The sequence below is a fragment of the Marmota flaviventris genome, chromosome 1 (assembly GCF_047511675.1).
Source record: "Marmota flaviventris isolate mMarFla1 chromosome 1, mMarFla1.hap1, whole genome shotgun sequence".
Classification (NCBI taxonomy): Eukaryota; Metazoa; Chordata; class Mammalia; order Rodentia; family Sciuridae; genus Marmota; species Marmota flaviventris.
The window spans coordinates 207,305,760-207,449,938 of NC_092498.1; the positions used below are offsets into that span (position 1 = coordinate 207,305,760).

Genomic DNA, 144,179 nt, shown 5'->3' on the forward strand with positions numbered 1-144,179 from the left:
ACCATAGACACTGTCACCTTGAGTCACTTTCATGTTCTGACCTAACCAAACTGTCATAAACCCTTTCTCCAGGAGATCTTTAAATTTTGTCTCTAATCCTATTCTTCATACATTTTCTTCACAGACACAAGTTACAGAACGACTCCAGCAAGCTACACATCCCAACTCACTGTCTCAAAAGCAGCCACAGTGAAACAAGAGTCTCTGGTGTAGGAAAGCCCAATGACCTTGATCCAGTATCATCTTGATCTGGAGTCTCTGTCCCCCAGAAGAGACCCATTTTACCAGGAGAAGAGGAAGATCAGGGCCAATAATAGGAGAAATACAGCAACCAAAAGTCCTAATCATGATAAGAGGCAGGTGAAGTTAGGCAAGGAAGCTGCATCGTTTCCCCTAGAGCCCAGCACTGCCTGGGGAAGCAGTTGTAAGCCAAGTACCACTTTGTAAAATCTTATCAGCTGTAGTCTCCGTGTGTCCAGAACAGCTGGTGGTGTCTGCCAGAGACCCAATCCACCTTCCTGAGCCAACAAATCATCTAATCTATTTTCTGTCACCAGTTGGGCTAATGGGTCCAAGGATTTGGTAGCAATTTAAAGTCTTGCCCAGTTTTGATGGCAGTGTCTCCCGTGGTTTCTGATGTGTCAGTCACTGCATTGCTGGTCACTCCTCTCACCAATCCAGAAAGTGATCCAATTCAGGCGATTCCCCCAGCTACAGTTAGACCTGGACCTCTCTTCTCTGATGCCCAGGTTACATAGAGATGGTGTATCCAGGGTCATTAGTAAAAGCTTGTATTTTTCTGCTGAAGTGACAATATATCCTATTCCCCATGTTTGAGTCACCTCTTTCCAATGATGTGCTGTAAGTCTGCTTCTTAGAACCCTAGATGTTTTTCTCTTTGTGTCACACACACAAAAAAGGCATTCCCCTAATATGCACAGAATTCAGGGTTCATGACCAGCATCTCTGCTGAGTGTGGTGACTCTGCCATTAACTCCTAGCAACTTGGGAGGCTGAGTAGGAGTTTAGGGCTAAGCTCAGCAATTAGTGATTCATGGGATGGAAATGAAAAATTGTATATGCAGCTCAGTGGAAAAGTGCCCCTGGGCTAAGCTGCCAGTAAGGAAAAAAAAAAAAAAGAAAAGAAAGGAAGGAAGAAAAGTAAAGTAAAGAAAAAAACTGAGACTAACATCTATTTTATCTTTAGGAGCTTATGAGGTGTCACTAGAGCATTTGCTTGATCAGGAAAAAGTCCTCTTTGTAAGAAGGACCTCAGTACTCTTTGGCAATGGTGGCAAATCTCCCCTGTGCTTTTATAGCTGAGGGAGTGGGAAACAAGTACACTCAGAAAAGCCAATTAGGGGGGTGTTGGGGCAGTTTGACCAAGATTCAGGAGGAATCTACAACTTTACCACAGGGAAAGAAGGTACAAGAGGCATTTAACACCATGTGAATGAAGGCAGATTTTGAAGGTTCACGTCTGGGTATCCGAAATTGTTGAAATTGTACTTGGTTACAATAGTTCACCAGGTCATGGCCAAAGGCTAAAAAAGCCCATGGAGTGTCCTATGAGAAGATGAGCTTTAATTCTTAGGTTTGGAAAGGTGGCATTAGCCACCAAATGTAGATTTAGAATCATGTTAGTCTCCTTTGCACAAATACCCTCTAATATTGGATTGGTGTCTCCCCACAGAGTGAACTGATGATGGCAAATCTAATGTTAGGAAGAAAGATGTTCTCTCTTGCTGTGTTTCTAGTCCTCTCATGAAGAGGGTTACCCTGCCAGGAATGAGAAAGTGCGGGGCGGTGCGGGGCGGGGCGGGGCGGGGGAAGCACAGTTATGTGTACATGCTGCCATCTGGTGGCTCCTTCTGGTATATGTATTGCTTTACCGCAGCTGGGGCTGGCAGCCACAGGGGAGGAATAAGATGACTGAAATGCCAAGAGAAAACCAAGCCCCAACCAGGGATGTGTTCCTCATGGAAGGGGGTAATCCCAACAGCCAAAGGACAAGTCCCACTAGAGCAGAGAGGAGCAAGATTCCTAGTAGGTAGTACATAGCTTACACAGGACCCTGCTTCTTCTGAAAAGGACCCATAATCTCCCAGAGGCTCACATGAATACACCTCCTTTTTCTCTTTGCCTGGTGGCAAGCGGTCCAGTAAACCTCAGGAGGGACAGATTTTGTACTTGGAAAGTGGGCCCATCATGTCTGGCCCTGACCTCCCGGTGTTTAGGACCTAGAAGGAGTCCTCCCATCTAGGGAGTAACAGTTGGTGTGTGAGTTTCCTTTCCCAGTTTTTAGAAGAATGAAGTCAGCCAGGCGTGGTTGCACACACCTATAATCCCAGCCAATCAGGGGCAGAAGCAGGGGGACCACAAGGTCGTGGCCAGGCTAGCTATTTAGTGAGACCCTGACTGTAAAGAAATAAAAGGGCCGAGGTTGTAGCTCAGTAGTAAAATGCTCCTGGATTCGATCCCCTGAGCCATATATATGAACAAGGTCACCTGGGTGAATTTGTGGAGCAGTTGGGCTGGAGCTGGGAGGACTTGACTTCCGAATTCCAAAGGGCCTTTTGCACTTGTTCCAAATTGATTACATATATGATCACCTCTTGTATCTTAGGATCAGTGACAAGTTCTGAGATCACAAATGGTCTCCCCTACAGTATTTCACAGTGGCTCAGTTTGAAGTTTTGGGGTGACTCTGATTCTTCACAGGCCCGCCTATAGGCCAAGGCTGTCACTAGTGTTTGGGGATTTTTTTTGCACAATTTTACCAAGGTGCTTTTAATCCATTGATTGTCCCTTTCCACTTCGTCTGACAATTGAGTGAGCCATGAGGTGTAAAGATACAAGCGGTGCCCAATACCCATGAGGCCTCATGTGTCACTTTGGAGACTGAGGCCCCAGAATCACTCTGGAGTGACGTAGGGATCCAAACTGAGGGATGGTTTCCTTTCATAGAGCTCTAGTGACCTGTTGGGCCTTTTTAGTTCAGGTGGGGTATGCTGCTATCCACCCAGAAAAGGTGTCACCAAAACCCAGAAGGTGTTTATATCCTTGCCATTGGGGGAAGGAATCTGGAAGAAGTCTACCTGCCAGTAATCCCTGGGGAATGCACCCCATTACTACAGAAGGTTAGGTAAAGGGTGTTGTTTGGTTGCCCACACCCCCACATGGAGGCCCTTTCACAGATGTGGGGCAAGCTCTTGTGACCTCCCGAATAGCAGACATGAAGTCTTTCCCTGCAAAGGCCTGAGTGCCAAAGTCATCAGGGCCTCCCTCCATAAGTGGCACAAGTCTTGGTTTCCTTTATTAATTTCCCACTGGTCAGCCTGAGGCAGTCATGTTTTATGATCTCCCTTTTACTCCACCAGCTGTCTTCTGCTGCTTCTGTCCCCATTGTTTACCCATTTCCTCAACCAATTTGTCCCTCTGAACCCTGAGTCCAGAAATTTTTAAAGCTTTATGCCCAGTATGTAGGGGGTGGGGGACTCAGAGGTTTACAATCTGTAGAAGTCCACATAAAAGTAGTTTTTTCCTACTGTATTGGGCACAGGACCCAGGCCTGAATACAAAAATAATAAACCAAGGACTCTGTGAAAATCAGAGCCTGGGAAAGGGAGAGTTCCCCTTCCCTTCCCTGCACCAGAGCGGGTTTTCAAGGAACCTAATTTGCACCATTCACTCTCATCTTTTGGATTGTAAAGGACTTTCCCAAGGATCTAACTGCTTTTCTTTCAAATGTCAACACCCCTGTGAAGTCTCCAGGCCAGGTTAGAGGCCTTGAGCTAGTCCCTCTTGCCTGAAAACTCTTTTGCAGAAATTCTTGCTGATAGTCTAAGAACAGTTATGGTGAGGGTTTCTGGAGAACTTAATTAAGATATTCTTTGGAGGAGGGGGTGCCACTACCTGACCAAAACACTTTACAATTTTAGAGGAAAAGTTTATTCCAGGATCACATTTTCAGAGGTCTCAGTCCACAGACATTCCTTAGGCTCCATTCCCAATGTAATCACATCCTTAAAGATTTACATTCCCAAATACAGGCCTCGTCCTCACTGGCCTTGTGAAAGGAACAATTTAGCTCTTGCATCACCTGATAAAAGAAAGATTAATGGTTTCTATCTTCTTTATGATTTTCATTGACAGGTTCCAGATGCTGCCACATTTATTTTGTACTAATCTCACTCTACTACTCATGTCTTTTTATTTCTCTCAAAGCAGCACCCATGGGCCCCTCAAATGACCCAAGACATTCCTAACTGCTTTCCCCGTCACTCACTCTCAGATCTACGGTGCCAGAGGCTTCATCGCCCAGAGGGTTAAATAACAAAAGATTGGGTCAAGAAAGATAGGGGCTAATCAGGAGAAGATAAAATGTTTACACCTTCAGGACCGTTTCCCACTGCCCCACCCCTCCCCGCTGCTAAGGTAACTTGGCTCAGGGGAGGGAGTTATAGGAGTTGAAGTACCCCTGGGCAGCGTCATTCCCACCCTTGATCACTCCACCTTTAGCCCACCTTTTGTCACTAGTCAGGTAAGGATGTGGGGAGCAGAGAGCACGCTAAATACTGACCCCTACAGGGAGGCAGTTTACCTGCGCCCCTGACTGACCTCTGAGGGCAGGATATGTCACATTCCTTAGCAAACTACCTGTTCACTGCAGGAGGAATCCCCGCCCAAAATAAGGTTGACAAGAGAAACCAAGTTTCCCTGCAGGAGGAGACTTTTATGACCAGATTACGAAACTCTTGAGAGATTCTCAAGATAGAGCTCCCCTCGTTTTAAAATTAGACTACCTTCTCTAGACTCTCCGGAGACACATTTTCTCTTTTACTCCCCTCATCTGGCAGGAAAAAAAAACAAAAACAAAAACAAAAAATCTGTCTCAGTTAATTAGAATAAAACTACCCTTCATCTGTCCAAGTCCAGGAACCTGAATTATTTATATTCTCTAGTGGAGACATCACCCAGAATACTAAGAGACTTGCCTCGCACTTAAAATTGAGGAGCTTACTATGAAATCATGGTTCTTTGAGGAACATGGAAGAAGATTTAAGGGCACAACTAGCTGGCAGATGTCCTCCCTCAAAATAATTTTCAAAAGGTTAGTTAGTATCCTCCATTCTGAGTGAGGCCCCAGCCAGAGGTCATGGAGGGAAAGACGAAATGTTGATCCCTAGAGGCTCTGGGATTGGGAGCTGCCCCCAGCAAAAAAAACCAGTTTTCTCAGCACATGTGCCCATATTTCTGTTTTCTTTTTGTTTATTAAGAGGGAGCCTCACCCTCATAAGTAATAGTAGGTTATTTTAATTATGGCCATATTATATTTTTATAGGACTTTCTTCTTCTTTTTTTTTACAAATTCTATATTTTTTGAGCTCTCGGTTTTTGATCCTGGGCACCAAGATTAATGATTTTCTTATCGGTCCTCTTTTATCCAAGAGTTTTTTTGTTTTTTTCTAGCCAATATTTAGCTCTTGCCCTCTGCTTTGTTCAAGGCCAGTTTGCAAGGGTTAGCTCTCAGTCTAATAGGCTTTAAGCAGCTACATGGTCTGTTTCTTGCCTGTCTTGTGTATGTGTGCACACTGTATACTGCGTTTTGTCTACATATGTCCTTGTGTCCATATGTCATGTACATGGTATTAAAACTGACAGAGATAAATGAGCACACATAAATTAAGTTATAAAAGAAAAACGGACCCAAATACCTTTAGTTCATGGGATTAAAAAAAAAAAAATCTGATTTAAATCAGGTAAACAACTGACAGTAAAAATGTCTTTAAAATGACTAATTGACAAGTTTTTCTAGGTGGTCAGACAATTAGTAGAATGTTAATTTCTGTAGAATGTCTAGAATGTAATATCCATTGCTCCTAGGATTTTTTTTTTAACAGCAAAAAGATGGCTAGTACTGTTAACTACACTTGTCTGATGTCTTGGTTTTTACAGTTAAAAGTAAGTTAATTAGATTTAACATCAATGGGATTAATCTTCATAAATGTGTTTGTTAGAAGCATCAGATTAATTTACAGAGTTAAAGTGCAAACTGATAAATATAAAATCAAGTACTCTTGATTTCTTTTATTCCATAGGGTAATATACTTAAACATCATGTATGTTTTCATAAATTGGTAAATGGAAAAAGGTTTAAGATTTTTTTATCTGTATCTTCACTGAAAACAAGGTTACTAAGAGTTAAGTTCTATCAGGTATAATTCTATATGCATAGGTTCCAAAATTTTCAACTGTGTTTCAATTAAAGTACTGTAAATAGCATAAAGTATTTCATCTTTTTAAAATCGAGTAATTTGTCTAAATTTAGAAATTTCATAAGGGTATATCAGAGTGTAAATTAAGAAAAAGGATCAACAGCTAGGAAAGAGATGTAAGAAGGTTTTAGGTATGGAAATATCAGTACAGAAAATAGAAGGAAAAGGAAATGTTTCTGGGTAAGAAAGTCTTTGGGTGGACACGTTGTAATGCATCTAAGTAAGCAAAAAGACAATCTGAGTAAGTGAAGGGTAAATTTCAAAAAGTTGTGAGTAACTAAGTTGGTTATATATAAGTAGCTCAATCAGTTAAGGCTATTCAAGGTTCTTCCCTAAGGTCAAATATTAATGTACTGGTGTAAACCCAAGTTTAATCTATGTGTTGAAATGATAAGGATTTCTTAAAACATTAACTAACTCTTAACACTGTTCTGCTAAGTTTTATTCTTTAAAGCAACTAGTCTTAAAGGAATTAGGGTTTGTACAAACAACTGTTATTTTAGCGTATTATGCTACATTACAGAGTCGAGATGTTTCTTTAAAAGCTACAATTTGTTAGTATAAAAACATCAATGTAATTGTGGTGCTATTACTGTTTACTTCGTATACTAAATGTGTTGTGTGTTCGTATCTTCCAGGTATACTAGTCTTTAAAATAAGAGGTTTAAAAGAGCATTTTATTAAGCTGGTGTTCTCCAAACTAAAGTTGACTGTAATGGTAATTTTAGACTTACAAAAATAGTAAATTTTATCGGGGATTTATTTTTATCATTTAATATTAAATAAGTTGGACCTGTTTTCAGTAAGATATATGTAAAATTTTATGTTACTTTTGACACTGGGATAGAAATTTAAATGTCTTTCTAAAAGATAACGAGAGCCTTATCTGTTTAAAGGTTAATATTGTGAAACATGAAAACATTTTGCCATTTTCCCACAAAAGGGGGTTAAAAGCTCTCTCAGTTTTTGATTCCTGTTTCAGATGTAATGTTATATTGTGTGAGCTAACATTCATACAACTCAGGAAACATATATATATAAACTCCATAAAATTATATTTAAGAAAGTGGCAAAGATCAGCTTCAGAAATAAAACACTTTACCTAAGATTTGCCTAGACTCCACTTCACCTGAGTTAAGACTCTGACTCTTGCCTTACTCCAAGTTAAGATAATTTCAAAGCAGGCTAGAATTAAGCTTGTTTAAAGTTATGTTGAAAGGATAAATTTTTGTTGTAAAGATTACTGTAATAGGGCTGGGATTGTGGCTCAGCGGTAGAGCATTCGCCTGGCATGTGGGAGGCGCTGGGTTAGATCCTCAGCACCACATAAAAATAAATAAAATAAAGGTATGGTGCCCAACTACAACTAAAAAAAAAAGAATTTAAAAAAGATTACTGTAATAAACAAGAAATATAATATTTAGCCAAGTAAGGTGTAAGATTATAAAAATTATTTTTCTTAGTTCATAATTATTATACAAACAATGTTTTTACTCTTGTTAATTTCATTTTGTATTTTCCTTGTAAACTTTACCTGTTATATGTTAGTGTCTTACAGAAGTACGACTTTCAATATAACAATCTAAGTTAATTTGAGATATTAAGTCATCATCTATAGACAGACTATAAGGCTAACTTCCAGTCCTAATACAGACCCCAACTAAAAAGAAGGGGAAAATGACTGTAAAGTTATAGTCATTAAAGGTAAAGGCCAGTACTCTTACTTTAATACTGATGAGTCTGGCTTGCTGGATGTTTACTACCAAGGCTTAAAGATTAAGGTTAAGAATAAAAGGGCCAAGAAAAATAGCCAATATTTAGCTCTTGCCCTCTGACTCAGCTTGAACCCAAGGGATAAGATGACTTCTCTAAGAGCTTCCTAATTCTGGATCACATGACCTCCGGATCAGGAGGATCATTGAGATCCTGGAGAACAAAAAACCCAGTGCAACCAGTGCACATGCTGCAAAAGAGCTCATTAGAAAAGGCATACATCCCTAATGCTTCCAAGGAAGCCACATCATCAAGGAGACCCTAATCCATCCTAGCAGATGGCACTAAACAAGCTAAGAGGCTGCTTTCAATTTCCCCAAGAGTGACCCCTGTGGAACTCAGCTGACTCTTAACAATAGAGAGGCACAAGGTCAATTTGACCAGCTTGGTCTTCAACACCTAGCAAAACACTTATAACCAGAACAGCCATTTAATAGAACTAATGTGTTAGTCAAGCCAAAGTGACTCCATTCTGTAAACAGCCATGCCAAATAGAAAGGTCATGACTGGGGCAAGTTGTTCTTTTCCTTTTGCTATAGAAACCCTTAAGAACACGGAACTGCCTAATGGGGCATTGTTTCTTAACTAGGATAATGGGGCTGTGTTTCTGGAACTGGGGTGACTGGGCTAATTGTGATTGGCTAAGCGTCCCTCCTCCTGACTGCACTCTCCAGCTTCTGTAACCTGGCTGGCTTGCATTGGCTGGACCCCCAAACGTCCTGTCCCTTTTGTGGCTTTCAGGCTTATAAGGGGCGTCCTTGCAATTGTTTGGGGCTGATCAGGGGAATAGCCGTATGTTCTGGTCAGTCGCCACCGGTGTGCTTCAATAAGGGCTTGATTAGATACATGAGTGGTCTGGAAGTCAATTTATGAAACCCGGGGATGAAGCTTTAACTATAACATTAAGTCATACACTTGTGTCAGTTCCACAACACTGATGCCCCCAAATTTTGAGAAATTTTTCCTTTGCAAGGCTCAATTTACCCCTGCCTGCCAAAAATTGGATTGGCCTCTGTGCCTTGGTCTTCCTTACTCCTCAAACTGACATTTTATATAACAATCAAAGATTGTCTATCCTGATAAAGGCACACACTGGCTACAAGAGAGCCATTCCGTTTATTCCTTTACTCATAGGGATAGAGATATCCACCAGGATTGCCACAGGAGCAGCAGGATTAGGAACTCTCTTTACTACTATAAAAATTGTCTGTACAGTTTATTGAAGATATCCAACAGGTCACCAATTTGGTACCGGCATCTGTCATCCAGCAAAATCATCAGGGCCTAGATCTCCTGTGCCTTTCTAGGGGAAAAATGTAGCTTCTATGTCAATCACTTGGGACTGATAGGGGATATGTTTAAACAACTACAGGACCAAGTGGAACAACAGAGAACTAGTCAGTTCTTAAAACACAGGACTTCCTGGCTTCTCCCATCTTTCAACTTCTCTAATGCTGGTCTTTCTGGCAATGACCTTTCCCCTCTGCTTTGTTTATTTTATACAGAAGCAAATTCTTGACAAGGTGACATATCTAGCCCACCTTGAAAGAACATTCAGAAGCCATTCTACTTCACTCACAATGTGACCCTCCTGAACCCCATAATAAATCATTCTCCTGAGTCCCATAAGGAAGGAATCACCCATGATGATGTTGAAATTCCCTCTGTCTACACCCACTCAAGCCGCAACCACCAGAACTGTATATGACATAGCCCCAATGAATTATGCCCTAAGAGCCTGGAATGAAGGACATGGACAATGGGCCCCCAAGGAACCTCTTTTCCTCTTCCTCTACCTGCCCTCCTTCACTGTCCTGGTGGCCCCTCCAACAAAGAATGCCCACCAAAAGTACCCAACTCTTCCCATACCTGGCTCTGCTAAGACCATATAAAAGCCAGACCCTCATGGTGGCCCACCACCATTTCCCATGAAGTTTGCCCCTCTAGTACTTAATAGAGCATCACTGGTCCATGAGGTCTGCATCCATTCTTGTGTGTGTGTGTTCCCTTCTATGAACTTTTAGGAAGCATGGTTGCCAGGTTTAGAGTTGGGCAAATTTTAGGAGTGACTTCAGGGGATTACAGTATGAGGCTTGGAGTTGGAGCTTGGTCAGTCACCTTCCAGTTAGCCATTGATCTCCCTACTTAATCCACCAGACATCTTCTGCTGGCTGATATTGATGTCTTTTAATTTCAAGGACACTGAGCTTGGTGGCTAGTAAGTGTCCTAGGGTTAATTTGGTGGCCTCCTCCACCAAAAGGGCTGTGGCCACCAAGCCCCTAGGTATCTAGGCCATGCACAGGACATGGAATCCAACTGTTTAGAAAAGTAAGCCACAGATTGAGGAATATACCTCAGTTTTTGAGTGAAGACTCATGCCACACCTTGTCTCTCAGCTACATGCCAGGTGAATGGCTCATGTAAGTTGGGAATCTCCAAGGCTGTGGCAGATAAGTCCCTGAGCTTTAGAAAGAACCTGTTTTGGGCTAGGGTTGGCTCACCGTTTCCTAGGAGGCTAAGGCAGGAGGACTGCAAACTAGACATTAGCCTGGGCAATTGAGACCCTTTATCAAAATAAAATAAGTGGGGCTGGGGATTATACCTCAGTTGTAGAGGATGTACTTAGAAACTGTGAGGCCTTGGGTTCAACATGCAGAACTGCTAGCAGAACTGCAAAAAAAAAAAAAAAAAAAAAGGGCGGGGGGAGTCTCATTTAGTCTGCAGGACTGACACGGTGCCGCAGTCTGGCTGGGCACAATTCAGGAGCCACTTGTCAAAAGAAACGAACTTTATTTTTAGAACCACACACGCCAAACAAAACAGCTCCTCAGGACTTACCTTCAGAGCCCAACTGCCACCACCGGCTTCCCACAAGCCTCTCAACCTCCCCCACTCCTCCTGCTCTTGAGGCCGATTGGCTGGGTCGCGTGGGCGGAGCCAAAAAAGTCCCCCAATGAGCAGCTCCGTAGTCTGAAAGGGCGGGGAAACTGCCCAATGAGCATCACCGCAGAGGAGCCAATCAGCTAGAAGTTGCTGGGGCCGCTGTGAGCCAATCATCAGCTGGCAGTCTGAAAGTTTGCTGGGGCCCCTTCAGCTGTGGCTCTCAAAATCTCCCCCTCTCTGTTTAAACAACAAGCATGTGGCTTAGGGACCGTGCCTGCCTTAGGTTGTCCAATAGTATATATGGTTCTTACCTGTTATCGGATGAGCTGACCTCAAGGCGTCAGCCTCCTGTCTTAGGTTGGTACCATTGCAATTGGATCTTACCTGTCACTGACTACTGGTCCAGTATACAGCCACACCTGTGGATAGGTCTTTGTACCAGCGGGGGGGTGAGGTTCTTTGCCTCACCTCTGTTGGCCCCCAAATTTTAGCTGAACGATCATGACAAACAGAAGGGAGGAAGATACACCAAGCCAATTGACAGCTCCTTTTGGAAAAATTGTACCACTGATGACATCATCAGCAAAAATACCCCAACATTACCACAAGTCGCTGCACCAACAGATAGTTCACAATGCATACAGGTGAGTTCACAATGCATACAAGTGATACATAGTCCAGGCAAGTTCTGCAAGCAGTTCAGTGATGGCTATTGCAGAAGCTGTAGATTGGTTTTATCTTTGTCTTCACTGGCACTGGGATGAAGATAGGAATTCTGGCAATAATGGCTCAAGAAAAAATTATGTAACATTCCAGAAGGCACTAAAAGAAAACAATTTTCTTAACAATTTACATTATCTTGAAGAGAATTATTAAATATAATGAAAAGGAAAGGTGAAAGTAAACAAACAGATCTGTTAACCTCCTTTTTTGTTCACATATTAAAACAATCCTCAACAGTTGTTTACCCAATTTAAATTAAACCATTTAAATCACGTGAATAAAAAAAAATTTGGATCCATTTTTTCATGAGCGCTCATCATATATGATATATGGACATACATACACACAAACACAACATAAAACACAAGTGTGCACACAACACATAACATAATAGTAAAGGCCTTATAACTTTTTACAGGTGAAATCTCCATTGCAATGTTTAAAAATTCTATAGTCAAAAAATAGAACTGATCAGCAAAACATTAACCTAGGTCTGTATGAGCTCAAAAAACAAAATAGAACTTCATGATGTGGGAAAGGGCAATAATAAAATAGATATTGAAAAAAGCATCCTGGTTCTGTCGCAGATGTAAGGGTAGCCAAACTGGAGTTCTAGATATCAGCTGTTATGGATTTGAGCCAAATCATCTTCTTTTTGGTCTGTAGAAATCACTTTAGTTAATCTCTCTGGAATCCAAATCGGCTGCTGTTCTCCCTGTGGAAACACACAAACAGACCCCCGACTCCAGACAATTACTGGGTCAGGACCTTTCCATTGTCCTGTTAGAATATCCTTCCAAAGTACCTTGGGCTTATGTACATTTTTTGGATACATATGCCTTTCCGCAGCACTAAGCCCTGATGAATCCAAATTTAAAAAGTTTAGAGTAAAAAGGGTTATTTTAAGTTTATCTTTGGGGAATATATACCCCTTCCCAATTCCTTCTTTTTGCTTTAATAAGTACATTTTAATAGTTTGATGAGCTCTTTCAACTATGCCTTGTCCCTGTGGATTGTATGGGATTCCTGTTATATGAGTAATGCCAAATGTTGAGCAAAATTGTTTAAAAGAGGTAGAAGTATAACCAGGGGCATTATCTGTTTTTAACTGTTTTGGAACGCCCACAGTGGCAAAATTTTGTAAGCAATGAGCTATAACATCTTTAGTTTTTTCTCCGGCATGAAGGGAGCCCATCAAAAATCCAGAAGAAGTATCAACTGTAACATGCAAATATTTTAATTTTCCAAATTCTGGCAAGTGTGTGACTGCCAAATATGGTTAGGTATCAATCCTCTAGAATTGACTCCAAGATTAACTTGTGGTAAAAAGGTCACACAATTTTTTTTTTAAATATTTATTTATTTATTTTTTAGTTCTCGGCAGACACAACATCTTTGTTTGTATGTGGTGCTGAGGATCGAACCCGGGCCGCACGCATGCCAGGCGAGTGCGCTACCGCTTGAGCCACATCCCCAGCCCCTAGGTCACACAATTTTGACATTGTTTTATTATTTCTCTAGCTTGTTCCTTAGTTATTTTAAAACGCTTTTGTAAAGTATTAGCATTCACATGGAACTTTTTATGAAAATTTGTAGCTTCTTCTAGTGTAGAGAAAATATGTATGTCATGTGTAGTTTTATCTGCTAAATCATTGCCCAAACTAAGGGCTCCAGGCAACCCTGTATGTGCCCTGATATGTCCTATAAAGAACGGATCTTTTCTGTCCCAGATTAGACTTTGTATAGTGGAAAGCAAAGAGAAAACAGTAGAGGAAGGGGAAATCCTACCAGCATCTTCAAGGGATACTATAGCGTTAACTATATACTGACTATCAGAAAATAAATTAAATACAGAATCTTTAAACATCACAAAAGCTTGTAAAACTGCATTAAGCTCTACCTTTTGAGCTGATTGTTTGGGTACTAAAAATGTAAAAGTTTGATCAGGTGTAACTATTGCTGCTCTACCATTATTTGACCCATCAGTGAATATATTTGGAGCATTCATGATATTGTTTTTCTTGTCATTTTTGGAAAAATTACAGGATGCGACGACCAAAAAGACAATAAAGGATTAGATGGTAAGTGGTTATCAAATGAAACATTAGATTTGCACATGATTATTGCCCAAGTATTTAACTCATTAGCTAACTCATCAATTTGATTCATAGTATATGGAGTAATAATTTTATTGGGAGAAATTCCAAACACTCCCTTTGCTGCTTTTATTCCTTTGAGTATTAATTGTCCTACAGCCTCAGGATACCTAGTAAGAATAGTGTTAGGAGAATAAGATAAATGTATCCATAATAATGGACCTTCTTGCCAAAATACTCCTGTAGGAATATTTTTTGTTGGTAGTACAATAAATAATAAAGGCAAACTTATATCAATTCTATCCAAATGCATATTTTCCATATATGTTTCAATGATTTTTAATGCCTTTCTTGCTTCAGGCGTTAACATTTGGGGTGAATTTGGATCTGATGGACCTTTTAGGATATCAAATAAAGGTCCCAACTCTCCTGTTGGTATACCTAGATAAGGCCTTATCCAATTTATGTCTCCTAATAACTTTTGAAAGTCGTTAAGTGATTTGAGTTGTTCTACTCCTATTTGAATTTTTGGTGGACGGACCATGGTTGAGGATAACAGAACTCCTAAATAATTAATTGGAAAATTTAATTGTACTTTATCTATTGCTATCTCTAGATTATAATTTTTTAATAAATTTGTAAGTGTGGCATAACATTCTAGCAATGTGTTTTTATTTTTGTGTGCTAATAATACATCATCCATATAGTGAAATATTTGTAGTTCAGGATTTTGATTTCTAAGTGGCTGGCTTACTTTGTTAACATATATTTGACACATAGTTGGGCTGTTAGCCATCCCTTGAGGGAGTACTTTCCATTCATATCTCTGATCAGGACCTTCATGATTCAGTGCAGGGATAGTAAATGCAAAACGTGGACTATCCTCGGATGAATTGGAATTGAAAAAAACCAATCTTTAATATCTATAACTAAAACATACCAGATTTTTGGCAAAGCAGACAATTGAGGAATCCCCGATTGAGCAGGTCCCATAATAACCATTTCATTATTAATGGCTCTTAAATCTTGCAATAATCTCCATTTACCAGATTTCTTTTTGATGACAAAAATGGAGTATTATGGGGAGATACAGAAGGTTGTATATGTCCTTCTGCTAATTGTTGTTTGACCAGGTCATGGGCTGCTTGTATCTTTTCTTTAGTCAGGGGCCACTGAGGAACCCACACTGGTCTTTCTGATTTCCAAGTAATTTTTATTGTCTCAGTGGCCCTTTCTGAAAATCCAACCCATGTCTGTCTGTTCCTTGATCTATTTGTATTGGTGCTGCTATACCTTATTCTTGTTTTTCTAATCTTTTTCCTTTCCTAAAACCTTGTCTAGCCATAATAGTGGGTACATTTTAATTGATGTTATTTGTTAATGTCAAACCTAATTGATCTAGGACATCTTGTCCCCATAAATTTACAGGGAGATGATCCAATACATATGGTTGTATAGTTCCTTCACATCCTTCAAGATCCTTCCAATCTAATACCATTGCACTTCTATGGGGATTAGTCGCCACTCTTAGGCCTCGAAGCGTTTGAATGGCTTGTTGTAATGGCCAATGTTTTGGCCATTCTTGATGAGAGATGATGCTAAGGTCTGCACCTGTATCCAGTAGCCCATTAAATTCATGTCCTTGAATATTTAGTTTTAGCATGGGGCAAGAATCTAAATTTAAAGAAAGCATAGCCCAATCTACACCTGTGGAGCCTAATCCCTTGGAACCTCTTTCTACAGTATGACTGGAAAATTTATCATGTAGGCTGGGTATTATTAGTAACTGTGCTATTCTATCTCCTGGTGAAATTACTGATATACCCTTTGGAGAACTGGCTATAATTTTTATTTCACCTTCATAATCGGGATCAATTACCCCAGGACTTATCATAAGTCCTTTTAGAGTAGAAGAGTTGTGTCCCAATAATAAGCCTATTGTTCCTTTGGGAAGAGGTCCTTTTACCCCTGTGGGAATGATTTGAACTCCCATCTCTGGAGTTAGTACTGCTCTGGCGGAGGCGCAGATGTCCAACCCTGTGCTTCCTCTGGTTTGTCTGATGAGGGATCTGATGGACAATGTGTCCTGGGCACTACCCTGATGGGGTTGTTGGGTTCCTCCAGTGCTCCGTATATTTGTGGTTTTGGGCCCCGGAGCATTGGGCCCCCTTGTCCATTTTTTGGCAATGGAGCCCGATGCCTTTCTCCACGATATCGTGGATAAACATCTGGTCCTTGTTCGTTTTTTGATAATGGAGTACCCTCTATGGTGGTTTGAGAACAGCATTCATTAGCCCAATGTCTCCCTCTATGGCATCGTGGGCAAATACCTGGTATTCTACTCCTTTGATACCTAGTTTTGTTAAACCCTCCTCCTATGGGGCAATTCCTTTAAAAATGTCCTGTTTGTTCACAATTGTAGCATGTTCTTGGCCTGGCATCTAAAGCCTGTTTTACTGCAGCTGCCACGACTTGCTCTTGTTCATTAAGGTCTCTACATAATTTAATATATGTGTTTAAATCTTCATGTTTCCATGGTCTAATGACTTCTCTGCACCAACGATTCGCTTGCTCATAAGCCAATTGTTTTATTAATGGTATTCCTTGTTCTGTATTCCCAAAAACTCTGGTAGCTGTTTGAATAAGCCTATCTACAAATTCAGTGTTAAGATTCATTAGCTCCTTGTATTACCTTAGATAATTGACCTTGTAAACCTCCATGTCCTTGTAAAGTCTTCCATGCCATAACTGCCTCTGCAGCAATTTGTAAGTATACGCCAGGATCATATGCAATTTGTTGCTGCTGATCCTCATAAGGTCCCTTTCCTAACAACATATCTAGATTTCTCTGAGGATAACCAGCTGCTACATTTCGCCTAGCCGTCTCCTTGCAAAATTCCTCATTGGCAACCTTCCATAACAGGTATTGTCCTCCATTTAGCACAGCTTTACACATATTAGCCCAATCTGCTGGCATCATGTTCAAGTTGTTAATGGATTCGACCAAGCTTACAGTGAAGGGTGCTTGAGGACCACAGGTTGTTACAGCCTCTTTTAGCTGCTTCACTGTTTTTGAAATTTAAAGCATGGTGAATTCGCTGCCCTCCTACCTCAAATACAGGGCATGTTAATATTTGAGATCCTGTCTCAGGATCCCAACTATCAACTGCGGGGGTTGGGAGCCTCCCAGCATATGGAGGTAGTGCTGTTGGTTGGACATTTACGCCCTCTGGTGATAGAAAGGTGTTAGTAGCAGTCTCCTATAAAGGTGGTGTTGTTGGTTGGACACTTACGCCCTCTTGTGATAGAAAGGTGTTAGTAGCAGTCTCCTTTTGTAACTTTCCCCCTGATGGCTTTTTCTGCTCTAAGCTTTCTTCCTCTATCTTTGTCTGAACTGAAGGCTTTGGACTAATCAAACCAAATACCAACGTCCACAATGGCAATGTGCCAACTGGCAGAGTCCCTGGGCTTTTCTTTTCTATTCTTTTTAAATCTTCACCATGATGGTTCCATTGTGATATATTCAACAACTCCTCCTTAAAAAGCCATGGGCTACATTTTTGTATTGTATCAACGTATGCCCTGACTGCTCTTGATTTTACTGGGATGCTTCCTTCCTCTAACAATTTACTTAACACTCTTTCGGTTTGTTTTTTACTAATTTCTGATCCCATATTTCTACTGTAATACAACCCAACAAGATAACACCAAATAAAACCGAGACAGAATGAAATAAAAATGGAACCACATGAAATCATTATAGCCTTTCTATCCTCCTGAAATGTCCATCCGTCCTTTCTCCCTATCTGTTCCTCAGATGCAAATAGTTTTTCCTCAGATGTGAGCGGTTTTCCTTCCATCTCACTCATCTCCAGACACAGGCAACTTAAAACAAAAGTGAAGCAAAACAAAAGAGGAATCTTAAAATGGCTACCCATCCTCTCGCCCTGCCCTCAGGGGCGAGCAGTTTACCTTATCACTTACCCTCAGTCGTTCCGTCCCCGTGCAAGCCACCAAATGCCGCAGTCTGGCTGGGAACAATTCAGGAGCCACTTGTCAAAAGAAACGAACTTTATTTTTAGAACCACACTCACCAAACAAAACAGCTCCTCAGGACTTACCTTCAGAGCCCAACTGCCACAACTGGCTTCCCACAAGCCTCTCAACCTCCCCCACTCCTCCTGCTCTTGAGGCCGATTGGCTGGGTCGTGTGGGCGGAGCCAAAAAAGTCCCCCAATGAGCAGCTCCGTAGTCTGAAAGGGCAGGGAAACAGCCCAATGAGTATCACCGCAGAGGAGCCAATCAGCTAGAAGTTGCTGGGGCCACTGTGAGCCAATCATCAGCTGGCAGTCTGAAAGTTTGCTGGGGCCCCTTCGGCTGTGGCTCTCAACAACACGGCAATCTGATTTTCCTGCCCTTGAACTGTAAGAAATACTGTACAGATGATAGCTATAATTAATTCAATAGGGAAGTCTAAGTTGAAATTACAATTGAAGAGAATTGCTATCCCACTGAAAACGAATTTCATTCTTCTCAGAACTGTATCACAAAAGAAGAACTCTATCACAGTATTATCAATATCTACCCAAAAAAATTCTTAAAGAAAAAGCTAATGTATATTAATGTGCATTTTGTTTTAAACATTTAAGAAAATCTAAAAAAGCATGCACAAAAATCTGGTTTGAAGGAAATGTACATCTTTCGCTATATCACGGGCATATACAAATATGTAAAAATGAATTTCACCATTATGTGTAATCATATGTGCCAATACTATGGAAAAAAATATGCCATCAAACTGTGAAAAATATAAAATCCATGTAAAAATGTCATTTTCCCCTGAGAAGAAACATACACAAGTATACGTGTACCTGTATATATAAAATTACAAATTGTAATATAAAATGAATTGTATTCTGCCATAATGTATAATAAATTAGAATAAATAATTTAATAAAAAAAGACACTATTACATTTGCTACCTGCCCCCCCCAAAAAAACTACATATAAATGAAGTCTAATGGCATATTAGAAATACATATCAAATTGCTTTGGAGCCAACATGCTTCAAAATGTTAGAAGACATACTACCAGATTTGATTCAAAATATAGTACCTATTAAACTCAGATAGTACAGCCTACCTAAACAAAACTTAGAAATGTTCCACCTCAATCTTTATTTCAAAGAATCCAGATTAGAAACACACAGTGCAGAAATTACTTTAAGAATGAATTACTGGTCAAAATAATATAAGTTTTGGGAAATCTCTAGGTAGTACAGTTTCTGGAGACTTCTAAACTAATTATTTTGCACCAAGTTCTTCATATCAATTGCACATATAGAATTCTGCTACATGAAGAAGTTTCATAGGCCTCTGAAACTATCTTACAACAGGAGAATTCTCTTCTGAGAATATTTCACATTCACAGGGTTTTAATCCACTGTGACTTCTTACATGTGAACCAAATGTAGATCATTGAACATGAGTTCTATTGCAGGTTCCACTGCATACTGTGTTCATTTATAGGAGTATCCTGAACCAAGATGACAAGCATTCCCATATCCTTTGCAATAATAAAAGTTATTGCACCTGTATTCTCATGTTTGCAACAAAGTTTATTCCCACTTTTCTATATTCACAGTTACTCTCCAGTGTGTTCTTCCGTGTAGTTGAAGCAATCTGAGAAAAAGACGGTTTCACATTGCTGATATCATTAAGGTTTCTCCTCCGTGTGAATTGTTTCATGGTATCAAAGGGAACTGTGAGGGGCTAGGGATATAGCTCAGTTGGTAGAGTGCTTGCCTTGCATATATAAGGCCTTGGGTTCAATCCCCAGCACCACACACACACACACACACACACACAAAGGGAACTGTAGTGAAGGCTTTCTCACTTTGTTTACACTCATGGAGTTTCTCTCAAAAGTGAATCCTTGATGTTTGAGAAGGTAACTGGAGGGAGTGAAGGCTTCGCTGCTTTCTTCACACACACAGGGTTTCTCTCCATTGTGCATTCTTTCTGTGTGGAGGAATCACTGGAGGATTTCCCACACTGCTCTCATGCATGTTTTCATTTCACTGTGAATTCTTTAATGTTGTTTGAGGGGACAGGGATAACTGTAGGCTTTGCCACATTGCTTTCATACACAGGGTTTTTCTCTGGTGTACATTATTTCGTGTCTTCTGATTGAACAGGACTGAATGAAAGCTTTCCCACACTGTTTACATGTATAGGACTTCTCTTCCCTGTGAATTCATTCATGTGCTTTGATGGGGCTAGAAGAACTAAAGCCTATTTCACATATAGGGTTTATCTCCAGTGTTTTCTCACGTCTTTTGATAGCATCAGAATGACTGAATAGGGTTTCTATCCCTTATGAATCCGTTCATGTTTTCTAATGGAGCTGGAAGAACTAAAGGTTTTTCCACATTGTTTACATATGTAGGGTTTCTTTCCACTATGAATCTGTTCATGAATTTGAAGGGAATTGGGAAAACAAAAGGCTTTTCCACATTGCTTGCATTCATAAGGTTTCTCTCCACTGTGAATTCGTTCATGGATTTTAATATAATAGGTAGAACTAAAGGCTTTTCCACATTGCTTACATACACAGGGTTTTTCTCCACTGTGAATCTGTTCATGTGTTTTCATGCATCTAGAAGTACTAAAGCCTTTTCCACATTGCTTACATATATAGGGTTTCTCTCCACTGTGAAGTCGTTCATGTTTTCTAATGGAGCTGGAAGAACTAAAGGCTTTTCCACATTTCTTACATACATAAGGTTTCTTTCCGCTGTGAATTTGTTCATGAATTTGAAGGGAATTTGGAAAATGAAAGGCTTTCCCACATTGATTGCATTTATAAGGTTTCTCTCCACTGTGAATTCGTTCATGGATTTTAATGTAATAGAAAGAACTAAAGGCTTTTCCACATTGCCTACATACACAGGGCTTCTCTCCACTGTGAATCTGTTCATGTTTTCTAATGGAGCTGGAAGAACTAAAGCCCTTTCCACACTGCTTACATACAAAGGGTTTCTCTCCATTGTGGGTTATTTCATGTATTTGAAGGGATCTGGGGAAATGAAAAGCTTTCCCACATTGTTTGCATGTATAAGGTTTCTCTTCACTATGAATGCGTTCATGTGTTTTCATATGGTTAGAAGAATTAAAGCCTTTTCCACATTGCTTACATACATATGGTTTTATTCCACTGTGAATTTGTTCATGCATTTGAAGAGAACTGAGAAAAGGAAAGGCTTTCCCACATTGTTCACATGTATAAGGCTTCTCTCCACTGTGAATTCGTTCATGTTTTCTAATGGAGCTGGAGGAAATAAATTGTTTCCCACATTGCTTACATACATAGGGTTTCCTTCTAGTGTGCGTTATTTCATGTCTTTGAAGGGATCTATGTAAATGAAAAGCTTTCCCACATTGTTTACAAACATAGGGTTTCTCTCCACTGTGAATTTGTTCATGGATTTTTATGTAATAGGAAGAATTAAAGGCTTTTCCACATTGTTTACATACACAGGGTTTCTCTCCACGGTGAACTTGTTCATGGATTTTAAGGCGATAGGAAGAACTAAAGGCTTTTCCACATTGCTTACATACACAGGGTTTCTCTCCACTGTGAATTCGTTCATGGATTTTAATATAATAGGAAGAACTAAAGGCTTTTCCACAGTGCTTACATACACAGGGTTTCTTTCCACTGTGAATTTTTTCATGTGTTTTCATGTATCTGGAAGTGCTAAAGGCTTTTCCACATTGCTTACACACATAGGGTTTCTTTCCACTGTGAATCTGTTCATGAATTTTAAGGGAACTGGGAAAACGAAAGGCTTTGCCACATTGTTTGCATTTATAAGGTTTCTCTCCACTGTGAATTCGTTCATGAACTTTAATGTACCTAGAAGAACTAAATGCTTTTCCACAGTGCTTACACACATGGGGTTTCTCTGCTGTGAGAGTTCTTTCATGCTTCTGAAAACATTGGGGATCATGGAAGGCTTTCCCATGTTCCTTATATTCATATGGCTTCCCTCCATGTTCCAGATACCCATGTGCTTTGTGTCTAATATGAGCTGTCTGGGGCACGGCTAGGGATGAATCTGCAACAAGGACATCTCCACACACATGGTGTTCACTTGGTTTTACTCCAGAAGAACTTCTCTTGTTTATAAGAGGATCTAAGATCTGGCTGAATATTTCTCCATATTGATTATCTTCTTTCTGTTCCCAGAGTCTCTCAATCACTTGAATTCTGCAAAGAACAGAAACTACATTACTAAGGATTTACTTATTAATGATCTACCAGAACAACAGATTTTATGTTGTGTGAGCTTTACTATTGAGCTACATTCCAATCCTGTTAAAGTTATTTTTCATTTTTTGAAACAGCCTCTCAGTAAGTTGCTCAGGGGTTCACTAAGGTGCTGGCCTCCCACTTGTGATCCTCCTGCCTCAGTCTCCCAATCGCTGAGATTACAGGTATGCACTACCAATTACCTTGGGGTTCTAAATACTCCTTCCAAGTAATGTATTTTTTTAATCCTGAAGATGTTTATCAAATTATGAAAGAGTACTATTTATGTGAAATGCATGGGACAAAATTCAGATAAGATACCTTCAAAATGGGTCCCACTTGAGGGTAATTTCATACATATCCAGTAATTTGTGTATGGAACACAGTATATAATATATATATAAAATAAATTATCAGAAAGTGTCACTTAAGACATCAAATGGTTCCCATACTGGAACATTTTGGATCTTGAACTTTCCCACTCAAACTGTATGTATTGTTAAAAAAAAAAAAAAGACAAAAACAAAAACAAAAAAACAGATTAAATCATGGCATGTATATTTTCCTTCTCTTCATGACTTTTTTTTTTAAAGATTTCCATTTCTTTTTTTCTTTTAAGAGAGAATTTTAATATTTATTTATTTTTGTTTTTTAGTTTTTGGCGGACAAACATCTTTGTTTGTATGTGGTGCTGAGAATCAAACCCGGGCTGCACACATGCCAGGTGAGCGCGCTACCACTTGAGCCACATCCCCAGCCCTCTCTCTTCATGACGTTTTTATACATTACTCCAAGATTTATGAGGTACATTGCCTTACCTTGTGAGTTCAATTACCTTAGATTTCTCCAGGAAATATAGTGATCATCGATGGCCTGATTTTTCCAGTGTTTTCCTAAAATGCAGACCCAGAAACATCATTGTCAGTTCAACATTACATAAAAATTATCAGTGTCTTGTAGATCTGTTGAATAATGTCATCATGCCAGTATAGTCATCAGAATGTGAACCTTCCATATTCCAGATCATGGAACAGAACTGATAGGCAAGTAAAAACCATTCTCTGATTGACAAAGTGAGGGAAAAAATGTCACCCTTACCTATAGTGGTCAGGTTCCAGAAGGTTTCCTGCATCACATCTCTGAAGAGCTTTTTCTGGGAAGGATCCAGCAGAGCCCACTCCTCCAGGGTGAAGTTCACAGCCACATCCTCAAAGGTCACCGACTCCTAAAATATCCCACAGGTATTCCAAGGAGGAAAATGAGACATACTGCAGACCTACACTCAGTTTGTGAGAATCTCATATGGTACTGTGTCTCCCAATACTCCATCACTTGGGTGTCACACTCTTACTCTCCAGCCAGGCTCACATCCTCTCACATCAATTCTGATGCTGGATCATATCTACTTGTTAGAGTAACAAAAAGAACAGGAACTCTGGCTGTGCTCCTGGATCACTCCAATTCTCTTTGTACACTCATCTCTAGCCCTTCTCACCACAAAGTCCAACATGTGCTGCACGTAATATCAGTAGCTGTTAGGAGACAGCATATTCTTAGAAATACTTGAGGACAAACTTTGATCTTTGTTGATATCTGGGAACTACTGTTAGTATGACCCTCACCAGCATAACTGTAAAGAGGGAATTGGGTTCCTAAGCAGGTTATCCCAACAAAATTCAGCCTGTTTAAATCTTGTTGCTCCTCTACATGTTTGTGAGACTTTGACATGCTTGTTAGATGTTGCCTATCTCATTATCCCCTGAAATACACCTGGGTGATGAATCTTTAGTGAACTGGATCAGATTTTAAAACTCTTTTTTTGGCTAGGGATATAGCTCAGTCGGTAGAATGCTTGCCTTGCATGCACAAAGCCCTGGGTTCAATCCCCAGCATCACAAAAACAAAACAAAACCTCTTTTTACAACTCTTTATTTAGGGAATTAAGCACATCATTTGGGGTTACACTAAGGCACCATAACTGGAAGCCTGTATGTTAGTTTCTGTACATCCACAAGAATATAATAGTAAATAAGACTCATGAAGGATAACTCAGTATACTCATAGGTAATTATTAAGATTTTTGTTGGAGAATGTCAAAGCTGAATAAAATAAGGGGAAAAGTGGTACATGTTCTTAAAAAGATTTCAGTGTCACCAAGGTGTCACCTCTCACAGGACCTATAAAAATTGCAAAAATGCTAAAAACAAGTCCTTTTCCTAGGAAAACAAAAACTAGGTCATGCCTGGTACAGTGGCACACTCCCATAATCCCAGTGACTTGTATATAGTGAGACCCTGTTTCAAAATATTTTAAAAAATAAGATAAAGGAATAAATTCTGGGCCTGGTGTGGTGGACCACGCCTGTAATCCCAGTGGCTCAGGAGGCTGAGACAGGAGGATCATGAGTTCAAAGCCAGCTTCAGCAATGGCAAGGCACTAAGCAACTCAGTGAGACCCCGTCTCTAAATAAAATACAAAAATAGGGCTGGGGATGTGACTCAGTGGCCAAGTGCCCTGAGTTCAATCCCTGGTACCAAAAAAAAAAAAAAAAAAAAAAAAGAAAGAAAGAAAGAAATTAATTTTGGGGCTGGGGATATAGCTCAGTTAGTAGAAGGCTTGCCTTGCATGCACAAGGCCCTGGGTTCAATCTCAGCACCACAAAAAAATTTAAAAAAAATAAAAGTTTTAAAAAAGGCTTAGGATGTGGCTCAGTGATTTAGGGCCTTTGGCATCAACCCAAACCAACAAGAAAAAAGAAAAAAGAAAAAAAAAAAAGGAAGAAAACAAAGGCAAAAAACTAATTTATGAAAGCCTCTGGGCATAATGAACCTCTAATGATATTTAAATTCGTTGGAATAAGAGAGTGATAATTTTATTGCTCTTTTAAATTAGGAAACACTCTATTTTATTTTTTAGTTGTAGTTGGACACAATACCTTTATTTTATTTATTTTTATGTGGTGTTGAGGATCAAACCCAGGGCCTCGCATGTGCTAGGCAAGCGCTCTACCACTGAACCACAACCCCAGCCCCAAGGAAACATTTAAGTAATTACATTTAAGTAATTTAAGTAATTACCATCAATTCATATTTAAGTAATTACCTTAAATGTGAATGTTCTGCAGAAAGACTGGCAGAAAACAAGCTGTTAATGAGGGTCAGGACACCAATATCTGAAAGCAATACTTTATTCATGGTGTCACAGCCCAGAGAGATAAATCCCAAAGTCTGAGCACTGAGCACAGCAGGGCCATTACTTTATATAAGCATGTTTGGGGTACATCAAGGCAAGGGAGTTGGTGCAATTCTATTGGAAGGTGTATTCTACATTTTAAAAAAAATTTTTTTTTGAAATTGTAGATGGACAGAATGCCTTTATTTTATTTGTTTCTTTTTATGTGGTGCTGGGATCTCACCCAGTGACTCATGCATGCTAGGCAAGTTCTCTGCAGATGAGCTACAGCGCCAGCCCACATTCTACATTTCTTATATGGATGCAAGCTTGTCAACTGCCCAGGGACTCTTAGCTCCTACAACTTAGGGACTTTTACTACACCAAGCCTAAAGTAGGATTGTTCTGTCTCTATTGCTTGGTTTATTGTTTCTGCCACTGCAGTTATCTTTTATAGGTACCTGTTAGCCACCACAAGCCTCTATGCTTACATGTCAGTAAGCTGAGCTTCTGTGTGTCCACAGGCAAAAACCACAGCCTGACAGCTCTTAAACTGCCAAATACAGAATCTTTACCAATTCTATCTTGTTCTGAGCTACAAGACACATTTTACAAACCTAAAGGAACACAAATTGTGGGGAGCAGATGAGCCCATAGTCATCAGCTGATCCTACATTGTGGCAAAGGCCAAGCCTGGGAAACATTCCTTGCCAAAGGCGAGGATGTGAACAGTCTTGACACTTGGCTCTGACTTCACAGACTTCAGTTATCAAATGTTCCAGTACAATGCTGTTTCTGGGTACAGCAGTTTCTACCTCTGTAACTTTTTAGTGCACAAAGAAGCTTCTTAATAACTCACAAGCTTTGAATTTGAACACTTTACAATGCCCCAATAGTTAAACTTCCTGATTAGGAGTCCCTATATAATAAACTTTTTTTTTCCTATATAATAAACTTGCAGAGCTAGTTCTGGGTCACTGTTCCTCCATCAGAAGGCAGTGTCCCACCTGGCCCCAGCTTTGCTTAAAAATGTCTCTGTGTTTTTCTCCATCTCCAGTCCCCAGTACTCAAGATCCTTTGTTGAAGTTTCATGGGCCGCAGCAAGAAATCATAGTCAGTTGCTCACTTTCTATACTGAAAGACCATACTGAAATGAAACCAGACATCAATAGCATAAACATAGCTGGAAAATGTCCAAGAAACTGCACACTCCATGGTTGAATGGCACAGGCATTGAAAGAAACAATACCAAAGAAATTTAAGTATCTTGAAATATGTGAACATGAACAAACATGTTAACATCACTTGTGGGATACAGAAAAAGCAGTGCATAGGGAGGAAACTTAAAACAATGAATGCATGTATTAGAAAAGAAGAAAGACCTTTAATCAACAGTTTAATGTACCACATTGGATAACTGCCAAACCAGAGCAAGATAATTTTAAGTAAAGCACAGAAAAATAACTTGGAAGAAATCAACCAATTTCTGGAAAGAAACAACCCACACTATCTCACTGAGGAAAGATAATCAATGTAAATAAGGCGCTATGTATTACAGAAACAATAGCAACTCAACAACAGGGAGAAGCAGGCTTACTGGTCTCTTTGGCTAATTCTAACATTTAATAACACCAATCATCACAATTTCTCCAGGTAATAGATGTTAAAGTACTTCTTAATAATGTATGAGTCCTATAGGGCCATGATACTAAACTAGATAGACATTATAAGAAACAAAATAAATAGATATATAGAGAGATAAAGGAATGACTGAGGTTCTCAAAAGAAAGAAAGAACGAACGAACGAACGAACTGGGCATGTACCTCAGTGAGAGTTCCCTGGGTTTCAATCCCAGTACAGGGGAGGAGAGAGAGAAGACAAAAATTTTTTATGAATAAGGATGAAAAAATCTTCAACAGGGTCTGGGGATAGCTCAGCAGTAAAGCACCTGCCTAGCACAGATGAGGCCCTGACTTTGATCCCCAGCACTGCAAAAATAAATATATAAATAAATAAGAAAAAAGCCCAGAACAAATAATGGTATATTACATCTATCCTTATTTAAACACAATACTCCAACAAAATCCAAGTAGAAATTCTTACAAGTATTTTTCAAAAATATTTTGTTGTCAATAGACCTTATTTTATATATTTGTACATGGGGCTGAGAATCGAACCAGTGCCTCACTAGGAAAGCATCTACCACTGAGCCATAACCCCAGCCCCTACTATAAAGAATGACCAAACATTAAAAAGTCAACTCATGTAATTGATCATTTCAACAAGATAAACAACAAACCTTTTCCAATCCGCCATCTGGGACCACCACCGAGATGCAGATTTTTGTAAAAACCCTTACGGGGAAGACTAATACACTCGAGGTTGAACCCTCGGACACTATAGAAAATGTAAAAGCCAAGATCCAGGATAAGGAAGAATTCCTCCTGATCAGCAAAGACTGATCTTTGCTGGTAAGCAACTGGAAGATGGACGTACTTTGTCTGACTACAACATTCAGAAGGAGTCCACCCTTCATCTTGTGCTGAGGCTTTGTAGTGGTGCTAAGAAAAGGAAGAAGAAGTCTTACACCACTCCCAAGAAGAAAAGCATAAGAGAAAGAAGGTTAAGTTGGCTGTCCTGAAATATTATAAGGTGGATGAAAATGGCAAAATTAGCCGCCTTCATCGTGAGTGTCCTTCAGATGAATGTGGTGCAGGAGTTTTTATGGCCAGCCACTTTGACAGACACTATTGTGGCAAGTGTTGTCTGACTTACTGCTTCAACAAACCAGAAGACAAGTAATGTATTTGAGATAATAAAAGACATGAACTAAAAAAGATAAACAACAAAAACTCTAAGATCAAACCAATAGGTACAGAGAAACCATAAGAAATAATAATGATAGGCATTGAGACTGAGATGAAACAAATAAAAAATGACTTCTCACACGTGCCATTATTGCCTACCTACAAAATCCCAAAGAACCAACAAAAACTCCTGCAATTAATACTGGAGTGTAGCATGGTTGCAAAACACACAGGACCTTAATATACACACAGGACCTTTCTGTATATCAAGTATAAAAAAAAAAAATCAATGTCAAATTAAAAACAACACCACTGAAACCGAACAAAAAGCTGGACAAAGAGACAGAGAAACAATTTCAGAAAAATGAAGGATCACTTAAGAAAAACGCTCAAGGGCAGAGGTAATCAATGAAAGATACATCTTAGTGCCTCCGGAGGCTGAGAGAAAGGAGGATCTCAAGTTCAAAGCCAGCTGCACCAACTTACTGACAACCATGTCTCAAAATAAAAAAGAAAAAGCGCTGGGGATGTATGTAGTTGAGTAAAGTGTCCCTGGGTTCAATCCCCACTACAAAAAAACACGGAGGTGGGGGATAGGTAGTGCTTGGGGATATGCCTCAGCGGTTAAGGACCCTGAGTTCAATGTCGGTAGCAAACCAACCAACCAACCCACCCAAGGCTCACGTCAGGGTGAAACGTCCTAAGACGATGCTGCCACCCTCCATCCTCCCTTCATCCGCCACCTTCTTTGTACTCCCCTTTGCTCCCCTCTAGAAAGAAAAGTCCTTTCTGCCAACCACTGAGAGGTCTGCAGACTTCACAGCTGGGCTTCCCTGCTTTGCGGTTCTCTTAAATGCAGCTGTGCCTTCCTCCATCCGCATTTTCTAAACCAATGTCCAGCGGGCGCTGATTTCCAGTAGGGGGCCCTGGCAGAAGGGTCCACAGATCTGTCCGCCTCCTGCCCCCACAAGCCCTGGAGTTGAGGGTCAGTCGCGGATTTGGGGACCGGCTTCCCCAGTTTTGCAGACTTCGGAGTAACCAGGGGACCCCGAGGAGCAGGGGGGCTGGGACGCGCACACCTCCCTCCCAGGCCCCGCCTCACCCGCGGCGGGAGTCTCCCCGCGACCCTCCCGCCGCCACCGCAGAGGGGGAGACGCGGGGCTGGGCGGCCGCGCTGCCCACAGACCGCTCCGGCCGGCAAAGCGCCGCGCAGGACCCGGGGCCTGGCCGGACTCCGACCGCAGTCGCCGCAGCTGCCGCCGGAGGCCCGGGTCCCTCCACAGCGACTCACCCGTCCCCTTCACCGCGACCCACTCCCCTTGCGGGAAGGGCGCCCTCCACACTCACCATTCCCCGCCTTCTAGGGTTCCTGGGGGTCGCCTCAGCCTGTAAAACGGAGATGTCACAGAGAGGAAGCTGAGACGCTTAGAAGTTCTCTTCACAAGAGCCGCTGGACACACTATGGCGGCCCAGGAATGAAGCCGTTCCAAAGTAGAAGGTTTCCATCTTCTTCCAGCTGCGCTCCTGATTGGACAGTTCCTGCGGCTCCACCCCATGTCTCTGATTGGCTAGTGGTCCAGGACCCGCCCCCGAGTCCTGAGTGACAGCAGAATAGAACCTCTACCTGGCTGAATGGAACCTAAGAGGTGGTTTCCAGCTACAGCCCTTCCCAGCCCGAGCTTCTTACCAGGGCCTGGATCTGAGCTAACGGGAGGGATAATTGCACACATCCATACAGGTCCACCCTCCGAGGTGTGGGAATACCTATATAAACTAAACACAGTAAACAATATGTGAGATAATTTTACAAAATATAACTTTTAGTACTATGGATTGAAACCAGAGCCATTTAACCATTGAGCCCCATGTCCAGCCCTTTTTAAAAACACCTTTATTTTATTTATTTCCTTTTTTTTATGTGGTGCTGAAGAGCGAACCCATGCCTAGGCGAGCGCTCTATCACTGAGCAACAACGTAGCCCCAATAAAATACAACTTTAAACGTAACTACAATATATTGATATTGCTAATTACTATTAATCACGTAGGACAGAAGAGGCTGGACACTCGAGGAGTTTTCAGGAAGCAGGTTCATTGGCTGCAGCTGGCCGGTCCGGAGCCGGTGCACTCCCTGCATTCTGGTTGAGCCACCTTTTTGGGGTTCCCCTAACCTGCATGGCTGCTGCCCATGTGGGTAACCACGCTGCTTCCAGGAGGGAGACAGTTTCATGTCCATGTTTCCATGTTTGTTTTTCTTTCCTCCTGTCAGGAGGCCCCTTTCCTTCCATCTGTTCACATAAGCATAAAGGACTAATAGTCATCTTTTTCATTGCTGTGACCAAAAGACTACAAAATCAATTTTAAATTGATCAATTTTTAGAGGAGGAAAAGTTTATTTGGGGCTTATATTTTCAGTCCACAGACACTCCTTAGGCTCCATTCCTGAGGGCCAAGTTGATGCAGAACATCATGGCAGAATTGTGTGGTTGCAAAAAGCAGCTGGGTTCAATTCCCACTACATTTCCCACACAAAAGGTTCCTAGGCAGAGTAAAAATGACTGAGTATATGCATGAAAAGTACACCAAATCATACTTATCTAAAGGTAAAACACTCCACAATTAAAAGACTCATGTCCTTGTTAGGGTAAAAAAAAAAAAACAACAACAACAAACCCAAATACAGTGTAAGTATTTAAGAGTGTAACAAACAATCAAAGGTTTATACCTGAATTTAGGATAACCTGATGTACTCTACTGAAATTTACTAGAGTTTGAAGTTAGCCAAAACCTACAAGCCAGGAGTTGAAAGCAATTTCAACACTCTTTCTGCCCAAACTCAGAGAATCTGATTTTCACAGCTACCATTATAGCTATTCAAATATCCACTTATCAATAACAGTAATAACAAAAAGAATAAATAAAAAGGGGGAAATAGGGCTTATCAATGAAAAAAGAAATGAACTGAGAGAAGCCATTCCGGAGAAACCTCAGGTTTTGACCTTAGACACAAACTATCAGGCAACTGTCTTAACTATGCTGAAAGTGGTAGAGAGGCAACCATAGAAAAAGAGCTAAAGGTCACCAGGACGATGATGTATGAATAGTGTGATATCAGTACAGACTTAGAAGTCATCAAAAGGATCACATAGATGTTTTGCAGGGTCAACGTAGAACAACTTACATAAAACCATCACTATAGGTGTTCCATGTCACACTGGAGCAAGGAGAAGAAAGAATCAACAAAAAATGATGCCTTTTAGGAAAAAGTTATCTAGAGAGAAGCGAAAACATGTGAGAATGTTCACATAAAGAATGCTAGTAAAGAATTACATGGAAGTACAATAAAAACTTTATTTTTTTTTACAGATAGATTTGTTTTTAATAAAGGAGTTAATCTTCTTTCAATCCTATATAAAACAATAGCAATTATTTTTTTTAAAGAATTTTGGATTTAGTTCAATCCAATCCATTTATTGATTCTTGATTTTATTTCTTGTGCTTTAGGAGTTTTTTTTTTTTTTTTAAGAGAGAGAGAGAGAGAATTTTTTTAATATTAATTTTTTAGTTTTCGGCAGACAACATCTTTGTATGTGGTGCTGAGGATCGAACCCGGGTCGCACTCATGCCAGGCGAGCGCGCTACCGCTTGAGCCACATCCCCAGTCCCAAACAATAGCAGTTAAAAACTTCATTTTTGAAAGTAAAATATTTACATGTGAACAAGTAACTGTGCAAAATTTACATGAAAAAATGGAAAGACAGGGATTTTCCTAAAAGATAAAATAAAAGGTGTAACAGTTCTCAGGTGCTGATAAAAAATACTGATCAGCCTTCAGTCCACAGGCGCAGACTGAAGTCTAACGTGAGGATCCACACGGAGAAAGCCCAAGTATTTACAGTCATAAAAGTACTATCAATAGACAATTTAATACAATAACCTCTGAAAATATAAAGAACCAATTAGTATATTTGTAATAAAAAAAATAGGTACAAAGAAGGGGCTTTGCTCTGGGGTCTGTAAAGTCGGCCTTCGGCTAGCATACAGTCTCAGCAAAATAATCATAGTTTACATAGCCATTTTCATGTTATGTGCCGAAGATTATGTACAATTACTGACAAAATACACCAACCATTTTTCAACACTTGATTCACACTGAGAAACAGTCTTTTGATGATTCTTCTCAACTTTGATTTTATTTAATCTAAGTTTTCACTTTTAGCTAAAAAACACAGTGCAAGTAAAATATATTTATGCTGAAAAAGTTCTCATTTCTTTTAACATTACAGCTTCACAAACTGTAGCAAATAAAATGCATTTGTACAGATGCTGAGCACATTCAGAAGGGGCCGCTCGCTGGGCTCCGGCCTCCACCAGGCGGGACCGTGGGCCCACTCGAGGTGACCGTGCTGCGGTAAACCGCACGTTCCTGCAGAACTTCAAACGGAGCGGGGAAGAAGAGGAGGAAGATAAATAGTCTAAAAATCAGTTTGCTTAGCCAACTGACTGTTACAAAAATTAAATAAGTGAAATGAGGTCATCGGCTGTAGACAGACACCTACGTGGTACGTTAGGTGAACTAAACCAAAATGCACGAGGACCTGGGGCTGTGCGCGCTGGCAGGGCAGCGCGGTCGCTGAACGGCAGTCTTTAATATGGCTTGTTTGGCCAGAAGGCCACTCAGTCGAGGATGAGCGGGGGCGTAGCCGACCTTCAGGAGCATCCACAGGCCTGTGTTCTCTGCAACAGGAGAGGTTTCCTTCCACACTGAGCTGATTTGGAAACTGGAATATAAAACTGTTCCATGGCAAAGAGGTGGCTGTTTTTAAACAATATCCCATTTGCTTGTTACAAAAAGGCGCGATCTGCAAATACGTGAAAACGTCCCCAGGCGTCTGGGTCAGAAACCCCGGCAGCCTGTGTTACTGGAGGAGCGCTTTGTAGAGCAACAGTGAATGGCTCGTCTCGCGCTCGTTCTCTAAACAAAATATGAGCTCCCCGAGGTTGACCCGTGTGATTCTCTGCCGCGTGAACCGCCTGGGGGCTCCCACGCCGGAGCTGCCTGGGACCGCCACACCGGGGCCCGAGCCCTTTTGAACGGTTTGCTGCGTGACCTCTCCTTTGCCTCCCGGCCGCGCGGACGCGAAGGCCACGGACATGGTGGTGGCGGGGACAGAGCCGGTGATCACCGGGGTCTATCCTCCTGCGGCGCCCGGCAGCCCGAGGTGCCCATTCTCCGCAGCGCGGCCGGGGCGGGGGGCGCCGCGCCGTCGGCTCGCCCGCCCCGCCGCTACCGCTCCGAGCGCCGCCGCCGCCGCAGGCCGAGCTCCGCGCAAGGCCCCCAGGAGCCCGCCCCGCGCCCCGCGCCCGCTCGCTGCCGCCGCGCCCCGCGCCGGGCACAATAAAAACTTTATACTTTCTTTATTCCTATCTGCATCAACAGATATTTCTTCAAATTGATCATATCAGCAATCTACCTGGTAGTTATACCTAATGGATAGATAAGACAAATTACAGCAAATATATATGACATGGGAAAGAGACCTGAGAACAGACGAAGACACGTGAGCTGTTTGTAAAACAGTACTCTGTTGTTTGAAGGCACGCTGTGATTAGCTGTGTACAGATATGGGGGAGGTACTGGAGATTAAACTCAGGGACACTTTACCACTGAGCTACACCTCCAGCCCTTTTTTTTTTTTTAATCATTTTTGAGACAGGGTCTTGCTATGTTGCTAAAGCTGGCCTTAAACTTGCAATCCTCCTGCCCCAGCCTTGCGAGCTGCTGGGACTACAGGCACCACTGCATCTAGCTTAGTTGTAAATAGATTTTGATAACTGTACTAAATTATTTAGAAACATATTTGTTTAATTTAATCAATAAATCAAATTTAGTGGATATCCTTGTGTAGAAGAGAAAATGTGCTTACAAATATGGTACTTTTTTTTTTTCTTAGTTGTGGATGGGTAGCTGTTTTTTTTTTTTGTTGTTGTTGTTTGTTTGTTTTGTTTTGTTTTTCATTTTTTTCAGTTGTAGATGGACCAATGTCTTTTATTTATTTATAGAGGTGCTGAGCATCAAACCCAGTGTCTCACACGTGCTAGGCAAGCGCTCTGTTATGAACTACAATCCCAGTTCTACATTACCTTTTTGTTGTTGTCGTTAGTTGTGAGACAATAGGAGAGAAAGTACTTTACTTATTTATTTATTTAACAGTAGGATACATTTTGACATATTTTACACAAATGGAGCACAATTTCTCATTCCTTTGGTTGTACATGGTACAGAGTCACTTCAATAGTGTAATCATACATGTATATAGGTTAATAATGTAGGTCTCATTCTACAACCCAACCTTTCCCCTCCCACCCTTCTACACAAACCAAAGTTTCTTCATTCTTCCCTATCCCCCTACCTCACAATGGATCAGCATCTGCTTATCAGAGAAAACATTCAGCTTTTGTTTTTCTGGCATTGGCTATTTCAGTTAGCATGATATTCTCTAGTTTCATCCATTTACCTGTAGATGCCATAAGTTTATTCTTCTTTAAGGCTGAGTAATATTCCCTTATGTATATGTACCATATTTTCTTTATCTGTTCATCTGTTGAAGGGCATCTAAGTTAGTTCCACAGTTTACTATTGTGAACTGAGCTGCTATAAACATTGATGTGGCTGTGTCACTGTAGTATGCTGATTTTAAGTCCTTTGGGTATAAACCAAGGAGTGGGATAAGCTATATCAAATGGTGGATCCACTCCAAGTTTTCTGAGAAATCTCCATACTGTTTTCCAGAGTGGTTGCATCAATTTGTAGTCCCACCAGCAGTGTATGAGTGTACCTTTCCCCCCACATCCTCACCAACACTTATGATTGCTTGTATTCTTGATAATTGCCATTCTGACTGGAGTGATATGAAATCTTGGTTTTGATTTGCATTTCTCTAATTGCTAGGGATGATGAATATTTTTTCATATGTTTGTTGATCAATTGTAGTTCTTATTCTGAGAAGTGTCTGTTCAGTTCCTTAGCCCATTTATTGATTGGGTTATTTGTTTTATTGGTGTTAAGTTTTTTGAGTTATTTATATATCCTGGAGATTAGTGCTCTATCTGAGGTGCATATGGTAAATATTTTTTCCCATTCTGTTGTGGTGTGAACTGATTAACACAATCAATAAGAGTGTATGTTATAGGTTATAGATTAGTAAAAAAAAAATACAGAGTATAGATATAAGATTTTGATAAGTGAGATAAAACAATTATAAAGCAAGAACTGTGATAGACAGGTCTAAGACTCCATTTTGTTGCTTTCTATTAAAACCTATCACAAGAGCTGTTTCTAAGAAACTGAAATGAAAGCTATTTTCTTATTTTAAAAAATTGTCTTTCTGTACTTTGTACCCCACCAATTATACCCTACTCCAGATGCAGCAGTGGTCGTGGTGAGCTGCATCCTGGGTGTGAATGCCCTTGTGGGTCTACATGACTTTGAAGTAGATTCTCACCTTGCTGACCCCTGCCCAAATTCAGGATGCGACTGTCTAGCACCTGCTTGAACCCGGGACTGTGGTCAACTGAACTGCAAAGCTAGCTAATGCTTTTTTAGCTTCTGTTTATCCATTGCTTGCTGACTGGGAAATTCCAGTCCTGCCCAGAGCCCACAGGTCCCACTTATTAATATTTTAATTTCTATGGCTGGCTAGCTCACATGACGATAAGCGAGTCACTGAGTTGTGGTTTTTTTGTTTGTTTGTTTTTTTGTGCTCATGTTCTCTTTGGATAGACCAGGAAGCTTCTGTCTCCCACAGAGCTTGAGTCTCTATAGCGGGTGACAGTCCCTGGCCAGGTAAATAAAGCTCTCTTTTGATTTGAAATTCGGACTTAGAGTGTTTTCTGGAGCGGCTCCCGATAACAAGTCTATAGGTTCACTCATCACATTGTTTCCTTTGATGAGAAGAAGCTTTGTAGTTTGTATCCATGCCATTTATTGATTCTTGATTTTACTTCTTGCACTTTAGGAGTCTTGCTCAGGGAGTCAGTTTCTAAGTCAACATGATAAAGATTTGGGCCTACTTTTTCTTCTTTTAGGTGCAGGGTCTCTGTACTAGTGATTAAGTCTTTGATCCACTTTGATTTGATTTTTGTGCAGGGTGAGAGACAGAGGTTTAATTTCATTTTATATATATATATATATATATATATATATATATATATATATATATATAATAAAATGTCTATCTCATTTTACCATCCTTCCCATCTCTACAACCCCACCCTTGTCCTCCCTTCCCTGTACACAAACCAAAGTTCCTTCATTCTTCTTGGAGATATCATTCCAAGTATCTAAATATATATATTTAGTTGGGGATGAGCCTTTATTTATTTTTATATGGTGCTGAGGATCAAACCCAGTGCCTCACACACATGCCAGGCGAGCGCTCTACTACTTGAGCCACATCCCCAGCCCCATGGATCTCCAGTTTTCCCAGCACCATTTGTTGAACAGACTCTCTTTTTTCCAGTGTATGTTTTTGACACCTTTGTCTAGTATGAGATAACCGTATTATGTGGGTTTGTCTTTTTGTCTTCGATTTTGGTCTACATGTCTATTTTGGTACCAATACCACGCCATTTTTGATACTATTGCTCTGTAGTAGTTTAAGGTCTGAAATACCTTGTACTTATTTATTTTTAGGTGTTGCTGAGGATCGAACACAGTGCCTCACACTTGCTTGGTAAGCACTCTACCACTGACCTATAACCCCAGCCCCAAATATGGTACTTTTAATCCAAATAGCCACTTTGAAATGAGTGATCTGTATATATCACTTAAAGGATAGATTGGCAAAGTAGATTAGAAAACAACCTAACCTAACCTTCGGTTCTCTACTAAAAACAAAACAAAACAAAACATTTTAGCTGTAAAGACATGGAGAGTCAAAAGTTCAGCTGGATAGGAGAAACGAGTTCAGGGAACCAGTTATATAACATGGTGACTATAGTTAAGACCATAGATATTTTTTCCCATTCTGTTGTGGTGTGAACTGATTGACACAATCAATAAGAGTGTAAGTTATAGGTTATAGATTAGTAAAAAAAAATACAGATTATAGATATAAGATTTTGATAAATGAGATAAAATGATCCAGATCATAGCCTAGAAAATAACCATGGAGGGCTTAAACATGAACGTGCACCTGAGGAACTTCCGGATGCTATGGCCTAAACATGGAGGACTGAGGAACTTCCGGATCCTAGAGCCTAAACATGGACACGCACCTGAGGAACTTCCGGACCCGGGAGCCTAAACATGGATGCCTGAGGCACTTCTGGATCCTAGAGCCTAAACATGGATGCTTGAGGAACTTCCGGATCCTGGGGCTTAAACATGGACGTGCGCCTGAGGAACTTCCGGATGCTACGGCCTAAACATGGACGCCTGAGGCACTTCCGGATCTGAGGGCCCAAAGATGGACGTGTACCTGATGAACTTCTGGATCCGAGGGCCTAAACATGGACGCCTGAGGAACTTCCGAATCCTAGAGCCTAAACATGGACGTGCAACTGAGGAACTTCTGGATCCGGGGGCCTAAACATGGACACCTGAAGCATTTCTGGATCCCAGAACCTAAACATGGATGCCTGAGGAACTTCCGGACCCGGGGGGCCTAAACATGGACATGCACCGAGGAACCTCCGGATCCATGGGCCTAAATATGGACACCTGAGGAACTTCTGGATCCTAGAGCCTAAACATGGACATGCACCTGTGGCACTTCTGGATGCTATGGCCTAAACATGGATGTGCGCCGGAGGAACTTCCGGATCTGGGGGCCTAAATATGGACGTGCACCCATTGAACTTCCGGATCCTGGGGCTTAAACATGGATGTGTACCTGAGGAACTTCCAGATCCGGGGGCCTAAACATGGACGTGTCCCTGGAACTTCTGGGTCCTTGTGCCTTTAAAGGGCAGGACGTGACTCTCAGGAGGGACATGGCCCATGAAGGGGAGCTGAGTATGTGGCCTGTTGGGGGGCAGACTGAGCTGTCACAACCTGAACTTGAATGTGATGGTGGCCTCACTTCCTCCCCTTCCAGGCGGTGCCGGGCAGGAAGTGAGACCAGCGCAGGGGCCAGGCCCTGAGGAGGGACACCGTCTTTCTCCTCGCTTAACCAGGCTCCCGGCCTGGCTGGGGATGGGAGTCTTGTGACACTGGCTGCCTCCTGCATCCCTGCCCCAGGACCTCAGGGACCACAGGCGGGGACAGTCGTTGATTCTCCCCTGGCCACTGACCCTCAGGCCTGGGGTCTGCCCAGGGAGAGCTCTGTCTCCCAGAGGGTCAGGGGGCCCCTGTGACCTGCTGCTCCTTACCCACCATCATCCTGGGCGAGCACAGGTCAGGACACCAGATGCTACTGAGAGTGACATCTCCTGGATGGGCGGCTGGGGACTTTGCCTCTGTCCCCAGGCCTCGGACACCGGATGAGCCCTCCCAGAGACAGAAAATAACCCCACACTGCCCAAGACTTATTTTTAAGCTTTGGATTCTGAAATTTTCCTGCTGCCACCTTCTTTGTGAAGCCACTTTTTCAACAGAGACAATATTCCAGGGGGAAAAAACAAACAAACATGGAGTCAGTCAAACCAAGCTGACACATCTGGTCCTCCAAGAGAAATCTGGATTGGAGGGAGAACAGCCATTCTCAACTGGAGAAATAATGAAGATCCCTTGTCCTTATTTTGTGTAAGCAAAATAAATAATCTGATGTTAACTCATCAAAAAAAAAAAATAATAACCATGGGATCATATTCAAAGTGTTCCTACCATAGAAAAGACGTATGTGAAGAAATGTGTCTGATAATTAGCTCAATTTAGCCATTTGACAATGTACACATGCTTCAAGGCCATATGTATGTATATATTAATTAATTAACTAATCAGTTATTTTTTTGTGGCACTGGAGATTGAAACCAGGAGCACTATGACTGAGTCATTCTGAGTTACAACCCCATCATGTCCCTAGGCCATTTTAAAATTTTTATTTTGAGACAGGAACTTGATATCTTCCTGACTAAGCCTCCCAGGTAGATGAGAGTACAGGCATGCTGAAAGCATCATGTTTGAAATTATAAATACATTCAATTTGTCAATTAAAAATGTATCAATATTTTCAAAATAAGATCAACTTGAAGACAAAGATGAATATAGTTTTTCAGAGACAGATATCATTCCAGCATTGATCCAAAAACACTTGTAGATCCTATGTTGAGAATAAGCTGTACCTCCAACAAAATAATAAACCATAAAGAGATTAAATAATGAAGCAGTTGATTCTCAAAAGACATGGCAATCCTTAACACACACTCCCCTAGAGACAAAGCATCAAACCACATTAAGCAGAAACATGGAAGTGAAAGGAAAATCACACATCCATAGTTATAAACCGGGATTTCAATATGCCTCCAACAGTAAATGAAAGCTCAAGGCAGCAGAATATTAGTAATGATATAGCTGAAATCAACAGCATCTTATATTAAATGGAGACATTGGACACTGTAGAACAACAACTACACAGTACACATTCTATTGTTCGCTTTCTTTTCTTTTTTTTGCAGGGATGGAGATTGAATCCAAGGCTTTGCAAATACTAGGTAAGTCTCTCTACCCCTGAGCTATAGCCCAAGCCTCAGTGCACATTTTTCTATGATCACATACAATATTCACCAACACAGACCATGTTCTGAGCTACAAGACTTTAACAAGTCTAAAGAAATGGAAAATGGGGGCTGGGGTTGTGGCTCAGAGGAAGAGCGCTTGCCTATTAGTATGAGGCACTGGGTTCGATCCTCAGCAACACATAAAGATAAAATATACACAATATCTTCAACTAAAAAATAAATATATTTTTTTAAAGAAACAAATCATACACATTTGCTCTCAGATCATACTGGAATGAAACAGGAAATCAGTAGCAGAAATGTAGCTGGAAAATCTTCAAGGATTTGCACACTACACTTTTGAATGACATATGCACCAAAAGAAACAACTCCAAAGAAATTTAAGTAATTCACAATATGTGAAAATGAACAATTTTTTTTTTTTTGTGGTGCTGGGGATTGAACCCATGGCCTTGTGCATGAGAGATAAGCACTCTACCAACTGAGCTATATCCCCAGCCCAAACAAACATCTTAATATCACTTTGGGGATAAAGAAAAAGCAGTGCATAAGGAGAAATCTAAAACAATGAATGTACATATTAGAAAAGAAGAAAGACCTCTCTACCACGCGGCCTGCGCAATGGTTTCATTAATGAGGTTCTAGGCATAAAGTTAGTTAGAAGAGATCGAAATAAAACACACAGACTCAGTTACCTTATTTCTATTGACAGGTCCGAGACGGCTCCCCTCTCTGGCTCCAACCTCTAACCGCCCAGCAGGGCAGCAAGGATTACTCAGGGCTAGCAGGAGAGAGAGAGAGTGAACACGCCAGGGAGTAGCCTTTTATTGGGGAACAAGAAATTCAGGGGATAATTCCATCCAATGAAGGTTGAGGGGGGACTGCACTCCAAGGTCAGGGTCAGTGATTGGGCCCCCGGGGTCAGTGGTCAGTCACACCCCCACACGGACGGGTTCTCTCATCAGGAAAGGGCCGGGAATATTCCGACACAGCCAGAAGCCTCAGACCCTTAACGGGAGTCGCCCAGTCACGTGTCAGGATGGCTTCCCACAGACCTCAACTCAACAGCTGAATTTCCACATCAAATGACCCTAGAAACATATCTTAAATAAAGCAGAGCAAAATAACTAGAGAAGATAGCAATGAAATTTCAAACTAGAATCCAATAGAGAAAATCAGCAAAATCAAGTAATTTTTTATAAGATCATCAAAATTGATAAGCCTTATTTAGCTAACTAAAATAAAGGAGAATACACAAATTCCTAACACCTATAATGAAAGAGATGCCATTCCCTACTAATCCGTGGACATTAAAAGGAACTTCCAAGAAAAATAAAAACTATTTTATGCCCATAAATTTAATAATTCAGAAAAAATCTACCAATTCCTAGAAAGAAACAATATATAAGAATTCACAGGGAAACATAAACAAATGATAATATATGATATACAATAATACATATGCCTATGTGACTGTATGCATATGATAATACATATGACTTATATATTAAAAATTCAAAACAAGCTGGGCACAGTGGCACATGCCTGTCATCCCCAACTTGGGAGGGTGAGGCAAGAGAATCACAAGTTCAAATCTGGCCTGAGCAATTTAGCAAGACCCTATCTCAAAATTTAAAGAAATTAAAAAAAAAAAAAAAGGCTGGGGATGTAGTTCATTGGTAGCGCACCCCTGGGATCTATTTTCAGTACCAGGAAAAAAAACAACAGTCCCAGCCCAGGTCCATGGCTGTTTCTATTCTTATTTAAACTGATTTTAAAACAATAATTTATTTCAAGAATCCTTCTTTTCTTCTTAATACCATAATTCTATCTCCTGAGTTTCAACCAAAAAAGCCCAATTTTATGTTCATGGAAGAACATTCTTAAATGCTCAAGTAAATTGGAATTTGAAATAAACAAGATTCTATGAAGAAAATTAAAAGGAAGCAGCTCAAGGAAGCAGCCTTCTTCACCACAGTTCACAAGGGAGTCCACACTCAGAATGTTCAACCCATTCCTAAGCTTAGGGACCACTCTCCCAGGGCCGATGCAGCACAGGTGCTCACTCCCAGGAGTGAGTAAGTGAGTGAGAAGCCAGAATATTGAATTCTGGGACCTCCATGCATCCTACTTTACCCTTGTTCCAATGTGGAAAGGCTCATTGATCAACAGGCTCAATTCTAACAGGTGACCTCTCACTTATCTGGAGTCAGTAGTGGGTTTGGACCCATGGAATCTTTCTGACATCAAATGTGTGGTGTTTGTTGAACACCAAACTATTCTCTGGGTGTCCTACAATTCAAGTCTAACACAAGAGTTAGCAGGAGTCCACAAGTTCAGAGATTTAAGGTTCATGAAGGGAAACAGATACAAGGTTTGTGAAGGGAAATAGATATAATAAAAGTTGTGAAGGGAAAGAGGTATAAAGTCTGAGTATGTGACAAAGTTTCTTTTAAGTTGCAAAAGGTTTGTTAAGGGCAAATTTCAAACAGTTTGTGCGTGACTAAAGAGGTTATATATAATTAGCACAATCAGTGAGAGTTATTTAAGGCCTTTTCCTTTTTTAAAAAGCAAATTCCTAATCTAGGAGGCTGAAGGCTTTGAACAGGGTCTCTGGCATAAAACATACTTATGGAAGCAGACAAGAAAAAACTGCTCTTTTCACAAACATTTGTTACATTTCAAGAGGAAGCTTTCAAAATCCTAGGACAGTTGTTTACAGTTCAAAAGATAGAGACCCATAGTTAATTAAGCTTCCAAAAAAGAGGCTGAGAGAAAACAGAAAAACTGATCCTTTCCCCAGACACAAGTAAAATATTAATGGATTGATGTAAACCAGATTCTAGTTCTCTGTGTTAAAATAGGAGTTACTAAAACATTAATTTGCTCTCACTGATCAAAATAATTTCTTATGTCTGTGAAGTTTAAAAAAAAGTCTTAAAGAAATTGTTTGTCCAACTCCAGTTAAACAATAACTATTATTTTAGAGTATTATGTGACATTCCAGATTCTGATTTTTTTTTCAAAAGTTAAAACTTGGTTAATATAAGAACATAGTGTAATTGTCATACTGTTAACTGGTTTCTTTTTATTCTAAAACTATTCATATAAAATCTTTTAAATATAAGGTTTAGGAGAACATTTTATAAAATTGGTGTTCTCTATAACTGTGTTTTATAATAAAAATAACAAATTTAGTTAAAGTTTTATTTATGTGATTTAACATTTTGTAAGTAGATAAAAATAATCTGTCATAAGTTATATAATTTTGTGTTACTCTCGACACTGAGGGATAAATACACTTTTAATAGATAATAAAGAGAGCCTGGTTTATTTAGAGGGGGACAATATGGAATGTAAAGATGCTTTGCCACTTTCCCACAAAGGAGAGTCACAGGCTCTCTTAACTCGTTTGATTCATTTTTCAGATGTAATATTATATCATGTGTTAACTGATTCGAAGACTCAAAAAATGAAATAGAAAAACTTTATAAAAAAATATTTAAGAAAGTAATTAAGTTAGTTTCAGAAATAAAACACCCTGGTCTGGGGCTCTAGCTCAGTGGTAGAATACTTGCCTGACGCATGTAAGGCACTGGGTTTGATCCTCAGCACTCCAAAAAAATTAATTAATTAATTAATTAAAGGTGTCCATTTACAACTAAAAATGAAAAAGAAAAAAAAAGAAAGGAAGGAAGGAAACATCTTACCTAAGATTTGTCAAGAGGCTTCCTCACCTTAGTTGAGACCTTTTTCCACATTAAGATAACCACTAAAGTTTATTTAAAGTTAAATTCAACCCTGCTGGGCGCAGCGGCACACACCTGTAATCCTAGCACCTTGGAAGGCTGAGGGAGGAGTCAAAGCAACAGATGAGGCACTAAGCAACTCAGGGAGACCCTGTCTGTAAATAAAATACAAATAGGGCTGGAGATGTGGCTCAGTGGTTGAGTGCCCCAATGCCTCCCCCCCAAAAAAGTTAAAAAAAAATAAATTTTTGTTATAAATATTGCTATAATCTTAAAATAAACAGGAAACATAGCTAAATAAATATTTGGGATTATTAAAAAATCATGTTTATTGGCTCATAGCGATTGACCATTCTAAATATGTTTTGACTCTTATTAAATTTCTTTTTTTTTTTTTTTTAAAGAGTGAGAGAGGGGGGAGAGAGAGAGAGAGAGAGAATTTTTAATATTTTTATTTTTTAGTTATCAGCGGACACAACATCTTTGTTTGTATGTGGTGCTGAGGATGGAACCCAGGCCGCACGCATGCCAGGCGAGCGTGCTACCGCTTGAGCCACATCCCCAGCCCTTAAATTTCATTTTGTATTTTCCTTGTAAATTGTGTAACTGTTGTCTGTTAGTGCTGCAGAAGTATAAAAGGCCTTTCCTTTGTATATTTGGGCAAATTAATTATAGGATACTTAATTCATCCCCGAAACTTACAGATTACAGCTGATGTTTTACATATTCTCGATGATTTTCAAAAGCTACTGAGAGATTTTAACTGGTTAAGGCCTAGCTTACATTTATCTACTGCAGATTTGAGCCCTTTATTTGACATATGATAGGAGATTCCCTCTCTGGCCTCTCCTCAGCAGCTTACTGCAGAAACAAAGGCTTCATTATTGAAGGTTGAAACTGCCATCAAAACTGCACAAGAGCCTCTACAGTTGTTGATGTTTCCTACTTCTCATACCCGCGCAGGGGCCATATGGCAGTCTTCAGAAGTTACGTGACGGCTTCCGTCTTGCTTACTCTCCTCCCAAATCTTTAACTCCATTTCATAATTTTGTTTAACACAGAAACATTCCCAATCACCAGGCACACAACAGCCACGAGGTCATTACAGACCCTCAATCTCAGTCACGGCTCTCTACACTCTGAGTTACATATATCATCACAATAAATCCACAGATCATCTGAAATAGGCTCATGATCAAGAGTCAACAACTCCTTTTATCCCCAAAACTCCTTTTACCCCCCAAACTCTGTGCCAGAATCTGAGGTAAAGAAAAATAAACAAAGGTGTTCTTTCCTTCAGTCTGCCATTCACAAAATTTTGCAGTTGGTAAAATTGCATTCTGACTAGATCAGTTTCCTGGAGGCTCAAGCAAATAACTGAAAATGTCGAATTTTACCCAAAGACTGTAATTCTGTAAATGGCAATGATTTTTTTTTTTTTAAACCATCTCACAACACATTCTGGAGATATATCCCAGGGCAAAGAAACACAGTCTCATTTTACTAAGATGATGTACCCTTCTCTCTCACTTTTTTGGTACTGAGGATTGAACCCAGAGCCACATACCGCCCTTTTTAAATATATTTTATTTAGAGACAGGGTCTTGCTCAGTTGCTGAGGCTGGCTTTGAACTTGTGATCCTCTTGCCTCCACTCCCCAGCTGCTGGGATTACAGGTGAGAGCCATGGCACCCTGCCCGCTTCCAACACACAACTTCCAAATTCCTACTTTTCTTTTCTCCCTGGGGTGCTGGGGACAGAACTCAAGGTTTGTGCATGCCAAGTCAAGTGTTCTACTACTGACCAACATCTCCAGCCTAAATTCCACTTTTTTTTAAATCTCAAAAATGGTTAGTTCAAGAGATTAAACTTTCCTTACATTTTTCTCCTTCCTCCAGGCCCCTCTACTTTCACTCACCCTCACTCCAGTTCCCTTTATTGTCACCCCAAGAACAGGCTCACCTCAGGGTAAAACGTTCTAGATCCAAGAGCTGATGTTGTAGTCTGTATCACCACCTTCTCAAACCCCGATTTTTGTGATCCAGTCAGACAGATTTCAGACAGGTGGCTCAGAGTCACAGACAGGAGTACATTATAACGGCCAGGAAGGGGGAAGGAGGACGCTCTCAAGGGAGAGCCGGTCTTCTCAGAGAGGAGACACAGCTTGCCTCTCCCACTCCAGTTTTATTGGCGGGGGAGGGGGGGGTGTCTCAGAAAAGTTTTGAGAGTTCTCCCAAGGTCCACATCTTGACTTTTGACTGACAGCAGAATGACATCAGATTTTCAAGTCCCCACTGCCATGACAACTCTAGGTCACTTTGGCCCATGCTGATTGGCTCTCATTGGAACCGGTTCTTACAAATTTTATGGTTGGGGAAATTATCCGAATTTTCTCAGAGTTGCAGGACTGATTGGTGTAAGGGTCACAAAAGTCACCCCCTTCAGGGTAACTTGTGTTCCTCTTATGAGCATTTCCCCTGCAGATAACAGGTACTTCCTTGAGGAAAGTAACACATCCTGTCAACCTAAGCCAGGCATCGCTCACATCTCTCTGACCCCTGACATTTTCTTTTTTTTTTTTTAAATATATATATTTTTGGTATATGGACTTTTATTTTATTCATTTATTTATATGTGATGCTGAGAATCGAACCCAGTGCCTCACACATGCTAGGCAAGTGCTAGCTAAGCTACCTGCACAAGAACCAAAGAAAACTGAGACCAACTTCTATTTTATCTTTGGGAGCTCATGAGGTGTCACTAGTGCATTTCCTTGATGGAGACAAGGTCCTCTTTGTAAGAAAGACTTTACTACTCTTTGGCTAATGGAAACTGTTTACCCATTTTCCCCAATGGTGGCAAATCTCCCTGTGCTTTTAGAGCTGAGTGGGTGGGACCCAGGTACACGCAGAAAAACGAGTTGCAGGGGCTGGGGTTTTAGCTCAGTTGGTAGGGTGCTTGCCTCCCATGCACAAGGTCCTGGGTTTAATTCCTAGCATCACACACAAAAAAAATTTGCATTATATAATGATGGCTTAGAGGACTGTTGGTGCAGTTTGAACAAGTACACTGATTGTTACAACAGGAATCTACAACTTTACTGCAGGGAAAGAAGCTACCAGTGGTATTTAACACTATGTGAATGAAAGCAGATTTTGGGGGGGTGCGGGGAGAGGGTGGTGCTGGGGATTGAACCCAGGGCCTTGTGCATGGGAGGCAAGCACCCTACCACCTGAGCTATATTCCCCAGCCCTGAAGGCAGATTTTGAAGATTCACATCTGGGTATTCAAAGTGGTTGAAACTTTACCCAGGTACATTATTAGTTCACCAGGTCAAAGCCAAAGGCTAAAAAGTCCATGGGGGTGGTATGATGAGGAGGTGAGCTTTAATTCTTGGGTTTGGATAGGTGTCATTAGCCATCAAAGGTAGCTTTAGATTCAGGTTAGTCTCATTTGCCCAAATACCCTCTAGTCTTGGTTTGGTGTGTCCCCCCAGAGTGAGCTAATGATGGCAAGCCCAATGTTAGGAAGGAAGACTGTTCCCTCTGATCACCCCTCCAGTTGACCTGTGAAGAGAATTCTCCTGCCCCGAGTTTGAAAGTAGAACAGAGGAGCGCATTTATGAGTATGTGCTGCCCTCTAGTGGCTCCTCTTGGTATATGTGTTACTTTACAGCAGCTCCAGCAGGCAGCCCCAGGGGAGGAGTAAGAGGACAGGAAAGGCCAAGAGAAAGCCAACCCTCAGCCAGGGGTGGGTTCCTCAGGGAACAGAATAATCCCCACAGCCAAAAGGGCAAGTCCCACTAGGGCAGAAAGGAGCAAGGTTCCTGGTAAGTGGTACATAGAGGAGCAGCTTAAACCGGACCCTGCTTCTTCTGAAAAGGACCCATAATCTCCCGGAAGCTCACAAGAACACGCATCCTTTTTCTCTTTTCCTGGTGGCAAGTGGTCCTGGGCTGTAAAACCCCAGGAGGGGCAGGTTTTATCCTTGGAAAGTGGGCCCATCATGTCTGTCCCTGGAATCTGACAACCCTCGGGTGCTTAGGACCTGGCAGGAGTCCTCCCATTTAGGGAGTAACAGGTTGGTGTGGGAGTCGCTTTTCCAGGTCTTTACAGAAGGAAGTCAGCCAGGTGTGGTGGCACACCCCTGTAATCCCAGCCAATCAGGAGGCAGAAGCAGGAGGATGGCAAGTTTGAGGCCAGCCTCGCAACTTAGTGTTAGGTCGGTGGAAGTAGCCAGACGCTGTCCTATATCACCAAAAAGGCCGGAATGTTAGGTCGGTGGCAGCGACTTGGTGGCGACTTAGTGGCAACTTAGAACAAAGCAGCCCACGCTGCTTTGAACATCAATCAGATGCCGGCGGAAATGCCTGTCAATCAGCCAGATCTCCTGACTAACACCTGTCAATCAGCAGGACCCCCTGGCCAATCCTGGAGTTCAGCCAACTTCCCTGACCAACTCCAAGGGGGCAAGGGACCCTAGAGACACCTTTTCCTGTCCTGAGCCCTTCCCTTCCTGCTGTAAACCCCATAAAAGTCCAGTCCGGTCGAGCTTCCACTCGGTTTCTCCTCAGACCCTTCCCCTGTCCCCTCTGTGGGTCTGATTGAGTTCCGCCCGGGAGTGATATCTCAATAAAGTCTGTTCAGCGGCCCTTTTAAATCTGCCTCCTTTGGTCGCTGCCTGCCTCGTCTGATCTGACACTCAGGATCTCTTTCAAAAACTCAGAGCAGCTCCAAATTAAGTCCCTCAGAGTGAGTGACTGTTTGAAACAGCCTCACAGGATAGATGGTGACACTTTCTTTGCTGTTCTCAGTCACTGTCACCCGCCTGCTCACTGAAGGTGCACATAGACTGTTACACTACTGGGTCTTAGTGCAGGGGTTCTGAGGTTTTCTAAGACCCTGGGATCTCTTGTGTTTTGTGTGCTAATGAGATGACGGTTGTCTGGGACTCCTGGGTAGCCTCAGGGTTGGGAACTTGTGGTAGTAGAAAGAACAAGGCAGCTTAGAGGGAAGTTTTAAAAATAATCACTTTTACTTGTGATTGACGAGGGTTGGAATGTGGAATGCCACTCACCAGAGCTCTAGGCAGGGAGGAAGATTACAATCTAGTTAAATATGAAGGTCCAAAGAGCTAATCAGCCATGGGAACACTGGAAACTCCCCAGTGATGAGGAAGGAGAACATCTGGGCTGTTGGAACAGAGGGGTTGAGATGCTTGAGGCTGGACCCAGCAGACAGATCAACGCTGCGGTCACCTGCCCCCACACCTCGCCCTATGCACCTCTTGCAATTGGTTGTTCCTGGGTTGTACCTTTAATTCTAAATTGGTGGGTCACAGAAGTTGAGGTGGAAAACTATGTCACCATTATCCCCATGACCAAGTCACTATCCCAAGAGGAGACCAGAGGATAGGCAAAACCAAGCAGGATCATTAGCTCAGTACAAGACAAGTGGTGGCAAATGACCTTATAGTGGTCACAGCCAATAGGCATAATCAAATTCGTAAGGGATTTTAACAGGATCTTGCAACCATTTGGTAAAATTAAAACTTTTCTTGTATTTTTGACATTTATAAGGTTTTAGTTCAGTGTGTATTTTTACATGTGGGCCAACTGAAAACACATTTTGCATCTCTTTTTTCTTTAACTGGGAAATGAAAATAGGGGCACTTTACCACTAAGCTACATCCCTAGTCCTTTTTATTTTGAGACAGTGTCTTGCACCCAGTTTTTGAGGCAGGACTCAAACTTGTACTCTTCTTGCCTCAGCCTCCTGGGTAGCAGGTATTTTAGACATGCACCACTGTGCCCAGCTAAAAAATTGTAATATGAAAACTTGTTTGATCGATCATAAGTGTCCATATTTAAGAGGTAAAATGTGATGTTTTCATGCATATAGACTTCAGATCTGTTAAATCTGCGGTAACTATATCTCCTCAAACCTTTTGTTCTTTGTAGAAAGAACATTCAAAACCCCTTTTCTAGATTTAAAAAAAATATATACATATCATAATCTACAGTCACCCAACTGTACTAGAGAACACTTGTTCAGGTGGTGGACATTAGGGTGTCATTGTACAGAAAATGAGGGCCCCTGTGCTTGAGGCAGATGAAAGAGACAGAGTCGTACACAAGATCACCACCGTGAGGTGGGAAACCCAGCAGAAGGGATCCTCAAGATGGTGGTACAATGAAGACACAGGAGAGATCATGAGGAATCAGTGGCCTATCAGGAGGAGTCACACACTGGTATCACAGCCACAGTGACTGGCTATCTCCTCCCCATAGGTGAATACCAACCTGGAAAACCCATGGGAGAGAAAATGGTGCATCACATTAGAGTAAAAGGTGAGGTGAGAAACTACGAATGTTATCATCATCTCCTAGAACCAGGCCACAAGACGGGCACATGTTGTGACAAGAGGTAGCAGACAGCCCCACAGTGATCACACTCACATCCCATGATCATGAGGAGGAGGAGTGGCGCTCATGTGAAGAATATTATCTGGTTAACCAGGTTAAAAAGCGGATGGAGCAATGATGGAAAACAGGTCGGCCACCATGCAAGGGTGATGACAACACAGAACAGAATCTCAGAGACGGTCCCCAGCAGAGCACGCCAGTAGGTACAGCAGGAAGAGAGCTGAAGTAGTTGCTTTAAGAAGGATGGGAAACCTGAGGACAAATTCAGACATGGTGCTATAGTTCTGACCCTAAATGGCTGCTGTATCTGGTGAGATAAGGAAGAAAATGAAGGGACAGAAGTGAAAATTCAAAGGCAATTTAAGAGCTCTGTACTATTAAACCACTTGCTGAACTTTCCTAGGTCACTGTCCTCGTCTATAAAGCATACAAAATAGTTCTTTCATTGTCATGAAGGGAGGAAAAGGGCAATAAATAAGGAAAGAACTGTGTATAATCCAATGAGGTTCAAAAGCTCCAAGTTGGAAACCTTGTGGAATCAAACCTGACTCTGAAGTCTATCAGAGAACAAGACACAAACATTTAAATGACTAACTTGAGCTACATAACTGAGCAGAGCTACTGAACCCTTGGCCCTGGAACAAGGCCTGCCCATACTCATAACCCCTGTAGTCTCAGAAGGGTACTGTCCCAAGTATAACCCAAAGGAAGGGTCACCTGATGCACAGAATCACCTGCAATATGAAGAAGACTGTTGCTGACACGAGGAAGAAATACCCCCCTTCAGAAGAGCACATTTATGAGCTGCACAGAAAGTCTTTTGACCACATCCCCTACTCAGTCTCTGAAGATGACTCATGCACAAGTGCTGAGCAAATATTACACAGCACATGAATGCACCGAGCTCTAATCTGCCTCTCCAGGTTATAAGGGAAACCAATATGGCAATTACGGAAGTGAGAAACACCTGGACCAGGGTCTCTGAAGGTTAGCACCAGTGACATATGGAGCTGAATGATCCTTTCAGGTGGGCACGCACACCATTTAGCAGCATCCTTGGCATTAACTCACTAGATAAATTCCCTTAATCTCCAAATGTAATGAGAACAAGAAATGTTTAGAGAATTACTGTGGAGTGAGAATCACCAAGTTAGAAGCTAAAACGGGCACCTAAGCTGGGTAAAGACAAGGGGTGGGGGTAGGAGGAGAAGAAACCAAAGACTTCCTCAGAGAGCCTCCCACACTGGAAGATTCTGGCTTTTTCTCCCTTCTCTGCAATGCTGCACCCCAACACCAGACACTGAATAGCTCCTGTTCCCCCTCTTCCTGGACTGCATTTCCAAGAAAGAGCCAGTTAGAGAAGGCCTAGGCGGCTCCCTGCTTGATGCTTTCATGGTGCATGCCCACGCTGTGCAGGAACCAGACCAAGGGGTACTTTGAACTAAAGCTCTGTCCTGTGTCTGCTGTGTCCTTCCCCATAGGACATTCTGATGGGCCTCTGCAGGAGGCCAAATTGGATTGGGGTGCCTTCAATCTCCACTCCCTTTCCCAGCCCATAACAAAGGCTTCCTGCAGCATCTCTGCACAGAAAGGCCTTGGCTTGAGGAGCTCCCTGCAGTCTCACGTGGTCAAGGTGGGGTCGGAGGGAGGACAGGAGCTGGGGGAGCCAAGAGTGTGAAGTCAGGCCTTTGCCTTGCAGTAAAGGCAGTTGGCAGGCTTTCCAGAAGGGGACAATTTAGATCTGGTTATGAAAGAGTGGTTTCTCTTAAATGTTGGTGCTCAGTGTCTTCTGGTCAAGTTGGAGGAAGTTCCAGTTCTCATGAGTGACCCAGGCACCTCCTATTACACTGTTTTGTGCTCCAGGCCAAGCTCTTTGGGTCTGTCATGGCAGAGGCAGCACTAAAGGTGTCCAAAAGAGCTTCAGAGTCTTTCACCCATTTTCTCAATGACAGCAGCACATGGTTTCCTTCTATCCACATTTATTTTCTCATTAAATGGTCACTTGGTTTGATAGTTTTCCATCTCTAAGACAAAAAACTAAAATAAACAACTGGAAGGAGGGAAAGTTTAGTTTGGCTCAGTTTCAGGGAAGTCAGTCCTGACATTTGGCTCTGTCATTTCAGCCCCTGATAACAGAACACAGCATGGCAGGGAGTTTCTCACCTCATGGTGGCTCAAAACCAAAAAGTAAGGAAGAGGCTTGTGTTCCAACATCTCCCACATCTCAGATGTCCAGTTTCTCCAAGGAGGCCCCACCTCTTAAGAGAACTGCCACCTCCAAATAGAACCACTAGCTTGTGTTGGGTGTGGTGGTGCACACCTGTAATTCCAATGGTTCAGAGGCTGAGGCTGGAGGATCACAAGTTCAAAGTCAGCCTCAGCAACTTAGGGGGAGGCACTAAGCAACTTAGTGAGATCCTGTCTCTAGATTAAAAAAAAGGGGGGTGGGGGCTGGAGATGTTACTCAGTGTTAAGTTAAGCACCTCTGGGTTCAATCTGTGGTACCAAAAAAAAAAGAACTAAAAACGTTAATTTTGGTAGTCAATAATTACAAATTTATTCTTTCTCTTTTCTGCTAAATAATTCTAATCCATCTCTGAGCAAACAGATGACTTTGTCAACAAGGAGGTCAAATGCAATGAAATGTGAAATAAAGCAGCATACAGATATTAGAAAAAAAGGTAAGAAACAATATCTATTTTTGGTGGTCTTTGATTTCTTCTGATTTTTGTTTCTTTCTTGGTACTGGTAAAAATATCTTACACACCAATTATGATTTGTAGTCCAAATCTAACTAACTGAATTTGCAAAGCCTTTCAGCTAAGAATTATTTTTACAGAACATCTGTAATTAGTGTGACAGAAATTCTTAACTTTTAATTCCCAGTTAACTGAATTATTATTCCATCTATAAAGAATTTTCTTGTTTTTATTAGATCTGTATCCCAAAATATATATTATCACTACATTTTGAATTTTGTGAAAATACAAAATCAAAAAGTTTTTGTGAAAATACAAAATCAAAAGAAAATGTTAATCTATAAGAAAGTGTTTCTAAAAAAACATAGAACCCCAGTACCAAAAAAACAAAAACAAAAAAACTCTAAAACCACCTTACTTTTCAGTAGCCTTTTAACCACAATTATTTAAAAATTGCATAAAAGTTAGGCCTATGGCACATTTGAAACACAGTTTAATTCACCTATGGATCCACAACATGGTTCAAGTTCAAAGGACAAAAACTCATTTGACTGAAAGACAACTACATATATAAACTCTCATGCTATTGCCTAAATGAAACTTGCAGAGATATGTTTCTCAACATTTATTTTTAAGAATATAAATTAGAAATCTAGACTGTAGAGATCTACTTTCAGAATGAGCCACTTATGAACACAATATATTTATAAGTTTTAGTATGTTTCCTACAGTGAATTCTCTAGAGAATGCTAAACAAATTATATCAAGCTCTTCATATTAATTACATTTATAGGGTTCCACTACCTGAGAAATTTTCACAGGACGTTGAAATTATTAAAACTGAAAAGATCTTGTATTTTTCAGAGTTTGATCCTGTGTATATGTAGGCCAACTTAATCTTTTTGCATTTCTCTTCTATTCTAGGCTTCTCTCCATACTGTATCTATGTACATATATATATATATATATATAGAACCAAGATAACTAGAGGCATTCCCACATGATTTACATTAATACAAGTTCTCTGCAATGTGCATTCTAAAGTCTGCTAGAAAGCTTATGTAATAACAAAGTCTTCCCACGTACTTTATTCAGGGTTATTCTCCAGCGTGAGTTCCTCCATGTCTGTGAAAGGAAATGGAACGACTGCCTGCCTTCCCACAATGCGTCCACACACAAGGTTTCTCTCAAACATGGATTTCATTCATGGGTTTCAATATAATGGAAAGAATGCAAGCCTTTTCCACATTGCTTACATGTATAGTGTTTGTCTCCTGTGTGAATTCTTTCATGTATTCCAAGATAATGGAAGAACTAATAGTGTTTCCACACTCATTTTATATACACATAGAGTTTATCTCTATTTTGTGTTCTTTATGTCTAAGAACATGACTGCAGTGACTGTATTTTCCCCTACGTTGTTTATACACATAGGGTTTCTCATCAGGGTGTCTTTTTGTTTGTGAAAGGAAATGAAATATCTACGATTTCCCACTCTCCTTACATATAGGGTTTTGCTCCAACATGAATTCTTTCATGCTTTTTAAGGGAACTGTAATAACCAAAGGCAGTTCCACATTTTTTACACATATACCGTTTCTCTCCAGTGTGAGCTTTTTCATGTATTCGAATGTAACTGGAAGAATTAAAGGTTTTCCCACATTCCTTACATACATAGGGTTTCTCACCAGTGTGAGTTCTTTCATGTATTTTAAGGGTACTTGAATCACTCAAGGCCTTCCCACACTGCCTACATATATAGGGTTTCTCTCCACTGTGAGTTCTTTCATGCCTGTAAAAGGACCTAGTATGGGTGAAAGCCTTCCCACAATCCTTACATACATAGGGTTTCTCTCCAGTGTGAGTTCTTTCATGTATTGTAAGGGAACTTGAATCACTTAAGGCTTTCCCACATTGCTTACATATGTAAGGTTTCTCTCCAGTGTGAGTTCTTTCATGTCTGTGAACAGACCTGGAACGAGTAAAGGCTTTCCCACAATCCTTGCATACATAGGGTTTCTCTCCAGTGTGAATTCTTTCATGTATTTGAAGGGAACTGGGAAGACTGAAGACTCTTCCACATTGTCTACATTCATGATATCTGCCCTCAATGTGAGTTCCTTCAAATTCCTCAAAGAACTGGGGAGAACTGAAGGCTTTTCCACATTCATTATATTTATATGGGATCTCCCCATACTCTGGATAATCATATGGTTTCTGTTCAATGTGAGCTCTGAGGGGCACATTTATAGATGAATGACCAACGAGGACTTCTCCACACACCGGGCTTTCACTTGATTTTACTCCAGGAGGAATTATCTTGTTTTCAAGACAATCAGGTTTACAGCTGACGCTTTCTCCACACTGATTACTTTCTTTATGTTCACAGCATCTCCCTTCCTCTTGACTTCTGGAAGAAATGAGAAGCACATTACTAAGATTTTCCTTCTTCATGACTTACCAGAAGCACTCTTTTATGCCCTGTAAGAATTTTTTAATATGAATGGACTGAATGCTCTACTGGATGGTTTGAACACCGATATTATCAAAGTAGTTGTATTATTATGGAGTATCTTAATACTGTTTTCAAGAAAAGTGTTTTGGCAAACACAATGTCTATATCACCTTTAAATGCAATCAAGTATTCCTTATGGAAAATCCTGTGGATCAAAAATGTTTGGATCTTCAAATATTTTCATGTACATAGTAAGATATCTTGAGGATGGCTCATAATGGAACACAAAGTTCACTTTTGTATCACAGCACCTAAACAGCCTTAAGGTAATTTCACATGATATGTTTAAATAATTTTAGGCATGTTATAAAGCTTGTGCACAATGAACCCCCAAGAACATGTCACATCAGGCATCATGTTGGAACATTTTGGATTTTAAATTTCCAGATTACAGACCTCAATGCATGTTGGGAGAAAATTCTGTGAGACAAAATCAATTTGAAGCTGGGCTTATTAGTATCATTTGCTTGTTTTTAAAACTTCTTGTCATTCCCAGATTCCTGAGGGACATTGATTTCTCCTTTCGGTGCTCATTACCTTATTTCTCTTCTGGGATTCTGGTGCACATCTTCAGTGGTCTGATCTCCTCTTTCTTTTTCTAAAATATAGACCCAGAAAAATCAGTATCCATTTTTTAAACACTGATGAACAATTATTTGATTCTAGCTAGGTTGATAGCATAATTTGACCAAACCTATATATTCACCCAAATGTTCTTTTTCATATTCCATATAATGGAGCAGAACTAATGAGCAAGAAAACACTTGTTCTGTGAATGACTAAGGAGGGAACAGTGTCACACTTACTTATAGAGGCCAGATTCTTGAAGGTATCCCACATCACATCTCTGTAGAGCTGCTTCTGGGAAGGATCCAACAAAGTCCACTCTCCCAGGGTGAAGGTCACAACAACATCCTCAAAGGTCACTGAATCCTAAAAAAACATCCCATATTATTTCCAAGAGGAAGGGTAAGACTTCATACTGGAGATTGCAGTTCACTTCATAAAGAGTTGACATGAGGCTGAGTTCATTCCATGTTTGGTTACCACACTCTTCTTCTCCATCCACAGTCACATCCTCACTCAACAATTCTGAGGCTGACCTACAACTATGTGTTAACAGCAGAACAGGAACACACATTAGCCTCCCGGTTCACCCCAACTTCTTTGGTAAACCTGATCTGTACCTCTCATAACAAAGTCCTACCACTTGGTGTGCACAAGAGAGTTAACACAAGCTTTCCCAAGACTGCAAGTTCTTAGAAATGCTTAAGAATAAAGTCCAACCTTTATCAGTATCTAGGAATTGCTACTACTATCAATCTCAACAGTGCAACTGTAAAGAGGGTTTAAGTGTACCCAAACAGTATATGCCAATGATCTTAGAATGGGGTATGTATCACCAACACACATCAGTAAAATTGAATAATTCCCCAAACACACCTTTGACAAGACGTCAAAAACTACTTTCCCCACTAGTAGGTGTAATAAATGCTTAAAATGTATAATGATTAAAATCATTGGAACTAGAAAGTGATAGTTTGCCTAATATAGATAAAAGCCTTTTAAACTATGCTATTCAGCACCCTTTACTACTTTTTAACGTTTAGGGGGGTAGTACTATGTACTGAACACACAGGAACTCTACCACTAACCAACATCACCATCCCTTTCTTCAAATTTTTTTGGGGGACAAGATCTTGCTAAGGTACCAAGGATGTCTTCCAACTTATAATCAATCCCCTTGCCTCAGCCTCCAAAGCAACTGGGCTTAGAGACGTGCACAACCAGTCCCAGCAGGACACTAGGCTTATTATGTAGTGAGCCAGTTTTTTGTTTGTGTGTCCATTAAATACTGTTTTCCTTACTTAAAATGTAATTGCATAATGTTTTTCAGGGTACAATACAATGATCTTAACTATAGTCAACAGAATGTAATTACAATTAAGTGTTCTAAAACAAAACACTAGATATATAAAGTAATATATCTGTCAAAGATCTCAATTTAGCCACTTGACAAGGTATACATGTTTGAAAGCATTGTTTCAAATTATAATTGTACGCAATCTTTTTTCAATAAAAAAGTGTAAATATTTGAAAAATAAGATCAATATAAAGACATGACTAAACAAATTTATCTAGAATGATACACCATTCTAGCATTGATATAAGAAACCATCTAGAAGATATAGAGACTAATTAAGCTGTATCTGATAACAAAATAATAAAGAACAAGGGATTAAATGTAAAGCAGTCCATTGTCCAAGAAAACACAACAATCTTTAATATGTATTCCCCTAAAAAATGCATCAAGGGGCTGGGGATGTGGCTCAAGTGGTAGCACGCTCGCCTGGCATGTGTGCGGCCCGGGTTCGATCCTCAACACCACATACAAACAAAGATGTTGTGTCCGCCGAAAACTAAAAAATAAATATTAAAAAAAAAAATGCATCAAACAACAATGAGACAAAAGCATGGAACTGAAAGGAAAATCATAGATCAACCATGTCTTGAGATTCAACACAAACATGTCTGGAGAGTTCAACAGTAATTGACAAATTAAGAAGACAGAAAATTACTAATGGTATATTTGAAATCAACAGCATGATTTCTGTAGTCACTGGATATGGCAGAATGCTTTATCTAATAATGGCCAAGCACACATTCTTTTCATTATTTTTTCCAGTGCTAGGGATCAAACCCAAGTGCCGCGACTCCGGAGAGGAGCAATGGGAGATTGGAAGAAATAAGAGTCAACACTGGCAGATCTTGAAGATAAAACAGCTGGGGTCGGACTGAGCACTGTTCTCTGATGGAAAAGCAGGTCTAAAGAATTACAGCAGCAATCTTTATTATATGTCTCTAAATTAGATTAAAGACTACGCAAGCATTATTCTTTGTATTCATGAAAGTTACAGAGTTAGCCACAGTATGCAGCTATTTCCTCAGTTACATTCTTCAGTTGCAAATGTGCAATGTTAGGAGCATTGTGCAGCTCTCAAGAAAGTCCATTGTTTAAAGTTACTAATTCAACGGCAGATTCAGGAATTTTATAAACAATTCCCATGCTCATCAATTTTATCACTTGTATGAAATCTATCAATTCCTAGAAAGAAGCAATCTACAAAAACTCTCACAGAAAGCCAGGCATGGTGGCGCAAGCCTGTAATCCCAGTAGCTTGGGAGGCTGACACAGGAGGATCGTGAGTTCAAAGGGAATCTCCGAGGCACTAAGCAACTCAGTGAGACCCTGTCTCTAAATAAAATACAAAATAGGGATGAGGATGTGCCCCTGAATTCAATCCCCAGTACAAAACAAAAACAAAAAACATCAATGTAAATAAGACTATATGTAGTCAAGAAATTAAAACAATAATAGGAAGGACCAGGCTCACATGGTCTCACTGCTTTGTTTTGACTAATATTTAATGAAAATCATCTACAATCTTTTCCCAGTAATAGAAGCAGAGGTAATACTTAATAATCTATGCCATGATGTTCATATTGCCATATCAAAACTAGAGATGTTAGAAAAGAAAAACAAAACCCACAAACATCTCTTATAAATAAAGATGAAAAAATCCTCACCGAATATCAATTACATCCTTCAATTCATAAGCAGAATTATATGCCAAAACTAAGTGGGATCTATTATAAACATAAAAGAACTTAAAAATCCATTAATGTAATCAGCCACCTCAAAAACCTAAACGACAAAATTCCAAAAATCAATAGATGAAGAGAAACAAAGGGCAAGAAATAATAATAAAAGGTCTAGAGCTGGGATTGGACATGCTTGCCTCTAATCACAGCTACCCAAGAAGCTGGGGCAAGTTCAAGGCCATACTGAATAACTAAGCCTGTCTCAAAATGAAATTTAAAAACAAAGGCTGGAGTCAGGTGTGGCGGAGCACGCCTGAAATCCCAGCTATTTGGGAGGCTGATGCAGGAGGATCAAGAAGCCAGCCTGAGCAACTCTGTGAGACCTTGCTGCAAAATAAAAAAGGTTTGGGGATGCAGCTCAGTGCTAAAGCAACTGTCTAGAATACACAAGGCCCAGGTTCAATTCTGTTATGTCATTAGAAAGAATTCAGACATTGCCTAATATGGACTCATGATAAATAAGGAAAGACACTCCTATTGCCCAGGAACTTTCAAGGATTTTAGATGTCTGTATCAGAATGTGGGACAAAAACAAAATTATTTTTTATTCTACACACCCAAATAAACTCTCAAATTCATAAATATCTTTCTCCAAGGCTTCTTTCCATCAGACTGCCCCACATAGACTTTCTCAATCAGCACGAATTACATTCTGATTAGACCAACTCTCTGGATGCAAAAGCAAACACCTGAAGATGATAAATTTTACCCAAACATTATAATCATGGTAAACGGTGGCGATTAAAGAATCCCTATCTCATATTTCCTTGTTGTGTTGGAAAAACAGTGCAAAGAGACACTGTTCTCATTACACCAAAATGATGTCCTTTACCATTTTTGAATCTACAAGGACAAAACACACTTTCCAAAAATCCCACTTTTTGCCTCAAAAAATGATTAATTGAAATGATCAGTAGAAACAAAACAGTTAACTGAAATTTCCTTATATTTCTCTTCTTCTTCAAGACCTCTGAACTTTGAGTCAGCCTGAACCAGAACACAATCCCTACATTACTGTCATCCTAAGAAGGGGCTGACCTCAGGAGCATACGCTCTCACATCTAGGATCTGATGTTGCCACCCTCCACACCCCGACCTCTCCTCCATTGCCTAGTCCTTCAGATGCTTCCAGACCTCAACAGTTGAGGCTTTCCTCCTATTGCAACACTCCTTTCAAATGATGGCATGTCCTACCTCAACCAGCATTTTATTTTTAAAAAAGAATGTCTAGAGACAGTCCAGGGAAAATAACGATTACATCACAGAGGGCAACACCCTTCACTCCCACCAACCAATGTGCATGTGGATCCTCCTTACCAATGAGTTTGGCAATCTTTGTCAGCCCCAAGAAGCACGGGGCTGAGGGGACAGGTCGCGTTATTTGAGACCCTGCTTCCCAAGCATTTAGAAGATGTGAGGAAAGCAGGACTACCTTGAGGAGAAAGGAGGTTCTGGGGACACCACATACAAATCCTTCCAAACTCGAACCCCACATACGAGTGGGAGTCTCCCCGTGACCTTCCCACGGTCACCGCAGCGTACGGGGAGACGCGGGGCTGCGGACGCCGAGCTGCTCGGACAAGACTCCAGGCCTCAGCGGCGGTGAGTGGACGGGATGAGACGCCGCCGTCCCTAGGCGGCCCAGCCCCACCGCGCTGGCTGGAGGGGAAGGAGCAGAGCAGGCCGCTGCAGACTCGGGGCGGCGGCCGGGAGGCCTGGGTCACCCCAGCTGCCTCCGGTCGTTTCCAAGGAGACCCTGCTCCCCTCCGGCAGACACCCGCCCTACAACACTCACCATTTTGTGATGGGCGGCTCCCACGTCCTCCCTAAGCAGCCCACCCGGCCGGAATCTGCGGACGTAACGGAGCCGCAGCCGTTCCAGGACCCGGGGCCTCCTCCGACTCCTAACCCAAGATACCGACTATGGCGGCTCCAGAAAGTAAGATCGCGAGAAGTATGGGTCGCCGCCTCTCCCAAACCGTGCTTCTGATTGGACAGTTCACAAAACCCCGCCCACACGACTCTGATCGACTAGTGGACCCGCCCCTGAGGACCCGCCCCTGAGCCCTGAGTGACAAGAGAAGGATCCACTACCTGGCTGAATCCCAAATGATGGACTCAAGCCACAGCCCTTCCCAGCCCGCGGTTCTCCCAAGGCCTGGTCCTTACCTACCCTAAGGGAGTCTTGCATTTAAGCAGAACTTGATCCTGGCTATTCAGAAGTGGCACTGACTTTACTCTGGGCTCTTCCTCTACCCTCTGGAAATGGGGTAACAAGTGCGTGCGCTCAGGCAGCTTCAGAGTGTCCCATGGGGACACCGTCACCTCAGAGAAGGAAGTCAACTCAGACTAATGCAGGACGCACACTGTCCGAGCTCAGAAGTTTGGGATGAGGCAGTTACCATCGTGGCCAAGGTGGTGTGTCATGCCTTTTCTGACAATCCATCCATTTTCATCCAAGAAAATAAAAACATGTTAACAAAGGATTTATTCAGTTATTCTTTATTCATTTCATGAAGTAGCTGGAGTTCTATGGTAGTATTTTACAAAGGAATCAAGCTGGAAGAAAAGCAAATATTTGAATTGGTTCAAAAGGGCAGCCCGCCTCTTTCAGGCTCAGAAGGGAAACTGCACATTCAGAAGGTGAAACATATGCCCAAGCTTGAGGTCCAGAATGAAGGCAGAAATGGAGCCCAAGAATGGATCAGTCCCTGGTGCTGAGGCACACCTAAGAATTTCATCTGGTAGTTCACTATACCCTTCTGTCCCTTCATCGCCGTGGGGAAACTCTTCTTCCTTCAAAGACTTAATATTCACTAGAGGGACACCCTTACCTGGAGTCACCTTAACATTCAGATCTCAAGAAATCAGATCTCTTTAAAGTTCACAAATAATTTCTCCAGGAGGATACTAAAGTGTCTTTCTCTAAACCTGACCTTCCCACATTTCCTTCATGTACACAAGTTATACATAGATTCCAGTAAATGTATGCATACCCAAACCTAAATACTGTCTAGAAAACAGCCCCAAGGAAACCAGAGGAACAACCTCAGAAAGAACAAAAGCCCCAAATTCCATCTGCATGTGGGTCTTCTGCTTTTCAGGCTCTGCCACCTCTCACTGTCATCCTTCCCATTGCAGTTGTTCTCACCAGCTAGAGATCACCTACAGGAAGGGGCTGCTTCCCATTAAGCACCCTGGGGAAGTTCACTGCCCTCTGGGGAAGTTCACTGCCCTCTTTTTCCAGGCTCAAGACCAGCCTCAGCTTAGAAGCACTGGCCTCTTCTCCCCACTGCAGGTTATTCACCAGCTTCACTTCAACATTAATGAGTTAAATGAGAAAGAGATGCCAAATGCAATTTTGTGAATAGGAAACATTCTGTCTTGACTATTTATAGACTAGAAAAATCCTGAGACATTCTGGCTTTCAAAAGCAGGAATTATGATTCCTTTGAGAACGAAAAGATGCTATCAAGTGATTGTTTTCATGTGAACAATCCTATATGGAAAATGCTAATGGATGTAAACTCTCCCCTTTATCGTCTGCTTCAGAGGACCCCTAATGATCACAGTTATGGTTGTCCCCAGGTACTCTGTGCCTAGGTGTTAACATGTTCTGTTTACTCTTTCACAATTGTCTCTTTATTTCATCTTTACCACTATGGATCCATCCAGTCATTTTTAGAATAAATCCTAGGCATTTTAGAATACTTCTCCCATTCAAAAACTCAAAGAGACCCAAAGATGAATCCCCTGGGTCTCTCTCACATGCTTCCTCATAAATGACTCTTTTGAAACGGTCTTACAGAATAGATGGTGGTATTCTGAGTGAGTAGTAGGGACATTTTCTTTGCTGCTATTCTCCATAACCTTTCACCACATGATCACTGAAGACACACACTATTGGGTCTTAGTCTGGAGATTCTGACCCACAGACTTCTAAGTCTCTTGGAATCTCTGGAATGAAAAGACTGTTGTTTTTTTTTGTGTGTGTGTGCTGATAAGATCACTGGTACTGGAGACTTCTATGTAGTTTCAGGATTGGGAATGGTCTGGTACCCAGAAAAACCAAGTTATGCTTAAAGGGTAGACTTAAAAAATTATTTTCAGGGCTGGGGTTGAGGTTCAACAGTAGAACGCTCGCCTCGCACATGCGAGAGCCTGGGTTTGATCCTCAGCACCACATAAAAAATAAATAAGTGAAATAAGGGTATTGTGTCCAACTACAACTAAAAAATATTTTTTAAAAATTACTTTCATTTGTAATTGACAAAAGGATGGTAAAGTTGAACTTAGCCCCTGGAGCTCTGGGCAAAGGTGTAGGGTTAGAGATGGGTTAGAGATGGAGAAAATTATGAAGGTCCAATGAGCTAATCAATCATGTAAATCAATTAGAAACATACATAAAAATCCCTGAAATGGGGCATGGGGTAAACCTAGGTTGTTTAATACACAGAGGTGCTGACAGGCTGGAACCTCCAGACTGGAAATGAAAAATCTACACAGTGTCTGCCAACAGGAATCTTCTCATATTGCTCATGCTTAAAGCCAACTGACTGGTAGAAACACTGTGTTAAACTGGCAGTGTGTATTCTAGCTGATGGATGCCTCCCCTGCAACCCAGCAATCACCTCCTTGATGCAGAACTAAAATAACTAATAAAGATGATCTGCTAAGGATATGCATTAGATGTTAATGAAAACGCCATATGGGAATCAACTCAAATATCCATGAATGTTCCCCCAATAGAATATCAGACCACTTATGCAGAAATGAGATTTTCAACTGTGCTGAGAAAAAAAAAAAACAAAAAACTTTTCAAATGGCTTTCATAGTCTCATGATACTGTGCTCCCACCTGTCTGCCTTGATGTCTTAGAACCCCCTCAGCTCCTTCCAACTGGGCTCAGTAAACACATCATCATCTCCACATGTGCCATGCTTCTTCTTCTTTTTTTTTTTTTTTAATATTTATTTTTCAGTTCTCGGCGGACACAACGTCTTTTCTTTGTATGTGGTGCTGAGGATCGAACCCGGGCCGCACGCATGCCAGGTGAGCGTGCTACCGCTTGAGCCACATCCCCAGCCCCATGTGCCATGCTTCTGTCTCATACTTTTGTACTTGCTATTCCTTATACCTGGAAAAGCCTCACACCTGCCCGCCTCACCTGAATCGCAATTAAACATGCTGCAGGTCTCACTTTACACATCACCACCTCCAGATGCCTCTAAAATCCCCTGACTGGGTCTCTGAACAACATGTTACTCCTATAGTCACCTGGGCCTCCCTTATCACATAACTGGCCATTATGTCATCCATGTACAGGAGAGCTTCCCAAATGAACATGAAAATCTGGGGGGAGAATACCTTTTTTTCCTATTTTGGGAGTACCAGGGGATTGAACCCAGAGGTGCTTTACACTGAGCCACAACCCAGGCCTTTTTATATTTTATTTTGAGACAGGGTCTCACTAAGTGGCTTAGGGCCTTGCTAAGTTGCTGAGGCTGGCCTCCAACTTGCGATTTTCCTTTCTCAGCCTCTCAAGTCACTGGGATTATAGCTGTGCCACTGTGCCCAGCATCTTGGTTCTTAATTACTACTGACTCTTAGCACCTAGAATGTTTCCATTTCAAATGAGCGTGAAACAAGAATTTGTTGACTCCAGGGGAAATAAAAGAGGCCAAGATGTTGTATCAACTTAGAAGTTATGGGTGGGTACTAACTTGAATGCATGTTTGGAGAAAGTTTTCTGAGACCAAATCCATTTGAAGCTGGGGTTATTTGTCTCATTTTTTTCTCCCAATTTCCTGTTACTCCAAGATTCTTCATTTTATTTTATTTTTTGGTACTGGGAATTGAACCCAAAAATGCTTTACTACTGTGCTACATCCCCGGTCCTTTTTATTTTTTCTTTTGAGGCAGAGTCTTGCTAAGTCACTGAAGCTGGCTTCAAACTTGTGATCTTCCTGCCTAAGCCTTCCAAATTGCTGGGATTATAGGCATGTGCCACCACACCCCTCTCTTCTCCAAGATTCTTGAGGGACATTGCTTTCTCCTTTAAGTTACCTTAGATTTCTCCTTGAATTTTTTTATTTTTTTTTCGGGGGGTATGGGGGATTGAACTCAGGGACACTCGACCACTGAGCCACACTCCCAGCCCTATTTTGTATTTTACTTAGAGACAGGGTCTCACTGAGATGCTTAGCACCTCACTTTTGCTGAGGCTGGCTTTGAACTTGTGATCCTCCTGCCTCAGCCTCCCAAGCCGCTAGGATGACAGGCGTGTGCCACCGTGTCCAGTTCTCCTTGGAATTTTTGTACACATCTTCAATGCTTTGATATTCCCTTTTTCTTCCCCAAATGTAGACCCAGAAAATGAATATGAATTATTACAACATTATAGAAAAATTACTATATTGTAGCTAAATTCATGGCATAAACGTGATCATGCCTGACATCTTTACCCAAATGTTCCCTTTCCATATTCAATATATTGGAGTAGCCCTGATGAGAAAGAACACGTGTCTGATTGACAAAAGGAATCATACCATCCTCGCCTATAGAACCCATATTCCTGAGACAAGTCTTATTGTCTCATTGAATGTTTGCAATATTCTGACCCACTAACCAGAGGAAGCTTGTAAAACATACAATTTAACAACTCTTGTCATAACTTGTTCCTTAGGGAATCCAGTGCATGCTCTGTGATTGCACTGAGACAGTATTTTGAAGCTTGTACATGATGTTTTATAGATCACTATTAATTCAATACTAAATAATATTCATTAAGAGCAATTCATATGGGGGATGCATAGGGAAGAGTGAAGGAACTCTGGATTGTGCAGAGGGGAGTAGGGGGAAGGGTAGGGCTGTGGGAATGGGAAGGATGGTAGAATGAGATGGATATTATTACTATATATATGTATATATATTATAAATATATATACATATATAGTAATAATATCCATTATTATTTATATATTATAAATATATATACATTTTATATATATATATATATATTTATATATAATATATATATTTATTTACTTATTTACACTACTGGTGTGACTCTGCACCAGGTACAACCAGAGAAATGAGAAATTGTGCTCCATTTGTGTACAATGTGTCAAAATGCATTATACTGTCATGCATAACCAATTAGAACAAATTAAAAAAAAAAAAACAGAAGGGAAACCAGAAGAATAGAATAAGGGGATCAGGAGGAGGGAGGAGAGGGAAAGGGGAGGTATTGGGGATTGAAATTGTTCAAACTATGCTGTCTTATTGTATGCACATATGAATATATTATAACAAATCCCACTGTTATAAATGTTTATAAAGCACCAGTAACAGGCTGGGGTTGTGGCTCAGCGGTAGAGCGCTCGCCTAGCACGTGCAAGGCCCTGGGTTCGATTCTCCGCACCACATAAAAATAAGTAAAAAAAAAAAAAAAAAAAAGGTATTGTGTCCAACTACAACTAAAAAATAAATATTTAAAAAAATAATAATGCACCAATAAGAAGGAAAAAAATTTAAAAAGAGCAATTCACTATAGCAAAGGAAAAACATTATGGATGTTATTGGACAATGAAATAAGGGGAACAAAGACACATAATCTTAGAAAAGGCTCAATATCACCAAGATGTGTCCTTTCACATATATCAGTAAAACTCTACAATTCCCAAAACACCTGTGACTAATCAACAGAAACTACTTTCCCCAAACTGGTAAGTATAATAACTACCCACCAATGCTTAAAATCCTAGCAACTATAAAGTAATAGCTTGCCTAATATCCAAATACATATGCCTACTGAAAGACTTTTTTAAAAAATTTTTATATACTTGTAGATGTACAGCATGCCTTTATTTATTTATTTATTTATTTATTTTTCACGTGGTGCTGAGGATCGAACCCAGTGCCTCACTTATGCTAGGCAAGTGCTCTGCCACTGAGCTATAGCCCTAACCCCTGAAAGATTTTTTAAAAATATTTTATTGGTGCATTACAATTATACATAATAATAGAATTTATTGTGATATGTGTACATACATATACCATAATTTGATCAATTTCATTTCCCAATTTTCATTTCTCATTTCACACCCTTTCTCCCCTCCTGATGCCCTTCCTCAACTCTATTGTCCATTCTATTTTCATGAGGTTCAATAAGACTTTTAAATTACAGTACTGATCACACTCACGTATACATGCATTTTTATTTATTTATTTTTAGCTGCACTGGGTATTAATCTAAGGTGTACTATGCCACTGAAGTACAGTCCTAGCCCTTAAAAAATTATTTTTTAAAATCTGGGGGGGCTGGGGATGATGCTCAGTGGTAGAGTGCGTTCCCAGCACGTGGGAGACCCTGGGTTCGATCCTCTGTACCACATAAAAATAAATAAAATAAAGGTATTGTGTCCAACTACAACTAAAAACCAAAATATTAAAAAAAAAATTTTGGGACAAAGTTTGGCTAAATTGCCCAGTGTGGCTTTGAACTTGAGATTCTCTTGCCTCAACCTCCAGAGGAACTGAGATTACAGGCATATACAATGCCCAATGCCCAGCAGGACACTCTCCTACTAGAACAGAGATTAACAACAGATGGTGGATAAGGAAAAGAGTCTTCACGGGCTGGGGATGTGGCTCAAGCGGTAGCGCGCTCGCCTGGCATGCGTGCTGCCCGGGTTCGATCCTCAGCACCACATACAAACAAAGATGTTGTGTCCGCCGAGAACTAAAAAATAAATATAAAAAATTCTCTCTCTCTCTCTCCCCCACTCTCTCTTTAAAAAAAAAAAAAAAAAAACAGTCTTCAGTGGACCACCTGTGGATGAAACAGTGACTCCCATAGAGCAGGAACCACAACTCCTCAATTCATTAGGAAGGGACCAACTGTTTACTTGGAAACAAGTATCTTATTCCCATCTAGTCAGCCAAATTATAAATTGGGATGGGGAACATGATCCTTTCTTCATAAGAAAAATAAGCCAAAAAATGGACTGAAATTTTAATATATGAAAATTAAGAAAGGCAAAAGAAAAAAAACAAAGCAAACACTTTCGATCATGTAATATAAAAGGAGGAGGGGAGGTGGCGGTTGTGGCCGGTGCTGTGTGAGCGAGGGGGAGCAGGACGTGGCCTCCGCTGGGGCCGCCCCTGGGCTGTGACCATGACAGGAAGGTGGACAGCGACGCTGACAAAGGGGTTCATCATAATGCACTGGAACGAAAACGCAGGGACCACGTCAGACAGCTTTGCCATCCGCGGGACTCGGTCCTCACTTCAAGGAGAGGGAGGCATCGCGGGCCCCCAGCCTAGAGGAAGCGGCGGGGGGACACATATACACCTATGAAGGGAAACCACACGCACCAGCGGGACGTCGTGACCTCAGGCGGCACAAGGCTCCTCGGCAGCAGCAGGAGGAGCACTGGAGAGGAGGAGAGGTCGGGCCCCTCTGCAGACCCCCCCTCCCCAGGCAGCAGCTCTACACTGAGGCCAAGGGCAGCTTCCGCGCGGCCTTGGCTGGATGGGGGCTTGGACTCTGCAGCTGTGAGTGGAGCCCCAAAGCATCAAGAAGCTCCCCAGGGCCATCCTCCTGGGTCCAGCTTTAGACTCCTAGAACCACTTAAAACAGAGTCTCCAATTCTTAATTTTATGGAGAAGCTCTTGGAAAACAACTTCCCTTCCCCTTCCCCTTCCCCATTTCCACTATACCTTAAACACATGTATTCCCTCGGGGATTCCCGGTCTCCACCAGGCATTTTTAAAACCCAAACACCCCAACTTGGCAGCCTTTTCCCTGGAGGACAGACGGACCTGCCCACCCCAGCAGCTCTCCAGCCTGGTGGGCCACATGCCTGGAGGACGCCTGCCTGGTCCAGCCTCTCCTCTCTGTCCCCCGCCTCTGCTGGACAGACTTTGAGAATCTGAACTGCTCCGCTTTGTGGAGTACTTAAAATTGTCCCTTCGTCTTTCTTTTCTTTTTTAAAAATTAATATTTTTTAGTTTTATTTTTTTAATTATTTTTTTAAATATATATATATATTTTTAGTTGAGGGTTGGACACAATACCTTTATTTTTTTATTTTTATGTGGTGCTGAGACTCGAATCCAGCACCTTGCACGTGCTAGGCCAGTGCTCTACCGCTGAGCCACAACCCCAGCCCCAGCCCCTTCTCTTTTCTAAGTTTTTTTTTTTTCCCCTAAAAAGCTATTTATTATACTTTAGGAAAGACCAGACCCTTGAAGAAGCCTGTGATACAAAAGGAAAATGGGGACAGACTTACAACTCCTTGGCCTCGTCCCACTCCTCCTCCTCTCAGCCAGCTGTGGAAGCCTGCTGTGCCAGCGTTTTGGAGGGCCACATGACACTTGTGGTATATATGGGAGATGGCAGCAGTGAAGTGGCAGCCACCAGGGAGTGGTAGGGGGCATTTAATTGGGGGTGGGGCATGAAGGGTGTATACTCTGAAATCTTTAGTCTGTGTTTGATTCCATTCATGGAATCAAATAAGAAAGCATATTGGGGCTGGGGTTGTGGTTCAGTGGTAGAGGGCTTGCCTCACATGTGTGGAATACTGGGTTCGATCCTCAGCACCACTACATAAATAAAATAAAGGTATTGTGTCCTTCTACAACTAAAAAGTTTTTTTTAAACAGCATATTGTAGGGACTGGAGTTGTGGCTCAGTGGTAACAGCGCTCACCTAGGGTGGGTGAGGCCCTGGGTTTGATCCTCAGCACCACACAAAAATAAATAAAAATAAAAATAAAGGCATGTGTCCACTTAAAAAAAATATTGTACGTAATGCCAAGGAATTGTCTTGCAAGTTAAAGCTCTCCCTTTACTATAGTACTATAAATCAAAACTTTATTGTACGCCTGTAATCCTGGCTATCTGGGAGGCTGAGGCAGGAGGATTGTAAATTCAAGCCCAGTCTAGACATCTTAGTGCAACTCTGCCGCAAGATAGAAAATAAGAAGGGCTGGGGATATAGCTCTGTGGTACAGTACCCCTGGGTTCAATTGCTAGTAACACACACACACACACACACACACATACACACACACACACACAATTAATGCACAGACTAAACATGATTGAATACATGTCTTTTGAAAATGACCCAAATGTACAGATCTCAAGGTAAAATACTATAAAAATCCACAGACATAGTAGAGGAAATTGCCAAATAAAATTAAGAGTTGAAGACCATAATAAGCAAAGAGTTACACATGAAGAAGCTTAATGGATACATTCCACTGCCACTTCCTGTAATTTGAACTTCACCTTAATGTACAGAGCCCCTGATTTTTCCCTAATGTCTAGAGGATGTATTGTGCATTTCCACCTCAACAAGATGGTTCTTATTTTTTGAGCCCTCCTGGTTTCCAGTCTAAAGTTCATCCCAAATCCACTATCACCTCTTATCTAACACTGAAAAAAAGTAATTACTTTAAAACTGATCACACCCTGATGTTGAGCTTAAGTGTGAACCACGGTGCTCACTTTGGCAGCACATATACTAGAATTGGAAAGATACAGAGAAGATTGGCATGGCCCCTGCACAAGGATGACATGCAAATTCGTGAAGTGTTCCATATTAAAAAAAAAATGTGAACCACAGCTCCTTGACTTTTTCATAGCACCACCTCCTCTACATTCTCAAAGAATATTACATATGTCTCCACAACTTTCTACCCTAACGCTGATTTCACTTCATCTTTTCCACTGAAGTAGAAGACAAGTTTGGCATGAGCCCTGGAGCCAGGAACCTGGGGGTCTGAGGCCCTGTTCCACTATTCAAGCAAATTGCTCCACTTTTTTTCAACTGTTACGTGGAGAGGAGGATAACCCTAACTAGTCCATCGGACTCTGGTGACGAATAAATGAGTTAATATAGGAAGCGTTTAGAAGAATGCTGGCTAGGGATCATTCGGTAAGCAGCATCTGCTGTTAAATAATTATTGGATCTATGTCTTCATGGAATAGCTATTCTGTGGCTGTTAAAGAAGAAATACTTAATGAAAGGAGGTAACTCTCAGATATTTGACCTGCACAACCCTGGGAACTGGCAAAGCGAGGCATCTTATTCATGTTCGGAAATAAAAAAAAAAAAAAAAAAAAAAAGAAGAGCTCAGAAGTTGGCTCTATTATGCACACTCAGGTGGAAGCTGGGGGTCCGGGCCTCCTCCTGCCCTGCTCAATGGAGTTTGCCTGAGCCATGGCCAATGGGAGAGGCCCAGGTGGGCCACCACAGCCCAAACCACTCACCAAACCACTTACCAAGCGCCACCAGCGGTCCTGCCCACGCCTGGCCATGCTTGAGTTCCTTTGTGCTATTTATGACAACACTGAAGAGGAACCTTGAAATAGCCTGACACAGTGACCACGGGACCTGAGGAGGAAACGGTCTGCCCCCACCTCAGGAATGAGTGTGTGTGAGACAAGGGAAGGGAGGGCAAGGAGAGCACCCCAAATGCTTCTGTTTGGAATTCCTTTAATACTCACTGAAGGTTCCAAGGGAGAGAAACTAAAAAGGGAAATTGTTTAGTGAAAAATCACACAGAGTAAAGATAGGAAAAGTAGCCAAAGGTTCACAGGACAGTAGTCATCTGTGGGACAAGACAGGGATGAATACCTGAGATTCTAATGACCACCACAGTTATGAATATTTTTTGGGGGGCAGTACTGGGATTAAACCCAGGGGCACTCTACCACTGAGCAACATCCCCAGTCACCCCCCTCCTTTTTTTGAGACCAGGTCTTGCTAAATTGCTGTGACTGGTGTCAAACTTGAGACCCTCCTGTCTAGCCACCAGAGTCACTGGGATTACAGGCATGTATCATCATACCCAGTTCCCAAGTTATGAATCTTGACAGAGGTTCCCGAGATACTCAAATTGTTATTATTATTCTTACCAAACTTTTAATTCATTCTTTCGAGAATATACTTCATGATGAAAAACTTTTAAAAATTTTTGGAAAGAACATACTAATATTTGTTTTGTTTTTCTTCCTTGTGACATAGCAATTTGAGTCACAATTCACTGGTTGGGTGACAATAAACAGATTCCTATAGATTGCAAAATGAGATCCCCTGCTGAGAGCCACGGCTGAGTCTGTATGGCCCCTGGCATTTTGCCAACAGTATTGATTGACAGGCGCCTCTGCCTGTCCGCCTCTGCCGCAACTTTTGAGTTCTCGCACTATTTTGGAGTTCTCGTGGGGATTTCCGGGGATTCCCTGAGAGTTCCCATTGGTTGGGGAAGTGCAGGAGGAGGGATTTCCGGGAGAGATAGTTCCGGCTGGGGGTTCCTGGACAAGCCTCGAGGCGCATTCGGGAGGATTCCCCGGGAGCTGTGTGAAGTGTTTTCCTGCAGTTTAAAAATAAAGTTTGTTCCTGCTTCAGTGGCTCGTGATTTGTGCCCAGCCAGACTGCGGCAATCCCCTTACGTCCAGTAAGCAGTGGTCTCCATGCATGCTGGCCATCAGCAGGAGAACAGGTTAGCAAGTCATGGCAAATAAAAACAGACCCAGAAAATGGTCAACATGTAAAATCCTGCATATAGTGCAAACTGCTTTGGTCACCTTCAAAGGACTGTTTCTGATGTTGAATACTGGTAAGTGTACAGCATACAAAAAACTGAGAAGACATGCAAAAATCATCACTCACATAATCATAACTCACATAAAGATCATAACTCACATAAAACAAATAACTCACATAAAGATCAGAGAGGGAAGAGCAGGTCTCTCAAGCTGTGATCAGGGATCTTGAGAAAGCAAGAAAAGGACCCAAGCCCGAAGGTATACAAAGGTTAACAGGCAATCTATGGTGAAAATTCACTCCTACTTCCATAGGCAGAGGATTGGGTGGTTTCAGTCTCTGGCTAGCTCCAAAGGAGGGAGCCCAGGTTTTTGGTCACATTACCCTGATGGGTGGCACAAAAGGAAGGAGCATTGAGAGTTAAAGAGTGTCACTGAATATCAAGAATGGGAAGAGGGGTAGGGCTGTGGGGCTGTGGGGATGGGAAGGATAGTAGAATGAGACAGACATTATTACCCGATATACATGTATGATTACACTACTGATGTGACTCTACAGCCAGAGGAATGAGAAGTTGTGCTCCATTTGTGTACATTGTGTCAAAATGCATTCTACTGTCATGCATAACTAATAAGAATAAATTTTTTTAAATCAGATTTAAAAAGTCAAGCTATGACACATATTCCACAACACAAAAATTAGACATTATGAGTAGCAAAAATAACACAAACATTGCTTATGAATGAAGACGAAAAAACATTCAATGATAGTAATTTCAATGAATAAACAGAATAATCCACCAAAATCAAGCACTAATTATCCTAAGTATGAAACAATGATAAAACATTTAAAAGTGCTTAACAACAAACTCTTAAGATAAAAACAAGAGATGCAAAGAAACACAAGGCAAGAAAGAATAAGATACTGAGCCAGACATGGTATCACAGAACTGTAATATCAGTTACTGAGGAGGCTGAGGCAGAGGATGGCAAATTGAAGGCCAGCCTGGGTAACTTAGACCCTATCTCAGAATACAAATTTTTAAAATGGCTGGGGTGTGCATACACAAGGGACATGGTTCAATTCCCAGTATTGTAAACAAGATATTGAAATTAAAAAGAAACAAAAAAGGTCTTTGTTCACAAACAAGATTACTGTTTTCTTTAAAAAAAAAAAAAATTCCAAAGACCCCTGTGTGGTGACCCACATCTGTAAACCTTGGGAGGGTGAGGCAGGAGGATCACAAATCCAAGGACAGTCTTGGCAGCTTAGCAAGACCCTGTCTCAAAAACAGCTCAGGGTGTAGCTTCCTGGTAAAGCACCTCTGAGTTCAATCCCTATTCCCTAAAAAAAAAAAAAAAAAAGAAACAAAGAAAAACTTCATGGATTTAATAGGGGATTATAGCAAGGTAGTACAATAGGTAACTATGTAAAAAATCCATCATTTTTCTATATAGCAACTATAAAATATTCAATTTCAATTTCAAAAATACACTTATACAGCACAAGGAGAAAGATAAACTATTTCACATACATGAAAAACTGCATAAGAAAAATGCTTCCTACCAGGGGCGATCAATACAGAACCATACAGAGTAGATGTTTATTGCTAGATGGGCAAGAAGAATAAATAAATTAGACCCTTCTAAGTGTTGGCAAGTCACACAATAAAATACGCATCCAAGAAGTCACAAGATAAATTCATAAACCTATTAAGATTTCCGACCACATATGAATTTGTCCACCATCTACACACTAGTAAAATCTTTCCCATTCTTTTGGAAAATTTATCATGTATTAGCCCTTGGAGATAAAACCAGGCACACGGTCAGCACCCCCCCCCCCGCCCCCGTTCCCAAACATTTAGAAAATTCAGGGTAAGCAGGACCACCCCGAGGGGAAGGGAAGGACTGGGGACCCCGCGCTCCCAGCTCTTCCAAGCTCGAACCAAGACGCACACAGTCACCCCACAGCTCGGGGAGGAGCCGGGCTGCGGGCTGAGCTGCCCGGAGAAGCTGGCCTTGCAGGACAGAACAGGACGCCTCAGTCCCGGATGCAGGCCCAGCACCACCCTGCGGACCGACCGAAGGGCCTTCAGACTGGCCCCCCACCCTGCAGAGCCAAGGCTCCGCCCACAGCCGCTCCCCGCGGGCTCGGAGCAGACCCTCTCCCAGTCGGGGGTGCCCCACCTCCAACCCTCACCACGTCACGGCTCCCGGGGTCTCCCATTGTCCTCGCAGTTAGTGGACGTCACAGAGCAGCCGAGACTCGCAAGGCAGCACAGCAGGGGACCTAGTCCCCAGGCTACAGAAACAGGATCGCGACAGGGACAGGCGAGCAGCCGCATCCCCGCCCAGCTGCGCTCCTGATTGGACAGTGCATACATCACTCCTATGCCTCTGATTGGCTAGTGATCCGGGACCCGCCCCCTGAGTCCTGAGCGACAGCAAAAAACATCCATTATCTGCCCGAATGGAGCCACATCCCTTCCCCGCCCAGGCCTGGACCTGACCTGTCCTTAGGGAAAATTGCATTTCAGCAGAATCTGATACTGTTTTTTCAAAACTGACACTTTCTTCTCACTGTACCCAGAGGGCTCTTCCTGTTCCTTCCCCCTGAAAATGGGGTGACAAGTGTGACGTTTCAGAGCATAGCCCCATGAAGACAACCCCCCACGTGAGAGAAGGCTATCTGCCCACACCTGGACACATGGAATAGAAGGAAGGGCCTTGTGTTACCAGAAGCCAGAAATTTGTGAATTGTCAAGCTTTTCTTGCACCTTTTTTTTTTTTTTTTCTTTCTCAATCTGTTAATTTTCACCCAAGAAAAGAATAACATGCCAACAAGGAAATATAATTCTTTACTCATGGAGAGACTGAAGTTATATGGCAGCAATATTCCACAAAGAAATCAAGTTGGAAGAAAGCAAACGTTTGAACTCCTTCAGACAGGCTGCCCGCCTCAACCAAGCTCACACGGAAAAACACACGTTCAGAAGGTTAAACATATTCCCAAGGTGGAGGCCCAAAGTGACTGCTGAGATAGAGCCCCAGAGCGGATCACTCCCTGGCACTGAGGAAGGGAAACTGTCAGATTTAAATCTGAGAACTCACCATGTCCTGCTGTCCTCTCCTCACAGTGTGAAAACTCTCCCACCTTCAGACAGACACGCTCACCTGGAGTCACTTTAACATTCTGAACTACAGAAACTGTCAGCTTCACACACCCTTTCTCTAAGCCCGATACTCACACATTTCCTTCATGTATGCGTTATTGGTTGAATCCACCAAATTTATGGAGGCCATAAGGAAAACCTATCTAGGGGCTGGGGATATAGCTCAGTTGGTAGAGTGCTTGCCTCACATGCTCAAGGTCCTGGGTTCAAGCCCCAGCACCACCAAAAAAGAAAAAAAAGAAACCCTGTCTAGAAAACAGCTCCAAGAAAACCAGAGTGACAACCCCAGAAGGGACAAAATCCTTGAAGACCATCTGCATGCAGATGTACTTTCCAGCTTCCATCATCTCCCCCCTCCTCAAGTTGTTCTCACCAGCTGGAGGATCCTACAGGGGAGGGCAAGTGCCCAGGAAGTCCCAGGGAAACTTCAGGACCCTTCCTTTGCAGGCCAAGACTGTCCTCAGCTTGGACTCAGGGGTCTCACGCCTGTTTCCCACTGCAGATTATCACCTGCTTCAAACCAAGCTTTCCCAAGCCCCTGACTATGCATAGCTCCTGTAGACACCTGTACCTTCCTTTTCACACCTCTGACCACTCTGTCGTCCCTGGATACAGGAGAGCTTCCCAAACTGCACCATGAGAAGCTTAGTCACTGCTGAGAATCACATGGAATATTTCTGTATCAAATAACCACGAAACACCCATTTGTTCACCCCATGAGGATGTAAAAGAGGACAAGACGCTGTGAGAACTTAGAGTAAGAGAGTGTGAAACTGACAAGGTTCATGGAAGAGGAGGCATTCAAGCTTTGGGATTTTGAAGGACAAAGAGGAATGTCCCAGGCGCACCTGTCCTCACGGGCTGTGTGTCAGGGGATTGACGTGTTCTGTCTCATGACTTGAAACTATCTCTCAAATGCAACCCAACCACCACGGACCTGTCCAGTCATTTTTAGAACAATGCCTACGCATCCCACACAAAAGGACAATCCAGCCCCTAGTTGAGTCTCCCTGAGGTTCTAGCTTACCAATTTAACAACCCGTTTGAAATGGTCTTATAGGATATGTGGTGATATTTTGGGCCATTTGCTTTGCTGCTCTTCTCCACAACTTGACACACCACCTGCTCACTGATAGTGTACATCAAATATTGCACTATTGGGTCTAAGTCTAGGGATTCCAATCCAAGGGATTCTGATCTAAAACCCTTTGAATCTTTGGGGGTGAAAAGACTTGTGTTTTCTATGCTAATGAGATGACTGTTGGCTGGGGACTCCTGTGTGGCCTCAGGATCGGGAATGGTCTGGTAGCAGAAAGAACAAGGCAAGCCTACAGGGTTGACACTTTAAACAACTCTTTTCATTTGTACTTGACAACAGGGTTGGAATGCCGAGCTCCATCGTCCAGGGAGCAGGGTTGGAAGCCAGTTAACTACGAAGCCCAGTAAGCTAATCAATCCTGAGAACATACGGGAAACCTTCATGAAAACCCCTCAGCCATGGGTTATGTAGAGCATCTGGGCTGTGGGCGCTGACCACACAGAGGTTGGGATATCAGAGGGCAGGACCACCAGACGGAAATGAAATGAAAGCTCCACATATGTCCCCTTCCCCCAAACCTTGCCTTATAAACTTTTTGCATTTGGCTGTTCCTGAGTTGTATTTTTATCATAAACAAGTAGTAGTAAGTAAAGTGTTCCCCTGAGTTCAGTGAGTCATTCTAGCAATTTCTCTAGTATGTAGGGAGGGGGAGATTGTGGGAACTTGATAATTTAGTCCAGTTGGGTAGATATATGAGTACACCGCACACCCAACTGGTTGATTGGATGTGTATTAGAATTCCTCGGGAATCCCAAATGGGAGTCAACTCACTCAAATATCCACAAATATGTTTACACAACAGAATATCACACTGCTCCTTTCTGCAGGTATGAAAAGTATTTAGGATTTCCCCTGTTGTAGGAACAACTCGGAAGACACGTATTTCTCACCCTTCTGGAGCCTGAGAAGGCCAAGATCTAGGTGATGGCTACTCTAATTTCTAGTGAAGGCCATTTTCATGGCTTGCACGTGTAAAACTTTGTGCCGTACACTCCCGTGGCAGAGAAAATGATCTCCCTCTATACATCTTAGGATGCTCACCATAATCTGAGGGCCCATCTTAGAACATTCATATAACCCTTATTATGTCTGAAAGCCCTCAACTCCACGGTGACATTGCCATGTAGGACTTCAAAGAACAAACTAAAAAGTGAATAAATTTGAAACAGAGAATGCGTGAATAGAATCAAGTTCATAGAGGCATTACATATGCTAGAAGTTTGGACTAATAATTAATTAGGAGATGGTGAGCAAAGTCCAACAAAGGAGAGAGGTACCATTTTAGAATGTTCAGGGAGAAGGGGTACTGTGTGTGCATAAAGAAAAAAAAAACTATTATTATGAACACTACATGGCAATCCATTCTAACTATGTAAATCCAAACCAGGAAGGTCGTAGCAATGGACAGGAAACAGGCCGACCTGGTAAACAATTCTCACTGGATAGTACAAGGTATTCACTATGTCACGATGGAACTCCCCTCCCGTTCCCATCCTTACAATCATGCTCACAGAAGGAGAAAAATGCCCATCCTGGAACTGCGGAGACAGACTGGTGCATCTTATGAATTAGGCATCTCTCCACAGTAAAGTGCTGTCCTCTAGGTAAGGACTCTGGTGATCACCACAGACAGAACGGTGTTCCCCCGCCTCAGTGCATCCCTCAAAGGGCAACGTCTGACTACACAATGCAATCAGCACCCCCTCCAGGAACACCCAGTCCCCTTGGAAATTCTATGGAGAATGGTGATACCGATAAGCCACAGATCCAGTTATGGTGTAAGGACAGATGTATCATGTGACAAAAGCTGTAGTCCTGGCAAAGAGCATCTCACATCAGCAGGATGAAGTTTTTGGAATGATGAGTGAAGGACAAATATGATCAAAATAAGCCCTCTACCTGAGAAAAGCAAAACTGACATGAAGATAAAAACACCTTCCATTGTAAACATATTGCTATGGTTTGGACCTGCAACTTTCCCCACAGTCTCAGGTGCTGAGGGGACTTGGTTGGAAGAAGTGGATCGGGGGGAAAGCCCTGGAAAATGTACCTTCTCTCTGTCCCCTTCCCTCACCCCTGCTCTGCATCCCAGCTGCCCTGAGCTGAGCATCTTCCCTCTGCCGGCCCTTCCACCCTGTTCCTGCCTGGGAGCCAGCCAACCATGCAGACCGAGTCCTCTGGAATCATGAACCAAGAGCTTCCTTCTCTAAGTCGTTCCTGTCAGGTATTTTGGTCACAGTCATGAAAAGCTGACTGATCTACACATGGATTCGATAATTATGATGGGCTATTTGCTTGTATCTTCTCAGTAAATGCAAAAGACACTGCAGTGCTTTGTGAGTGCATTTCGCCCTGTTCTTTGGTTAATTCCGGTTCCCATCCTTAAGATCATGTTAAGTTGCTCTCATTTAAAAATTTATTGTTCAGTAATTTTACATGAGAATACAACTAATTGAAAGGAAACAATGCATGTTTAAAACATTGATTCTGTTCCAATTTTATATTTCTGTGTACCCATCTTAAAATGCTGTAGTATTTCCTTCACTTACTATTTTAATTTCAGTTTGCCATTGCATTTCTACCAATATTAAATGCATGATTCAGTTGAAAAAAATGATGTTTTCTGTAAGCTCCATGGTAACCATGAAACAAAAATCTGGAAGAGACAAACCAAAAACAATAAGCACAAATGAAAACAGTAACCCAGGCACGGTAGCCCACGCCTATAATCCCAGCAGCTCGGGAGGCTGAGGCAGGAGGAGCGCGAGTTCAAAGGCAGCCTCAGCAAAAGCGAGGCACTAAGCAACTCAGTGGGACCTCGTCTCTCAATAAAATACAAAATAGGAAATAGGGCTGGGGGTGTGGCTCAGTGGTCGAGTGCCCCTCAGTTCAATGCCCAGTACCCTCCCCCACCAAAAAATGGAAATAGTACTATGCCAATTCATTTAGACACTAAGTAAGATCACAAGAGGGGGAAAGGAGCTACTGCAAAATTACAAAACAAGCTATATAATTACCTTAAATAAATGGATTAAATTCTACAATTTAGACGCAGAATGACGGAATAGATTAAAAAAAGGAGACCCAACTACATGTTACCTGCAAGAAACCTGCTTCCCCTGTCAGGACATACACAGACTGAATTGAAGTAAGAGGATGGAATATGACACCTAAGAAAGCAGAAGTAGCCATACTGATAAATAAAAAGAGACCAGGAAGGTCACTGCATGTGACAAAGGGGTCAATCCCCCAAGAAGAAACAGCAATTCTAAATACATATGCATCCAATATCAGAATATCCAACATATAAAACAAGCACTAATAAGACAGAATTTCGTCCATCTCTAAAGGCAGAGAGAGACTCCCATACAGTAATAGCTACGGACGATCCCATCCCACTCTCAGCAGCAGACAGGAGGGTCCAGACAGAAAATGAACAAAGAAAAGCAGAGTCACAGGCTCCAGAGATCAACGGAACTAACGACAGGGGACCCTTCCTTCCAAAGGCTCTGAGTAGCCATTTGTTTCATCACCACCCGGAACATTCTCCAGAAAGATTGTGACAGATGACAAAATAAGTCCCAACGGAATATCAAAAGCTGAAATCATACTGAGCATCTCTTCAGAGCACAATCATGCTAGAAATCAATAACAAGGAAAGCTTTGGACACTATACAAATACACGGAAAATAACTTACTTTTGAATAACCAGTGGATCAAGAAAAAAAAAATCAAGAAGGAATTTAAGTCAGATGTGGTGACATCTACCTGTAATCTCAGCAAGCAGGAGGCTAAGGCAAGAGGATAGCAAGGTTGAGGCTGGCACGGGCAATTTAACGGGACCCGGTTTCAAAATAAAAATTTAAAGACTGGGAGGCAGCTCAGCAGCAGTCATAAAGTCTGTTATGTGACGGCTGTGGGTTCCATACTCAGTACTGACCCAAAAATAAACACGTAAATAAATAAATAGAATTAAGAGTTGTTTTGAGACAAGTGGAAATGGAGACATGACACAGCAATATCTACAGCAAAAGTATAGAATTGTGACATGCCAATAGTGAATGGTCTGAAACAGAAGAAAGCAATCCCATATACAATAGCTACAAGAAAAAAAGATATGTAGGAATAAATTTAATAAAAAATTGAATGATCTCTAAGATAAGAATTACAAAACATAGATGAAAGAAACTGAGGAAGACACAAAAAAGTGGGAAGACATCTTGTGTTCCTAGATTAGAAGAATAAATATTGTTAACAATGCCCATACTGCCCAAAGCAACTTACAAATTCAATGCAATCCCTAGCAAAATGACAACGGCATTATTCACAGAGCTATAAAGCAATTTTAAAATGGTCAGAGAACCACACACACACACACACACAAAAAAAAAAAAAAAAAAAAAAAAACAGCCACGGCACTAGCACAAAAACAGACACAAATATCAATGGAAAAAACCAGAAAGCCAAGAAGTGAAACCCTCTTACCTACAGCCACCTGACTGTGACAAAGAGGCTAAGAACACAGAGTGAATAAAGGATACTCTTTTCAATAATTGGTCCTGGGAAAATTGGACAGCCATATGCAAAAGAATGAAATCAGACCCCGTCTCACTCCTGTCACAAAGATCAATCCAAATTAGTTTAAAAGACTGAAATGTAAGACCTGAAACTATGAAATTACTAGAAGAAAGCATATAGGAAATGCTTCAGAAGTCTGGAATGGACCAGGATGTTTTTGGAAAGACCACAAACGCACAGGAAACGAAAGCAAATACAGACAAATGGGATAACATAAAACTAAGAAGCTTTGTACAGCAAGACACACAACAGAGTTCCAAGACAACCTACCGAATAGTGGGAAATATTTGCGACATACAAATCTGTCAAGGGGTTGGTAGGTGGGATATATAAGGGACTCTAAGACTTAATAGTTAAAAAACAAATAACCCAATCCAAAAAATGGACAATAGATCTAAATTCACTTTTTCAAAAGATGAGATGCAATGGTCGACAGATACATTATTATTTACCAGGGAAATGCTAATCCAAACCACAGTGATATATCAGTAAGAATGACTGATATAAAAAAGAATAAAGATAACAACAGTGAGAATGGGGAGGAAAGGGTCACTTTTGGTGGAAAAGTTAATTAGTACAGCTATTATGGAAAACAATATGGAGATTACACCTAAACTAAAATATATAACTTCGATCCTCTGCACCACATGAACCAGTAATTCCATTACTGGGTATATGTCCAAAGGAAATGAAATTAGAATTTGATGAAACATCTGTACCCCCATGTTCATCACAGTACCATTCACAATAACTGAGAAACAGAAACAATTTTTCTGTTTCTCAGTTATTATATTTGTAATTAATTATAAATTATATTTGTAATTAATATTTGTAATTAATTTGTGTCTTTCAACTAATGAATGGATAAAGAAAACGTGGTAAATATATGTGATAGAATACTACGCAACCATTAAAAAGAACAAAATCAGGGCTGAGAATGTAGCTCAGTGGTAGAGCATTTACCAAATCCTGAATTTGAATTCCAGTACCATAAAGAGGAGGAAGGGGAATACATATCCTGTCATTCGCAACAACATGGATGGAAATGGAGATTATGTTAAGTGAAAAAACTCAGGTGCAGATGGACAAATGTGACTTGATCTCACTCTCACATAGAATCTAAACAAGTTCACCTAGCAGGGGTTGACACTAGAATGATGATTAATTACCTAAGGGTGGAGAGTGGGGTGTGGAGAAAGTTGTTCAAGATAGAACAAGAAGCACTGAAGTACTTACTGTTGCAGAGAAATGGATCACAATTATACACTGCACCGTTCAAAGTTAGAAGGAAGGATTTTGAAAGGTCTCACCACAAAGAAAGGAAACAAACATGTTTAACCTCACTTAAGCGTCACACAATCTATACATGTAAGGAATATTATATTTTCCCATTAATATGTCCACTTGTGTTTCTGTGCATCCATTAAAAATAAAAGCAGAGGGGTTGGGGTTGGGGCTCAGTGGTAGAGTGCACGCCTTGCACGTGTGAGGCACTGGGTTCGATCCTCAGAACCACATAAAAAAAATAAATAAAGATATTGTGTCCATCTACAACTAAAAAAAAAATTAAAAAAAGCAGAAAGCAAAACATAACTTTTGAAAGCAAGGGGAAAAAAATATGCCAAAGTCTTTAGTTTAGTGTACCAGTAGGTATCAGAATATCAGACAGTAAAACTTGGTTATTGTGTGTGTGTGTGTGTGCGTGTGTACGGTTCTGGGGATTGAACCCAGGGCCTTATGCATGCGAGGAAAGCACTCTACCAACTGAGCTATATCCCCAGCCCAAAAACTTGGTTCTTGATAGGAAATTAAGGAATTATAAAAAGGTTTGACTCTCTTACTTGTGATTGACATCAATATTCTGGTCTAACTAAAAATGAAAAAGTTTTATTTTGGAAGTCAAAGACTAAGCAGATTCTTTCTCTTCCTTTTCATTTTTGCTGAGTAATTCTAATCCATCTCCAAGAAAATGTATTTGGCAAAGTCAAATAAAATGAAATGTGAAATAAAGAAGCACATGCATGTATTTCAGAAAAAAAAATGTTAAGTTATAATATTTCTTGTTCCTGTTCTTTGCTTTCTTTTGATCTGTTACTCTCCATGGCTCCAGTGAAAATTTCTTAGTTATCAAACTAAGGTCTGAGGCCAGCTCTGACCATCTGATTTTGCATGACCTTTGAGCTAAGGATGGTTTATATAGATAATATTTGTAATTAATTTGATGGTGAGGAATGATAAGTTTGAGCTCACAGTTAAGCAAATTGTGATTCCTATGAAAAAGAATTACTTTTTTCTAATGAGTAAATATATTCCATAAATTAGTTCTCAATTATTATTATAAGTGTATTTAAAACTTTTAGACTTTGTGAAAATAGAAAAATTAAAAAAAAAAAAAAACACTTAGCAAACTCTTTGAAAAAACACATATAGAATGTTGTTGGAACATGGGGACTGGGGCTGTGGCTCAGTGGCAGAGTGCCCGCCTCGCACATGTGAGGCACTGGGTTCAATCCTCAGCACAACATAGTAATAAATAAATAAAACAGAATTTTTTTTAAAAAAGGACCTACTGAGGTTATTTAAAAAAAAAAAAAAGAATATTGTTTGAACAAACTATACATCAAAGTAAAAAATATAAAATCCATGTAAAAACTGTAAATTGTCCCCAAGAATGATGTGTGTGTGTGTGTGTGTGTGTGAGAGAGAGAGAGAGAGAGAGAAACAAACATGAGTAAAAGGGTAAACCTGTCAAAAGAAGCCAGTAGGAAAATGCCGACTCACAAAAACACATTTTTTAGTGTACCATTAACCACAAGTATTTTAAAAACTACATAGAAATCAAGCTTCCTGGCATATCCGAACTGTGCTTCAATTTGCCTGTGGATCCAACATGGCCAAAATGAAAGGAAAAATACTCATCACTTGATTTAATTGAAAAGGGCACTACCTGGGAAACTCAACACACTGTGTCTAAACAAAACTTGCAGAGGTATGTGACTATGAGTTTTATTTTCAAGAGTAAAAATCAGAAATACATAGTGTGGAAATCTCCTTTCAGAATGAGTCATTGATGAACCCGGTACATTTAGACTTTCAGCACATTTCCTTCAGGTAGTATATTTGTCACAGCATTTTAAACAATTTTAACTGGCATGCAGCTTTTCATATTAATGACATTTATAGGATCCCACTACATGAGGAAGATGTTCAAACTCTTTGTTACAACTGACAAATTCCTTCTATTTTTCCCATTCACAGTTTTTTGATCCAGTGTTGGACAAAAGGTTTCTGCACTCGTCTTCTATCCCAGGTTTCTCTTCGTGCTGTGTTCACTCCTAGGTGTACAATGAACCAAGATGACCTCAGGCGTTCCCACAGGCTTTCCATCCATCCATCCAGGTCTTGTCTCTGCATTCTCACATTTGCTAGAGACTTCATGTGACGATGAAGTCTTCCCACATTCTTTATTCAGGGTCACTCTCCAGTTTGACTTCTTTCCTGTACAAGGATGTGACTGCACTGAGGGAAGGTTTTCACACATCCGTTGCCTACATGCCTGAGTTCTCTGATGTCTGAGAACATGACTGGATCGACTGAAGGCTTTTCCACAATACTTACATACATAGGACTTCTTTCCACTTTGAGAGGGCTTCTCTCTACTGACTTATTTCGTGTATTTTACGGGAACTGAAATAACTAAAGGCTTTCCCACACTGCTTACATGCACAGGGTTTCTCCCGAGTGTGAGTTCTTTTATGACTGTGAAAGGTACTGGATTCGCTGAAGGCTCTCCCACATTGCTCACATACATAAGGCTTCTCTCCGGTGTGAGTTCTTTCGTGTATTTGAAGGGAAATGGAATGACTAAAAGTTCTCCCACATTGCTTACATACATAGGGGTTCTCTCCAGTGTGAGTTTTTTCATGTTTATGAATGTAACTGGAAGAACTAAAGGCCTTTCCACAATGCTTACACACGTAAGCTTTCCTTTCAATGTGAGTTTTTTCATGTCTTCTGAAGGAGCAGGGATCATAAAAGACTTTCTCACATTGCTTACATACATAGTGTTTGACCCTGCTGTGTGATCTTTCATGTCTTTTAAAGTAATATGAAGAATGAAAGCCTTTTCCACACTGCTGACATGTATAGGGTTTGTCTGTGTTGTGTATTCTTTCATGCCTGTGGAGGGAACTGGGAAAAGTGAGGGCTCTCCCACATTGCTTACAGACATAGGCCTTCTCTCCAGAGTGAATTTTTTCATGTTTTTCAATGTGGCTGGAAGAAATGAAGGCTTTTCCACATTGCTTACATACATAGGGTTTCTCTCCAGTGTGAGTTGCTTCATGTTTTCTGAAGGACCTGGGATCACAGTAGGCTTTCCCACATTGTTTACATATATAAGGTTTCTCTCCACTGTGGGTTCTTTCGTGTATTTTGACGTAACAGGAAGAACTGAATCCCCTTCCACAATACTTACATATATAGGGTTTGTCCCTAGTGTGAGTTCTTTCATGTCTTTGAAGGGAATTGAGAAACGTAAAGGCTCTCCCACAGTGTTTACATACAGAGGGTTTCTCTCCAGTGTGGGTTCTCTCGTGCATTTGAATGTAACCAGAATTACTGAAGGCTTTCCCACATTGCTTGCATACACAGGCTTTCCTTTCAGTGTGAGTTGCTTCATGTTTTCTGAAGGCGCTGGCATTATGGTAGGCTTTCCCACATTGCTCACATTCGCAGGGTTTCTCTCCAGGGTGAGTTCTTTCATGTAATGGAAGGGAACTGGGACGACTGAAGTCTTGCCCAAGTTGCTTACATTCATGGTGCTTCTTCCCAGTGTGAATCCTTTCCCTCTTCTGAAAGCACTGGGGATACCTGGAGGCTTCTGGATATTCCTTATCTTTATATGAATTCTCTCTGTGTTCCTGACATGCATGTGCTTTGTATCCAGTGTGAGCTGGCAGGGGCACATTTAGGGGGGAATCACCCATGACCACTTCTCCACACACAGAGCTTTCACTTGGTTTGACTCTCGGAGGTGTTTTCTTGTTCACAACAGAATGTAGAATCGGGCTGAAGTGGTCACCACACCAACTGTCACCTTTATAGAGTCTCTGTACTACTTGCCCACTACAAAAAAATGAGAAGCACATCACTAAGAGTTTATTAATAATATCCCGGAAGTTTTATGTTCTGTAACAATTGTTGACCATGAATGGACTGAATACACTAGAGGATGGCTTGAGTACAGCGGTTATCAAAACAGTGATATGGATATTTGGTTCCTTACTAATGCTTCAAAGTATTTTGCTAACACTGAATATCTATAGCACATTTAAATACAGTTAAGTATTCCTTATGCAAAACGCTTGGGACCCAATGTGTTTTGGATTTTGTAATATTTGCATATGCATAATAAGATATCAAGATGGGTCCCAATCTAAATCTAAAATTCATTTTTATTTCATTAACATTTTATACCCAAAACCTGAACATAATTTCATAAAAACATTTTTAATAATTTGTGTATGGAACACAGTCTGTGTATTAAAAACTGGGAGAGTACCACTGTGGTCTCATGTCAGTGATACAGATGTGGCCTCTATTGGAACATTTTGGATCTCAGAATTTCCAATAATGGATGCTCAATCTGTATGCATTTTTGGAGAAAAATGAGATTAAATCAATTTGAAGCTGAGCACATTTGTACCATCTGCTTGTTTTTAAAATTTTATGTTACTCTAAGATTCATGATGTACTTTGCTTTCTCTTGTGAGTGCAAATTACCTTATATTTCTCCTGGAATTTTCGTAGCAATCATCAGTGGCTTGAGTTTCCCATTGTTTTTTTAAAATGCAGACCAAAACAAGCCATTATGACTAATTACAATATTGTAGGAAAAAAAGAATAGATTCTTGCTAGATTCATGGTATAATGTGACCAGGCTGGTATATTCACCAGAATGTTCCCTTTCCACACTCCCAAATCATGGAACAGTATTGACAAGCAAGTAACAATTGGTATCTGACTGGCTACGAGAGGGAATGTCACACTTACCTATCGAGGTCAGGTTCCTGTAGTTTTCCTGCATCACATCTCTGTATAGTTTTTTCTGGGAAGGATGGAGTAAAGCCCATTCCTCCAGGGTGAAAGTGACAGCCATATCCTCAAACGTCACCGACTCCTAAAACATCCCCCATATATTTCCAGGAGGAAGGGTAAGACTCATGGCACTAGAGATCTAGACTCATTTCATAAGAATTTCACATGATATTATGTTCTCTCAATATGCCACCACTCGATTGTCACACTCGGGCACTTCCATCACCCCCAGATCTCTCACACAGCAATTATGATGGAACTAGCAGGTAAAGCAGCATCAGAACAGAACACCTGTTGTGCTACTGGGCCACTCCAATTGCTCTCTGTAGAGGTCAGCCCCTCTCACAACAAAGTACTGCTATTTAGTGTGCGTGAGACTTAACAGCAAGCGTCCTGAGACTGCCTATTCTTGGAGATACTTAAGAATAAACTTTGACCCTTGCTGGTATTTGGGAAATACTATTGGGATGGACCTCACCATCCTAATTGCAAAGAAGGTCTTGGTGTTCCAAACCAGTTGATGCCAAAAATATATAACCTGTTTAACTCCAGTTGTCCCTCTGAATGTTTGAAATGTAATAATATGTTCATCAAAAGCAGCCTACCTCATCTTCCCCCTAGTACACTGTGGATGATCAATCTAGAGATGGTCTGTAATTAACATTTATCGTCTGTTGTCACAACTTGTTACTTGGGAAATTCGGTGCATTTTTTTTTTTTTGACTACACTGAAAGAACATTTGGAAACTTGTATATATGGTTTATTATACATCAACTGGAATTAAATACTGAACAGGACTCACGAAGGACAATTCAGGATACCAACAGAAAAACATTATAGTTTTTATTGGAGAATATCAAAGGATAGTAAAACAAGTGAAAGGGTGGTGTTTAGTCAACTTTTTCGCCTCTGTGACCAAAAGACCTGACAAAAATGATTTCAAGAGGAGGAAAAGTTTATTTGGGGCTCATGGTTTCCGAGGTCTGTCTGAGAGGACCAGCTCCACTGCTCTGTGCCTGGGTGAGCAGACATTCATGCTACAAGGTGTGGCAGAGGTGAGCAGCTCAGGACATGGCAAAAAGGAAGCAGAGCGGGCTCTGCTCTCCAGGGACACTGTGAGCACTAAAGGCATGCCCCCTTTGTGACCTCCCTCCTCCAGCACACCCTGTCTGCCTAGATCACCACCCAGCACCTCCACTCAGTGGGTCAGCGCACTGATCAGGTTAAGGCTCTCATAAACCCATCGTTTCACCTCTGAACTTTCTTGAATTGTCTCACATGTGAGGTTTGTTGGGGGGACCCTTCATATCTAAACCATAACAGATGAGTTCAAAGTCTACCAGATATGGTGGTGGACGTCTGTGATTCCGGCTAACTTGGGCAGCTGAGGTAGGAAGATCCAAAGTTCAAGGACAGCCTGATCGATTTAGAATGAATCTGTCCCAAAATAAAAAGGGGTGGGAATGTGGGCTGGGGTTGTGGCTCAGTGGTAGAGCGCTTGCCAATACTCGCGAGGCACTGGGTTTGATCCTCAGCACCACAACAAAAAATAATAATAAATAATTAAATGTACTATGTCTATCCACGACAAAAAAAAAAAAAAAAGTTTTTTTTAAAGGAGTGGGAGGGCTGAGGTTGTGGCTCAGCAGTAGAGTGCTCACCTCGCACGGGCAAGACCCTGGGTTCAATTCTCAGCACCACATAAAAAATAAATAAGTGAAACAAAGGTACTGTGTCCAACTACAACTAAAAAAAAATAGATCTTTAAAAAAAGGGGATGGGAATGTAGTTCAGTGGTAGAGCACTGCTGGGTTCAACCCCGTGTACTCTCCCCCACAAAAAATTCACTGTTATCAAGTTGGCACCTCCCACACATATATCTATAAAATTGTATAATGCCCCAAAATACACCTTTTCATAGACAGTTAAAAACTGGTTTACCAAATCTGGTAGGCATGATAAATGTTTAAAATCTCTGGAACAAAAAGTGGATGACTTGACTACATACACAAAAGACCTTGAACCCACACTATCCACAACACTATGTTATTAACACAAAAATTAACAAATAGATCATGGGAAAGGAAATCAGTACTGAAGGGGCCCACACATACACAGAAAATTGATTAATGATAGAGCATATCTCAGTGGTGGAGTGCAAATCTAGCATGCATAGGCCCTGGGTTCAATCCCCAGCACCACAAAAACAAACAAACAAACAAAAGGCGTTAGTATACAGAGTAAAACTGAATGAATGCATGCATGAGAACAGCCCAAAGCATATTTAGGTTAAAATACCATATATGAAAAGATCCAGCCGGGCACAGTGGCCCCCGCCTGTAAATACCAAGTGACCTCCCAGCAACTCAGGAGGCTGAGGCAGGAGGATCTCAAGTTCAAAGCCAGCCTCAGCAATGGCAAGGCACTCATCAACTCAGTGAGACCCTGTCTCTAAATAAGATACAAAAAGGGCTGGGGATGTGACTTAGTGGTTGAGTGCCTCAGGGTTCAATCCCCATACTACTAAAGGAAAAGAAAAAAAGCAGCCTGTGTTTTTGTATTTCATCACGGGTGAATGTTTACATACACATACGTCAGCTTTTCTATAGTTCTTTTCCTATGAATTACCTATTAATATTCTTTGCTCATTTTTTCCACTGCACTGACATTTTAATACATTCACAGGTTTTATATTGATTATGACAAACTTTGTTTATATGTTGCAAATGAAAAAAATGTTAGCAGATACTATATTGTATACACTTCCCATGAAGTTGCAAGTGAGTCTATAAAAGGATCCAAGGAGTCCTTCATTAAAGAACCCAATATGATAAAATTGGATATATTTAAAGTGTGCAACTGTGAAATAATCCCACATATGTACCACCTCAAATAGTTACCTTCTTGTTATGTGAGTAAAACACTAAAAACCACTGTCTTAGATAATGTGAACCCAGTGATCCACTGGGGCAAACCTAAAAGAGAAATGCTCGCTGAAAATGCATGCAATTAAGGAAAATTAGCCAATGGGTTAAGACAGTGTGGACATCTCCAGGGCAGGTCAGGGATGAGTTGGATGGGGACACTTGGAGACTCAAGTGAGTGCCCAAGTTATAATCTTGATGAAGAGTCTCAGGATGTTTATATTGCTGGGGATGTGGCTCAAGCGGTAGCCTGGCATGCCCGGGGCGCTGGGTTCGATCCTCAGCACCACATAAAAATAAAATAAAGATGTTGTGTCCACCAAAAACTAAAAAATAAATATTAAAGAATTCTCTCTCTCTCTCTAAAAAAAAATTGTTCTAATTAGTTAGTTTATATTATTAATATTTTTAAGAATGGAGATGTTCTGCCCTTTTCTCTTTTTTTAAATTTTTTATTTATTTATTTTTTATTTTTGGCGGACACAACATCTTTGTTTATATGTGGTGCTGAGGATCGAACCCAGGCCACACGCATGCCAGGCGAGCGCGCTACCGCTTGAGCCACATCCCCAGCCCCATAGTTAATATTATTTTTATCACCAAATCTTACCACAGACTTTATATTTCATTTGGGAACATACTTTGTGGGGGTGAAAATTTTAAATAAAGAATTAAATAAGGGAGAGGACATGCTAATTTCTGTGGTTTCACACGTGGTGTGAGACCCCAATTCCCAGATGGGGCAGCAATGAACAGATCAGCACAGGTCACAACAGCAGAGGTACCAACCCAAGGTGGCATCTGGAGAGCAGGTTAGCAAGTCATAGCAAGAACTGGCTTAGTCACCTTCAGAGCTGTGGCTCTGATGCTGACCCTGATGTGGATGTGACACACAGGTGATCACTCCCAAGACTGAGGGCTCGGGGAGGGCAGCCAGGCCTCTGGAACAGGAAGCAAGTATCTTGAGAGAGCAGGAAAATGAGCCGGCCTGGGGGCTCCTCTATGGAGGTGGACAGGGAGCTGAGGTGAGAATTCACACCCACTCAACTGAGTTGAGAGTAGTTGTAAATGGATTTTGTTAACACTGGGAAAACACTGAACATTTCCAAAACAAGCATCCTTGATCTTCTTATAGAAGACAGAGGCAGAATTATATCAACCATGCAACTAAACGAAAGGCAGAAAAAGTTGCTTAAAAGAAAAACCCAATATTAACTAAAAAAGAAGTTGCGAATATGGTACTTATTAATCCAAGTATATCAATGACAATTGGGAATGTGTTTTCCTGTACCTGTCTTAAATGACAGACTAGCAGAACAGACTGGAAAACAAGACCAAATCTGTGTTCTTCTTTTTTTTTTAACTGGCTCTTTTTTTTTTAATATTTATTTTTTAGTTTTCGGTGGACACAACATCTTTGTGTGTATGTGGTGCTGAGGATCGAACCCGGGCCACACGCATGCCAGGCAAGCGCGCTACTGCTTGAGCCACATCCCCAGCCCCAAATCTGTGCTCTTCTATCAGAAAACTTTTCCTGTATAAAAACATGGTAATGGGGTGGCTTAAGGAGACATTGTTCAAAGGAGTTAAAATTTCAGTTGGATAGGAAGAAATAAATTCAAGACACCTATTACACAAAATGGTGACTGCAGTTAATTGTTAGACCAGGATGCAAGAAAAGACCACTGACTCCAATCAAAATCAAATTAAAGCAAGCTTATTATTTCGTCCGGCCGGACTGCCTCTCCCACCCAAAACCGTGGGAACAAGACAGCAGCCGCAGCAGCTTTCCTGCAGCCCAACTTCATAGCCCAGAAAGTTACACAAAGGGGGTTACAGATAACAAAACTCTGAGGAGCATCACACTAATTGTAGTTTACATTTTTGCTGGCCCCGACATCAGAATTTATGAAGGTCATTAGAGCCTCAGAGAGGGTCATTATCTGGCCAGGGAAGGCCAAGATTGATGAGGCGTCACTAAAATTTCAGAGAGGGCTGCTATCTGGTCAGAGAGCCAGGCATGGGTGAGTTCAAGGCACGGGCAGGCATTCCAAGCAGGTTCAGAATTTGCAGTAATTTATAGTAAAACCGAAATTATCTTTTCCTGGCTTTGTGGAGATGGCTCCCAATTTTAAGAGAAAATCAGGCTGGGTCTATCAAATTATATCATTGCGCTCTGGGAAGTCACTAAGGAATTAGATTTTATGTGATCTCACCACAAAAAGATGATAGGTATGAGATAGTGTATATATTCACCATGCAATGTATATGTATTTCCAAAAAGCATTTTTGTATGAAATATATTTACTTTTATATGTCAATAAAATGTGAATTAAAATAAGACAAAGACACAAGTAGATTTAGCTGAACCTCAAAGGAAATAATAAGGGATTAATTAACGATAAAGCAGTTGGTTCTTCAAGAACACATAAATTCTTTACAAGGTATTCTCCTAAACACAGCAACAAACCACATGGGCAAAAACAGAGAACTGAAAGGAAGATCACAGATCCAAAATTACATCTGCAGACTTCAAAACACCTCCATCAATAATTGACAGATCAAGAAAGCAAAAATGTAGCCAGGCATGAAGGTACACGTCTGTAATCCCAGCAACTTGGGAGACTGAGGCAGGAGGATCACAGGTTTGAGAAAAGCCTTAGTATCTTAATGAGGTCCTCAGCAATTTAGGGAGACCTTGTCTCAAAAAAATTAAAAGGGCTGGGGATGTAGCTCAGTGGTAAAGCAGCTCTTTATTCAATCCCTGGTACCAAAAATAAATAAATAAATAAATAAAATAAAAATAAAAAGTTTAGTAATGACACAGTTGAAATCAACAGCATCATCCATCAAGTGGAGACATTTGAGATTGCAGCATACTTCATTCAACAACTACAGAGTACACATCTTCTCAAGATCCTGAGGAATATTCACCAATAAAGACCATGTTTTGTACTACAAAACACACGTTAACCAATCATATAGGTTATGTCCTTGCATCACAATGGATTTCAAGTAGAACTTGATGACAGAAACACAGATGGAAAACTTGGGGGCCAGGTGAAGTGGCACTCGCCTGTAATGTCAGAGGCTTGGAAGACAGACAGGAAAAATCACAAGATCAAGGCCAGCCTCAGCAACTTACTGAGGCCCTAAGCAACTCAGTGAGACCCTGTGTCTAAATAAAATTTTAAAAAGGCTTGGGATGTGACGCAGTGGTTAAGCACCCCAGGATTCAACCATCCCTGGTACCAAAACAAAACAAAATAAAACCTGAGAGGAATTAGAGATGAAATCTCTCTCTCTCTCTCTCTCTCTCTCTCTCACACACACACACACACACACACACACACACACACATGCGTGTGTGTGTGTGTGTGTGTGTGTGAGATGACTGGGATCTGACCCAGGACCAAGCTCATGTTGGGCTAGTGTTCTGCCACTGAGCCATGTCCCATCCTTAAATCACTAATGTGTCCTTTTAACTAACATGTGTCCATGGGAAGTCTCAACAAAATTTAAGTATTTCATCTAAAATGAAAATTAACAAACTCTGTAAATATAGAAAACCCCAAAGAATTAGAGGGGGAAAAAAAAGGAAAGAAAAGAAGAGTATTTCCTGGAATTAAAAAGGGCTTACAGCAAGTTTGTATGATAGTAGATTAATATAGAAAACTCACCATTTGGCTATAGATCAACTATAAACAACTGGATTGGAAAATAAAATCTCAATGCCATTATACTGGGGGAGGAGGCAGAGAAGGCCATCTACAAGTAATTCAATGCCAAAGTTAATGAGCAGGAAGCAAAATACAATCATACGTGATGCATCCACATAAGCATTCCAAGCATTGGCAGAGCACACAAATCCATGAAAGGTCAAATGATAAATTCATGTACTAACACAATCTCCAACTAAATTTTAACTTATCCAGTCTACAAATTAACAGTTTTTATCCCATTCTGCAAAAAATAAATGATGATGCATTAGTATTTGGGGACAAAATAAAAATAACATTATTAACAACGTCAAAAATAAATAAATAGATAAGTCTGAACCAACCCAAGGCCCACAGAAGAGCAGGGGAATAACTGAGTGAACTGGCTGAATGGCCACCTTACCAACCCTGTGTGCAAACCGTGAAGGCAAAGCTACGGCCCCCACACATGCATAAAGTAATAGTATGTTAGTGGCAAGATTAACTCATTCATAAACAAAAGAGGCAAACCAAGCAAAACTCTGCCTAATGATAAGAGATGGTAAAGCTATAAGGAACGATCAAAAAATCCATCCTTGGGGCTGGGGATGTGGCTCAAGTGGTAGCGCGCTCCCCTAGCATGCGAGAGGCACTGGGTTCAATTCTCAGCACCACATAAAAATAAATAAATAAATAAAATAAAGATATTGTGTCCAACTAAAAAAAAAAAACAACTTAAAAAAAAAATCTATCCTATGGTTACCTCTGGTGCATGGCTTGCTGAGATCAGGGAGACATATCAGGAGCCATCATGGCCTATTTATTCCCTTGCGTGCTGATTCAATGGGCCTTTATGATCTTATTTGAACTTAATATAAACACATAATTTATTTCAAGACTTCTTGCTTCTTCAGACCTCATCATTTCACCCATTCAGGTCCCAACCCAGAAAATCACCACCTTCCATTCGAATGATGAAATAAAATTCTGAAATGCTTAAGTCAACTGGTATTTTTCAGAAACAACACTCCATACAGGAAACAAAAGGGAAGCCACTCAACGAAGTGCCCTGGCCCCACTCTTGCTGTGCTCAGGCAGCCCTGCGTGGCTCCCTCCCGCTGAAAGTTCAGACCTGCGGTGTCTTTTGCTGACAGTTCTTCTGACACCAAGTGTGGTGTCTGCGGATCACCAAACAATTCTGCAACACCAACTGGGTGTCCCACAAATTAATTCTGACACCATTATCCCCACCGCAGATGACAGGACAAAGTATGTGATTGCGTTCGCTGTGTTTGTGGTGCGCATGCGTGTGAATAAACTAGTACCCTGCATCACCTCATTAGCATAAACTGAGACACTGTCTGGAAGTTTCTTATGATAAACAACCAAAGACACAAATTGCTCAGAAAATTTCAAGGGTTTTACAATCTCTGTGCCTTACACTTTGGACAAAGACTAAATTTTATTATACTACACATCCCCATACAGTGTCACACACCCAGTGTCTTTTTCTCAGACTTCTTCTCACAGACCTTCTACCTTCTCAAATGGCATATTAAACTCTGACCAGACCAAGTCTGTGTGTGCAAAAACAAAAGGCTGAAGAGGTTGCTTCTACACAAGCAATATAATCCTGGTAGATAAAGGTTTTTGACTTGGACCCCAACAATTTCTATTTTGGACAAGCAGCCTAGTTCACACTAACACCCTTCCCATTACACTTAGAGGGTGCCCCCCACCCTTAACCACAGACAAGGGCAGACAGACACTTTCCAAATTCCCACTTTTTGCCTTAAAAATGATTGAACTGATCAGCAGAAACAAAACACTTATTAAGTAAACTTCCATTATCTTTCTCTCCTTCCTCCAGGTGTGTGATCCTTGACCCACCCTCACAAAGCCTCATCCAGTACACCAACCTTCCTCTATTGTCACCTTTCAAAAAGACCCAGGCGCGGTGATGCACGCCTGTAATCCCAGCAGCTCAAGAGGCTGAGACAGGAGGATCCTGAGTTCAAAGCCAGCCTCAGCAAAAGCGAGGTGCTAACAACTCAGTGAGACCCTGTCTCTAAATAAAATACAAAACAGGGCTGGGGATGTGGCTCAGTGGTCGAGTGCCCCTGAGTTCAATTCTGGGTACCACAAAACAAAACAAAACAAAAACAAAAACAGGCAGACCTAAGGGTGATGCTCTCTGGCCTAGGATCTGACGTTGCCACCCTCCGTCCTCCCCTCCTGCCCACCTAATTTCTATTCTTTTTGCTCCTCCCTAGAAAGAAAATCCTCTTTCTGCCTAACCCTTGATGTGCTTCCAGACCTTAGAGTGGGATTTCACCAATGCAATACTTCTTTCAAATAAAGTCACACCCTTCCTTAATAAGCATTTCGGTTTTTAAAACAATGTCAAGGAACAGTCTGAGAGCCCGTCGTGGTGTGCACGCCTGTAATCTCGGGAGGCTGAGGCAGGAGGATCCAGAGTTCAAAGCCAGCCTCAGCAACTCAGCAAGACCCTGACTCTAAATAAAACATTAGAAAAGGCTGGGGATGTGGCCCAGTGGTTACCCGCCCCTGGGTGCAATCCGAGGGGAGAGGAGGGGAGGAGGGGAGGGGGTAAGGGAGTCTGAGTGCAGTAATAGTGCCGTCTCCCCTTCCACTCCAAGGCCGACCCCGTGCACCCGACCCGCTTCCGCGGCCCTGCAATGTGGGGGATACCGAGAGGCCGGGTTTACTGCCCCCTGAGAAGTGTTCGCTTCAGGGGCCAGTTCGCGGAATTGAGACGATGCTGCCCTTGAACCTGGAAGATGCCCAGGAAAACCCGGCCCCACTTGGGGAGTGGGGCGCGACCCCCCACACCCCGCTCCTCTCGCGCAGACCCCCCGTGGCCCTCCCGCCGTCGCCGCACAGGGCGGGGCACTCGGGGCCGTGGGGACACGCCGCCTCGCAGGGCCGGGTCAGGACGTCCCCGCCGCTGGCCCACAGCCCCAGGGCCCGAGAGACCAGGCCGGGCGGCGCCTGCCGCGGACTCTGCGGCAGATCAGATCGCGAGCCGCTGGGAGCCGGTGCTGCCGCCCTGATCGTGCACGCCCGGCAGGACACACTCACCATCTCTCCGCCTCCGGCGTGTCCCGGTGTCCTCCGTGGGCTACTGCAGTCGGTGGAGACCACTGAGCGATCAGGGCCGAGCCGTGCGGAGCCTCTCCCGGCTGCTGCGCGGACCAAATATGGCAGCTTCAGAAAGCCAGATCCAGGGGGTCTGGAGCGTCCACCTCCCAAGACCAGCGCTCTTCATTGGACAGTCTGTGCAGCCTGGAACTGCATCCCTGACGGTTAGAGAGGGAGGCAGGGGCTGCACCCTGAGGCCTGAGTGACAGGGGAGGCGATCCCCTACTTGGCTGGGTGGAGCCTAAATGACAGATTTCAGCTCAGCTCTTCCTAACCTAGGCAGCCCAGGGCTTGGAAATGGCCTGGACAGGAAATAATTATAAATTATTCATATATATATATTCTGCTTAAATAAGTAGAACTTGCTCCTGGCTTTCAAGAATGGGCATCTGTACTCAATGGGCTTTTCTTGAGTCTTCCTTCTGGAAATGGGGCCACAGATCTGCTCAAGAAATTCTGGACTCAGTGTCCCAGGGAAACAACCTATGATCTCAGAGAAGCAGGGGTGCCCAGGGCAGTCCTGACCCCCTGGAAGTGGATGGAGAGCCTGATGTCATTTCTTGGAATGAGGCAAATGGCCAAGGCTTTCTTCCACCATTTCTCAGCCTATCCATTTTCAGCTGAGAAAATAAAAACACATCAAAAGGAGAATACAGGTAATCAATGCGTGGAGAAAATGGAGCTATAAGCTATATGGCAGCAATATTCTACAAAGAATCAAGAAGAAAGAAAAGCAACTCTGTGTACTAACAGCCTGCTTAAACGTGGTCACCAGGAAAACCCCCATTCACAAGATTGAACTTATTCCCCGGCTGGAGGGCCAGGCTGAGTGCTGAAGGTAGCCCTGAAAGGAAAGTGACCACAACACTCAGAGCAACCAAGAGATCTTTATTGCAGCAGTAGAAAAGAGGAGAAAAGGGGGAGAGAGAGAGCAAGAGAGAGAGAGAGGGGCCCGGCAGGAGGGAGTTTTTGTAGCCCAAATCTAATGGGGTCTCTGGATCTGGCCCTTGTTGGCACGAGGGGAGTTAAGTGTTCCGCCCTGAGCGGGAGTTGAGTGTTCAGCCTTGACGCAAACAGGTGATAAAGGACCAGACAGAGGGAGGTTTGAGTGCGTGGGCCATCCTGCAGCTAACATTTGTTCAGCCTGCCCTGCAGATAACATAGTTCAGCCTGTCCTGCACCCAACAAGCCCTATGTTGGATCACTCCCTGATACTGAGGAAAGGACACCTAAGGAGTAAACTGTAGAAGCCCACCATGCATTGCTGTCCCCAAGGCTCAGTGTGGAAACTCTTTGTCCTTGAACACATTACCACAAACAGTGGGTTTAAAACAACACATCTATTATGTAACAGTTCTGCAGTTTAGAAGTCTAAAATTGCTTTGAGTTAGCTAGATCCCTGGTGCCAGCTAGCTGTGTTCCTTTTTGGAGGATCTAGGAGAGAATCTGTTTCCTTGTCTTCCTCCTCTTCTACAGGTGGCCTGCTCCATTCCAACTTAAGAGTCCATAGTGGCTTGATTCTTTCTCATGTTACCTCACTCTCCTGCTGACTCTTATTAACCGCCTTCTTCTACTTCAAGGGTCCTTATAATAGTAGGCCTGCCTGGATAATCCAAGATAATCTTCCCAACTCAAGGTCAGATAGCTAGCAAATTCAATTACATCTGCTGCCTTACTTCTTCTTTATCATGTAGCATAACATACTTAAAGATTCTGGAGATTGGAATGTAGACATCTTGGGAGGGTGGGGGTCATTATTCCCAGTGACTCTGGAGGCTGGGGCAGGAGGATTGCAAGTTCGAGGTCAGCCTCAGCAACTCAGTGAGGACTTAAGCAACTTACTGAGAACCTGTCTCAAAATAGAAAAAAATTAGTCTTTCTCTAAGTGTGACCATCAGAGATTTTCCTCATTCCTCACACACATCACCTCTGGGTGTGCCAAAACAAACACAACTTCCACAAAACATCTGTATGACAACCAGAGTCACAACCCCAGAAAGGACAGAAGCATCCAAGCCCATCTTCACATGGGTCTCCTCCTTCCCAGTGCTCTGCAGCTTCTCACCGTCAGCATTCCTACAGGGGTTTTCTCATGGATAGTTTCAAAGCCCGGAACTTTTTTGATTTACATAATATTCAAGAGTTAAAAATCTTTTCTGACATACAATGATTACCTAAGATATTGAGTACCTTGTTCAAAATATTTTTCTGTAACCTTAGTCAATCATGATTAAGCTTTTAGGTTTTTACCTCAATCACTAGGTGCTAGGGGACACAACTAGACTACATCACTCCTGACCTGTTATTCACCTCTAACTTAAAAGCATACCTATAATTATTTCATTAACCTTTAACTTTAAAGCATACTTATTATTGGTAAGCTTTCTTACTTCTAGACTAAAATCCCAGTAAAACACACTTGAAGTAGTGAAAGTCTATTATTTAAAAGCCTACTACTCTGAAGTGCCTCTAAACTCTATGCTAATTTTACATTATTCTATTTTTAATTTCCAAGGTAATTTCCTGTTTTCATATGACTTATTCAACTGCTTTCTTAAAGAACTTCCTTGATCCTTGGTCAAAGCACCAATTCTTATGTCTTTGTAATCTTTAACTAAAGGGCAGGCTTTACACTTCAAACTATTTGTCATTTATATTAACTGTTTTCCATTTTCATCATAAGTTTCTGCATAAGGCAAAGGAGGGTCTATTGGTTGGGGTAATGTATTTTTATTCGCCTCTTGTCCTCGAGGGGATACCATAAGCTACACGGTGGTCCTTGTACTGTTGGCACAGCAATTGTTTTTCTGTAGCTAGGCTGTTGTACAGGTTGTGGCTTTCGAATGGGGTTGGGGGGGCTAGTGTAAATTGTTAACCATGGGATAAATATTTCTGTTGTTTTAGCTTGAGGAATAACACCATTGTTTGTATCCTGAGAGATACTGAAATGCACTTCATGGCATATCTCAATTGCATCCTTCGTCTCATTCTGGGACTTTTCCTGCAATCTCAGGCAATACATTCGTACTATACTTTTATTATTGATTGATGTATGCCCTGTTATCCATATCATGAGGATCATAAACAAAACACTTAATATTCCTAATAGTTCCTGTTTCTAGATGGTGTGGCCCTGTCGCAGCATCCCCCACGCTGTGACTGTTAGGTGCAGGACAGGCTGAACTGTGGGAGGCCAACCTTACGGGTGACTGAGTTACACTCCCCAGCTGGGTGCTGAGACGCTCAGTTACAGAAATGGGTGTGTCTTGCTACAGCCCCATGGGTGAAGCTATGCTCACCTGTTCCTTTGTAATATAACCCCTTGCCCTGTTTAGGATAGAATCTTCCATGGAAGTGCCTTGTGTGTGTCCCCTCCTCTTACTGTGCCCTTGGGTGTGGCCTACCCAGGTGTCAGTCAACCTGCTGACAGTGGACATCATGAAGATAGACTCAGCCCCCTGAAACCTGACCCCTTGCCTCATTTGAATAGCTTCTCCTCAATAAAAGGGGTCAGCATGTGTGTATGTGTGTGTGTGTGTGTGCTCTCTCTCTCTCTCTCTTTCTGTGGACCCTTAAGGTCCTAGGAGCCGTCACAGCAACCCCAAAGAAAAAGGTATTTGTGTCTCTTGTGTGGTTATTTTGCGCAGCCCAGTTAGCCCAGTTTAACTAGAGCCTTTTAGTCGCGAGAACAGAAACCCGGCACTGAACTATATTATCTGCAGGGCAGGCTGAACAAATGTTAGCTGCAGGATAGCCCACACACTCAAACCTCCCTCTGTCTGGTCCTTTATCACCTGTTTGTGTCAAGGCTGAACACTCAACCCCTGCTCAAGGCTGAACACTTAACCCCCCTTGTGCCAACAAGGCAGCTTGCAGACCCAGAGGCCCCATTAGATTAGGGCTATAAAAACTCCCTCCTGCAGAGCCCCTCTCTCTCTTGCTCTCTTGCTCTGTCTCTCTCTCTCTCTCTTCCTCTGTCTCTCTTGCTCTTGCTCTCTCTTTCTCCTCTCTCTCTCTCTCTTTCTCTTTCTTTCTTTTCTCCTTTGTTGCACTGCTGCAATAAAGATCTCTTGTTTGCTCTGAGTGTTGTGGTCACTTTCCTTTCAGTGACCCTGTCAGACAGCAGGTGCAGGAACGCCTTCACCATTTTAGCACCACATATAAATAAATAAAGGTTTATTGACAACTAAAAAAATATTTTTAAATGTGCAGCTCCCCTATCTCAAAATGAAAAATAAAAAAGGGCTGGGGATGTAGCTCAGTGGTAAAACACCCCTGGGTTCAATTCCCAGTACAAAACAAACAAATGTGTGGCTCTTTATGTATCAATTATGCCTCAATGAATAGTAAAAAACAAAACCAAACCCTCCAGTCCTTCTTTTGCTTAGTTACCTGGTCTCCAGGTTCTTCTTGATGCTCCAGCACAGAATACTGGTTTTCATATCTAAGTTCCTTTTTGGGGGATACTGGAGATTGAACTCAGGGGCACTTGGCCACTGAGCCACATCCCAGCCCTATTTTGTATTTTATTTAGAGAAAGGTCTCACTGAGTTGAGAAACACCTTGAAAAACCAGCCTCTACCTCGGAGAACAGCCTGTCCAAGGAAGGGACATCATCTTTGTCCTTGGATAGACCCACAGAGCACTCCTAGGCACATTCCCACCCTTCAAAATTGTTTATCTACAAATAACAGGAGAGATCTGCTGCACCAGGTGTCCCTGACTCAGTCAGGCTAGGTGGGGACCCATAGCAATCCCCTAGCAGCCACCAATCAGCATGAGACAATGGGATGCCAGATGACCCTCCCAGTAGTTTATGGTGTTGGGAAACCATGTAGTTCAGCACAAACACCCCTCATGGCTTAAACCAATCAGTTCAAACAAATCCCCCTCTTGTATTAACCAATCACCCCTACCCAACTTGTTCCCGCCAGTGAATGTGCTAATCATGTTTTAGGATTTTCCCGCGGTCTGTGATGATTTGCTAAGCGATGCTATGATGTATGTGAAGTCCCTGACTTCCCCAAAGAGTGTATAAAACTGCTGCAAACCCTGGGCTCGGGCCTCTCAGGGTCACCAGTTGCTGTGTGTGCGGGGAGAACCGAGCTAGCTCACAATAAACACCTCTTTGCTGCTTACATCCATCTTGGTCTCTGGTGGTCTTTTGGGGGTCCTGAATTTGAGCATAACAATTACTCCCCTTTTTCTTGGGGGTTGTTATTTTTCATACCCTCAGGCTGAGGAGGTGGGCCATGGGTCTCCAGCCAATCAGAGAGTGGAGGCTGGCCTCTGGGAGGCGTCCCACCAGGAGTGGGGCGTGGGGAGCGCGCCCCTGGCGCCGCCCAGTGCTCCTTTCCGGGTCTATGGCGCTCCAAGCTCCCTCTGCCCAGGGAGGTCCCAAGGGGTTCCGTCGCCCTGTTGCTCGGCGTGTCTCAGCGAGCTCACCTGGAGCTCCCAGAAGCCCCAAAATGGTGAGTGCCGCTGCCGGGGATCCCCAGAGGTGGGTGGGAGCGGCCGGGAAAGGGACCCAGCCTCCCCCGGCAGCTCCGGAGTCCCGCGGAGTCTGCTGCGGAAGCCACTCGCTCGTCAGGCAGCCGGACGGCGTCCTGTCCCGTCGGTCCTCTGACCGGGGGACCCGCTCTGGGCAGTTGGGAGCGCGCATCCCCGCGGGCCCGGGACTGCGCGGAGAGGGAGGCGCGAGCGCAGGCTCCCAGCTCGCGGGTGCGGTTCGTGCCCTGCAGAACCGAGTCCGTCCCTCCTTCCTCCGCGGACCGACCTGATTGCCTTGATTTTTCTCGGTGTTTGGGAAGCGGGTTTCGAATCCGTGAAGAATTCTCCCCCAAAACTAGGAAAACCGACCTCAGTGAGGCAGTTGCTGTGCGTGGCGAGGGTGGGAGTAGTGGCCCACGAGAAGGAACGACCCGATTTTAAGACGGAGTTGTACAGGCGGTTGGGTTCTTTGCCTTTGCAAATTCAAAGAATGAGATCCTGGGACTGGGGGTGGGGGTGGGGTAGTAAGATTTATTTAAAGCCAGGAAAGGGGCCCTTGGCGGGTACCAGTGTCTGTTCTCCTGCGGGGGTTTCTAGGTTTCTGTATTGGCTCTGCAGTGGTGATTGATGGGGGGGCGGGGTGTTTGTGCTAATCTGGGATGCTGGCGTGAGCCAGTCAAGCTCTTTGAGCTTTGGATTTAATAAGCCAATCAGATTGCATAATTTCAGTCCCTTTTTCATATAATTAAGAGGACAGGTCTCACCCAGTGGTCTGTTGGAGGGAGGAAGCACGTCCGGGTCTGCCTGTGGGCAGTAGTTGCCAGGGGTAAGGGCAGGGTGAAAGGAAAATGACCACAACACTTGGAGCAAACAAGAGATCTTTATTGCAGCACTGCAACAAAGGAGAAAAGAAAGAGAGAGAAGAAAGAGAGAGCAAGAGCAAGAGAGACAGCAAGAGAGAGAGGGGCCCTGCAGGAGGGAGTTTTTATAGCCCAAATCTAATGGGGCCTCTGGGTCTGCAAGCTGCCTTGTTGGCACAAGGGGGGTTAAATGTTCAGCCTTGAGGGGGGGTGGTTGAGTGATCAGCCTTGATGCAAACAGGTGATAAAGGACAAGACAGAGGGGGGTTTGAGTGTGTGGGCTGTCTTGCAGCTAACATTTGTTCAGCCTGCCCTGCAGATAACATAGTTCAGCCTGTCCTGCACCTAACATTCCTTCCTTTTTGTTTTTCTAGGTGACATGGGGGCAGCGTAAAATCCTCTGGCTATTTCCTGCTTAATGGTGGGACCTAGGAGGGAAATTGGAGGAATGTTCCGGGGACAGGTCTGGGAATACCAAGGCAGCTAGAAATAACACCCAGTGGCTATAGACAGTTATTTTGGCAGGGACAAAGTCCATAAAGGTTTCTTGAAGCCATAAGTCATCAATGGCATCAAACCAGTCCTGGATGGAGGAGATTCTTGGTATCAGCCACTGGTCCTGTAGTAGGGACTCTAGGAAGTATTGGAGGTGGCTTGATTGAATCCAGTAATGTTAAGGGTGACAGCCCGCTTGCAGCCAGTGGAAGGGCAATTGCCTTGACCCATAAATTGAGAGTGGGTGGTGTCATCCTGGTGCCAAGTCACTTGGATGTTAAAGCACCATCTGTGGTTGGGATAGAAACTTGAGAGAGATTAATGATTAGTAAAAGAAGAAGAGAGTTGGCAAAAAATTTTGAGTTTGGTAGGTATGGTGGAAGTCCAGGACTGGACATTTGGAACAGGTGCCTTTTTAAGGTGGAAGACATGGTACCAGAGGGAGTGGCCCAAAAGCTTGGTCACCATTGGGGTAGTAACTCTGACTCTATGGGGTCCTGTCCATCGTTCTTGAAGTAAGACTGAGTCACCCCGTTGAAGAGGGTCCAATTCGGTTGGTGGTTGTGCGGGGATTGAGGCAATGAATGGAACAGGAAGGCACTGGTCTGCATGTTCCCTTAGGAATTTGCATAGAAGTGTGAGATAGGGCAGGTAGGACACAAGGGGAGGAGGAGTGATTGGAATGCTTTGGTTGGTTAAGAAAGGGCACCCAGAGAGTAGCTCAAAGGGGCTAAGGCCTGAGGGAGCTCTTGGGGCTACCTGAATTCAGGTGAGGGCCAATGGCAGGAGATTGGGCCAGAAGAGCCTGAGTTCAATAGCAAGTTTAGTGAGATGATCCTTGAGAATGCCGTTAGGCCTCTCAACCTTACCCAGGGATTGGGGTTGGTAGGAGATGTGGAGCCTCCAAGTGATGTTGAGGCCTTTGGAGCCTAGTGGAACAACCTGAGAATGAAGGCCAGACTGTTGTCTGACTGGATGGAGGCAGGAAGTTCGAACCTGGGAATGATCTGCTGGATGAGGATGGAGGTGACAGTGTTAGCAATCTCCCTGCATGTAGGGGAGGCTTCTATCCAACCTGAAAAAGTATCAACCAAAGTAAGTAGGTAGTGAAGCTTTTTGTGCCTAGGCACATGAGTGAAGTTGATCTACCAGTCTTTGCCTGGGTGGTGGCTCCTCATCTGAGGTGTGGGGAGTTTAGGTTTGATGCTTCCTTGTGGGGATACTGTAGAGCAGACAGAATAAGCAGAGTGGACCTGCTGGAGAGTAGTTCTCATTCCTAGGAAGTGAAAGAGGGGTTGTGAAAACTGGAAAAAGGGGTTAGAGAGGGTTTTAGATGGGCACAGAGTCTCTGGAGCCAGAGGAGTTGGCCAAGAGTCGTAGGTCTCTGTCTTGGGCATCAGGGGCTGGTAGTGATTGGTGAATTTGTGTATCTGATCTTGAAGGAACTTCTGTAGGCAATTTAATAGTCATGGTCCTATTAGGAGAAACGTAAAGAGGACTAATAGGGGTCCTGTGAGGGGGAGGAGCCAAGGCCATACTTGACTGAACATTCCCCATGGAGCCTGTTGGCCTAGTTGCTGTCTCCTCTTTTCTAGCTGTCCTTGTCCTTCATTACTCCTAGGAATGACTGTGTTTTTGGCTTAACTGTTTTTGGTAGGTGTTTAAGATCAAGCTGGTAAAAATTGACTTTGTTTCTATCTATCGTTAAGAGTCAGCCGTAGGGGAACTTGAGAGCAGCTTCCTAGTTCTGCTAGTGTCATTTGCGCTAGGATGGGTTCAGGTCTTGCTTGACCATGTGGCTTCCCTTGGAATCATCAGGGATGTCTCCTGTCTCCAATGACCCTCCTATTCACAGCAAATGCAGTGATTGGCTTTTCATTCTCCAGTGGTCTCATTAATCTCCCTGATCAGGAGGTTATGTGGCCCAGAGTTGCAAAGCTCTTTAGAGAAGTTCCCTGTTCCCTGGATTTCAGAATGATTCAGAGGGCAAGAGCCAAATATCGGTTTTCTTGGCCATTTTAACTTAACTTGTTAAGTCTTGATCTTAAACATCCAGCAAAGTCAGTTTCACTTTAAATTAAGAGTAATGGGCTTTAGCTGAAGTCTGGCCTACTTTGGAGTCATTCTGACATGTAATAAGATGGGAGGCAGACCCTTATCTCTGGTAAGGCGGGGCTCTTTATAAATCTTAGGTAAAGTGTTCTAGTATTGAATTGATCTTTGTTTTTTAAATATCATTTTATAAAGTTTACATATATTGTTGCTTGATGTCACATGAATACTCGCTAACACAATATGATTACATTTAAATTGTACCCCAGTTTATAGAACTTTATATTAATCTTATTGATGACAGGTCCAGTTATAGAACATTAAATGATATAAATAAATCTCCAATATGTTATTTTTATAAGCCTAAAATTACCATGCAACCTTTTGGAGAACATCAGCTTGATATAATTTTTTTTAAACCTTCTATCTTAATGACTTATATACCTGGAAAATATGAACACATTTAATATACAAAGAAGAGTGATAGTACCACAATTCCTATTGATGTTTTATATTAATCAAGTTTAGCTCTTAAAGAAATAACATATTACAGTATTGTAAAATAACAGTTGTTGTTTAACCATAGTTGTATAATGCTTAATTCCTTCAAGATTACTTGCTCAAAAAACTTACATATGTAATCAACTTACACAGACCTTCTTTATCACTTGCTTAAACCCTCTTATTTACTTAATCACATAGACTCTCTTATCCAGAAACACATTTTCCTTCTCTTAAATCCATACCTAGAACCTTCTAATTTCTCTTTCCCATCTCTTAACTCCTTCTTTATTCACATTTTGAAACAATCCTTGTAAATTTCTGAATTTAGGCAAATTATTCCATTTTAATGAGATATTTTGTTATTTGCAGTACACAATTAATCACATCTGTTTACCATTTCATGAAAACATAAACAATGTTTAAGTGTATAGAATTATACTGTTGAAGGGGTACACAAGGTAAGGCACCTAAGATAGCACCAAAGATAGGGAAACAGTCTTATTTTGTTGCAGCCAGATTCGGAGGGCATGGCTTATGTTGTAATCAATTAATCCATTGAACCCCAAGTTTAGGTAGTTTCAGAATTTTGCACCCAGCATGTGAGGGGAGGGGCTCAGAAGTTCACAATCTGCCAGAAGAAGTTCACAAAAAAGCAGTTTTTTTTTTTTTTTTTTTTTTTTTCCCCCTCTGTTCTGGGCAAGTTAACCCTTCAAAGACACCTGGGAGGGGGAGAGCTTTTGCTTCCCTTTCTCTCCTCCCCCTGCCAGCTGTTCCCATGGAGCCCAGTTGGTAACTCCCTTATCTTAGAAATGTAGCCATCTCTGTGAAGCTCAGCTCAAGGCCAGAGGCCTTGTTTACATATTTTGTGAAAAACTAGTAAGGGGGTGTCTAGCTTTTGGAGTGCTGATTTTTCCCAGCCAGTGTCCAAGTAAAACAGGGCAACCCGAAAAGAGGAAGTTTATCTACATTAAACTTTTTTGTAGGGACTCTTTTGCTGACAGTCCTAAAATCAGCCATGGTGAAGATTCTGGAGAAGGTCAGTTAAGACTTTTCTGTGGGCCGGGTAGGGAGGGGGAAGACGGGAAGGTGGGGCTGAGAGCAGCTCTGGTGGATCTGACAATGAAGAAGGAGATATGAAAGAATAATGGGAAAGGGGTTTGGGATTTTCCTAGCAAGGAAAACTTGAGCAGTAGAACAGGTAGAGCAGAGGGGAAGATGGGAGTGAGTATCCCAAAAAGCCTGTAAGGGACAATTGTTAGTAACCTGTTTTCAGTGATGACAAAGCAACTTTAAAGGCCATTTTCACCAGATCTTGGATAGGGGTCTGAGGGCTCTCCTCAGCTCGTTTGAGCTTTGGGTTAGCTGGTAAGAGGACCTGGTGGGACCTGGTGTGGGTACTGACAGGAGAAGAGAGGAGTGAGTGGGTGAAGGGATTCCTTCAATACCTGCTACCTGAGCAAGGGAGTTTGATCTAGTAATTGGAGGGGAGAGATCAGGTTGTTCAGGTGGGGGTGACGGCGGAGGGGCTGGGGCAGAAGATTGAGGGTGAGGACCTTCTTTGAGCCGGGTGATAGAGTGGAGGTTCCTCAGCAAGGTCAAAAGAAGTGGATGAGTCCGGAGGAGGAGAGAGTTGGGGATCGGTGGTTAGGGGAGTTGGTTTGCAAGCTAGAAAAATTTGCAGAGGTCTGCAAGAGGTGCAGAGAGCACAAGCAAGAAGAAAGCTTTGATATAGCAGCTTTTTACCCATTTTTTCGAGTGCTCACAGTAATTGTAGAGATCCCTTAGAATGGAGGGATCCAGGAACCCATCTGCTTTGGTTGTCTAAGGGATAAGTGGGCCAGGCCTGGGTGCTATATTTGATCAATTTTTTGGGTTTGATGTCTGGTGTCAAGGAGAGGGTTTTGAGGTTATCCAAGAGGCATTGTAGGGGAGAGTCGACCGGCAGAGAGGACACATTACCCATGTCGCAAAGGTAGTATAAGGAGGAGGGAAGAGGACGCAAACATAGTATAGGGGAGAGGGAAAGAGATGCAAAGATAGTATAAGAGAGAAGGAGGAAACTGATTTATTGGCAAAAGGGGCGTCCCCGCTAGAGCCAAAAATCAGGAGTGCCTTAGTGGTAGGTTCGAGCTGCAGAGATTGGTCGTCAAATATACCTACAATTTAGAAGGGGATGTTTTATATATGTGTACATCATGGAATGGGTAAAGAGAACTAATTACTAGATGCATTACTTTACATACGTGTGTGTGTGTGTGTGTGCGTGTGGTGTGTGTGTGTGAGAGTGTATGTGATAATAACACTTAAAATTGAACCCCATGGGCTGGGGTTGTGGTTCAGCGGTAGAGCGCTTGTCTAGCATGTGTGAGGCCCTGGGTTTGATCCACAGCACCACATAAAGATAAATAAATAAAGATATTGTGTCCAACTTTAAAAAAAAAAAAATTGAACCCAGAGTTACTTTGCAGAGCAGAATGCATTGTTATTAACAGTGGTCACCATGTTGGACAAGGATCTCTTGAGTTCATGCCTCCTATACATCTGAAATTTGGAATCCTTTTATTGACATCTCCCCTCCCTTCTCTCCTTTTCCCGTATCTTTATTTGCAGAATGTTTTTTCTTATAGATAAAAGAACTTTGGTCTTCTTAAAAAAATCAATCTCCCTCCCTCCCTCCCTCCCTCCCTCCCTCCCTCCCTCCTTCCTTCCTTCCTTCCTTCTTACCTTTCTTTCTTTCTTTCTTTCCATCAGGGATTGTAATCAGGGAAATCAACCACAGAGCCGCACCCTCAGCCCTGTTTTGTATTTTATTTAGAAACAGGGTCTCACTGAGTTGCTTAGTGCCTCGCTTTTGCGGAGGCTGGCTTTGAACTCATGATCTTCCTATCTTAGCCTCCCAGTCACTGGGATTACAGGTGTGTGCCACCACCTGTACTTTACTCTGTCTTTGAATAGGTATATTTACATAATTCCCATTTAAATTGAATCATTGACATAATCAAATTGTCATATTGACAACTTTAATATTTTTGTTGTCCTTTTTTTAAAAAGCTTTTCTTTCTCTGTCTTCTCATTTTTTTGATGGGGGGTACTAGAGATTGAACTCAGAGGCACTCAACCAGTGAGCCACATCCCCAGCCCTGTTTGTATTTTATTTAGAGACAGGGTCTCACTGAGTTGCTTAGCGCCTTGCCATTGCTGAGGCTGGCTTTGAACCTATGATCCCTCCTGTCTCAGCCTCCCGAATCGCTGGGATTATAGGTGTGTGCCACCATGCCCAGCTCTGCCCTCTCATTTCAATTGAGTTTTTTATATGACTCCATTTTTTAAAGAAATATTTTTAGTTGTAGATGGACATAATACCTTTATTTTATTTATTTTAATGTAGTGCTGAGGTTCAAAACCAGTGCCTCGCATGTGCTAGGTAAGTGCTCTACCACTAGCTATAACCCCAGCCCCCTATATGATCCATTTTCTTTGTTGTATTAGCATATTATTATATGTCATCTAAAATTTTCAAGGAGTTTCCCTAGAATTTGAAATATGCCTTTACAATTAATCTAAATCCACTTTCAAATAACACTCCACTGTTTCATGACACATGAGTATGGTCCCAATTCCTCCTTCCTGTCCCATATAATCAATTACTGCCATTCACCTGATATCTCAGTACCTATAACCACCCAGTACACTGTCAATATTATCATTCTGCACAAGTATCCATCTATTATAATGATCAGATAAGAATAAGGAAAGTAGATATTTTGTGGTACCCCATTTTTCTTTTTTCTAACATTCTTTTCTTTAGGTGATCCCAGTTCATAACTTGTACCATTTTCCTTTTCAGTGAAGAATTTTAAACAATTCCTGCAAGACACAATTAATTTCATACTTATTTTTCTCTTTCTCAGCTGCATAATTTCCACTGACTTGTCTTCATCTTAGCCGATTCATTTTTCTGCTTACATAAATCTGCTTTTGTACACCGCTGCAGTCTGTGTATGATTTTGAGTGTGTCCCAAGGGTTCGTTTGTTGGGAACCTGGGCTCCAGTGAGGAGACACTAGGGGTGATTCAAGCTGCATGTTATGCATATACTCACTGACCAGAGGCCTATTCTTCCTATTTGGGTGAGACTGTACTGCATAGTTCAGTCTTAGTCGAGTTGGGGGAGAATGCATGCACAGACACAGAGGAAGAGTCTGGTTAAGAAGTCAGAGAATGGGTGAGTGGAGTCTGATGCAGCCTGTAACTGTCTTATGAACTGAGCACGGATCACCACTCTGTGAGCCTCGTCCTTCCTTTTGGAAACATGTGGGATGTTTCAGGACCCACTGACCTTTGAGGATGTGGCTGTGAACTTCACCCAGGAGGAGTGGGCTTTGCTGAAGTCTTCCCAGAAGAAACTCTACAGAGATGTGATGCAGGAAACCCTCAAGAACTGGTCCTTTGTAGGTAAAAATTTTTTTAATTTGAAGATGAGTGTCTTGATCATGGATGCTGTCCAGTGATTTAAAATATGGTAAGAGTAGATGAACTCTAGATAGGGCAAAGGGAAGGGGGGGAGGAAAGGTGGTGGAATGAGATGGACATCATTACCCTAAGTACATGTATGAAGACATGAATGCTGTGACTCTACTTTGTGTACAACCAGAGATATGAAAAATTGTGGTCTATATGTGTAATATGAATTGTAGTGCATTCTGCTGTCACATATAACAAATTAAAAAAAAAAAAAAGATGAGGCTGGGGTTGTGGCTCAGTGGTAGAGCACTCGCCTAGCACGGATGATGCAATGGGTTTGATCCTCAGCACCACATATAAATAAATAAATAAAGATATTGTGTCCACCTACAACTGAAAAAAAAAATGAAAATAAAATAAAATATGGTAAGATTACATTGTGGTGAATCAGTCAAGCATGGCTGGGGTATACCATGAGCACAATAATAACAATCAATTTATAATCTTGCAATCACCCATAATTACTTGTCTGGATGTATGTTTCAGGGAAAACATGGGAACATCAGAACATGGAAGATCAGTACAAAAATCCAAAGAGAAATCTAAGGTAATATATACTTGATAGCAGGGTCTCTGAAGAGGATCTTAGATTGTCAGAAAATCTTAAAAAACAAGTGAAGGGGCTTGGGATGTGACTCAAGTGGTAGCGTGCTCGTCTGGCATGCGTGAGGCACTGAGTTGGATCCTCAGCACCACATAAAAATAAATTAAAGACATTGTGTCCATCTAAAACTAAAAAATAAATATTAAAAAAAAAACAAGTGAAGGAAAAAATTAAGAGCCTAATTTCAAGTTTACTTAGAAATTTTCCTCTAAAAATATATATTCACATGTAATATACATTCTTACGGTTTGCAAAATAAGTCACCTTGGAACAGTATTAGAATGCTTCATACAAATATTGCTGTTTTGGGGCTGGGGATGTGGCTCAAGCGGTAGCGCGCTCGCCTGGCATGTGTGCGGCCCGGTTTCGATCCTCAGCACCACATACAAACAAAGATGTTGTGTCCGCCGAAACTAAAAAATAAATATTAAAAAAAAATTCTGTCTTTCTCTCTCTCTCTCTCTGTCTCTCACTCTTTCTTTTTTAAAAAAAAACAAATATTGCTGTTTTGATAATAATTCTGATCTAGCTGTGTTACAGAGCATTGAGTTCAAGTTTGAAAAATTTGAGCTGGATATAAAGCCTACACTTTCCTTTTAAATTTTACAGTATACATTGAATATGTTAATAGATGTAAAACTGTGTATAAGCAAACCCTTAATGATGTGATTCTCATATTTTATAGAAGTCAAGTGGCAGAGAGACTCCGTGAGCATAAAGAAGGAAAAACCTTCAGCCAGATTCCAGATCATATTGTGGCCAAGAAAACTCCTAGACCCAAAGCAAGTGGAAGCCACGTGGCTGGAGGAGTGGCCATTGGTCATTCATCATTTAAGAGGTCTAGACGCAGACCATTTGAGTATCAGGAATACAGAGACAAACCCTATGAATGCCAAGGGTGTGATAAGGCCTTTAGGCTGCCCAGTTACCTTCGAAAACATGAAAGGATACACACTAGAGAGAAACCCTACCAACATGAGCAGTGTGGGAGAAAGTTCACTCATCCCCATCACGCTGAAAGACACACAGGTGGCAAAGGATTTCCTTATCCCAGTTTCCTTCGAAATCATAAAGCAAGTCACATGAGAGAGGAAACACATGAACGCCAGCAGTGTGGGAAAAACTTACTGAATTCCAGTTCCCTTCACATACATAAAAGGATTCGCAGTGGACAGAAGCCCTATAAATGTAAGCTATGTGATAAGACCTTCCGACATCCCAGTCACCTTCGAATACACGAACGAACTCACACTGGAGAGAAACCCTACGAATGTAAGAAGTGTGGCAGAACGTTCACTTATTCCCACTCAGTTCGAAGGCACATGGCAACTCACAGCGGAGAGTGGAATTACAAATGCAAGGTGTGCGATCAAGGTTTTTTTTATCCTAGTTCTCTTCGAATCCATGAACTCACTCACAATGGAGAGCAACCTTATGAATGTAAAGAGTGTGGTAAGACCTTTAAATACGCTGCTTCCTTTCGAAACCATGAAACCACTCACACAGGGAAGAAGCCGTATAAATGTAAGCAGTGTGGGAAAGGCTTCAGTTGTCTTACTTACTTTCGAAGTCACATGAGAACACACGGCGAGCAGAAGAAGCCTTATGACTGTCAGGAATGTGGGAAAACATTTGTCTGTTTCGACAGCGTTCGAAAACACATGCTGTTACACAGAACAGTGGAGATGGACGGACTTAACAAATGTAAGCAATGTGGGCTGGCCTTCAGGCGTTCCAGCTCCTTGTATAAACATGAAAGGACTCACAGTGGAGAATAGCCTTATGAGTGTGACATGCTTATGTATTCAGTCATTTCGGTTAGAAGTACATGAAAAAAAATCAATATGGTACTACCCAAGCATTAAAGACTTTTACTGGGACAAATTCTGTATATAGAATGTGGGACATTTTTTTCACACAACCCTACTGGCCCATGTGAGAAGACCAGAGAAAGAAAGCCTACAATATTATCAGCCTGGGAAAGCTTCTCTCTCATTCTCCAAGTTGAACTTGAAGTGATGGAAGAACACATTTAAACAATTTAAACAAATGTGGAAAAATCATCCATTGGCCCGCAACTTACAACATGTAAAAAATGCACACCTCATCCAAACCCTGTAAATGTGAGAAATATTTGAAAATTTTTTCAGTGTTAATAAACACTGTCTAGTGAAAACTCCCCATGTGAAATAATTCTATAAGTCTAAGAAATATGAAATGCCTGATGCAAATTATTATACATGTAATGCTCTCCAGAAACCACAGTTGGAAAGAAACTTAACAGGGGCTTGGGTTGTGGCTCAGTGGTAGGGTGATCACATAGCACGTGCGAGGTCCTGGGTTCGGTCCTCAGCACCATATTAAAATAAAGGTATTGTATCCAACTACAACAAAAATAAATAAATATTTTTTAAAAAAGAAATTCATTTTTTTTTTTTTTTAAAAAGAAACAACAAAAATTACGTTGTCTTTCTCAGTGGCTAATTCTTTTTTTTAAATATTTTTAGTTGTCAATGGACCTTTATTTTACTTATTTACATGTGGTGCTAAGAATCGAACCCAGTTCCTCGTGCATGCTAGGCCAGCACTCTACCACTAAGCTACTGTTGTAGGGACAGATGAGGCAAGGCACCGAAGATAGCAGGAAACAGTTTTATTTGGCTGCAGCCAGGTTCAGAGGGCACAGCTTTTGCTGTAATCAATCCCTTGAACCCCGAGTTCAGGGAGTTTCAGAGTTTTATACCCAGTATGTAAGGGGAGGGGCTCAGAAGTTCACAGAAAAGCAGCTTTTTCTTTCACTGTTCTGGGCAAGTTAACTCTTCAAGGACCACACCTGAGAAGGGGAGAGCCTCTTTTCCCCTTTCTTCCCTCCCCCTGCCAGCTGTTACCATGGAGCCCATTTGTAACTTATCTTAAAAATGTAGACATCTCGGGGCTGGGGATGTGGCTCAAGTGGTAGCGTGCTTGCCTGGCATGCGTGCGGTCCAGGTTCGATCCTCAGCACCACATACAAACAAAGATGTTGTGTCCACCGAAAAACTAATAAATAAATATTAAAAAAAAAATGTAGACATCTCTGTGAAGCCCAGCTCAAGGCCAGAGGCCTTGTTTGCACATTTCTACAAAGTACTATACTGGATATGTTTGTGAAAAACTAGTAAGGGGGTGTCCAGCACCTGGAGTGCTGGTATCTTCCCTGCCAGCGGCCAAGTAAACAGGGCGACAGGAAAATAGGAAGTTTATCTCCATTGGACTCTTTCACAGAGACTCTTTTGCTGACAGTCCTAAAATCAGCCATGGTGAAGAGCGCTTTTCTGTGGAGAAAGGGGGTGCCACTTCACTACAACCCCAGCCCTTGAAGTGGATCTCTGTGTTATGGAAAGTGTTAATAGAATGGCAAAACTGTTGCCAGGGTGGCTCTTTCTACCTGTTTTATGTGCATGTCAGTACTTTGTCATGTCACTCATGCTGAGTCATGCTTGTGTTGTGGGATGGGATACAATAATGGCTTAAAAAATTAAACATTTTTTAAAAATAAAAAATTAAAATTAGGGCTGGGATTGTGGCTCAGCAGTAAAGCACTCGCCTAGCATGTGTGAGGCCCCGGGTTCGATCCTCAGCACCACATAAAAATAAATAAATAAAATAAAGGCATTGTGTCCAACTACAACTTGAAATAAAAATTAAAATTAAACATACCCATTTTTCAGACTCATGATAGTAAACATATTTCTGGTTCTTCTTAGCCATTTTTAAGATTCCACTGGATTCTGACACTAATTGACTCCACAGGTTTAACGGCTGAGTCCCCCAAGACAACCCTTATGTCAGATGCAAGTGAAAAATTGGGGATTCAAAAGTACCCACATTTGTGCCAAGATTGGCTATGGCGTCAAGTTCCCACACTCTCCCCGTTCCTTCATGATTGCTAATTTGCTAAAAGGACTCACAGGGTTCAGGAAAGTTCTTAGTATTACTAATGTAAGGGTCCCGCGAAACGTCGGAGAAAGAGACCACCAAGTGACCACTCATGCAATTGGCAGAAGGGGATTTATTGAACCAGCATGCTGGGGCTCCGTGCCCACTCAAGAAAGGAAAGCAGTCCAGAGCCCCGAGCAGGGGCTGAGCACTGCTTAAGTACACTTTTTGGGGAGGGCGGAGGGCTTTGTGTACATCAGAACAAATCATCATGAGGCGCGTAAAATTGAACAACAACTCCTAAACATGATTAGTTCATTCATTGGCGGGAACAGGTCAGGCTGGAGTGATAGGTCATTTCTAAACGGGGTACACATTTAAACTGATTGGTTTTAGGGCCTAAAGGACTACGTGACCAGTTACACAGAGTCCTGAATTATTAAACAACCAAACAGCCAGGGGAAATGTTTACTGGGCGGTTCTAAGCATTGTCTTAACAGCTACAGAAATTTCAGGTTTTGCAGATAACATAGAAACCTAACAATACCTCCTTTACATTTTAACTCAGACCTTGCAGCTTAGAAACTTTTACAACACCCGGTCTTTTACCTTTAACTTTTACGCTTTAACTTCAATTTCTTTTACCCTTACACTAGTTTATGATAAAGGATACAACCCAGGAAGAGCCAGATAGAAGAGATGTAGGGCAAGCTATGGGGTTAGGGGATTAGGAACCTTCCAGGTCCCACCTGGAGGTCCCAAACTTCCAGCACCTCTGTGTGTCCACCAACCCAGAAGTTCACACACCACATTTAGGGGCTCTCGTGTAGGTTTCTGGTATTTTTACATGATGGATTAGTTCATTAGCCCTTGCGGATTCACTCATGACTCATCTCTTTTTCCTTCCTGAGGTCTCACGGGTGTGGTTCAATATTTCAACGCTCCCATCAATTATAAATCAGAATAATTAAAAATTTGTCTACCCTTTAAGCATGCCTTGGTCTTTCTGGTGCCCTGACCATTCACCATCCTGAAGCTACTTAGGGGTCCCCAAATATCTCACTAGAATTTAGAAGACAATTTATCATTCCAGAGATATTAAAGTAACAGAAGCTCTTGGGTTACAATCTCTGGACTAATCCATGACCCGTAACATCTGATGTGTGACTTCGATGAGCAGGTGATATGACAGGTTACAGAGAAGAGCAGTGAAGAAGATGTCCTTGGTACTCATCCAAAATATCACCACTTATCCCCTTAGACATTTCAAAAAGATAATTCAAATCAGAGGATGTGTCTGAGGGATAGTCAACCTGGGGCCATTTTGTCACAAAGTCCCTGGTGACGACCATCAGCTTGGAATGTTAGGGACTGCAGAAGCAGTGGAAAAAAGAGTTCACATTTGATCACTTATGTGAACTGGTATAGAAAGTAACTAATTTGCTGAAATATTTGCATTCTCGATGCAATGATTATTTGCAAATTTTTATTTTTTTTGTTTTAAATATTTTTTTAGTTTTCGGTGGACACAACATGTTTTATTTTTATGTGGTGCTAAGGATCGAACCCAGCGCCCCGCGCATGCCAGGCCAGTGCTCTTCCCACTTGAGCCACATCCCAGCCCCATTTGCAAATTTTTAAAGCCACATGAAATATCCTCAAGTTTCTCTATTCACAAGTAAACAGAGAGGTACAGCAGGTAATTTTTTATTGTTGTTTTCAATTGAAATATTTGGATTCAGCATCTTTGTCTCACTTAATGCAGCATCTTTATCTCCTTTAACTCATCGATGTTAGTGTGAAGCAGGTGAATGAATAGTGGGGCAGGGAAACAAAGGGAGGAGGGCCCCTCCCCCCCCATGGCCCCCTCCCCCCCAGTCCAAGCTGAGGACCGTCTTGAGCCTCCTAAGGGAGGGGAATGAAGTTCCCCTTGGTGCTTCCTGGGCAGCTGCCCTCCACAGGTGGCTGATAAGCTGCTCACAACACCTGCAGAAGGAGTGTTGCCCGCGAGAAGCTGCAGAGCCTCATGCAGATGTAATTGGGGTATTCTAGTCTTTTTGGAGTGGTTACTGGTTGTCCCGCCTTTCCTGAACAGTGACTTTGTTTTGGCATATGCCTAGAGATGCTGATTATATGATGAAAGTCTCCTGGAGAAAGGGTTCACACATTTCACAATTTATTTGGGCAAGAACCTTAAAGTAAATCCATGTGGTAGTGTCCCTCTGGTGAATAGTAAGGTGCTGAGAGAGTTTCCATACTGAGGAGGGACTCCAGGGAATGGCGAATTTCCAGAGTTAAATCCTTAGGTGTCCCTTCTGATAGGGATAACTTGATGTGGGCAATGCCGTTTTTGGAATATATCCTCCATCTTGGAACAATAGTCATCTCACAGGTACTCTGACCCACAACCACGGTCAGCCTGACCTAAATAAACCCCAGACAGTGGAATTGTTATTGGGTACTAAAATGTTGAGAAATACCTTGTTTGATATGCAAACAGTGACATCACAAATAATGATGTGACAATCACAAGAACCCTTTCCTGACAACTCCCTAGCAACGGCTATGAGTCAGAAGGCAGGCTTCAGTCTCATTGGGACCCCTCCACACACAGTTTTTGATATTGGTGGTTGCTGGTGAGTGCTGCTCCCTCACATGTTGAAGTTTAACATTAGAGAAGAAAATATATAAAGCAGGGTTTATTTAGAAAGGGGTAAGTAACACGGACTTTTCCCAGGAGGGAGAGGGGGCCATAGCTGGTATCTGGTATTCCAACAAATGAGGGGTGTTTTGCCTTTTTATTGTCCTAGGCTTCCTCTATTCTCTCTTCCCCTTATTTTTCTCCTTCCTGTATACCTCAGGAGATGCTCAGTGGGATGGCTGAAAGGTGAGAAGCCGGAGGACAGGGGAAGGGCTGAGGGCAGGATGGAGCAGCATGGAACACATTAATTAACAACTTTCTCCCTGTAGGGAGAGGCAATTCCTGGAACAGGTTACCTTAGCAACAGGTTGGAGCTGGGGCAGTTTATCTTGATAGGGTGGAGGAAGAACTCTGAAGGCATTTCGATCCCTTAAGGGCAAGTCTCCAACTTCCCAGACTCAAATTGTCCTCCTTGATCTGACCTGACTTGATTTACCTATCTATACCTGCTGCCTGTCTAATTCTGGCTTCAGTTTTGTCCCAAATAAACCTGTTACTGTTGAGCCCCCCTCTCATGTCAGAACCCGCTGACAATCTGTAGTTCCTGTTACAGCAGAGATGCTGAAAGACATACACACAAACACACACACACACACACACACAGTGGAAATGAGCACCTCTTTATTTTTTCCCTTCTTTTATACAGCAAAAAAGAAACACATCCTCTGGGCAGTTTAATCTTTTCAAGCATGGAGAAACATTCTCAGAATAACTTTGTTCATGGTCACAGTGCTTGTACTTCCTATTATCTGACTTGTAGTTAGTTATTTCCTGGCAAGCACACACACACACACATATATATATATCTCATTATAGATTTTACACTTGGCAGAACATTGTTTTCTCTTATCTTCTTAAGATAGCAACAAGGACACAGTTCAAAGAATTCATAGTTCTCACAGAACCCCTTTGTTTTGCTAAGCACAGCAAAACTTAACACTTTGTGTGCCTGAGCACACATCCTCGCTCCCGCTTTGCTTCCTCTGGTTCTTCCCCTACACTTTCCTCTTCACCAGGGAGCCATCCAGCAGGAAGCCTGGCCTGCCCCAGGCACCTCTCCTTTCCTGCGTTCCTGCTGTGTCTCCAGGGGACACTTGGGTCTGGAATTCCTGATTGTGATTGTAAGATCAGGCCAGGCGGGCAGCAACCAAAGGAGGCAGATTTTAAAAGGCCCCCATGGAGGTTTTGTTGAGATATCACTCCCAGGCCACAGAGTGGACAGGAGAGGGGTCTGAGGAGACACCGCGTGGAAGCTCCACCGGACTGGACTTTTATGGGGCTTACAGCAGGAAGGGAAGGGCTTGGGACAGGAAAAGGTGTTTTTGGAGTCCCTTGTCCTGCTGGAGTTGGTGGAGAGGGGGAGCTTGGCTGAACTCCAGGATTGGCCAGGGGGTCCTGATGATTGACAGGCCTTAGTCAGGAGATCCTGCTGATTGATAGGCCTTTCTGTTGGCGCCTGATTGATGTTTCTTTTCCACTAGGGCTGCCACCGACCTAACAGTGATCTGAAAGGAAACTGGACTCAGGACTGATCCCTTGGACACACCAAGGCCAAGCAGAAGCAAGTTTATTGTCAGGAATCTGACGGGCTGCCTCTGCGAAGAGAGAAAGCAGCAGATTTCCTTGGAGTCAACTTTAAGTCAGAATCTAGGTTATGCATGGGGGGCGTTTAGCCTTTGCGATTGCAGGTGGAGAGTAAGCTTCAAAACCTCAAGAACTGTTGTGGTGTAAAGTAATCAATAAAATCAGTAAGAGTGTAAGTTAGAGGTTATAGATTAGTAAAAAAAAAATATGGATCACAGATATAAGATTTTGATAAGTGAGATGAGATTAGACAGTTATAAAGCAACAACTGTCACAGAGGGGCTAAGACTCCATTTTGCTGCCTTCTATAGAAACTGTTACAAGAGCTGTTTCTGAGAAACTGAAATGAAAGCTGTTTTGCTGTACTTTGTACCCCACAGAATGCAATCAACTCAGGATATAGTGGTGGTCCTGGTGAGCTACACCGTGGGTTTGAGTACATTTATGGGTCTACACTGACTTTAAAATAGATTATCACCCGAGCTCAGCTAAAACTCAGGATACAGTTGTCTAACACTTGTTGGGACTGGAGATGCGATTAAGCTAAATGCCTTTTTTTTTTTTAAGCTTCTGTAACTTGCTTGCTTGCATGATGCTGAGAAAAGCCCCTGGATTGTGTTTTGTTTTTTTCATCCTTAAATTCCCAAGACACAAGCCACGAAATTACTGTTCTCCCACAGAGCATCAGTGGGAGACAGTCCCTGGCCAGGTAAATAAAGCTCTCTTTTGTTTGAATTAGGTTCCGAGGCAACTCTCCCTAACAGGACCACCAAGGGGAGGGGGCAGGAGGAGCAAACATATTGCCACCAAGTTGTCAGAACTGGCAGCCCCTGTACGTACTCAGAAAGTAGGTTAAGGTCTGCGAGCATTATGATTAGGGTGCAGGTGGGTGGGGGTGCCAGCTTCTATGTAAGTGGGCTCTTGCAGGAAGTGGGGGAGCAGGGTGAGGCTCTGGGCAGAATGGGATTCTTTGACTTGGCTTCTAAATTAACCCATAGTTATTTTGGGGAGTCACCCACTCCAAAGACTAACTTCCCCATCCCCTCCCAGAAGAGACCTCCAATGGTGAGCCCTGCTGACTCACATGATCCTAACTCACCAATCAGAAAGCACCCTGTGCCAACTGTCAAACCGGATACCCGTTAAACTGTCATAACTGTCAAACCACCCCTGGCTCTATAAATATGCAGAGCTGTTCCTCAATAAAAGGGCATTTTTCTCCCACACAAGCCTTGTTGGTTCTTTCAGTTATGCTAACAGGCTTAGCGGTCCCCTTTAACAGGAGGAATAAACAGGTGACCGCTAGGAGGAAGTCCTCAAATGCAAACGTCCCTCAGGGGAGGGAATCTGGGCTGTAAAGTGCTTCGGCTGGAATCCTGCCATTATTGAGACAGATAGGTGATCCCTTCTGTCACTCAGGCTCCAGGGGGGCGGGCCCTGTACCATAGCCAATCAGACGCTGCTTCAGGCTGCTGGGAGAGTTCAAGGAGCAGCGCCAGTGTGAGGCTGCTAAAGCTCAGAAGCGGTGCAAAAACGTGGCGCTGTCTGGCGCTGCCACCTGCGGGATCCCTGCTCATTGCTGAGCCCCTGGTGGTTCACCTCCCATTGCTCCTTGACCTCCACTTCCGACGGAAGCCACAGGGAAGACACCTGGACACCGCACGAGTCAGGAGATGGTGAGAGTGCTGGCCAGATTGAGATGGTCAGTCACCTGGGGTGGGGTGTGGGACAAAGGGCTGAGGCCAGTGAGCCCAAGCTCAGGACCACCTTGAGGGTGCTAAGGGAGGAAAATGCAATTCCACGTGAATTCGACTGTGGCGGGACCCAGCCTCCGGGTGGCAGCCGGGGCTGCAGCCAGAGTCCTCCGCCGGAGCCGCTGGGCCCCCGCCTGCCGGGTGCTGCGGGGCGGGCAGGCGGGTCCCGGCGCTGGGTCGCGTTGCCTGTTCCTGCAGCCGTCCCCGAGCCTCCTCTGGGCTGCTCCGCCCGTGTCTCCCCAGGCTGGGCGCCGGCGGGAGGGTCCGTGGGACCGCGACTCTGCGGAGCTTGGACCTGGGGGGACCCAGCCCGCCTTTCTCTTTAGTGGTGGTTGGTTTTCCTTTGATCTTACAGGTTCCAGGTAAGCTTCGTCCAAACTCTACGACCAGCCCCCAGCCCAGGGCGCCTGCCTTTCCTACTTTGCCAAACTGTTTGCGAAGGGGATGGGCGTGGGGACGTTCCCCATCCCGTGAGCCTTCCTAACATGACTGTTACTGTCCTCTGATTTTTTTTTTTTTTCTACTCCTCGTTTTAAACAAAGGAAATGCTGTTTGAGGTGGGACTTGACTTTATTTGGAAGGCGTATGGCCGTAGGGTGTTGTGGGGCAGGTCGCTCAGAAAACACACCAAGTCCCAGTTTTGTCCAAATTTGAAGAGTCTTGTAGCCATTAGGCTGGTGACTGCTCCAGGCACAGTCACCGGCCTGAGCATTTTAGGATATTTAAAGGCAAAAACTGCAAAACCCACATCGGGGTTGACATAGCTGTAAGCAAGCAGGTACAGAAGCTGAACTGGGCAGTTAGCGAGACAATGCAGTGGGTGCATTGGTATTTCCCATGGGACTTTCCAGGTTGGCATAGCAGAAAGCAAGAAGAAGGGAAGTGGGTCAAAATGACCCTAGTTGGGTACAAGTTAGAGAATGGTTGCTAACGTCTAGACAGTCATTGCCCAAGAAACATGGGACCCAAAGAGAGAACAATTTTGCATTGTATAAGAATTGCCATTTTGTGTTGCCATGTATGCTATGCTAGGTAACTGTTAGTGGGTATAGAGGCAGGACTTTCCCGTGGGAGAAGCATTTCTTACATGATATGGAGTCTCAGGGTAAAATGGAGTCTGTTTGGTCATTGCCCATATAGCCTGGTCCATAACAAGGGGAAGCCCCAACCCCTGGACCTGCAGGGATCTCCATGATCAGACAAAGAACTTTAAACCAAAATAAAGAGGGCTGATCAGCTGCCTCACCCAAAAGCCAGTCTGGCATAAGAGCAGGGTTTTTATTATAGCACAATTAGTTACAAAGGCGGGTGTCTTGGGAACTTAGAGCTAACAGGGTTCTGGCAAGCACAATGCAAGGGCAGATAGCAGATTAATGATCTACACTCCTTAACATTTCAAGGTAGGGAGTAAATTCAGATTCCAACATCAGAATTAATGAGGAGCCACTGAGTTTTCAGGGAGGGTTGTTATTTGGTCGGGGAGAGCCTGGCAAGGGTGAGTTCAAAGCATGGGCAGGAATTCCAAACTAGTTTAAACATCAAAATATGGTCAGGCCAAATAGAAATCTTATATTTTACAGTAAAACAGAAATGAACTTTTTCATGACCTTGTGAGATGGCTCCCTGTGAGCTGCAAGACAGGCTGAATAAATGTTAGCTGCAGAGTGGGCTGAACACTGCACCCCCACCCATCTGGTTCCTTATCGCTTGTTTGCCTCAAGGCTGAACACTGAATCCCACTCAAGGCTGAACACTCAACCCTCACTTGTCTGGTGCAAGGAAACCCATAACTGGCCCCTGCCTGATCTGTCTGAAGGCAGAAGATGACACCCTTGGCAAGTACTGTGTGACCCAATCCCTGTATGCCAACAGAGCAGCTTGCAGACCCAGAGACACTGTTAGATTTAAACACACAGCAAAAGGGATGTAAGACCTCCTTTCTCTTGCTTTGCTGTCTCCCTCTCTCTCGTCTCTCCTTCCCTGCTCTCTCTCTTTCTCCTTTTCTCATTGATCAGACACCACCGAAATAAAGATCTCTTGCTCAGAGTGTCATGGTCACTTTCCTTTCACTCCCAATCTTAAAATGGAATTAGGCTGGGTTCTTCAAGAATTTCTGTTTTTGTAGGGAGGAGCAAACAGGAGTAGAAACAGGGTGGGACAGGAATGGAGCAGGGGGTGGTAACCTTAGACCCTAGACTAACTCTATCCAGTTTCCCTCTGAAGTCACCCTGCTTTTAGAGTGACCTTGCTCAGGCTGAGGGTGGGTCAAAGATCACAGACCGAGAGGAAAGACAGTTCAGAAAAAGCTTGCTTAATAAGTGTTAGATTTAGTTAAATGGTGCCCCGTTTGTGGGGTGTGAAAGATTTTACAGAGTCTAAGTGCAAAGCAAAGTTTTATTCAATTTCCCAGGGAGAAAAGGGTCAGATACCATAGGCAGCATAATCGCAAAATGAGCAATGCAGACTCCATAGGTTCTGCGAAGCTGTGTGTTTATTCCCAGACTCAATCACTCAGGCACCCAAGGGGCTCACTTTCTGGTTAGAATTGAATTTTATCGGGTACAATGAGGATGGTTTAATCGTTGGAAACTGCTGACATGCCGATGGGACAGTCAGGGAACTAGTTGTGCAGGTTAAAAGTTTAACTCAGCAAGGCAGGTGTAAAAAAGTTGACGAGTCCTTGCTTCCCCGATGTTGAAGAATAACACCAAAGAAGCACGCCGAGGCAAGGTCAGAGTAGAAATTAGAAGTTTATTAAAGGACAGCAGAAAAGACTTCTCCCGGAGGAAGAAGGGGACCCAAGAGGTGGAATCCGTGGAAGGGATGTTGTCTCCCCTTTTTATAGTTCTTTCAGTGATGGAATGTAGGTGGGAAGGCCCGAGGGGTGGGACACAGGTGGGCCAAAGAAGTAATCTGGTCAGGAAGGACTTCTGAGTCAGCACCTTTTTGCTGGGGGCTGTTCATTAACATTTCTTTGAGGTGGACTTTGGCCTAGGGCCTTCTCGGGACTTCATTAACATTCCATGAGTTGTCCTGTGTTTTCCCTGAGTCATTCTCCGCATGGTCTCCATTTTAGATTTCACTCGATATTAGACCGATTTATCTAACTACACTGACTACCTAACTTTAAATCTGGCTTCAGGAGGAGATAGGAGCTCTGATCCCTACTGATGAAAACTCAAATCCCAAATCCCACCCATTGCTTTTCTTCTTCCTCTGGGATTCATTGTTGCCCAGATGTTTGTTCTTTACTGTGGGGGAAGACCAAAATTTAGGGCCCATCATTCAGAGTCTGTCTCATTCCCTCAGGGCGCATTGTTCCTGGAGAAGGATTTACTGGGAGAGGCTTAGTGTTGGGCTAATTTCCCTCCTTCCTCTGGAGCCCCACCTGTCTTTTTTTTTGGGGGGGGGGGGGCTGTCCCAGGAATATTAGTTTCCATAAGGCTTCAGGCTGTGGTTTATAGCCAGGATCAAAGAGCGAAGCCTTCAGTATTGATTGCTTGCCTGGGCCCAGAAGTTGGCACCTCAGGTCTACCTGGGGACTTTTTAAGTTTTGTCTAGCAGGTTATGGGTGGGTTTGTGGCTTTTCTCTGGATGGCTTGCGTAGATGGTAGATAACTCTTTGACTTAGAAGGGAACATTAAGAGTGGGGTAGGGAACATTAAGGGTGGGGTAGGGAACACTAAGGGTGGGGTATCTCCTAGGGTAAGATCAGAAAATGGAATCACTTATGTCAAGAGCATAAATTTGAGATTAAAATAAATTTTCCCCCTGCCCCCTTCTCCCGAGATTACAATAAATATTTTGTTTTAGCTAATCATTTGGGAAGTGTGTGTCTGGTTTTAATAGTTTAAAAGGAAGGAGAATCATCTAACTAATGGGAAGAGTTTTGTGCTAGATCAAAAGTCTTGAGAGGTGAGAGTTCCTTAATCATCACTATTTATCAGGATTAAGCTCTTGGGTCAACTCAGCAGCTATAGCTTGTTGTAGGGTCAAACGAGGCAAGGCACCGAAGACAGCAGGAAACAGTTTTATTTGGCTGCAGCCAGGTTCAGAGGGTACAGCCTTTGCTGTAATCTGAAAGAAAAGTGACCACAACACTCGGAGCAACCTAAAGATCTTTATTGCAGCAGTGCAACAAAGAGAAAAGAAAGAAGGAGAGAGAGAGAGAGAGAGAGAGAGAGAGAGAGAGAGAGAGAGAGAGAGAGAGAGAGAGAGAAGAGAGAGAGAGAGAGAGAGAAGAGGAGAGATGAAGAGGGAGAGAGCAAGAACAAGAGAGAGACAGAGAGCGCACACAAGAAAGACAAAGAGAGCAAGAGAGAGAGCAACAAGAGAGAGGGGGGCCTGGCAGGAGGGAGTTTTTATAGCCCAAATCTAATGGGGCCTCTGGGTCTGCAAGCTGCCTTGTTGGCCCAAGGGGGGGGGGTTAAGTGTTCAGCCTTGAGCGGGGTTAAATGTTCAGATTTGAGGCAAACAGGTGATAAAGGACCAGATAGAGGGGGGTTTGAGTGCGTGGGCTATCTTGCAGCCAACATCTGTTCAGCCTGCCCTGCAGACAACACAGTTCAGCCTGCTCTGCACCCAACATAATCAATCAATCCCCTGAATCCTGAGTTCAGGGAGTTTCAGTGTTTTATACCTAGCATATAAGGGGAGGGGCTCAGAAGTTCACAGTCTGCAGAAGTTCACATAAAAGCAGCTTTTTCTTTCACTGTTCTGTGCAAGTTAACTCTTCAAGGACAACACCTGAGAAGGGGAGAGCCTCTTCTCCCCTTTCTTTCCTCCCCCTGCCAGCTGTTACCAGGGAGCCCTTTTGTAGCTTATCTTAGAAATGTAGACATCTCTGTGAATCCCAGCTCAAGGCCAGAGGCCTTGTTTGCACATTTCTACAAAGTACTGTACTGGATACGTTTGTGAAAAACTAGTAAGGGGGTGTCCAGCACCTGGAGTGCTGGTATCTTCTCAGCCAGTGGCCAAGTAAACAGGGCGACATGAAAATAGGAAGTTTATCTACTTTGGACTCTTTTGCTGACAGTCCTAAAATCAGCCATGGTGAAGAGGGCTTTTCTGTGGAGAAAGGGGGTGCCACTTCAATCCCCCCTTTAATGATGCTCCCCATAATTTAATCCTTTAAATTTAAGAGCATCATTACCATTATCTTAGCTTAAAGCCTTATACAATGTCAAAACCTTAGTTGTTATCATCCTTTCAACAGTAGCTTCTACAGTGGACCCAATAGTTTTAGTGCACAGTGGAGCCAAATATGGGAGCAATGACTAGGTTAATAGCAGAATACCAACTATACCAGTTAAGCTTTTAAATCTACCAAGAGTTGAAAGCCATCTCCCAAAAGCATGTTTGGGACCCAAACTTTAATGCCCTTCTAGGTATGAACTAGGACATGTGCTAGTTCTCTTGTGTTGTTGGTTATATCCTTAACTGTTTGTCTATTGTCATCCATTGGATGCAATAATCTGAGCTATTGAACTCTCCACATATATTTTTTTTCCTCAGCCAGTAAGTAATCTAATGCCAAGTGGTTTTGATAATTAGCCCCTTGCATCTGGTCTGTTGTGTGGCTAGGAGGTCAAAGGCTGGGGCAGTCTGATTAATAATAATTTCTAGTACAGCTTGTAAGTGAATAATTCTTTTTAACAAGTAAATAGGAGTTCTATAACTCCAACTGCCATTTTGTGCTCAGGTATCTGGAGCATAAGTGGCAATAATCCTCTAGAGTGGCCAGTTTCCTTCACCCCAAGATTGGTGACCTCCTAAATCAAGTCTCTTTCCAATGGACCTCTTTTTCTTTCCAAACAGTCATCCATCTATAACATTCCTCTGGTGGGACAGGTCCTAAATATATGTTTTACCACCTCTTGGTTATAGTGGATTGTCTTGACACATGGTTCACATGATCTCCATGGTTGGAATAGGAGAAGGGCAGAATCCCTTATGGTTATCAAAGGAAACCAAACTAAATAATAGACTAACATTTTGGTTAGCATAGGTTAAACAGCATGAATCAATAAAGCCAAACTAATAACACCAAACAAATCCTAGAAAGCGTATATAAGCAAGATAAAAAAATGTAAGTGAAATTTTGTTATCCAGAGTCCAGTCAGTAGGAGTTACTGTTATCAAACCAGTAGCAAAAACCAGAGAACTGTGTATATCTCTAGAAGCAAGGGGTGGCAATGTATTACAGTATAAGAACTATCTCAGAGGTTGAAAGAATCCATTAGTCCTGGTGGGAAGTTTATCTTTCATTGGGCATTGATCAACCAGTCCCTCCTGTGTGGCTGAAACAGGGCCGTAGTCTCCTCAAGCTTCGGCCTGTGTAGACCAGTCAGCTTCCGGAGTGACTGGAGCAGGGCTGTTGTCCTTCTGATCCTCAAGCTTCTCCGGTGCTCCTTTTTCTTCAGGATGGTCAGCTTCAAGGGCGTAGCAGCATCTGGAGAGCACTCCTAGTCCGCAGCTGCAGGCGTGAGTCTGATGTAGTGAATCCAGGGACTTATCTCTGCAAACTTTACTGCAGTTGAGGTGGATAAAATAACAGTGAAAGGGCCCTTCCAAACAAGTTCAGGGGTTGAATATTTCATTCTTTCACTCAGACTCAATCTCCAGGCTTGAAGGAGTGTGCACCTGGATCAAATTTACTGACAATCTTTCTCTAACCCACTGGTTGAGAACCTGTAAAGTTTTCCCTAAGACCTGAAGCTGTCGTCTTAGGGTTAATTTTCTTATCTCTCTTAAGTCTCCCTGTAGTTCCCTAATAAGGGGGGGGGGGGGGCTCCCATATATTATCTCAAAAGAAAAGAATCCAGTCCTCCTAGTGGGAGTGGATCTAATCCTCAGCAGTGTCATAGGGAGGAGTTCATCACAATGTGAGTCTCCTGACACAGCTTACCCAAATGAGCCTTAAAGTCCTGTTCGTCCTTTGAACTTTACCAGAACTCTGCAGCCTATAGACAGTATGTAACTTTCATCTGATATTTAAACTCTTGGTCAGTAATCTGCCCCAAAGCTGGCCCATTGTTTGAGCCAATAATTATTGGGACAACAAATCTGGGAATAATTTCACAGAGAAGCATCCTGGTATCTCCTTAGCTTTTTCAGTGCAGGTGGGAAAGGCTTCCACCCAGTCAGAGTATGAACACAGAAAAAAACAAAAGTTATTTATAGCCCGGTGAGCATGGTAGTTCAGTGAAGTTTACTTCCAAGTCTTCAAAAGGGGCTCCTCCTATAGTTTGGATTCCTGGTGAAAGCTTTGGCCCCTGACAAGAATCGTTGTGAGCACAAACCTCATATTGTTTGCAGATCATCCAGGTGATGCTTGTGAGCTGGGGGTCTAGAAATGTTGACTCAGAACTGTCTCAAGTGCTGTATGTCCAACATATTTTCCTGCAGAACTGTTTGATAAAGGCTGGGGCTAGAAACTCCAGGATGGCTATTCCGGCCATCAGAAAATCTCCATTTTCCTCCTGGGAGAAAGTTTTCTTTTTCAGTCTTAAATCACTTACTTTCATGATGGGAGTATGTTGGCTCCCATTCTGTTAGCTAGTCGGTCAGGCAGAAGGGCAGCATTTAAACCTGGGACTGGATTTTCTTCCCATTTCTTGCAGACAGCTAACCTGGCCTCTCTGTCAGCTCTCCAGTTGCCCTGAAAAACCACAGTGTTTCCCTTTCGATGACCTTGGCAATATATAATCAGAACCTTCCTGGGAGCCCATAGTGCATCCAAAAGTTCCAAGAATTTCTTGCCTATACATCATGTCCCCCCCCTTTTTTTTTCCTCTCCTAAGTTAATTAGCCTACATAAGGCCCTATGAACATGAAGGGTAGTGAATGCATATTTTGAGTCTACGTAAATATCCACACAGACTCCTGCTGTCAACTGAGGTGCTTGAGTCAAAGCAATAAGTCTTACTTTTTGTGCTGAAGTTTCCTGAGGCAGAGGTTCTGCCTTGACAGTAGAGTCCAGAGTGACCATTGCATATCCAGCAAAACATACCTCATCTTTTATAAAACTGCTTCCATCTGTGAAGTACTCTGCATCAGCGTCCCCGAGGGCTGGTCTGTTAGGTCTCTCTGCTGGAGAACATTCCATCCATGACCTCAACACATTTGTGATCAGGATTTCCAGGTCCAATGGGCAGCAAAGTTGCTGGGTTTAGAGTTCTGACGACCTCAGCGTGGATACATGGGTTTTCATATAACATGCTCTGATATTTGACCATTTTTTAATTAGTCAACCAATAGTGTCCTTTATATTTTAACAATGTCAAAATTGAATGAGGAACTCCGACAACTAGTTCTTGTCCCATGGCCAGTTTATCAGTTTCTAACACCAGAAGAGCTGTGGCTGCAAGGGCCCGTAAAAAAAAGGTGGCCAGCCCTGGGCTACAGAGTCCAGCTGTTTGGACAAATAGGCCACTGGACGGTGCCATGTCCCCAGCATCTGAGTCAAAACTCCCATAGCCACTCCAGACCCATCATGGACATACACAAAGAAAGGCTTTGTGAGGTCAGGTGCACCTAATCCACGTGCACTGGTGAGTGCTGGTTTAATGTCCTCGAAGGCTCCCACATCAGAGGATCTCATTTTCCCCCTACCTCTCTAGTAGACGGGACTGTAGTGTGTGCCACTACACCCAGCTAAATGGTGATTTTCTTAGTTGTAACCTGAGTGGACAGAATAATGAGGTCTGAAAAAACAAAGAGAATTGTTGAAATAGATTATTTCGTACCAAGGAAGAATATAAACATCTGGGACTCGGGGTAGAGCTTACTATAAGCATTTGCAAGACCCTGGGTTCTATCCCAGCACCACAAAAAAAAAAAAAAAAAAAAAAAAAAAAAAAAGAAAGAAAGAAAGAAAAATAATAATAAGTAAATAAATTTAACTCCTAGCAATTAAGAAAATATACAGATCTCCGTGGAATCACATGCAGGTAAATAGACTATGGTTACTGCTGGTGAGTCTCCCTGATTTCAACTAGCTCTGCCCTCAGATGCCAACATAGATGGAGTTTTTTGACCTTGATAAAAATTTTTAAAATATATTTTTAAATGGTAGACACAATACCTTTATTTTATTTTTACATGGTGCTGAGGATCAAACTCAGTGCCTCACACTTGGTAGGCAAGTGCTCCACCACTGAGCCACAACCCCAGCCCTGATAAAATGTTTTGTACCTCAAAACATAGTCTAGGTTCCTGAATATTCCATGTGATCTTGGAAGAAGTGTGTACTTTGCTGTTGTTGGAGTGTCCTGTGACATCAAACACCTGAAGTTGCCAACTGATGCTCATGAGTTCAACTATTTCATTCCTGATTTTCTGCCTTCTTAATCTTTCATCAATAGAAGTGTGTTGAAGTCTCCAGATATATTTGAATATTAATTTTCCTTTCAGTTACATGTTTTTGCCTCATAACTTGATGCTTTGTTTAAGGGAATACCTATTAAGAATTGTTACATCTTCCTGGAGAATTGACTGCTGTATCATTATTTTATCCCTTTATTTCTTCTTTTTTTAAAAGGTACAGCTTGATTCATCTCAAATTAACATAGCTTCTACTTTTTTATTATTGCCCTAATTGTATATCTGTGCAATTATTATTTAATATAATTATTTAATATAATTAATTATATTAAATATGTCAGTATCTGAATGTTATCTTATTTTAAAAATATTTATTTACATTTTTTAAAATCATACATGAAAATTGAGTATCATGTAAAATATGTGTCTCAAAGTGTATTTGCATTGTGGAAAGGCTAAAGTGAAGTAACATATACATAACTTCATACCCATCATTATTTGTAATGAAAGCCCCTAAAATCTAATTCCTTCATGATTTTCCAGAGGACAACTTTGTCATTTTTATTTATTTATTCATTTTAATTTTTTAGTACTCAAAATCTTTCACATGCTACGCAAGCCCTCTACCAACGAGTTACACCCCAGCTGCTTTAAAAATTTTGAGACATGTCTTACTAAATTACCAGACTGGCCGGAAATTTATGATCTTCCTGCCTCAGCCTCCTGAGTAGCTGCGATCACGGGCTTGTACCCCATGTCCAGCGGAGTCCAGTTTAACTATGCTCATTGTAAGCACATGGCCCACCAATGATGGAGGCAGGAGACGGGAAGCAAACCTCCGAACAGCAAGCTTTCCTCCACTCTGCAGCAAAGTCAACCCCTCAGGCATGGGGGGGCTCATTTTCTGGGTATGGGAAATGGCCCCCTGGTTACAGAAGGCGTTTGGGTTTTATAGTTTACAATGAGAGTGAGTTATATCAATGGAGACTGCAGAGGTGCAGTTTGGACAGTCAGGGAGCTAGTTGTGCAGGTTAAAATTTTAACGCAGGAAGGGCAGTTGTAAAAAGTTTGAAATTGGGGCTGGGGCTGGGGCTCTGTGGTAGAGTGCTCGTCTCACATGTGTGAGGCCCTGGGTTTGATCCTCAGCACCACATAAATAAAATAAAGTTATCGTGTCCACTACAACTAAAAAAAAAATAAAAAGTTTGAAACTCCTTGTCACTGGGAAAAGCTCACAGCTTGGGGTCCGCTGCTTGCCTTCCTTCCTCTGGGACCCAATGATACCCAGAGCTTCACTATTTGCTTTTCTTCTTCCAGGACTCATCTGCAATGGGAAAGGGCCCAGCATTTCAAGATTAGCCTCCCCGCTTCAGGACCCATTGTGTTAGGGAAGGGGTAAACATTTGCTTTTGGTGGAGATGCTGGGGATGAACCCGGGAAGGCCCATTGCGAATGTTTGGCTAATTCACTCCCTCCTCCTGAGTGCACTTCCTCTGTTTTTCGAGGCGCTGTCTTATAGGAATATTGTTTTCCATAACCTTTCAGTCATCATGTTTTAATATAATCGATCTCTTGAAATTATTTTTACTATGCAACTATAATTTTGATCCTTTAAGATGTCTCCCCTGCCCTCTCCCTCCCTGGGTCTTCATATATAAAATGTTTTTTTCTTGAATAGAAAGTTGGGTCTTGTTTTCTGATCTGTCACTCTCTTTTAACGGATGCATACAGATGATTCACGTTTACAGTGATTATTGATATATTAATGAGTGTGGTCTTTGTAACTGTTTTTGATTTGTTCTAGTCGTTCCAGATTTTTATTTAAATTTCCCATGAGGTTCTGCCTTCTCATTTTAACTGTGCGTTTTGCTTCTATGTTGTCTTCTCCATCAGCACATCAAGTATATTTGTTTTCTAAATATTTTTAGTGATTTCCCAGGACTATCAAAATCTGTTTACAGGAAATCTAAATGCACTTTGGATACCGCTGGACTGTGTTCGTGGGCAACGAAGGGGGGGTCTTCGTTGCCCAGTTTCTCAGAAGGCCCCAGCTCCAGAGCACTAACACACTTTTCTTTGCGTCATCAGAGTTACTACCATTTGCTTCTTTCCAGAGAACTTCTTTCAACAATTCATATGACAGAGGTCTCCTGGTGACACAGTCTCTCAACTTGGTCCCGTTTTCTTTCCTTTTTTCAGGCTGTGTAGTTTCCACCATCTTATCTTCATGACGCTCTGCTCAGTTTGCTCAGATCCATAACTGAACATCTAGGGATGATTCATTGAAGCTGTGCTTTGATTACTGATTTGTAACTCTGCTGGTTCAGTATTTGCACATCCTCCTTCTGGTGTCCTTTAGTCCCTCGCTGCAGTCCCCTCTGCTCCTTTGAGCAAACCTCAGTCTGAAAGTCTTTGTCTGGTAGTTCAGTGCCTGAAGGTCCTCAGAAATGGTTTCTCTCCATTCACTTTTCCCCCATTTTTGAGCTATCTGTTCCTGCTTGTCCACATTCTTTGTGATTTTTTTCATCATTGTATTGGAAGGTGGCTGTGTGAATATCACTGTGACAAATCGGATTCTCCTGCTTTTCTGGTGTTGAGGCAGGAAGATTAGAGGGGGTTGAAATGGGGTTCTTCACTTCCTTTGAACTTTTGGTTCTAGAAATTTCTCAGTTGATTAGGGTTTGGGGAAATTTTTTTTTCTTCCTAAGAAAGAACTTATGAAAAAAATTAAAATTTTCAATGCCTTTTTCCCTTCTGGTATCAGAATCAGCTGGTGTTTTGTTTTTTTTTCTTTGATTGTTACACTGAGAACCTGGTAGGATTCTGTAGGTGAAACTCAGCTATTTTTAGGATCTGCTAAGAACTTGCTGAGTTTCTGTAGGTGAAACTCAGCTATTTTTAGGATCCCCCAGAAAATTTCACCTCTCCAACTGGTTTTCTTTCTGCCTTTGGCAAAATTCATCAGGGATGGTTTCCTACCTTGGTTAAGAGTTTCTGGTGTCGTAAGTTAATCCTGCTCAGGGTCTGCCTCTTTGTTTCCCCAGTTGGGAGATGAAGGGTAACCATTTTTTATTTTTGTCATGTTCTGTTTATTGCTCTATCTTCAGTGTTTAGAAAAGTCCTTGTTACCCAAAAGGCACTTAATAAATATAGTGCTGAGTGACAGGGTGGGTGGTACTTGCCTATAATCCCAGCTACTGAGGAGGCTGAGGCAGGAGGATGTCAAGTTTGAGGCCAGCCTCAGCAATATAGCAAGACTTGTCTCAAAATAAAAAATAAAAAAAGCTGGAGTTGCAGCTCAGTGGTAAAGTGCCCCTGAGATCAATCCCCAGCACCAAACCGAACCAAATAAAAAAAAACCCAATAACAACAAAGTAATTACTCACTGAATAAATAAGTCAAATAAATCTTCAAAGGAAATAGACAAGTCTTCGGTACCTCAGCAATAGCCTTCACATTATAGTCCATTTTGGTGCAAATTTCTGTGTAGTGGCTTTAGGCTGCCCTATAAGTGAAGGCCTTCCCTTATGTTTAAAGTGCAGGGGTTCCTATCTGTGGTGAATTCTTTTCTGGTGTCTCACAAGATAAGACTTATCAGCGAAGACTTTCCCACATTCAGAACATTCATTCATAAGGTTTTTGTCCAGTATCGAATTTTTAAATGTAAACCAAGGCCCAGCTTCTAACTGAGGGATTTTCTACATGGACAAGCTTTCTCTCCACTGTGAATTTTCTGATGGATGTGAAGTCTTGACTTCTGAAAGAAAGCTTCCTCCCATCTATCACTAGTATCATTTAGAAGTTTTTCCCATATAGATTTTAAAAAATTTGTTATTTTTAGTTACACATGACAGTAGAATGTATCTTGACATACACAAAGTATAACTTCCCATTCTTGTGGTTTACATGCTGTGGATTAGAGGTAGGTACGATGGCACATATCTCTAATCCCAGCAGTTCGGAACACTAAGGCAGGAGGATCTCGAGTTCAAAGCCAGCCTCAGCAACTTAGTGAAGCCCCTTACATGAACACAGGAAAGTTATATCTGGTTCATTCTGCTGTCTTTCTTATCCCCATTCCCCTACTCTTCCCTTCATTCCTTGGGTAATCCAGCGAACTTCTATTCATCCCTACTCTCTCCCCTTATTGTGTGTTAGCATCTGCATGTCAAAGAAAATATTTGGCCTTTGTTTTTTTGGGATTGGCTTATTTCACCTACCATGGTAGTCTCCAGTTGCATCCTTTTACCAGCAAATACTATCATTTCATTCTTCTTTATGGCTGAGTAATATTCCATTATGTATATATACCACATTTTCTTTATTCATCTGTTGAAGGGTGCCTAAGTTGGTTCCATAGCTTAGCTGTTATGAATTGAGCTGCTGTGAACATTGATGTGGCCACGTCACTATAGTTCCCATATGGATTTTGTTGTCATTGATGAAATGGGATTTTTCTTCTGGATGAATTTATTGCCGTACAGCTGAAACTCATAAGCCCTCTCTGGCATGAATTTTCTTTCTTTCTTTTTTTTTTTTGTACTGGGAATTGAACTCAGGGACACAACCACTGGGCCCATCCCCAGCCTTTTTTTGTATTTTATCTAGAGACAGGGTCTCATTGAGTTTGCCTAGTGCCCTGCCATTGCCAAGGCTGGCTTTGAACTCTCAATCCTCTTGCCTCAGCCCCCGAGTCCCTGGGATTACAGGCGTGTGCCACTGCACCCAGCTATGAATTTTCTTTTGATCAGTGATGTTTGATCTCTGGGCAAAGGCCTTCTCACATATCCTACATTTATAGGGTTCTCTCTTGTGTGTTCTCTGGTGTTTCACAAGCTCTGGCTTATAAATAAAAGCTTTGGCACAGTCCTCACATCTATATGGGTTCTGTCCTGTATGAATTTTTTAATGTGGGAAGAGTGACCCGGAACTAGCTCAGCATGTTTATCATGTAGGGTCTCATAACCAGGAAGTGAAACTGCAGAAGCTTTGTGAATTGTTCAGGCTTGTGAGTTATCAAGAGGCTTCTTTGTGCACTAAAATGTTATAGAGTTAGAACCATCTTGCGGCTATCCTGCTGTACCCAGAAAACCCTCTCTACTGGAACTTTTGATAACTGTTGGCCTCAGAGCCGAGGGTCCAGGTTGTTCACATCCTCGCCTTTCCCAGGCCTGGCTTTTGCCAACACCGCAGGATCAGCCGATGACTAGGGCTCGTTCGCTCTCCACAATTTAACCCTCTCCATTTCTTCTTCTCTTTGTGCACCACACTAAGGTAAGGTGATCAGAAGCCCGAGGCTCCCTTCTTTGGAGCTGGCAGGAGACTCAGACCACCCAACCTCTGCCCAGAGCTTCCCTGTAGCCTCCATGAATCTCTGAGGCCAGGCCTCTTGCCTTGCTCTCTCAAAGACAATTGCTGCCTGCTTGAGAGACCTGCCCTTCTCTCTTTGAGCCCTCAGTTCAGTGAGTAAAGCCTTTGCCTGTCTTCTCGTTTTTTTTTGTTGTTGTTGTTTTATGCCACATTGTCCTCAGTGTCAGCATCAGAACCATCCCTCTGGAGATGACCAGACCATAAGCGGGATGTGCAGACACTGACCACCTCCCCGTCTGTGTTTTCTTGTTCCATTTGCTGACCTGCTGTTTGCCTGACGGCCAGCATGCACTCTGACCTCTGCTTGCTCCGGGTCTGGGGATCTCCCGGTGTGACCTGTGCTACCCTGCTTATTATAAGCTACCTAGTCTGTGAATCGTAGCTCACAGTGCTTCTTTCAAGGCAGACATAAATAGGGATATGTTCTGTTCTTTCCCAAACTTAATTCTTTGTGTAAATGATTCATCATAAAGTATATTGACAAAAGAACAAATAAAAGGTCTGTGGTAAGATTAAGATGTAGTAGGGCTGGGGATGTGGCTCAAGTGGTAGCGCGCTCGCCTGGCATGCGTGCGGCCCGGGTTCGATCCTCAGCACCACGTACAAAACAAAGATGTTGTATCCGCCGATAACTAAAACAAATAAATATTAAAATTCTCTCTCTCTCTCTCCTCTCTCACTCTCTCTTAAAAAAAAAAAAAAAGGATCTGTTCCTTTAAAAAAAAAAAAAGATTAAGATGTAGTAGTACTAACACTATAAATATCCTCAGACTTCTGAAGATTCATAACAGAGCCTTGGCCATTCGTTAGAGTCTCCATAGGTGACCAATGTCCTAATTCCTCAGTCACTTTCCAGTCTTTTCTGTGTGATTTTTCACTAACCAGTGTTCTTTAAGAAACAGAAAGTACCTTATTTATGGTACAAATAAGGGCAGCTTCAAGTTGATTTAATCTCTAATTTTTAGTAAGTATTAAGGCAATTTCAAGGGAAAGTGTTACAGGTTCCTTTCTTGGCCTCATTAGGTCCCCACATTCTCATGACTGAGGCTGAAGCAAACTGTTTTCCATCCATCCAGTGGTGAGGGCCTTGGGCTTTTCAAAGTCCCTTCTTAGTGCTTTGAAAAATATTGCATCTGTTTCCAGGTACATTTGGAAAATGCGTTCTCTGAACATTGCTGGGAAATGACTGGTTTGTAGATTTGATTGAAGTTCAAATGACAGGAATTGACAGTGGAGTGTATCGGTGTCCTCTAAGCAAAACTCCCTGCCTGTTTGCTCCGTCTTCAACACTTAGATTTCAATTGACTGTTTCCCTCCCCAAGGCCTTATGTCTTATTTTCAATATGTTGTTTTATCTTGCAGTAGATGTGTCTCATTTGTGGATGTGGGTGGCACTAGGTACCACACCCAGGGGCTTTGTGTATGCCATGCATGGAATACATGCATGTCCCTAAGTAGATACCATTTTGTCCCCGTGAGTCTAGAAATGACTTTTTGATGTCTCTCTCCCTTCCTCTTGGAAATATATGTGGATGTTTTAGGAGCCCGTGACCTTTGAGGATGTGGCCATGAATTTCACCCAGGAGGAGTGGGCTCTGCTGGATCCTTCCCAAAAGCAGCTCTACAGAGATGTGATGCAGGAAACCTCTGGGAACCTGGCCTTTATAGGTAAAGGTGGCATGATTCCCTGGCTTGGTCATTGGAAAGCAAATGTCCCTTGTTCATCAGTGTTGCTGCATAATTCTGAACGTGAATTTGGGAACACTGGGGTGAAGACACGAGGCATGATCCTATTATACTTTGAATATAGCTAGAACCTAATAATTTTTCTATAATGTTGAATGATTCATAGTGGTTTTTCTGGGTCTACATTTTAGGAGAAAAATGGAAAGAACTAAATGTTGAAGATGAGTTCAAAAGCCCCAGGAAAAACCTAAGGTAATTTGCACTCATAAGGGAAAGCAGTGTTCCTGCAGAGTCTTGGAATGATAGGTATTTTTGAAACATGAGCACATGGTACAAATAAGGGCAGCTTCAAGTTGATTTAATCTCAGAAGTGTTCCCCCCAACTGTATACAGGTTGAGCATCTGATGTGACTTGGATCTGGAATGTCCCCCATAGGCTGATGTGTTGTAGGTTTGTACACAATGCAGCAATGTTCAAAGCTGGGGCATTGGGAAGTGATCAGATAAAGAAGGACCTAACCTTATCAGTGCATCAATCAATTAATAGATGCATAACTTTTTTTAAAGGAGGAATCTATTTTTATTTATTTTGAAAATATTCTTTGAGACAGGGTCTCGCTGAGTTGCTTAGGGCCTCACTAAGTTGCTGAGGCTGGTCTTAAAATTGTAATCCTCCTGTCTCAGCCTCCCAAGTCTCTGGAATGACAGGCATGCACTACTGCTCCTGGCATATATTCATAAGTGGATGGCATTCCTGGGAGGTGGCAGGGACTGTAGGAGATATGGACTAGTTGGAGGAAGTAGGGCCCTACAAGACTTCAAACATGCCCTGGAAGGCTTTATCTTTGCCTGACCCCCTTCCTCACGTTTGAGTTTTAGCCACCATTAGGGGAGCAACTTTGCTCTACCTCGCTCCCCACCATGATGTTCTGCCTCAAGCCCAAAGGGATGGAACCTATCAACTAGCAACTGAAACCTCTGAAACTATGGACCAAAAATAAATCTTTCATATTTTAAGTTGTTTTTCTTATACATGCTAATAGCCTCCATAATCAGAAAATCCCAAACCCCAAATATTAACTATATTGGAAACATTGGGAGCAATATAATGCTAGGAGTGACACTTTCTCATATGTGTATATGTGTGTGTGTACATACACACACATAGTTTTATGCACAAAATTATTAAAATTTTTATATTACCTTCAGATTTTTGGTATAATGTATATGTGAAACAAAAATGAATTTTGTAAAGTAGAAGACATATTAAAGATATCTCATTATATCTGTGCAAATATATAAAAATCCAGTGTATTTTTGGCCACTATATAAGGAATACTCAAGTACCTACCATATAGAACCACATATAAATACCAACTCTTTGTAATAGCTGTTTTGGAAACTTTCTACTGAGTGTTCAATCCATTGATGTTCAAAAATTCTTACAGGGCACAAAACCAGCACTTCTGTAGCAAAAAAAAAATTTTTTGGGGGGGAGGTACTGAGGATTAAACCCAGGAACACTTGACCACTGAGCCACGTCCCCAGCCCTATTTTGTATTTTATTTAGAGACAGGGTCTCACTGAGTTGCTTCATGTCTTGCACTTGATGAGGCTGGCTTTGAACTCACGATCCTCCTGTCTCAGCCTCCTGAGTCACTGGGATTGCAGGTGTGCACCACTGCGATGGCAGAAATTATGGAGGCACCACTGGGATAGTAAATTATTAATAATTAAAACCTAGGGGCTGGGGTTGTGGCTCAGTGGTAGAGTACTTGCCTAGCATGCTTGAGGCAACTGGGTTCGATCTCCAGTACCACATAAAAAAACTAAACAAAGTTATTGTGTCCTTGTACAACTAAAAATATTAAAAAAACAAACAAAACCTTAGTAATGTGCTTCTCATTTTTTACAGAAGTCAAGTGGTTGAGAGACTCTGTGAATGCAAAGGAGATAGTCAGTGTGCGGAAAACCTTAACTGGACTCCAGAGCATATTTTGAAGGAAAAAACTCCTCCAGGAGTAACACCATGTGAAAGTCCTGTGTGTGGAGAAGTGACCATTGGTCATTCATCCCTAAAGGTGCCCCTGAGAGGTCCCACTGAACACGAACCATGTGAGCATCAGGAATATGGAGAGAGGCCATATAATCAGAAGGAGTGTGGGAAATCCTTCAGCTATTCTCAGTGTTTGCAGACTCATGAAAGGACTCACAGTGGAGAGAGACCCTGTGACAAAAAATGTGATGAAGCCTTTAGGTGTTCTAGTCCTGTTGGAAATCAAAAAAGGACTCACACTGGCGAGAAGCCTTATAAATGTAAGCAATGTGGGAAAACCTTCGCTCGTTCTAGTATCCTTGTAGAGCATGAAAGAATTCACACTGGAGAGAAACCATTTGTGTGTAAGAGTTGCGGCAAAAGATTTACTCGTTCTAGTTCCCTTTACACACATGAAAGAATTCACACTGGAGAGAAACCCTTTGTTTGTAAGCAATGCAGTAAAGCCTTCTGTGATCAGAGTTCCCTTCGATACCATGAAAGAATTCACAGGGGAGAGAAGCCATATGTATGTAAGCAATGTGGGAAAGCCTTTGCTTGTTCTGGTACCTTTCGAAAACATGAAAGAATTCACGAAGAAGAGAAACCCTATAAATGTCTGCACTGTGTGAAAGCCTTCCGTTCTGACAGTGCCTTTCGAAAACATAAGAGAGTGCATACTGGAGAGAAACTCTATGTATGTCCGCATTGTGGTAAAGGCTTTGTTTATTCCATTTCTTTTAAGTACCATGTAAAGACGCACAATGGAGAGAGAGAAAAGAAACCCTATGAATGCAAGCAGTGTGGTAAAACGTTCTATAGTGCCAATTACCTGAAAGAACATGAGAACATTCACAGTGGAGAGAAACCCTATGAATGCAAGCAGTGTGGTAAAGCCTTCCATAATTCCGCTTCCCTCCGAAGACATAACAAAGTGCACACTGGAGAAAAGCCACATGTATGTGAGCAATGTGGGAAAACCTTTGCTTCTTCTAGTTCCTTTCGGAGACATAACAAAGTTCACACTGGAGAAAAACCACATGTATGTGAGCAGTGTGGGAGAGCCTTTGCTTGTTCTAGTTCCTTTCGGAGACATAACAAAGTTCACACTGGAGAAAAACCACATGTATGTGAGCAGTGTGGGAGAGCCTTTGCTTGTTCTGATTCCTTTCGGAGACATAAAAGAACTCACACAGGAGAGAAACCCTATAGATGTATGCACTGTGGAAAAGCCTTCAGTTCTGACAGTGCCTTTAGAAGACATAAAAGAAAAAAAATGCATACTGAAGAGAAACCATATTTTGACAGCATTGCAGCAGAGCCTTCATTTATCCCTCTTCATTTAAATACCACGTAAGAACGCACAATGGAGAGAAACCTTATGTGTATGAGCAATGTGGGAAAACCTTCCTTATTTTGAATCATTTTATAGCACATGAACAAGCTCATAGGGGCAAATCCTATGTGTGTAAGCAGTGTGAGAAAATCTTGTTTCCCAGTTCCCTTCAAATACATGAAAGATTATACACTGGAGAGAGACCCTACGTTTGTGAGCAGTGTGGGAAAGCATTCCGTTGTTCCACTGCCCTGAGAACCCATAAAAAAACGCACAGTGCAGCGAACCTGTACGAACTCAAGCAGTGTGGTAAAGCATTTGGTGATCCCAGTTCCATGAAAACATGAAAAAATTCACAGTGGAGAGAAACCCTATGTATAAAAGTCTCCATTTGGCTCACACATGTGGATGCACACTGAATCAAACCTTGTCATTGTGAAGAAAAAAAATAAAACCCAAGAAAGTTATTAGTTGAAACAGTTTCAATTAATGAAAAATTGTCATGTAATGCAATCTTATGAGTAATATGAAGAACTCGATGCAAAGTAATTTGTGTAAAATACTCCAGAAAATACGCAATCTGAAGGAAATACTACAAGTTATTATTTTTTTTTTTAATATTTATTTTTTAGTTTTTCGGCGGACACAACATCTTTGTATGTGGTGCTGAGGATCAAACCCGGGCCGCAAGCATGCCAGGAGAGCGCGCTACCGCTTGAGCCACATCCCCAGCCCTACTACAAGTTATAATAAAGATATTGTGTTTATCAGTGGCTCTTTCTTGTTGTGGGGGAGTAATGGGAGTCGCATCCAAGGGCACTGTACTACTGAGCTACATCCCCAGCCCTTTGTTCAGGCAATACAGAGGGTGGAGCATCATACTCCATACAACCCCACCTACAACTGCTGAGAATATTTTGAACTCCAATGGAAAGAATTCTTTAAATTTTTGCCACAGTCCAGCTGCAGCAAAATAACCGGGGGTGGGGGTGGGGGGTGGGGGGGGGTGGGGGGGGTGGGTGACGAACAACTTGTGTATGTTGATACAGCAGGAGTGGGAGCCGTTTATTGTAGGACAGGAGCAGTATTTATACATTCCACACAGCTTATCTAATTAGCATAAACTAGATACAGCAGTCAACCAATCAGGAATCTCCACACTTAATGGCTTGCTTTTGTTACTTCTCAAACCACTCCCTCTGGCATTTTGCCAGGCGCCATCCAGACTTGTTTACAGGCTCTAACATTCCCCTGGCAAAATGCCAGGTGTTATTTTGACTTGTTTACAGACTCTAACAAATTTTCATCAAGGTTTTAAAATTTTTTTAAAAATTATTTTTCTCTGTTTAATTATTACCTTGATGGTACATGGACATTTATACAGTTTAAAATTTTTCTTCTAGTATTTTTGAAGCCAGTTTTTTTTTTTTTTTTTTTTTCACGGATTAGGTTTTTTGTTAAACAGGATGCTTGATTAGTATATTTTAGTATTGTTTTGTATTTATTTTTAATTTTTAAAGTTTTTTACTTTACATATTTTTTTTCTTCTACCTGTTTCCCTTGATTCTCTTCTGCTAGCAGCCAATCTCTATTCTCTTTCACGCTTCCTTTAATTTTTTACTTCTCTCCTCCCTCATAATCTCACAAGCTATCACTTCTGTTTTCTCTGTCCACCATTTGAAAGTATAAACCCTTTTGCAAGCTGGTTGTTATTATTGTAGGCAATAACTGATCATATCATTTCTGTTTATTATGATAATTAACTTTGTAGACATCATAGTAGAAATATTTGGTTTAATGCTATATATTGTTTGTTGTTAATTATTTGTCTACCCCTTGAGGTACGTTAAACCTTCAGAGACACTGTAAGTCCACAAGATAGAAACTCTGCTGCCTCAGATCCATATTGTTAGATGGGTAGACATACAAACAACATGAAAAATCATCACCTCAAGCAAACTAAGATACTTCAATAACAGAATCCATTGACACCACAGTGGAAGAAATGTTAGAGAAGGAGTGAATATCAGAGAAAATACAGAAAGTAAAAGGTCACTTCAATAGAGAGAGGCAGAGAAGATTGGGGGGGGGAAGAACTCTTTGAAATGAAAGAATCAATAAACCAAATTCAACATTCAATGGAAAGCATCACCAATAGACGAGATCACTTGGAAGACAAAACCTCAGGCAATGAAGACAAAATATATAACCTTAAAAATAAAGTCAACCATAGTGAGAAGATGTTAAAATATAAACAGAACTTTCAAGAACTATGGGTTAACATGAGAAGACTGAACTTAAAAATTTTTCTCATCAGGATAGATGAAGACGTGGAGATACAAATCAAAGGAATGCACAATCTTTTCAATGAAATAATAGAAAATTTCCCAAACCTAAAGAATGAAATGGAAAATCAAATACAAGAGGCATACAGGATCCCAAATGCACAAAATTAAAACAGACCCATACCAAGGCACACTATAATGGAAATGCCTAACATACAGAATAAGGATAGAATTTTAAAGCTGAAAGAGAAAACTATCAGATTACTTATAGGAGGAAACCAATTCAGATCTCAGGTGATTTCTCAACCCAGATCCTCAAAGCTAGGAGTTCCTGGAATAACATACCAAACTCAAAGAAAATGGGTGCCAACCAAGAACCCAAATCCAGCAAAATTAAGCTTCAGATTTGAAGATGAAATAAAAACTTTCCATGATAAACAAAAGAAAAGGAATTTGAAACTAGAAAGCCTGCACTACAGAACATTCTTACCAAAATATACCATAAAGATGAAATGAGAAAAGTGAAAACCAGCTTGTTTTTGTAGGAACTACACTAAAAGAATAGTCAAATGAGAAACTAATGCAAG

The 144,179-nt window shown here is 42.0% G+C and overlaps 5 protein-coding genes, 1 non-coding gene and 1 pseudogene across 10 annotated transcripts; 4 read left to right on the forward strand and 3 right to left on the reverse strand.

Annotated features, from left to right (window-relative positions):
- Positions 1 to 18,149: 18,149 nt before the first annotated feature.
- On the reverse strand, positions 18,150 to 29,548 carry LOC114090168 (zinc finger protein 709-like). 2 transcript variants are annotated; one of them, XR_011707071.1, is made up of 5 exons: positions 29,394 to 29,548; positions 23,166 to 23,292; positions 22,903 to 22,960; positions 19,650 to 22,025; positions 18,150 to 18,176 (listed from the first exon to the last, which is right to left on the reverse strand). XR_011707071.1 is itself a non-coding variant. In XM_071609754.1 (4 exons), the coding sequence occupies exons 1-4, from the start codon at positions 29,394 to 29,396 to the stop codon at positions 20,123 to 20,125; spliced, it is 2,091 nt and encodes a 696-aa protein (XP_071465855.1). In that variant the 5' UTR covers positions 29,397 to 29,548; the 3' UTR covers positions 18,951 to 20,122. The 2 variants fall into 2 exon arrangements, 1 of the variants encoding a protein (XP_071465855.1); XM_071609754.1 differs by lacking the exon at positions 18,150 to 18,176 and having other exon boundaries at positions 18,951 to 22,025.
- On the forward strand, positions 27,563 to 28,076 carry LOC114090188 (ubiquitin-ribosomal protein eS31 fusion protein-like; annotated as a pseudogene).
- A 22,884-nt stretch (positions 29,549 to 52,432) lies between the features above and the next one.
- Positions 52,433 to 97,236, reverse strand: LOC114090187 (zinc finger protein 627-like). Of its 4 annotated transcripts, none has more exons than XM_071601587.1 (4): positions 97,012 to 97,236; positions 55,921 to 56,047; positions 55,652 to 55,712; positions 52,433 to 55,009 (listed from the first exon to the last, which is right to left on the reverse strand). In XM_071601587.1, the coding sequence occupies exons 1-4, from the start codon at positions 97,012 to 97,014 to the stop codon at positions 54,100 to 54,102; spliced, it is 1,101 nt and encodes a 366-aa protein (XP_071457688.1). In that variant the 5' UTR covers positions 97,015 to 97,236; the 3' UTR covers positions 52,433 to 54,099. The 4 variants fall into 4 exon arrangements, with proteins under 4 accessions (XP_071457688.1, XP_071457676.1, XP_071457670.1 ...); XM_071601575.1 differs by lacking the exon at positions 97,012 to 97,236 and adding an exon at positions 74,538 to 74,641 and having other exon boundaries at positions 52,433 to 55,006; XM_071601569.1 differs by lacking the exon at positions 97,012 to 97,236 and adding an exon at positions 74,538 to 74,640.
- LOC114090430 (U6 spliceosomal RNA) lies at positions 70,287 to 70,393 on the forward strand. The gene has a single exon (XR_003582353.2). It is a non-coding gene; the product is annotated as a U6 spliceosomal RNA (small nuclear RNA).
- On the reverse strand, positions 84,281 to 87,321 carry LOC114090169 (zinc finger protein 709-like). Its single transcript, XM_071605305.1, has 2 exons — positions 87,242 to 87,321; positions 84,281 to 86,314 (listed from the first exon to the last, which is right to left on the reverse strand). Exons 1-2 carry the CDS (start codon positions 87,319 to 87,321, stop codon positions 84,844 to 84,846), a joined length of 1,551 nt encoding a protein of 516 aa, XP_071461406.1. The 3' UTR covers positions 84,281 to 84,843.
- A 5,178-nt stretch (positions 97,237 to 102,414) lies between the features above and the next one.
- LOC114090064 (zinc finger protein 878-like) lies at positions 102,415 to 113,778 on the forward strand. The gene is made up of 4 exons (XM_027932103.3): positions 102,415 to 102,542; positions 110,800 to 110,926; positions 111,482 to 111,542; positions 112,285 to 113,778. Exons 1-4 carry the CDS (start codon positions 102,435 to 102,437, stop codon positions 113,375 to 113,377), a joined length of 1,389 nt encoding a protein of 462 aa, XP_027787904.2. The 5' UTR covers positions 102,415 to 102,434; the 3' UTR covers positions 113,378 to 113,778.
- A 7,261-nt stretch (positions 113,779 to 121,039) lies between these two features.
- On the forward strand, positions 121,040 to 142,074 carry LOC114090062 (zinc finger protein 709-like). Its single transcript, XM_027932101.3, has 4 exons — positions 121,040 to 121,478; positions 137,792 to 137,918; positions 138,128 to 138,188; positions 139,852 to 142,074. The coding sequence occupies exons 1-4, from the start codon at positions 121,476 to 121,478 to the stop codon at positions 141,326 to 141,328; spliced, it is 1,668 nt and encodes a 555-aa protein (XP_027787902.1). The 5' UTR covers positions 121,040 to 121,475; the 3' UTR covers positions 141,329 to 142,074.
- The last annotated feature ends 2,105 nt before the right edge of the window (positions 142,075 to 144,179 follow it).

Bases quoted from the DNA above. Each gene is read 5' to 3' on its own strand.
- LOC114090168 (XM_071609754.1), bottom strand. The intron at 22,961-23,165 runs GTAAGGGTGACA...TCTGCATTTTAG, and splicing joins CTGGAACCTGACCACTATAG to GAAAACACTGGAAAAATCAG. The intron at 22,026-22,902 runs GTAATTGAACTC...TGTTCTTTGCAG, and splicing joins ATTTCCTGGAGAAATCTAAG to AATTCAAGTGATTGAGAGAC.
- LOC114090187 (XM_071601569.1), bottom strand. From the start codon at position 74,564: ATGGGAGACCCCGGGAGCCGTGACGTG. The intron at 55,713-55,920 runs GTAAGTGTGACA...TCTATATTTTAG, and splicing joins CAAGAATCTGGCCTCTATAA to AAAAAGAAAGAGGAGATCAG. The intron at 55,010-55,651 runs GTAATGAGCACC...CATTTCTTCCAG, and splicing joins AATCCCAGAAGAGAAATAAG to AAGTCAAGAGGAAGGGAGAT.
- LOC114090169 (XM_071605305.1), bottom strand. From the start codon at position 87,321: ATGGGCTTTACTCCATCCTTCCCAGAAAAAACTATACAGAGATGTGAT. The intron at 86,315-87,241 runs GTAAGTGTGACA...ATTTTTTTGTAG, and splicing joins CAGGAACCTGACCTCGATAG to TGGGCAAGTAGTACAGAGAC.
- LOC114090064 (XM_027932103.3), top strand. From the start codon at position 102,435: ATGGCGCTCCAAGCTCCCTCTGCCCAGGGAGGTCCCAAGGGGTTCCGT. The intron at 110,927-111,481 runs GTAAAAATTTTT...TGTATGTTTCAG, and splicing joins CAAGAACTGGTCCTTTGTAG to GGAAAACATGGGAACATCAG. The intron at 111,543-112,284 runs GTAATATATACT...CATATTTTATAG, and splicing joins AATCCAAAGAGAAATCTAAG to AAGTCAAGTGGCAGAGAGAC.
- LOC114090062 (XM_027932101.3), top strand. The intron at 137,919-138,127 runs GTAAAGGTGGCA...TCTACATTTTAG, and splicing joins TGGGAACCTGGCCTTTATAG to GAGAAAAATGGAAAGAACTA. The intron at 138,189-139,851 runs GTAATTTGCACT...CATTTTTTACAG, and splicing joins AGCCCCAGGAAAAACCTAAG to AAGTCAAGTGGTTGAGAGAC.